This window comes from Gopherus evgoodei, chromosome 14, assembly GCF_007399415.2.
Source record: "Gopherus evgoodei ecotype Sinaloan lineage chromosome 14, rGopEvg1_v1.p, whole genome shotgun sequence".
NCBI classification, from domain to species: domain Eukaryota; kingdom Metazoa; phylum Chordata; order Testudines; family Testudinidae; genus Gopherus; species Gopherus evgoodei.
In genome coordinates, this window is record NC_044335.1 from 17951746 (window position 1) to 18077983 (window position 126238).

The 126238-nt window shown below is 41.5% G+C and overlaps 1 protein-coding gene and 1 pseudogene across 3 annotated transcripts; both read right to left on the reverse strand.

The window, feature by feature from the left end:
• LOC115635206 overlaps positions 1–8943 on the reverse strand; it is a 9187-nt pseudogene extending 244 nt beyond the window's left edge.
• Positions 8944–14973: 6030 nt separating this feature from the next.
• LOC115634936 (brefeldin A-inhibited guanine nucleotide-exchange protein 2) lies at positions 14974–71409 on the reverse strand. Of its 3 annotated transcripts, XM_030532993.1 has the most exons (40): positions 71138–71225; positions 63456–63796; positions 61601–61631; positions 58279–58402; positions 56940–57086; positions 55900–56079; positions 54722–54941; positions 53692–53763; positions 52282–52433; positions 51129–51259; positions 50290–50524; positions 49894–49993; positions 49460–49599; positions 47234–47342; positions 45893–46094; positions 44422–44533; positions 43534–43739; positions 42428–42512; positions 42157–42328; positions 40271–40422; positions 38898–39026; positions 38252–38410; positions 35864–36008; positions 34529–34628; positions 33644–33684; positions 33387–33556; positions 31802–31953; positions 31482–31654; positions 28275–28435; positions 27299–27429; positions 27066–27195; positions 25764–25899; positions 24670–24808; positions 24529–24583; positions 24165–24279; positions 23674–23804; positions 22365–22533; positions 20857–20995; positions 19615–19732; positions 14974–18740 (listed from the first exon to the last, which is right to left on the reverse strand). In XM_030532993.1, the coding sequence occupies exons 2-40, from the start codon at positions 63502–63504 to the stop codon at positions 18564–18566; spliced, it is 5289 nt and encodes a 1762-aa protein (XP_030388853.1). In that variant the 5' UTR covers positions 63505–63796; positions 71138–71225; the 3' UTR covers positions 14974–18563. The 3 variants fall into 3 exon arrangements, with proteins under 3 accessions (XP_030388853.1, XP_030388852.1, XP_030388854.1); XM_030532992.1 differs by lacking the exon at positions 63456–63796 and having other exon boundaries at positions 71138–71407; XM_030532994.1 differs by lacking the exons at positions 14974–18740; positions 19615–19732; positions 20857–20995; ... (3 more) ...; positions 24529–24583; positions 63456–63796 and having other exon boundaries at positions 24722–24808; positions 25778–25899; positions 71138–71409.
• Between the last annotated feature and the right edge of the window lie 54829 nt (positions 71410–126238).

Here is a 126238-nt window from a genome sequence, read left to right on the forward strand (position 1 = left end):
AACACCCGAACCCCTCATTCCCTGCACCCAATCCCCCACAGGATCTCACCTTCCCTGCAACCAGACCCCCACCCCTGCATCCACACCACACCTGCTGAGCCCACCACCTTCACCTGGATCTCCGTAGAGTCCCCTTCCCCCACACCAGAACACCCCCTTCAAACCACTCACACAGAACCCTCACCCCACACCTGGATTCCCACTGGGCTAAGCCTGCTTGCCTCACACCTGGATCAGGGCCAGAGCTAGGCAGCACTGTGTCACCCTCTCATTTGCTACCCTGGTACATATGGCATGAAGGGGCAGGGCCCTGGGGTGTTTCCGGGGCAAGCCCGGCCCTTGCATTGGGTTAGGGTCTGGTGCAGTGTCACCACTGAGTCTGTGTCCCGAGGTGCAGGGGAGCTGCAGGTGATCTCCCACCTCCATGCAGCCAGTGGCCTATGCTCCCCACTACCATGCTGGAGTCTCCACATTTATTTATTGATGAATGAAATATGCAGAATTTTAAAATATTGTGCACAGAATTTTTATTTTTTTGGTGCAGAATTCCCTTAGGAGCATACAGTGACTGACACATGACAAATACCTAGATACTCACTTTAAGCTAGTTAGATTGAGAGGGATCACAAGTTAAAGAGGAAAACATTTGTTTTATCCACTTGTTCTCATTGAGAGAGAATGAGAATGAATATACACACACACACACACACACACAGATTGTAAACTCTTTGGAAGACCCCAGAGCACGACTCTGATCTCCCATCAGGGCTTCTAGGCACAACATCTGCCCGAAGATCACAGTTAAGCAATCTAAAAACCCCACTTCATTCTGCCATCTTACCTGTTTTTGAATTTGTTCTGGACTGCTAAGCATCAAGTGTATTATTTGCCTTTAATAGCTATCCTGTCTGTTTCACATATTTTGTTTGGTTCATCTTCAATCTAAAAGTAAAACATTAATTAACTGAGACATCTGTTACTCCTCTGTGCAATGGAAAAAAATACTCCAAATATTTTTGAGTGTTCTTTACATAAGTTGAGCATGTTGCACCACAATAAAGAAACCCAGTGAAGAAAACTGAGTGTTTGCCAATATCTTTATTGCAATGATATACATCTGCCTATGCTGGAACCATAAGGGCAATCTCTGCAGATAAAGCAAGAAATTAAATGCTTCTATAAAATCAGGGACTACACTTTCTCCTTCAGAATTACTGGTTTGAAGAGGCTGACCAACCACTTGAAAATAGACACCTATAGGTGAATTTTAATTAAATGAAGGTATTTCTCAGCTGGGTGGGTGAACTTAACTTGGAACCCAGCAAACTTCAAACTACAAATACGTAATTTCAAAGCTTACACAAAATAAACTGAAAACGACTAGAGAAATGCCCCTCCCCTTCTCTAATCTGTAATTTATCGTTATTGGCCTCTTGCTTAGCAGTAGCAGAACTCAGGGCCTTGCAAGATCAGCTTCCTATTTGGAGCAGAAATAAGTGAGAGTGAACCTCTTAATGCAGTTTGTTTATTTACAAGATGCACAAATCCTGTTTCCTTGAACAGGACTTACAATGAGCAGCGCATAGGCATCTCCGTCTTACAGCAGCCCCAGAAAAGGTAGCTCTGCCCTGTCGCCTGAAGCATCTTGTGTCTCTGGCTCTCTTCTCCAAGGCCTATCAAGTTTAAAGCCTGGTCTACACTAAAAAGTTATGTCAACATCACCATTTTGCATCAACCTAGTTGAATGTGTCCAATTTTGTCTCCTACTGACAAACTCTCCATTATGCTGACATAGTAACACCACCTCCCTTAGCAGAACATGGTCGATGTACTGAGGTTGACACAGAGTGAACGCAGACACTGCATTACCTATGTAGACCCTAACAGTCCTACAGCCGCTGTCTCATAATACTCCACTGCCCAGGCATCATAGAGACCCGAAGCACACCACCACCCTTAAAGTCCTCCAATTTTTTTAAATGTCTTTTCCTGATTGTCCATCTTGGTGAGCACAACTACCAGTTTTCCACTGTTGTGGACAACTGCACAGCTCACCACATCAGCTACATGCTCCAGACGTGCTCCAGCCACAAGCAGACAGGACTGGATTTCCTGGGCCTGAGAACATACTGTGCAGTCACAGCTACAGACCATCCACAGAAATGTGGACATCTGTGAGCAGATTGCACAGGGGAGGCAGAAGGGGTATGACAGGGAGCAGCACCGAAGCGAAGAAATGGCGGCAGACATACCAGAACACCAACGAAGCCAATGGTCGATTCAGTGCCAAGCTGCAGACCTGCTACTTTTACAAAGAGGTGCATGCCATATTTGGTGGATACACCATCATCCAACCCTCCCCCATGGATACCACTGAGAAGCCCAAGTCACAGGTCCCCGGTATGAATAGCAAGGATGAGGACGACCACGGGGGACATGCAACTGGGGAGGGTGTCCAGCTATGCCACAATTCAGGACCTATTTGAGACTTCACTGCAGTCCAGGCAGTTGAGTAAAGGCAAGCCCACGCCTGTGTAAAAATGGTGCCAATATTCAGTGCCATTGCACTATACTCATAATTTTATGCAACTGAGCAATTCCCTCCTTCATTTCCCTCATCCCTGGCAGGGCATACCATGGCTGAAGCTGTGAATGATGCTGTGCACAATCACTCTGAAGCAGAAATGTCAACCTCTTGTTTAGCTTTTTAGGGGAGCAAGGGAAGGCAGTTCTGAATCTTAACTTTTGTTTTCCATTGTGACTATACTGACAACGGTATCTGTGTGTTTTATCTGTAGCTGTTGTAGTTGCAGCAATCAGAGGTTTCCCTTCCACACTGGTGAGTGCGTGAGCCAGAGGAGGAAGAGAAAGAGGAGGACTTGAGATAACATTTTCAGTGGGATCCTGCAAGCCAGTGCTGCATCAGACTGTGAATAGAGGACCTGGAGGATGAATATTGCAAGACTGTCGGGAGAAGGAACGATCAGACAGGAGAAGAGCCCAGGAGTCAGAGAGAGATGCACCAGGTCATAAAGGGGCTTCTCTAGCAACAACAAACATAGATGCTGCAGACTCTTCTGGCCCTAATGATTCAACAAGCCCAGGCTTGCCTCCCTCTGAAGGCCATGGAGAACTCCAGTATATTCCACATTCCACGTGGTATCAGGGGCCACATCCCTACCCCTGCACACCGGGGGACATTAAAGACAACCACAACTATACATACACTGACCTGTTAAGAGCCATGACTGCTGTCTGTGAAGCTAAATGTACATGAATGTTCCTTCCCCTTCTTTAAGCTCTGTTCCACAAGTCTATTAAGGTTTTAATGCATTTAGTTTTAACTTTTAAAAAAAAAATTTGATGTTTTCATTTACTCAAGAAAACAGCATTGTGTGGCAAATAATTCATCTTTATTTTTCCAACATATTCCGCAGTATGCCTGGTGGCACTGACAGCACCCACTTTGTTGTTAGAATACATTGTAACACAATTCATAGGCTCAGTGAACAAAGTGTAATCATCATGTGCACCAAGTACCACACAATTTGTAACAAGCCCACAAACTATAGGGCTAGGTAGAGCACTATACACCACAATGCATTACTGTGGCTTGCTGTTAATGTGCTCTTTCAAATCCTCCTTGAGCTATATAGCTCCATAGTGAGCTCTTCCAATAGCCCTTACGTCTGGCTGCTAAAACTCAGCAGGCAGCTACTGCACCTCTGCCCTCTACCCTAGCAGGTACTATTCCCCCTTTGCTTCACAGATATTATACAGGACACAACAGGCAGCTATGACAATTGGGATATGTTTCTTACTGAGATTCAATTGCGTGAACAAACACCAGCACCCTTTCAGTCTACCAAAAGCATATTCATTCAACTGTCAGTCTCCAACTGCTAAGCCAGTATATGGCTTCATGAACCAGGGGAGTAAAGAATAGGCTGGGTCCCTCAGGATCAGTATTGGCCTTTCAAGATCCCTAATGATAATCTGCCGATCAGGAAAGAGTCCTTGGTTGTAGCTTTCTGAACAGTCTTGTGTTCTTAAAGATACACGTGTCATGCACCTTCCCTAACCAGCCAACACTGATGTCAGTGAAGTCCCTGGTGATCCACCAGCGCTTACATAACCATTGAAAAACAGCCCCTTCTCATGATGTACTCTATGGCAAAGTGGTCTGGTGCCAAAATAGGCACATGCATGACATCTATTGCTCCACTGCAGTTGAGGAAACCACTGCTGCAAATCCACACATTATGTCCTGCACACTGCCAAGAGTTACAATCCTGCACAGCAGGAGATGATTAATGGCCCTGCACACTTGCATGACAACAGTCCCCGAAGTTGATTTTCCAACTTCAAAGTGACTTTGCAAAGACAGCAGCAATCTGGCATTGCAAGTTTCCACAGTGTAATCACCACTCACTTCTCCACTGTCAGTGCAGCTCTACTTCTTGTGTCACTGCTCAGCACACAGACCCAGGAACGCGGCCTTACACATCCGAACATTCTGCAGCCAGTGCTCATCACCCCGAGCCTACATAACAATGCCATTCCATTAGTCAGCACTTGTTTCCCACAGCCAGAAGCAGAGTTCCACCACTTGCACCTGCTCCATGTACACCAAAAACAATCTTGAACTAGATCTCACTATGTCCCACAGCAATCTGCTCTTCAGAAAATCATCACATTCTCCGTGGCTCTTCAAATGTCAGAAGATTGCCTGTGCCTGCAATATTCATGACAATAGTTCAGAGCTGTGCATGCTCCAGGCATGTGTTAGAGATGGCGGACTGCAACAAGTTCCACGTGGGTTCATGGGATTTCAAAAGGCACGAAAATTATGGGATAGAGATGGCATTATGGGGCAGAGAAAGTCGCACGATGAGAACCTGAACCCCATAGTCCCAGTCACTCCTGCGCGACTCACTCATACCCCACCATGCTGCAATGCCAAAACTTTCCAAAACAGTGCACTGAATGACGGGGAGTTGCACACTTGGATTACCTACCCATGGCACACCGCATTGTTCATCAAAACAAGCATTCCTAGCGCATACGTACAGTACTCACATAAGAAGCCAAGTGTGCATGTGCACAAGTGATAGACTAACTGTGGCAGCTTTATGCAAGCATAACTTGTGCCGATAAATGTTTGTAGTGCAAATGTGACCTATATGCTGATAAACTTGGTGCCTTTTTCCTCCCGGTGTCCTTGAGCTTTATACCTGGGAGATACCTAGCCCAAGGCTGCACACTAAGACCACATGGCCTAGAAAGGTGAATCTGAGCACATACTTTATACAGCTGTTCTGCAACACAAGTGAATCTTAGCATTTCAATTGCCAGACAAAGGGGGTGCTTGAACTCATACAGCATCCTTAATGACTCTTTGGATGCACCTACTACATGGCATCTTTATCCCGAGTGCTTGTACTAATAAGGAAACCATTAGCACCTTTTGCTATAACTGTATGCTGGGTACTAATTATGTCAACAGCAAATACAATATTTAATACAAAGAATTGTGATATGACAGCGTTCATTTAAATTGTAGTAAGACACCCCAAAGGCCTAAAATTTTACATCACTAATACAGTCATCCCATTTGTAATGGGAAATTCACATTCTGATTTAACAGCTAATTTGCATTAATCCTAAAGCATTTTTCCAGCATTATAAAATTTATACATTGAAGATTTTCAGAGATACAAATGGCAGTTAGGCATTTAACTCCCATAACTTTCAGTGGGAATTCAGCATTTAGCTGCTAGGTGTACTACAAAAATCTCCACACATTGTCAGGGTTGATAGGTTCCAAATGTAGTTGTTTTATCCAAAAATTAAATTTCACTACAGCTGAATATTTTGAACAAAGAATGCTCCAGGATCTCCAAAATAAGAACAACTTTAAGCTCCTACATCTCTGTAAGTGAGAAAATAAAACATATAATATCCAAGTGTGGACACTCTTTAAATTGGTTAGCGTTAATCAGTTACAACCTCACCTAAGCTAAACTGATTTAAGGAGTGTTCGCATACAAAGTTGTACTGGTTTTAAAAAAACCAAACCAAACCAAAAACACCTTCTTTAGTTGAAATGAGGCAACTTTGTGTTTAGACCAGGCTTGCCCTACTGAAATGTGAATATCAAACGTTATATTCTTCCTTCACCATTTCATTATCCTGCTCTATTCTTATGATCCAGCAAGGGAGTGAAATTAACAAGAATCTGACTGTCTTCTCTCAGCTTCAAGAACCCAAATACTGTCAATTCCTATCCAGTCAATAAGTCAAGATCTGTACTTGTTTTGATCCATCTATCATCTCTCAAAGCATGGGTATGTTAATGTTCTCCATGATTACTGTTCACATAAGAATAGTTTACTGTATATCAGACAGCTTATATTACATTTTATCACAACTATTCACCAAAATACCTACAATTCTCCAGTTTCTTTTAATATAATTCTTGAAAGTTACAGAGGCACAGACTTTGATGACATTATCTTGCGACTTCTCCAGCAGCGTTAAGAGTAACAATGGGTAATTCTGGCTTCCTTCAACTGATTCGAGAAACTTCTCCGCTGTAAGATAATATGCTAAGTTAACAAAAATGCATTAGCTTTTACAGAGCCCTATCATTCTTCAACACTGAAATAGAAAACAAAGCACCATTTAGTAATTAGACTAATATTCATATGAGTGTGTCTCAAGAAGAGAAGTATGTAAATAGACTGCATTTTTATTTCCACAAAAATTGACAAACATTAAGTGATGGTGGTGCTAGAGTGTTTCCACTACAAAAAAAATTTTGAATGCAGAGCAAGCTGTGGAAATATTGCATCCTCACCATTTCTAAAAACCCCTGAACACCCACAGGCAAATCTCGGATTTTTCATTAGCATTAATTTAATTAGCATTATCTATGTTTGGAAACAGCATTGCTTCTTTTCATTGAAGATATATAAGAGAATATGAAATTAGGAAAAGAAGGGACATGGAAGAGAAGGAAAACAGGGATAAAAGTTATGGATAGCTTTTATTTACACACTTTGTCACAGGGTTCCTTCAAAGACTCAACTGCTTTAGAAACTAACCCAAAACAGTTTAAGGTAGGAAAAGATCACATCTAACAAACATCAGTGGCAGTTCAGGCAGACAGAAGAACTAAGCAGATACTATGCTTTTCACCCAAGCACTATGCATTTTTAACTACTTTACCTGGACGCCGTATAGAAGGATCTGGATCTAGTGTCTTCTTTAGGTATTCTGTTAAAGTCTGTAAATTGGCATCACTGAGCTCCATAACTGAAGAACCTAAAGATGCATGAAATATTTGGTTAAGAATTCAGAGTAAAAAATAGTTTCTATGCAATCTATTTACCAGCTCAACAGGCTGTGCATACAATTATTTAGGATTTACATTTTCATTTGAAATTTCAGAAAGTGCATTCATAACCTGTATTATATCCAAGCAAAGCTAATATGAAATGAAATATATATCTAAAGCAGAAAGCACGACATTTTTCTCAATTATGTATGACTGCTAACAACTATTTTATTAGTTAGGCCGAGCACCTAGAGAATTGCAAACAGAACAGTTTTAAGTTCTTTGGAGAGCTGACTCTTGTTTAAAGGCACATTATGAAAGAAAAAGCTGGTAAAGAACTTGCAATATAAAATTCTTACCCTGCAAACAGAAAGCTATTTCAAGCCAAGCCAACCTACATTACTCTTCCTCTCCTCTCATTGTCTTACACATATTTCCAGGTTCACCTTGGTGAGCTGTTACCTTCACAGCTTAGTTGAGATCATTCAAGTGACTATCATCACTCGACCAGAGTCAAGACACATTTCAATTTTGTTCAAGCTCTTTTCCTCCCTTTCCTTTTCCCACGGTGGTCTGTTTTTCTTTGCTGTTCCAAGCTGCACTCTCTTATCCTATTGTTTAGGCAATAATTAGATTGGGCTAATCTTCAGTGAGAAGATGTTTCCCTTCTCAAAAAGGAGATGGTAGCAATAATTAAAACTAAGTACAGAATTTATAATCTGCTATGAGAACATACACTTTGCCACTGGAGTATCAGCAGATACTTCTGTAATCCAGACTGAAGTCTGGGTGTCCCATTTGAGTATTGATCACCAATTCACAGCAACTTCTAACGTATCTACAAATGCATCCAACCTTAAGCTCGTTGAGCTAATTTTTGCCTAATGGTATAGTATGTACTTATATACCTTTTTAAAGAGACAGTAATACCACAAGAGTTTCATTTACCTTACTGTGGATAAGTATGCAAGTGACCTTTGCATGTTGTAAAAGAATACAATCCTGCCCCAAAACAGTATTTTCCTCCCGTTTTCAGCTGACCTGACTACAATCACATTCATTAGCTCATATCAGCTAACAAAACCCTACTAAAAGGTAATATTTAATGAGAGAGTTTACCAGCTCTCTGACAAAATGCCCTCATCCACCATTACTATGGTAAAACAAATATTTGATGCATCCATAATTAAAAATTACTTACTTCAGGCAAGTGTAATTTTGCAAGGCCAGGGAATCAACCAATACACAAGTCATTCAGTTTATCTTTTGAGTCTGAATGAAGTTCAGTGCTCATGAAACAAATGGATCGCAAGTACTAGCTAGGGAGAGACTGGCCTTAGTAAGCAGCTGTATAATACAGGCATGTAGACATACTTCACCCTAATTAAACTCATGTCACTTGTGAATTATGTAGATTTGATACATGGCTGCAGCGGTATGAAACGAACCCATAACACACACACACACCCTTTCCAACAGTCCCATAGTGGATGGAACTTACATTAGCTACAAGAATGTTGCTGATTTTTCATCTTTACAACTGTTTTCCTCTATTTCTCACTCCACCTCTCATCTACTACTTTCGTCATTTTTCTGTTACAATCAGGAAATAAAAGACACTTTAGCCAAAAAATATGTTAGCTACTGAATTAAGATTCTATTCCCTTCAGTCTGAATCTATTTGATTTCTTATCAGAGATTTTCTTTGGTAAACTGTCTGTTGAAACAACTCTGAACTCAGATGACTATGCTTTCCTTCTCTGAGCTCAGAGCAGGAGTTTAGAATTTCAACGCCCTTTCAGTTGCATCTGGCATGTCAACCAGTACCTGGTCCTGTAGGACCACAGGAAATCCTCTCTCTCAGCCTCTCTTATTTCCGCAAAGATAGAATGGGCTCTTCTCCCTGGAGAGCTTACTATAAAGTTATAGAAAAACCTCAAACAGAAAGAAACTGAAGTCTGTTTTCACAGTCCTGTTTCAGACTCTGGGACTAAATCTTGCATACTTTACATAAATAATCCCACTGAAATTAATGGGCCCATATCTGCTCCAACCAAAGGCCAATGAACTCATTCATATATTGTGAACTGGTGCTCACTTGGTAGCTGTGGTGCTATATTGCCAGCAACTTTTTCCCCCCTTTATATTAACACACACAAGAAAGCCATAATAATGCATCTTCCTTAACAGACTGCAACTTTCTATAAAGAGAGTAAAAATGTTTTTAAGTTTTGACCCAGGCAAGTGTCTATGCTGACAGACACTAACATAATTCACATATTAAGGAGGGAGACAAATTAACTGAGGGCAAGGATTATTGTGTCAGAAATAAGAAAAAAAAGACATTTCTCCCCACTCCACTTTCATGCAACACTATAAAGAACCTTTGAGAACACTGCATTTCTGCTCTAAATTGTCAGATCACTTATCAGGCATGAGTTCCATTCACAGGAATATTATTTCCTTAATTTAGTGAAGAGACAGTAAGTGGAATAGCAACTGACTAAACCACAATACTTTGGAAACAAGTACTAGCTGGGATTTTACCTGAAACAAGACAAAGTGAGGGCAAAGCCAAGAGGTGCCGAGTGCTATGATTTACTGTTCCAAAAACCCATCTTCTCTGCAAACTTCCTCTATCACAAAACCCACTGTGAGGGCAATGGAAGGGGTTTTTCTATCCATGTAGTAAATCCTCCTCCTTGAAAGGTGGTAACTTGGTTGACAGAAGAATTCTTCCATTAATCTAGCCGTACTTACACCAGGGTTTAAATTGGGTTAACTACGTCCCTTGGGAGCATGACATTTTTCACACCACTGAGCAAAGTAGCTAGGTGACCTAAATTTTAGGTGTAACCCCAGGCCCTAGTTGCCGATATCTGTACATAGAAAGGCACAATACCATACACATTGAGGTAATGGCTGTCTCATGATCTGGTATCGCCATTCTCTCAACCCCAACTTCTCTTAAGATTGTAAGTAACCACAGTTACTTTAGCAGCAGAGCTCTTGTACCCACTTATTGGCAGTGAGCAGGAAAGAGATGGAGGAAGAAAGGAGTTAACAGATAGACGTCCACATATGTTTAAAGTAATTAGGCCTAGTATGTTTTCCAAATCACCACTACTCCTTCACCATCCATTCCAAGTTTCTAAATCCCTGCTTTTACTACAGTGCCCAGAGTATTACACAGATGTAAAGACTGCTCCTCCTTCCTCCAAACACCTCAGCTCATTTTCACTCCTTTTTAATGCATCCTAACTCCTCTCTTCCCTTTCAACTGTAGCCTGTAATCAGGCATAGAGTTAAATTAGAACAAGGACTAAGTGCACACAAGTATTTTGCAGCAAAGCTGGTGTCTTCCACAGGTACAGTGCTGGGAAGCGAACCCAGCTTACATCCAGGGAGGAGTGCCTGAGTTTCCTTCCTTTGGTTGTACTAACCAGTGAGTGTATAGCATGCACAATGAAGAGGGGGAGAGAGGGGAAAAGCACGCAACCCAACAGTGAGAGGGAGAAACTCAGTGCCACAGACTTCTGCAGCAAAGACCCCACCTATGTGGTAAGGCTTCCTCCTGTTATCACCCAGCTGCCTCCGAAATACTGCCGTGCAAATCACCTCCTGTGCTCCTCTACCCATCATACCGCAGTAAACCCAGATCACGTGCCCGAGGGACAGAAGAGCGAGAGATGCCCGTAAGTGAGGGCAGAGGCTGCCCCCTTATCCCCTCCCTGCAGCGATCAGAGGACGGCGGCTGCTCCCTTGCACCCACCCAGCCTGTGCAAGAGGGGGCGGGGAGACTACCCCCTTCGCGCTCCCCGAGCGCCTGCCGAAGAGGGGATAAGAGGCGACACTGCCACCCTCAGTCGCTACTGTTAAGTCGAGGAGCCGGGGTACGCTGCCCGCCAGGCCCTACCGCCAAGGGGGCTCGCTCAGGGCCCCGGAGAAGAGACTGAAGCGGCACCCACCCTCCCTCAAACTAACTCGCTACCCGCCACAGATTGACAGCAGCGCAGACCAATCAGCGCGAACCTTTCCCTACTACTATGGTCTAAGAACCAACGCTGGCGGGTGCAAGCGCTGAAGGCGGGCCCAGGTGGGCCCAGCACGTTCAGCTGCGCCTCCCGCTGGGCCACGGGCCCAGAGCCCATCCCCAGTCCGGAATAAACAGGGAACCCCCCCATGTCAGCAGCGAAGGGGACCCGGCCTACGAGCCTCGCCCGCAGGGGCCCTCGCGCTGCGCGCGCGGCTGATGCTCACCTGGAGGGTCTCCCCGGCGGCGGCAGCAGCTCCGAGAGCTCCGGCTCCGCTTCACATTCAAACCACGGTGAGAGGGCGCGACGGCGGCGGCGGCGACGCACTGATCGCATCACGCTACGCGCGCGGCGGTGAGCCAATCAGCAAAGCCTTAGCGCCTCCGGCTTGGGCCAATCGCCGACATCTTCGCTCCTTGGACCGCTAGGCCAATCGCCAGCCTCCTCCCACAATCCCTCCGGCGCGGCGGGGCGTGTGGCTGTGAGGGGTCCAGGTCTGGGTCAGCTCTGCCCCACCCCCCGGCGCGGCTAGGCAGCCGCCGGTCCTCATCCCCACCCTCCAAGCAGGCGAGCGGCGCTACAGGGGCCTTGACGGTTTGCTTCTCTTCAGAGTTCCCGTTCCTCAGCTTTTCTCTGCGACCCCCAAGGGCTGGACATGTACATTAGCCCCTCCCCCCACCTGTGAGAGTCTCACCTACTTACATGACACCCCCGCCAGAGCGTTAAGCCATTGCTACTACTCCTTCCAGGGCAGGGGGGCCAGTGCAACGGCCCCCTCCCGCAACGCATTTAGTCCCCAGCTTCAGGAATCAAGGCTGCCCCCTCACATCTCCGCTGAGCAGCAAGCCAGCCAGAGCTCATCTACAACCTAAATTTCTTCTATCAGGTTCAGGAATAACTGGCACGGCCTGTTCTTTTGTGGCCAAGTGACTAAAGATTGCATGGAATTACATGCTTCTGAAGTGGGTATTCACCCACGAAAGCTTAGACTCCAATACATCTTTTAGTCTTAAAGGTGCCACAGGACTCGTTGCTTTTTATGGAACTTACAAGCACCTGTAAATAAAAAAAGGAAACTGACAGCATAAGCTTCCCACTTCTGTTCAACAAGGCCATTTGGTCAAACCTGACACTGTAAGTAGTAGGGTGGATGAGGGAATCTCTTTTATTGGACCAACTTCTGTTGGTGGCAGAGACAAGTATTTACATTTACACAGAGTTGGGGAGGGAGAGGAGAAGCAGCTTACTCAGGGCTTAGCTACACTCAAAGCCCCAAAGCGCTCCCACGGCAGCGTTTTGAAGTGCAAGTGTAGTCGCAGCGCCAGCGCTGGCAGAGAGGTCTCCCAGCACTGCAGGTACTCCACCTCCCCATGGGAGGTGTTTTTTTTCCACACCCCTGAGCAAGGAAGTTGCAGCGCTGTAAAGCACCAGTGTAGCCAAGGCCTTAGGAATTTTAGCTCTCAAACTCATCTTTTGAAAGTGGGTACAGGTTTCCTTTGCAGAGAACTGAGGTCAGATGGAGTAATTGCATTGTGAAATATGTTCACCCACAGCTGATGCAATGTTTTTGTCTTATTTTCCTGTGTGAGTTTGAGAGCATAGTGATTGATTTTTCACACACAGCTTCTATGGAGGGCATTTAGTGTACTGGAGGAAGAACACCCACATGCTGTGATAGGCATATGTATAAGAGCCCTGCATCCAAAGCAGCACAGAAGATACCCCCTAGTGACACTGAAGTAACAGACTCCTGATCACCTTTCCTCAGTCCCTGTCCCAACTCTTCTCTTGGAACTGCCTAGCAAAAGCAGGGCTCGTATGGGAACCTTTGCGAAAAAGAAATTAGTTCTAAACCCTAATCATAAAACTGGATGCTATAGAAATCAGATTACACAAAGGGTTCACATATAGACCATTCTAGTAGCTTTACAGCAGTATTAAGGAATGCTAGAAGAAACTAATAGCAGACAGTACTATTTTAACCTGTAACATTTTTCGGGAATTTTGTCAAACTAAGATGGTCATTCAGTGCACTTCTCACGTTACTGATTCCACAGACTACTAGGCCAAACACATTAATGTACTATTTTGTGTCCTCAGATTAATTGTGTATATTAATGTTCTCCCACTTGCACTAAAAACTCTGATCCCAGGCAAAATGTTTAAGATGAGATGCAGACCCATGGCACCATGGCAGTTTGTGTTATACCCATTGTGGATATTCTATTTCTCAACTCCCATTTGTATGCAATAATTGTTACCCTGTGGTTGCTATTACACCTTTAGGTCTCATTTTCCTTGAGGGAGAGGTGTTTTTCTTGGCTCTCCAATTGTGGCCCACACAAAAGATCAGTCTGTCAGCTAGTGGCAAAATAAGAAGTCAACAGAAAACTAGACTAGTCCTAGAGACCAGACTGGCCATAATCTAACGCTAATAAGGAAATTCACACTCAGCCAAGTCACATCAAACTAAGCCTCAAGGTTCCACCTCAGCTGACATTGTGCAAGCTAGGCACCATCTGTCCAATTTGGACAGATTATAAAATGTTATGGCCTGAATATGTTGCAAATTAATGTAGTAGGAAGAGTTTAAGACTATTGTAGAGGTTTTACTATAATTGCAGTAGTACTAAAAAGCAGAGAAAGGTCTATACTACACCCCAATTTAAAAACCCATACATCTATCACCAGATAACCCACGACTTCTATTCTCACTTCCTACAGTAGAAGAGATAGTTGTAGTTTATAGTTGTGCCCAAAAAATATTTTAAATCCATAAACATCAGATGAGCATCAATGAGGATTAAGTCAATTTATTGACTTAAACTTAGCTGAACACACAGTGCTCATGCAGGAGCCTGCTAGTCAGAGGGAGCTTTCATAATATATTATTCTGCCTACGCAGGCACTCCTAGTTTCTGAAAAGCTACTATTCAGATGAGTAGTAGTGGCAGTTAAAAATGATTATTGTGGAAATCAAAGTGATAATATTCTGATTCCTGAATTACCTGTTCTCAACCCTTCTCTTCTCCCTCTTCCCCCAAAAAGTAGTAAGAACACTAACACATACTCTAACCTGGAAAAGGACTCTTCTAATCATGGAAGCATACATAAGAACTTGTACTTCATTGCTCATAGAAGAATTATAAGGAATTCACTATAATGGAATGGAATTCTCCTGCCAGTGACCCCCACATCCCCTACATTTAAAAAAACAGATATGAATAATAGTGGACAATTCCCTCTGTTCTTTGTAAGTTGTCACGGATAGAGAACTTCCTCATTGAAACTGCCTCAATTTAAAGTTAGCACAATTTTTCCTACATATATCATTACATTCATGTTTAAGCAAATCACTTAGGTTAACAAGACTGCATAGGCAACTTTATGCGGACAGCCAAGATGTATCTGCCTTCTCTGAAAATTTGTCAAGTGTTTTGCTTTGTTTTTTAAAAAGCGCATTACCACTATTTCTATTTGTTACCATACACCAAAAGCTTTGTTGTTCAGTAGTTTGAAAACAAGAGTGGTTTCATCTCACAAACTGGATATACCACAAAATAGTTTCACATAAGTTTTAATTACTACATTAAAAACCACTTCACCTTTTTAAAACTTTATTGATTTACCACCTGATTAAAGCATGGATTATAACAGTATCATACACAATATTTTTATGTAGAAAACTTTACATAGTTTTTATTATATAATTATTTTCTGCTATTCTCTCAAAAATGTATACATCCATTGGGCAAGGAACTCTTCTCATTAAATTACTGATATTAAATGCACTTAATATGGAGATCTTCAAGAAAAAGTAACTAGTTACTAAACTTAGGCATTTTACATACATAAAACATACATTGTGCACAGAAAGTACATGTTGTTTGAAGTAGCAGAAGTGATTGAACAAAATTTAAAGAGAGTTTAAGTGAGCTGTACCTTAGAAAGCTTGTAAATTTACTGCAGGCCAAGGACAGAATATTCCTTTTAAAACATTCATCAATATAGCACTACAATGTTAGATTTTTTAAGCTAGAAGAGTTGTACTAGAATCTTGTTGTGTCTGCATTTTAGAAGTTACAGAAATAAGTGAAATCATATAGGGAGAAAAAAAAACAAGGTTCAATATAATATTTTACTTGCACCATAACAAGCAATAGAAACACCAAGATGAGGGTAATTTTGAGGGTTTATCCTAAGCAGCACATTAACAACCCTCCCACTGTCCACCACCTTCAAAGGGTTCCAGTAAAAAAAAAAAAAAAAGTAAAATCATAAACATGCAGGTACTCCACATTAATATCATTAAATTATAAGACTACCTGTCATTTGTTGCATAACATTTAAAATACATCTGAATACAACTGTGTACTACACACAGAGGCCTAGATCCTTATCAGCATATGCTAACATGGACCCCTGTGTGGAGTCTCACTGAAGCCAGTGAGACTCCACACAGACAGTGGGAGTTTGTGACAGCAAACCCTGGTTCAGGATCAGAGCCAGAAGGTAATTACTTTTGGAGTTTTGACTGAGCACTCTTAGCTTTGTTATTATGATGTCCATGGGTTACGGCCTTTCCAAAAGGTACAGAGAAGCAAACAGCTGGTGTAAAATTAAGGGCTTCAGACATTTACTAATGCACCATTCTCTATACAATCAACTTTCAGAAACCTCTGAGACAGGAATAAGGCTGTTACAGTCTCTCCTCACCGCATATACTACATGGTAAAGCTAGAATGTTTCACATGTCATGTATGATCAAATATCAATTTTTAGCAGTTTTTAAATGGCATATAGACCAGTCAAATCCTTTCATAAGGAATCAGTCTAAGGAAATAGTCACTCAAACCTCAAGCTGTGTTAAAAGGCTCTCCGACATTGATAAAGGCTCTTAATTGCATTATCTTGAGTATCCATACATGTATAAAGACAATTTATTAAATCCACTTCTATACTATTTTATATTGAAAGAAAACCCAAAATGCCATTGTTGTGAAAGAATTTGGAGAAAAAAAATAAAAAGCCCAAAGCTCATCGTTTAGATTTTATGACAGTTGTATTGCTTACATGCTGCCTAGCAGGGATAGAAAGCATGCAACCTGAAAGGTGATGTTTTAACAGGAGACAGGACTAAAGTCATATACTGTACATTCATTAACAATGAGAGTGATGTTCAAACATGAGAAATAAAATCTAATAGTCCTATTTCTTTTCTTACTGTAGTTGATGAAACAATACAGTAGAAGGGAATAAGTGACTGCTACACTTTACACGGCCACATAAAGGACATATACAGATTTCAAATGTAGCAAGTTAGTTAAATGCAATTACTTATTTTTCAGTCTTTATTCATGGTAAAATATAGCCATATATTCTTTTCTACTGAAAGAATTTATATATTTCTTCTAGTGTATACTTAAAGTAAAAACCCATTTACTTTTCTTTGGTATTAAAATTAAAAAGACAAAATAAGGTAAGTGAAAACCTTAGAGCACTACTGGCCAAAACAAACTACATCATTATAAAGTAAGAGCACCATTCTGACTCTGAAGAAACTCACAAAAAATGAATCCCCATCGAATCCAAAGATTGGATTTTCCAATGCTATATTAAACTTTGATTGCATTAGCAGGAAAAACCTCTATTTACAAAGCAAAAGGATAAGTACTAAAGACACAAATGTTTTATTTCATTCAATTAACACTTATATAGTTCTTGTATGCAAATATGGGTAGCACAAACAGTGCTTGATAACACTTCTCCCACTTGCATCCTTAATACATTAAAGAAGGTGGTGACTTTCCTCCCACCCTTTCACATGGATCCTATACTGTCTTCAGAGTTACGGTTTTAAGTCACTTGCAAATACGGATAATCCTATGGATAGGTTCTGTTCTGTTCAACTTCAGTTAAAACTGAAACTGCATCAGAGGAATCATTGTAACAAGAACACTATGGTCTGGCCTTTCCAAAAAAAAAAGGAAGTCACTAGGGCTAATAAAATTGCAATGTTAAATCACAAGTTTGCTTCTTGGTTGCCTCCAATAAATAGGAATGTATTGGAAGGTGTGTTATAGTGTGTGCTGAAGCTAAAAAAAAAAAATTAACTAAAGCGGTCCTGGCGGGAACTAGATTTTATTTCCCCAAGCCATACTGACAGAATTTGAAAGTTGAGGCATTAAAATAACCAACACTCAGAAATTGGCAGTAAAAACAGATATGTCCTGATATGTACTAAAGAGATTACTTCTGGCTAAACAGACATCTTTGCTATGAAATATATATTCAAAATGGAAGAGGTTGACAAACCAATATTATTTTTACTTAATCTGTTCAGTGCACACTTTAAAGAAAATCAAATAAATAACCCTATTCTTGCATTTTACCATCTCATCTAGATAATCAGGCAAAATATAAAACGCAATGAAGAATTTAAAAAGCTTTCCAATTCCTAATAACTTGAGATTTTTCTGAGTTCATTTGAGAGTATGTGTTACTATGTATTCCTGACACAACTAAACCTTCCATGAAAGCTGATCTTGGAAGGGTAAACACTGCTACTAAAGTGTTTTAAAATGGCTTACTACATAACCTGCAGGAGGAAAGCCTTTCCCCCAACTGGTGTATCTACAGCCACTGTACAACAAACTAAAAATACACACTAACTCTTCTAGTCATGTGCACACAGAAAAAAAATCCAGCATGATATTTTGGTGGCCACTAGCCATTGCAATATATTTTATTATTAACATATGTGCTAACATCACAAGCCTATACAACCATATTCAGTATTTCCAAGGGGAATAATTTCCATTGATGAATCATTTCCAGCAGATTTACGGGAATAAGCTGGAAGGTACAAGACCAAACAATTGAAGTAACTGATCTGCGGAAACAGAATTAATTGTAAGAATGACTAGCACTGAAGCAGACTTTACATCCGTGTTAACTCTGTAGGCAACAACTTAAATACAAATCACTGAACTGCTGACAGCAATATTTTTGTAGGGTGGGCAGAACAAAAATGTTTTTCCAAAAATGGCACCTCGATCCGGATGATCTGCTACTCTCTTGGGTTACAGAGAGGTACCAAATGACTTTTGTCCCTCCTCTTGAATCCATTCCTTGAATGTAGCATGACTAAAACTTTGTGAATAAGCAGCAATGGCCAGTCTTACTTGGGGCTACCATGAAGGCGAACGGGTCCCAGTTGTCCGTAACGGCTCCTGTGGTATCCAGATTTTGAACACTACACCTATACGCAGGAAGAACTTCCGTAACACAGCTCGGAGCTCAGGAATCAGGTCAAACTGCATGATTTCACAGAGGTACGGGTAATAAGTTGAAGCATGTGCTTTAAACTTTTGTGGAAAAAGAATAAAATGACTTAATACAAGACAACAAAAAAAAAGTTACTCCCATTACCTAGAATGTTACAACAGTAAAACTCAGGAGTTGGCATTGTTTTTCCCAATGAAGAGAAGAAACTGTCATCAAATGCTCATGCCACCACTAAAGCCAATTTCTGAACTCTGTAAAGCAGCAATATGATATTTCAGACAATGTGACAGTGCACTAGTTCAATGCCGGGAATTTCCTATTTTGATAACTATGCATAGTTAAGTAAAATATTTTACAGTAAGATAAAAGGTTTAGTAAGTTGACTTTATATTTATTTCTGACTATCAACACACTAATGTGGCAGCCAAAACTGGACCACTTGTAACCTTCCCTGGGTGACCTATGCTGTATTGAGTACCAATAGCCCCATATTACTTCGCCAGTTTACACTAACCTTCCTCTGCATGGTCAACATCCTAGGGGACGCAGGAAATCCAGGAGACTTACATTTATAGCTACAAATTTCCTCCACAATTGGCAAGTTAAATTATATGGAACTAATGCAACATACGAAATTTAAACCAAGTATTCTCATAACCTTACATTATTCATTTGTTTGCAAATCACCATGAATATCTATATTGGTATGTAAATAATATTTCTCCACCATATCTTTATGAATAAGTATATTTCATTGACAGTTCCCTTTGTGCACTATGGAGCACTGGCAAACTAAATTTAAAAAAATCCTACATTCAAAGAAAATTTACAAGTTAGCTACTAAAAATACTGAAAAACAAAAAGAATTCATAACACAGATTCCTTTTAGCAGTAGTGAAGATCAGAGAAAGTATATTTGAATGCAAGTACAAATGATTTCCAGGTCTATCTTACCTTTTCATCACTGATTTTAAGTGTTTTTGTTAAAAGCAACAATAGGAGATTGGTCCAGGCCTCTCTGTGGCTTTCTGAATTTACTGTTATAAAATAGGCCAGTGCTTCACTGCACACACTAAGAAAAAATTACATACATTAGTGCAGATAAAGGTACAGCAAACAAAACAAATTAAGTTTATATATGTGTCTGCCATCTATAACAGCAGTATTGTGTTTAAATGCAAGCTGCACTTTGAGCTTTTTCCCCCCCCCGCATTTGTATATCATGTTTTTAATAGAGTTTGTTAACTTTAAACAAGTACACTGTTATGTCTCTATAGGTTTTCATTTATTGAAACTGTTACTGATAACCAATCGGCATTGAGACTTGCATTAAAACTGATGGTTCTCTACTGGCAGGATGGGAAAAGGATTTTCCCCTCAACATCCCTCCCTCCATACTGACATTTTTTAAAATACATTAAAATAGTGATCATTAAAGAGATATCAGTTTGATAACCCCATGAAGAGAAATCCTTTCCTGAGCCTCAGAAAAGGTAAAGCAGTGCAAGATTCCCCCTCCAAACCTTTTGTGGACAGAAGGGGAGTTTTTGGCCCCTTTGGAAGACTGCCAACAAGAGGCATAATCAGTGCTATTTATTGTGGTGATTTCTGCTATGTTGACTAGAAATTGATAGAGACCGCCTGTTACACACACTGATTGAAGAAAGCAACTATAAGCCAATAGGTAATGGTAACCAGACTGCTGCTAGCCTCAGCTAGATTTGAACTGGCAATCTATAAGTTCTCCCCACACAGACTCAATATGAATCCTCTGAGCCTCCAGTCAGCAGCAAGTCATCTTTGGGGTAAGGATGAAGTTGATATCTTTATTACCTCTTGTTGCCCAAAGTTCAAATTGTGATGCAACAAATGCCTGAAAAAGTTCATCAGGAATTGGGCTATATGGCACTTGGCTCACACCCTTCCATTCCCACAATGGGAAGGGCTATCTGGCCACATAGTATCCATTCTGAATGGACTGACTTCTGGTTGCCAAAGCCCCTTTATTAGAGTACCCCCTTTTCTATCCCTAATCAATTTATGAATAGCAACATGATTAATACTGCACTAGCACCCAGAAGTCCCAATCAGGATCAGGGCCCCACTGTGCTAGGTGCTGGAAAAACAGTACAAGACAGTCCCCCCCAAAGAGTCTTCTTGAAACCCAAGATTCATTAGGTAAAATACCATTCTTACTTTAGGAGTCGCTGTTGTATAGCATCCCAGGAATCTCTGCGACTTTCATCAACATACATTCGAAAGAGGATTCTCAAGCAACAAGCCAAGCTGCTGGTCTCTTGTTTTAAAAGATTGGGTTTTGATTTACCCTTGAACCCTAGAAATGAATTCCAATTTGATACATTCATACATCTTTGCATATAGTTTAGAAACAGTAAAAAGTATAATTAAAACTTCAAGATACCAGCTAGGCAGACCAACTATTGTAGTGCTGCCTAAATCATTTTAAGGGATAACTTAATTACACAGAAATGTTTAAAACTATTAATCCTGCAGGCTTTTGACATGACATCTGAGGGGAGCACTGTCAGGGTTTGTCATGGAGCCTTAGGTGGTGTGCCAAGTCACTCATCGAGAGGTTTAGATTTGTAAACTACATAGGTTTGGATTTGCCTCTAAAATCCCTGTGTATTTTATTATTCAAGCCACATATGGTCCCACAAAACTCAGTTCAGCACACACAACTCTCCTTACATATTTTCTACGGTGTTTTATTCAAAAAAGATCATACACACCCCGAACTCAGAAGCAAGAGCCTTCCAAAACTGCTTGAGCTAACTTTTTTTTTTCTTTTTTTCTTTTTAATAGCTCCCCAAGTTGGTACAGAATTACCACCAAGTAGCAGCATTGGTCAAAGATACTGCCACAAGGCCGCTCAGGTGATTAGAGATAAGCAGGAATCCCAGAAGTGCATTTGCCATGGAAAAAGGCAGAATTTGCGTTTTTACAGAGAATCTTCCATTTTTACATTTTGTGAAAAAATAAAAACATATACAGTAGAACCCCATTTATCTGAGCCTCCACTATCCGGCTCTCTGTATTAACCAAACTGAAGCTGACAGACCAAGCCCGACTGCCACCCAGAGCTGAAGCTCTCCAGATTATCCAAATTTTTGATTATCCGATCTAACCTCAGTCCCAATTAGATCAGATAATTGGGGTTCCACTGAACCTATGTATATTGTGGTTAGGAAAACTGAAGTTCAGAGTTTCATTTTAAACATGGAAAAATGCAGCTTTTTATACCTTTGTATCAGATAAATTATTTTTTTTTTAAATCATGGAAAACTGGGATCTCTGGTGATGGAATCCAGTTTTCTTGCACGGAAGTGGTCCATTTCTCCCAGGCCAACTCCCCTATCATCAATAACAACCCCCTACTCCCCCCGCCCCCAGTTATATTGACAAAACTGAATTACATAAAATCCAATGTTTCCCATCATGTTTCTATTTTATTGTAAATGAAGTAGGTCTTTTGATCAATATTTCAATTCTGTAATTAAAGGAATCAGAAAAGTGACAAGTCTAATATAGAGCAGTTAAGTAGCACTATGTGATTATAAACTTTTGCTGTATAGTACTTGGAAAAAGTCACTTTTGCTGTAGGAATATGTTGTACATTAGGGTAAATATTAAAAAACCCACAAGCAAGAAAGCTCAAAACCATTACTCAGTAACATGCTCACCAGCTCTCCATAGGACAGTTCGCTGCTCATAATTTGAGTTAAAGGCTTTTGAAAATGAATGAGATTCTTGCAAACAATCCAGTAACTTAAAAAGATGTTGTGAAGTTATGTACTTATACATTCCTTGCTCTTCTGTGTCAATGTGGATATCTGCATCCAGTGTGTCTCTCTACACAGAAAATCAAGTTATTAGTGGTGGTTAATGGAGAAGGGGACCAAAAAAGCCTCAGTTGTGTTACACGGTGAAGTACCTAAATTCAGTTGTGTTACACGGTGAAGTACCTAAATCCAGAATAATTCCATTGTCATGGAAATTTACTCAAGAGTACCAGAGCAAAGTTTGGCCCACAATATCTACACATCTGTTTCCATCAGACCCGTGGGTTTGGAGAATGTTAGGGCTGTGTTCCAGTGCTGTCCTGTGATTTAGTGCTTTCCTTCCTACTAGTGTATTTCCAAAAATATGTGATGTAATTTATTTTAGCAATTAGCATATTAGATCAAAAAAGAATACAACCTCTATTTCAAGGCACAGAGAGGTCCTGTTGAGTGATACAAAGCACATGCATATCCACAGAGGCTGATTCACTGCCTCTGCAGAGTTCTGAAGACTGTCAGACAAGTTAACTAGTCAGACATATAGTTCCACATGTTGAAGCAGATGCTGCACAACGTAAGAGTTCATCTTTTTTGCCTTAATTAGAAGTTGCATTAATAAAATTTTATTCTCTATATTTGTAAGATGTGCAACCATTACATAAGCCTCTGGACATAACACATTAATAAGAGACCTGCCAACTGTCAGGAAGCAGACAATCCCAAAATATCAGCTTCACCTCTACCGCCAAGCAATATAATACAGGAGTTAACAAACCCCTGATCCAAACCCCTAACCCAGCCCTTTACTGGAACAAGCAGGTGGGCTTTGCACAGTGCCCTCAAGATAGGGTATTTGGACCTGAAATATGGAGTTTCAGAGTTAAGGATTTGTCACTGAAGACAGCCTGCTATCAGCCTCAGAAGTTAAGCCTTGCTAAACAACAAATAACTTCTCCCCTGAACAGAGCATGCATTCTAAAAGAGATGCCCCTTTCAGAAAGTACAGTGCACACAGTCTGTTCAGAAAGGGGAAGTTGATACAGGAAGTTACATTCTATTGAACCCATTTTTAAATTATTATTACAGTCTTCATGGTTGGAAGGTCTTCCACAAACTGTAAAGCACTACAAAAAGTGCTAATTATTACTATGATAGTAAGATGCAAAGGAAAAAAAAAAGATTATGACCTTCAGAATCTAAGATAAGTTACCTGGGCTGCAGCCATGTGCTCAGCATCCTCCTTCTTGCTAGTTGCTGGGTAGAATACTATGTTGTCAATGGTCTGTATCAATTCCAGCTGCACCACACATTTAATAAGGAGGCCAGCAAACAGTTTCTGGTCTAATAGAATAGAGGAATTCTGGTTTTCAGTCTAGTTTTAGATGCAACTTATGATAAAGTATGTTAAAACTAGAAGACTGAAACTCGTATTTCTACCAGCATCTCCATACCCAGTTATTTTGTGTGTTATCTTTGAAGTATAGTACCATATTGCATAGTCAAACATTTTCTCAAATTATAGTCATGGTAGAAATGGGAGAGTAGATTATGTGCTTTGGCTAGTAAGTTTTCATTAAAACATTAGGGCACCTGAAGCACAGATTTAGGAACCTCAGCAAGTTGTTGTTAATTAAATGATCTGGGTCAGTGACTAGAGGTTCTGTTGAACCTAAAGAACTTTACAGTGAAATGCATCCTTACTTGCATAAGGACCTCCTTTCCAGCTGTCATCTGTGGGATTTGAAAACTGACTCTGTCCCCTTTCCGAAGCATTTTTATCAATACTGCTTAGAGACTGGCGATCTAGGTCCACATCCTAGAAGGGATAGTCGAAGATACAAGTGTGTTTATCCAATGTACTTAAAATTTGTCACAACTCAGTTTTCACATAACATAACTAATGTGGCTTAAGTTTTCTACTGTCAAAGTAATGAGATAGTCTTGCATTTGACTTTATGATCAGTTGGCCCTAGCATACAGTATAGTCTGTATTTAATTCCAGCTTGCATCTTTACAAACAGATTTACCACAAACTCTTCTTCTTTAGAAATACTTAAAGTCTTACCAAATGCTTTTCAGAGGAATCATCCTCCATTCCTGCTGGCCTCCATGTCAGCAAGCTTCACAGAGAAAATAAATAAATAAAATAAATAAAATATTAACATGACAGCTGGCCTCAAAACAAATTTATGTTGCACTAACTTACGCATGAGGAATGGTGGTTTTGAAGATTTCTAGCATACAATTACATGTTTGGTCCCAGACTTCAGGGCTGAATTTCTGTCCATTTAGTATCACCAGATTTTCTAGACAGTTTGTACCTGATCGAGCCAGCTGTTCATTATCTGTAAAATAATTATCCTTATTTATTAATCTCTGAGCTCTTCTAGTCAAACAATGAATTAAATATCTACTGTGCTTGACAGTCATTATGCATGTTTGATATTATGATGCAATTGGTATTTGTACCGAATCTCCAATAGCTCAAAGCCTGCTTAGAGTGTAACCATTATTTGTGTGACTGTAAGCACCAAGATCAGGACCCTAGTGTACAAAGACTAAGAATCCCTATTGTGAGGAACCTGCAAGCTAAATAGACAAATGGTAAGAGGAGAGAGGCACAGAGAAACAAAGCATCTTGCCAAGGTCACACAGCAGGCCAGTGACAGAGTTGGGAATAGAGATTAGATCTCCTGATGCCTAGTCTAGTGCCTGAGAGGCCCCAAGTCATTTTCCCATGAAATAATAAACTAGGCACCATGGAGGATTTATAGACAGTTTGCATTCAATTCACAAGCCCCCCTTTCCCTCCCAGTCTTCCCTAAACACTCTGTGCTGTCTGCATAAAAATTCACAATATAAAATTCCAACAAAAAGATATGGCAGCTGATCCCTTATGTCTCCTGTTCAAGTAAGTATTCTAACTTTTTAGAATGCTGTCTATATAGATATAGAGACAATTTTTGAAGTGTGAACGTAATGCGCGATTAAATGTTATTCATGCAGCAAACAAAAAAAATGCTTTTTGCCAAATAAAGAAGGGATAATGGCAAAACGTAATTCATATTGAACCAAAAGAAGTTAAAGATCTTTCGTAAGTAGCAGCACGTTTGGCAAAAATTGCAGACAGAAAAGTCACTAATGGATTAAACAGCATGAAAAACATTCTTGCGTCAGTTTTACATACAGCAATAGTGGTTTATTTTCCTTGCTTTGATTACCTCGAGGAAAAAAAAAGTTAAAGCATGAATTCCTGACGTAGATTTAAAAACAATGTGTATATGTATGTAAATAAGCTACCTTGTTTTACACACCAGTGTAACTGTGCAAATATGTCAGGAAGAAGGATCTCATTTAAAGCTTCATAAAATTGCGTGAATACATCACAGATTGCATAAAGTGCATGGTTACATGTCGTTGTCATCCATTCAGATTTCTGCAAGACAATGACAGGCCTTTATTTTTGTTATGGTAAGAGCTGAATGGAAAGAATGGGTTCCCATCTTATGGTGCTACATGGTATAGGATTGGATATACAAAAAGAGGAATGTAGTTTGGATAAAATTGAATCATCTTGTAAGTACCTCGAGTCAGGGGTGATTAGAAACTAGCTACCATTTGGGCTGTTGTCAGAGGTGTTGTCAGATGCTACCGGTGTGGTGCTCTGCTCTCTCTCTGTTGGTATCACTTGGCTGCGTGCGTGAGCTCACCCTGTGTGCTGCCCCAGCTCTGCAGATGGCTGATACAGCAGACCCGACGAGAACCCCCAATGACCACAGACTCTAGTAAGGTGCAAAGTCACGTCTGCTAGGTTTATTGCGCTCGGACACAATGGCAGTTCCCTATAGGTTTCTTAGCCTAATTCAGGGCATACTACGAGAAAGTGCCTCTTGGCAATGGACTCAGCTCAGTCAGTGGCGGGACTTTCCACTGCCCCCTCGGCTGGACCAAGACATCGCCCCAGGGATACATTCTTATACACAGGTACAAACAAGTTACACATCACTCCTGACGTATTGAGGTACAACCCCTCTACGTAGTAAAGTGCCGCCTCTCACCTTGTACATGTTGGTTCGATCAAAACAACTCTATCCATCATATTACCCTTTTGCCCCTGTCATTGGGATGGGTCGGCCTGTTCTTTCTTATCTGTGGAATGTTCCAGTATAAGGTGTTCTGGTACCGTGTTTATACTTCGGTATGCTAGGTGAATATATGTTTATGCAATATCTGCCCTTTCCTTGCCAGCATCTGTGAACTGAGCCGGCCTTCAGCTCACAGCTTGACTTCGCTTTCTAGCTAAGTCTTGACATTACTTCAGGCCTCAGGCCTCATACTAGGCCTTTATCAGGGCCTTCACTTACTACATGGGCATGGGGACACACACAATACCACTGTCCAGGCTGAACTAGTTGTTTTTTTTTTTGTTTAAAAAAAAAAAAAAAAAAGGTGCCAGGCATCAATTTACCAGGGCTAAGAATCTCGCTCCTCCCAAGAACAGTAGGATTTCACTAAGTGGAAGTTTGGGGGGTTTATTTCACAATTGTATGGAAACCTCTTATTTTGTCACAACAACAAGATCCTTCAGAAGGCTTTCGTTACCTCCGTTTGTTGTTCAGGAAGCTTCATATTGTCAAATATCCGAAACACAATCCTAAACAGATCTTGCCACCAGTGTTTTTCAAAGGTATGGCCATAGCTCTTCATTATTTCAAACATCACTGTTAGGCCTCTACAATAAGGAAACAGGAATACAAAAAAAAGATGCTAAAACGGTTGCCTCTGATCAGAGTTTCAATAACTGAACGCAGCTAAAAAGCAAAGAACCTCATTACCTTGTCCGAACATCTAATTTGCATCGATTAATAATGCAGGAAAGTTCAAATAAAATAGGGAACCATCCTCTGACCCAGACCCTGTCTCCAGGAGCAACATTCATGTCATCACTTGTATATTCTCGCAACACCTGAAAGCCATTTAGAGAAAGGTTACCACCTATTAAGTCACATCTAAAAGACTTCAGAATTAAACTAAAAATTGCATCTTCTAAATGGAATTTACCTACTCAAAATTTAAGTAAGTAGTGAGAGGTCAAATAAGATATTTGAGTAACCCTTTCCTACTTTATTTGTTTCTCCAAGTATCTCCATTAACACTTCTAAATAAAAAGATTCATCTAGTTCTATTCCTACTCTAGGTTTAAAAAAATATTTGGCTCTTTTTGTACATTGGAGACAAGATTTCAGATCAACCTCTTAACTGCACTCACATTTACACATAATTGCTCATCTAAATAGATGTGTGCACGCAGTTCTGTGTAAGTCAATGCTGTGCTTGTGCATGCAAGAACTGATGAACCTGCAAATCTTGCAAGATTAACTAACAATGTTAATTAGGTAACTTCAGCCTACGTTCTTTTAAACAGAATTACTGTAATATTACATATTTATACAATAGGGATTTGGTGTTAAGCTCTAACAGGATAGGAACTGACATGCAATATGAAAGTTAGATTGCAAGAGTCCTTATTTAGAGTTAAGAGTTTACAATTTTTATTTAACAAAGCTGCAACAGCCATTTTATCCAGCTATTTCCACACCTGATTGAAACAAGGTGCGCTCCATTTTCTAAAGAGGATGGTTGACTAGCGTTAAGTGTGTGTTCTGCTAATGCTAAACAGGTGTCTAATTTGGGGAAAACATTTTAGCATGATATTCACTAAGAACCTAAAGTCTATGTTTAAGAGCAGAGTCTTAGCTACAGGAGTAATCACAGTTTAAAACTAAAAATTATAACAAGAACAGAAAATACCTGTGGTCTTTCTGAAACATATTTAGCACAATAACGGATAAGTCGGATTGCTTCCATACTGGTGTCCGGAAATGCTGCATTACAGGCAAATTCAGATAAACATTTTACAGCATCCTGGAATGAATCTATTGCTGCTGGAAAATGCTGCTGAAAAATATTGGCTGGGGAAAACAAAAGGAAAGAGAAATGTCTTAAACATACTAATATTGTATCAGACTTTTTGAGTCAGAGCCTCCACTGATGTAAACTGGCATACCTTCACTGAAGCCAATGAAGCTATACCAATTTGTATCAGCTGAGGATCTAGTATTTGATTTTATCAATATTAAACACTGAACAGTATTACAGAATCAACACACCACAATTTCTTAGTATATACTAACAGGTAATAGTATTAATATTAAAAAATCCATTCTATGATAATGATCATTACTATTTCATAGCCTCATTAAAATGGTTCAAGTCTTTTTTTTTTTTTAAAGCCACAGATACGCTTGTTAAAGCTCTTTAGATGTATTGTTAAATTTCAAATCATCTTCTATCTGTATGCAAGATGCACAACCTCTCTTGTTTAGGTCAAATAACCCAGAGAGTCCTCAGAGGTTCTGTAGTAAGAGAAACTGACTAGTGTTCAAAAACTGAATGGCCAGTCAGCATGAAAATCAGATCTGTCTGGAAATTTTGTACCTAGTAGTTGTAACCAAGGTAAGATCACTATAACTGATGTTGTAGGGGGAAAAGAAGAAAAAAAAAAAAGGAGAGAAAGTTATTCTGTTAGTTTATAAGCATAATGCTATTAAATACGAAGAGCAGTTAGGCCCTGGTCTACCCTACACATAAGGCAGCTTATGTCTATCTAACTATGTCAGCTTTGCTCCCAGCGATTTAAGTCCTCTACTACACCGACATAACTACTCCACCTCCACGAGGGGTACAGGGCTTATGTCAGTGTAGTTAGGACCATGCAGTGTCAATGTAAACATTGCGTGACTTACATCAGCTGTTGGCTGTCTTATCAATTTCACAGCTCTGCTGGAGCCCTGAAATTGATAAGAAAACCCAGCTCCCCAGCAGGGCTGCTGTCCGGTCTCTGCTCCAAGCCAGGCTGTCACCCAGGCTCCTGGTGGTGCTGCCTGGGCTCCTCACTCCCTGCTGGGAGCCTGGCTGTCTCCCCCTGGGATCCCAGCAGCACAAAGGCTCCTGGCTGGAAGTCTGGCTGCCCAACCCCACCCCAAAAAGCCTGGGTGGCTTCCCCCCACCGCTCCCTAGGAGCAGGAAGGCAAGAAGCCCCATGGGGTAGCTGGGCTCCCAGGGGGAGAACTTCATGAAGCTAAGAGCCCAGACTCTCAGCCACACCACACTGCTACTCTTCAGTCAGTGGAAGCACTCCTGATGAGGACGCGCACCACCAACAGAAGGAGGGTAGTGTGGATATCAGCCACCACAGTAATTACATGTAGTGTAGACATACCCTTAGTTTCACTTTTTAACTCAGAGTCAATTTCTCCCTTGCTGTAAAAAGCATTTAAACAGCAACCGAGCAGAATAACTTCTACAAAAAAGTGTACAGAGAATGCTTAAAAATAAGTTTCAGGGCATATATTGCACGTAATATGCCATCAGAAACTAGAATTACTTCATTTCAAAAACTGGAGTACACAATGTCCCTCCTTTTTAACTAGCTCACCACTATGCCCAAATATCTTTTTAATAGAGTAAATGGCTCTGTAGGGCTAACTCAGCAAGTAAAATATCTAGGACAGTTGATTAATCGCAGTTAACTCATGCGATTAACAAAAAAAATTTGTGATTAATCGCAGTTGTAATCACACTGTTAAACAATAGATTATCACCAGACATTATAAACTTTTTTGAATGTTTTTCTACATTTTCAAATATGTTGATTTCAATTACAGCACAGAATACAAAGTACACAGTGCTCACTTTATTTTTGATCATTTTTACAGAGCAAATATTTGTAAACAAAAAATAGCATTTTTTCAATTCACCTCATACACATATTTAATAATGGAGATATTCTATCTCCTAGAACTGGAAGAGACCCCGAAGGGTCATTGAGTCCATCCCCCTGCCTTCACTAGCAGGACCAAGTACTGATTTTTGCCCCAGATCCCTAAGTGGCCCCCTCAAGGACTGAACTCACAACCCTAGGTTTAGCAGGCCAATGCTCTCCCTTTCTATTGTAGTACGATCTCTTTATTGTGAAAGTGCAACTTACAAATGTAATTTTTGTGTGTGGCATAAATGCACTCAGAAACAAAACAATGTAAAACTTTAGAGTCTACAAGTCCATCAGTCCTACTTCTTGTTCAGCCAATCGCTAAGACAAACAAGTTTGTTTACATTTACAGATGATAATGCTGCCTGCTTCTTCTTTACAATGTCACCCAAAAGTGAAAACAGGTGTTTGCATGACACTTTTGTAGCTAGCATTGCAAGGTATTTACGTGCCCGATGCGCTAAAAAGACAGACTGGAGTAAGCACTGGGCGTTAATACAATGCAACCCACCCATACCCCCACAAACAATCTGACCTGATAAAGAGGGTGGGGGTGGGGTGGGGTGGGGGTGGGGAGAGAAAATACTACTGCAACATCTAATCCAGCCTTCAAATCAAGTCATTTGTAGTCTTTTTTTCTGTCTAAGGAGAAGCATGAGGGTGGAGTGTCTTAAGTTGCAGTTAATTACGATAAAGGGCTATGAATAGATTATGCTTGGACTGGGAAGAGTTTTCCTCTAGCCATCCATGACATTTCTAAGGCACCCATCACTGCCTTTGCTGGAAGCTATATATCAGAGACACAGTACTTAACTAAATGTGTAAAGCTGGAGAATTAATCTAGGTGCCCAGATGTATTATATAGGGTTGGGAAAAAAACACATACATGTTACTATTAAAAGTATTTCATATACCCGATTGGATTCAGATTATATACAATAATACTTACAGATCATGCCATACACTAATCGGGCATTGTACACTAATCAGGCATTGTACAACAGTTTGGTCTTCCAGGATACAGAATTTAGAGCCGGGGAGCAGGCGAAACTTAACCACATATTTTAAACAATTTGGATATTTAAAAACACAGCCCCCTCCCCTACAGTAGAGTTTATTACATAGATAGGCCACTTTAGCATAAGAGTATGTTAGTTAAGGTGTTCCATCTGCCAACCATTACTTACTAACTATATGTCCTGTTGTTTGAAAAGCCAGCTCCACAATATTCCCATCATGGTCTGAAGCTGCTTGGTGAAATACTGCAAAGATATTCTTCCAGCCTGAGCGAATGTTACCAGCCTGCGAGTTCACCATCTGAGCAATACAGCGTATTACCATGTCACGAATGGTAGGAGATCTTAAAAACAAATTAACCACCATGTTATTTGCCATTGCCTGCACACCGGAGAGCATCCCACTCACATTAGCACAGGAAACCTGGTCACATTTTAAGTTGCTGCATAAAAAAACCCAAGCCAAGACAGACGTTTCAGTGCACGCACACCTGTTTTTCTTCATAATGTGCTCAAAGGGCCTCAAAAAGTCTTTCTGGAAACGGAAGTTGGCTAATTCCCCCTTCTCGAGAAACTTCATTGATAGTTGCCTTAATGAATCAACTGCAAAGATGGCCACATCTTCATTAGGGTTACATCCAACCTAGTAACAGAGAAGGAAAAGGGGTGTGTGTGTGTGTCTTAACGTACATTTAAAAGTTCATGTGAACTATACTACACAAGCCCATCATGTGATTTTCATTTCCATGACCCAATCTTTATACACCTAAATGGTTTTTACGAACTTATAATGGCTGTCTAAGAACCCCAGGGATTAGTTTACTAAGGGGCATGAGGGAAGGGATACACCACCAAACTATCAGGCTAGGACATGCAGAACTATTTTATGTTAGAGAGTGTTTGCAAACTCAAATATGCTAAAACACTTAGTTTCCCTGTATACTCACTATTTTTCTAGTTTCAATAAGATAACATTTCATAGCAAGAAAAAAACCTCATAAGCTTGTACATTTTGCTTAAATTCCTAAAGATAGGAACAGAGATGATAATGAGCTGATTTTTTCCAGAGATCTTGACCACTCAGTCATTGACTTCAATAGGAGCTATAGGTGGTCAGTATATCTTGTCGGGAGTGGAAGGAAGTCAGACAGGCAATTAAATTGCAGTTAACTTTAGGTACCTACATCTGAATCCTTTAGCAAGGATTAAGTGTGAATGGGGAAATATTAAATTAAAAGATTCATTTAGAACTATCTAGATATTTATGCTGCACATCATAGATGTTCCTAGGCTAGATGTTGTGGTGAGACCATGTTTTTCTGAAGCTGACATGTGTGCTTTTGTCCATGTTAAAACTAAAGAAACAGACTCCTTAGCTGGTAAAACAAATTGAGAATTTAGATTTATTTATTTTTCAGAGGAGAATCAGATGGTCATTTTTCTTGCTTTGATCGATTGTGTGGAAAAAAGGATTAGCAGTGGAGACTACCAGGAGAGACAAATAAATTAATTATCCCATCATAAGGAACACATATGTTTGCTGTCCCTCAGTCTACACACATTTTATAAGATGAAACCTAACTAGGCATTACTGATTCCAAAAGGAAACTGCCTACATAGTTTAGAAAGAAGAGGCAACATAAATCATGTCCTGACGTTCTCAATAAGGGGGGAAACAAAGGATGAAGAGAGTGGTCATATGATTTCCAAAAACAAACCAAAAAAAAAAAAAAAGGGGGGGGATGAGGGTGGGGAAGGGGAGAGGACAGATATCAATCCCCTCCTCCTCAAGATAATACTAATATTATGGCCCAACACCACGGATTCAATTAAGATCCAAACACATATGAAAGAAAGACTTAGGACTTCTCCAACTCTAATGTAAAGAATGTAGTAGCCTCAACTAAATCCATGTTGATCAATACATGTTAAAACCTATGATGTTCTGAATCAGGAAAGCCCTCCAAGACATTATCTTGGGCATCTTAATAAGGGAAAGCTAATGAGCATGATTCCAACTGGACTCAAAAATAGTACTACAAAAGCACGTTGTGTAACCTTTAAGTTTTGAATTACCTTATTGAAATGATCTCCAATGACGTGCCATATCCTTGACCATTGCAGTCTAATTCGATTCATATTGTAATATGAGATCTCTACTATCTTCTGCAGGCTGAACATGCGAGGATGGTGTGGGGAAGCCAGCTCGTCCATGGAAACGGCGCACAGCCAACGGACAAAATCAACTGAATATTAAACAGATATTACAAACTATGAGTTTTGGGTGTTCTACTGCAACACAGTTAATTTCCTCATATGTTCAGCATACATACCTATTGCATTTCCGTCCAACCGGGTTGATCCTGTAAATATTCTGTAGAACAAATCAAGATGTGTGAAAATATAAATTATATTTAAAAAAAAATAAAGGAAAAGAACATAACAGACTAAAATATTTCCAGGTAAAAAGGTGCAAGTTTATAAAGAAACCGTGATGCTGCAAAATAGACTAGCAAGGTAATGCTTTGGATTTCCACCAGTGACTTACGGGTGGAAACAGTGAACTATGTACAGGGAGGAGGTAGAAAAGGAAAGCTGAATATAGAGGTCAGCATGGTCTAATAGACTGAAGACACTGATGCATTTCAGAAACCTTGACTTCGGTTAGCTACTCAGCAGTGATAAAAAGTCTAACTGTAAAGTAGTGGCTCATGGCCAACATTAACAGGACAAACCCAGCATAGCAGAAAGCCTTCATAAAAATTACCAGGTGTGCATTACAAAGGCACCAATTCAATGAATTCTGGTCGCCATTTCTCCAAATGGAAAAGGTTAAGAATATTCTCTCTCTCTCTCTCTACTTCCCACCCTCAAACTAACTTGAATACATTCTTTTTTCCAATTATCCAGCTATCAAGGGTCACACCAGACTAGTTTACTAGAAGAGTATTTCACTCTCTTTAGTGTTGCAGGACTGAAATTTTAAAAAAACAAACAAACAAAAAAAAACCACACCCACCCACCAGAATATTTTACCATCATCAGATCCAGGAGATTTGGCATCATTCAGGGTGAATGCCAACCTGTTCTTAAAAGGGTTTTAAGTTAGGCTTTGAGAGCCAACCGCCCTGTCAGTCTGCAGGGGGAAATCAGGACAGTTTGGGTAACTCTTGATTTGCAAGTCACTACAAACAGAAAGAGAGAAAGCACTACAGTACCTGTCCACTGCCACCACCACACTTTGTGAACTGGTCTCGCCCACAGACTCCTGAATGCTGGCCATATGCCTTTTATCAACACCACCACCAACTAGGTTACCTGTAATAAAGTATCAGATCCAATCTGAGAAAATAGTCATAGTTAAATACCAGCAATATGCTCAATTTTATACAAAAACAGGAATTCAGATGGATCCTGCTCCCAAGAAGCTTAGAATTTACATAGAACAGATGCTACAGGTCAGAAAATGATGCACCTGGATTATTCTGCATGTGAAGATCCAGTTTCAAAGCAGTGTACCTCTTAAAAACATTCACTGCCTGAAAATTATTTCAAACAAGTTCATAACAAAAGTTATAAGCATGTAAAGATTTTGTTGTGGAGGGTATAGAGCTGTTTTAATGGATACAGTTTTGCATCTTTAATTTTGGTGGCTGGTATCCATTTTAAGAAAGCAGGCCATCAAGATTACAATAGGCTTACAAATCATCTTTAACATTTGAGAAATGCGTTAGTTAACTAACAGTTGTCATGACAATTATGCCTAAAGGCCTATAATAAAAACATTTGAATGTAATATTTGTAATGAACCTACAGTAACACTGGTACTAAAACATTTATAACTGAATATGAGCAATTAGTACTGGGCATGTGTAGTTTAATTCCATTAATATACAGAATGTGATACTGTCTCAGTGGAACTCTAGAGTACTTCTACATTAAATGTTTTTTCATAGAGAAATGCAGGTAAATGCATTTTTCTCAGGTAAATGCAGACTACCATCATCTCCCTAATCCCCCTTTACAAACCAGATTTTAGACTATGCAACGTACATTCGGGTGAAATATCTAACTTGAAAACCATCTATCGCCACATCTCAAGGCAGAAAATTGTTAGTATCAGCAAAATTTTTTAGTATTCAGACAGATTTCAGTAATTTCAACATTTTTATTTCAAAATGGAATGAAAAAAGTAGAGCTTTTAATGTCTGTTAACAAGACTATGGCCATACTAGATCTGATGTAACAGAAAGTTATGATCACACTTAAGTTCCTACAAGGCAGTTAATCTGGGTCTATGAAGTAATTTCTCATAGCTGATTTATAGAAACTGGAATGTGTTCAGATGTTTAATCATTACCAAGGTAGCTGAAGTAATGGCTACTTTCTTTAATTATGTAGTGACAATAGTCTCCACACAGTTAAAATGAAAGCAGGTAAATATACGACCCAACATCATATGAAGAACTGATCATTCGTTCTCATAGTGACAAACGTTTAGTTTAATTAACTTGGTAAGTGCAGGTTTGTGAAGTGAGAGCTATTAATCTTACCTAGTCCCAGGCCCATGAATTCTTCTCCAGATGTGTAGCTTTTAATGCTGCCTTCCCTTTCACGCCCAGAGCCAGATAAGTATCGAGTTTTAACCCCAGTCCCTATAAGCTGTGCTAGTTCCAGCTGGCTGATGCATTTCAAGATCTAATAACAAATGCACATTTCAATAATGTAAGTGACCGCTACATGTTTAACCTTACGAGACTTCACAGGTTCACAAACCATTTTATCAACACTAAGCCTCAACACTTCGGTGATATAGGCAAATATTACTGCTAATTTACAATGGAATTAAGCAACTTGCCACAGATTACAGTGAGTGAGTGGCAACTGTGAAAAACAGAACCAAGAAGTCCAACTCTTAGTTCTCTGGTCACGAGATCAAGTTTCCTTCTTAGGGTGTGGTTTAAGAACTTATACATTATGGAGCTTACTACCCACTAGGTTCTCTTCCCCATACAGATAAATAAGAGAGCCCCCATTACTACAAATGGCAGCTGCAATGAAATTCCTACAATACATCAACTGAAGACGATCACAAGTTTGTAATAGGATCATCATTCCAACTTGGTTCGACAAGTCTTGTCTTCTACTTCAGTTCTAGCCCAGTCTCTCACAGCCCCCCCAATGCACCGAGGAGCCTATCTACTCTCTCCGTACATGCAAAATTTATAGTTTAATCTCATGAACACAAACAAGAGACTAGATTCAATATATAAACGCAAAATTGTTTCTCAGAGTTGAAGCAGTTGTAAAGATCACTGGCCACACATACATAGATACCAGATACTGGCATATGCCATTAAGGCAGAATTCATGGCCTTCTACTCTAAAACAGGCCTTATTCTGAGGAGCTAGAGAAGCTGCACTGCTAGCTCAACCGATTAAAGAGTACTTATAATATCTTCAACTAGTCAGATATCCTTTCCAGTAGAGGACAGTGCTGCACTCATCCATTTACCTAGGTATTTATATAGTCTCTACTGACGTAGCTTCCAAATACTTCCCAACTATGTGAAGATAGAAATGACTTTCCTTCCTTGATTGTAGGAGACAGCTTGATTAATTTATTGTGGGTTAGGAGAGAAACGGGGTCTTTGTGAAGAACTGAATCTCTCACACAGTGTCCATCTCAGATAGCATTTACTGCCACTAACAAAAGTTTGCTTCCTTCCTGCTTTTTCTCTACTGCAAGCTGTCCTAACAATACGGCTATTCATGTGGGCAGTGAGGTATGAGGGGATGCCAATTCATTACAATGGTGACACACACAACAACATTAGGTGAATTTTATGCTTTCAGTGGATCACTTTGAAAGAATGTTGAGAGAAATACAAGAGGAAAAATTAGTAGGACTATGAGGAAATGGAAATGCCTCTTGCCCTCAGTTTCTGGCATCCATTCTGATACTTAATTTTAAGTTTTAGACAAGTCTTTAAGGAAAAAGAAAGGAGCTCTGGACAGAGTAAATGTACAACTAGTCAAGACACTGTGTGCTTTATTATGAACTGAACCTAAATTCTGCAGCAAGGTCCTTCGGATTGTACAGAATCTCCAGATCAATAAACAAAACAATACAAATCCCAATTTTTGACTATTGTCATATTTTCTTAGTCACAGCAGTGTTTGTATGTTTTCAGATTCGATTCAGTTTTACTCTTCTCCTGCTTTTCCATCTTCAATGTACTGACAATAACTGCACTGTCGAGATTTCTTTGAGGAAAGGTTTGAGGGATGGACTAACCCAGGGGTAGGCAACCTATGGCACTCACAGTCCTGGCCGCTGATCCGTGGGGCTCTGTATTTTAATTTAATTTTAAATGAAGATTCTTAAACATTTTTAAAACCTTATTTACTTTACATACAATATTTTAGTTATATATTATAAACTTATAGGGAGAGACCTGCTAAAAACGTTAAAATGTATTACTGGCACACGAAACCTTAAATTAGAGTGAATAAATGAAGACTCGGCACACCACCTCTGAAAGGTTGCCAACCCCTGGACTAACCATATATTTTTCTGCTACAGTGAACAGCACAATAGTTTACATATTGACTTTTGAAACATCATTAGGTTTCAGAGGCAACACTCCACTGAGGTGTAGAGTGTTTCATGCTGTCTACAAAAAGCACAGTACTGGTTTCACTGTTCATGTTTGAGCTGCCTTCACAACTACAAAGGCTAGAAAGAATTTTATTAAACAATGAAAATGAGATGCCAGTGCACAGTTTGCAGAATAAATCCCTTCATCACAGCAGAGTTCTCTGGTGCTGGAGTTTCAAATTCTGTGGGCTGCACAAACAGTAGGCAGAATTCGGTGAACAAAAGTTTGGTAAGCTGTGAGGGCACACTGAAGCCTCACAGTTCCTATTCAAGTTTTTACCTCATGCCAGGAATTCCCAAGATAGTTGCCATCTGTATGGGCCACGGTAATAAGTGTCTTAATGGTGTCTATGTTTTTCTGTTTCATTTCTGTGATGCTAGAGCTGGCAGTCAAGAGTGAGAAGCGAGCAAGGGCCTGCACATAGGCATCTCGTTCAAGCTAGAATGCAGATACAAACATGAGAACAGAAATAAGCCTGAGAAATTGAGATGTCTGCAAATACTAAAGAAAAAGCACCCTCCCCGCCAAAATGCACACAACCCCCTCAGGTCTGGGTAACTTCCCTTCCAAGTATGGCTCTGTGATTGCAATTATGGCAAAGTATTTCCCTGACAATATAGTACAGAAGAGCTGGAGACATACTAGCAAATGATCTTAATGGGAGTATCAGAAGTGGGAGACATTTGAGGATTAAGAATAAACCCGCACTATTATCTTTATTTATGATCCAGAGCTCTGGACAGATTAAAACTAAAACTGTTCTGCAAACAAAAACATTATATGTGTTGATTAGCAGAGCAAGTTATTTTCACTTGCGTAAGATAGCTTACACCAAAGTAACATTTTTATAGTTTTACTATTACAGATGTCAGAGGCCATGATGGACTCCAGTGACCTAGACATAGCATGTCTAACATATACAAACCTGCATTCCAAAAATGCAGGCTATTCGGATTGCACATCGAATTCCTTCCAAACACAGAGATGCAACTTCCGTGTCATCGCAGTTCTGAAGGCCAACGCTGTAAGCTGCCAACAATGGAGTCCAGACAAGCTAGCAAAAAGGAAACCCTTGTAAGTTTAGTTTCGTTACCACCAAATCATGATTCTCCCTAAAGCAGTGGCTAGTGTAGACATTGCCCATGCCAACACTGTATCCTCCCATTCACATAATGAAGTACCAGGATACCATTCACATACTTTTTCTACAGCATCTAGCGCAGGGTGGGCAAACTATGGCATGCGGGTTTGACCTGGTGTATCAGGGCTTTGGATCTGGCCCGCAGGATTGCCACCCCTGTGGCACCGCAGGGCTAAGGCAGGTTCCCTGCCTGCCCTGGCCCCACGCTACTCCCAGAAGTGGCTGGCACCATATCCCTATGGCCCCTTGGGGAGGACGGGGGTGGGGGATGGGTGAAGGGGGACAGAGGATTCCGCTCGCTGCCCTCGCCTGCAGGCACCGCTCCTCACAGCCCCCATTAGCCAGGAATGGGGAACCATGGCCAATGGGGGCTTTGGGGAAGGTACCCGCAGGCGAGGGCAGCACATGGAGCCCTCTGTCCCACCCCTCCTCCAGGGGCTGCAGGGACATGGTGCCAGCTGCTTCCGGGATTGGCGCAGGGCCAGGGCAGGCAAGGAGCCTACCTTAGCCCTGCTGCACATCGCTGCCATCCCAGAACCGCTCAAGGTAAGCAGCACCAGACCGGAACCTGCACCCCAACCCCCTGCCACACCCTAAACCCTTCCTGAACCCTAACCCCCTTCTCTGAGCCCCCTCCTGCACTAGGCACCCCTCCCTGCACCCCAACCCCCTGCCCTGAGCCCCCACCACATGCCGCACCCTTTCCTGAACCCCCTCATACACCCCACACTCCTCCTGAGCCCCTTCCTGCACACCACACCCCTTCCACACCCTGCACTCCCTCCTGCACCCGAACCCCCTGCCCCAGCCCTACATTCATGGCCCCGCATGTAGTTTCCCCACCCAGATGTGGCCCTCAGGCCAAAAAGTTTGCCCACCCCTGATTTAGAGTATATTAATATCCCCTATAAAAAAAATAAGACCCTTTTCTGCCTCCAATAGTCCCAGCTCTTCTCTTCACACTCCTGAGCCAGAGACTCTCATGGCAGAATGCAACACTTTTAGTCACATCAGAATATTGACACTTTCATAAAAAAGAGAGATGCACTGCTGCACTCTATGGCTCGGTTATCACAGCTCTCAATGAGGCACGTTATGGATTGAAGAGGATTACATGCCCTAACAAAGATACGTGACGGAGAAATCCATACACTCACTTTGAACATGGGTCTGACGTGATCCAGGTGAGTGGCACTAGTAAAAGGAGCCTTTGCATGGCTTACTGCTTCCATGAGGGCTTTAGCCGTTTTAGCCATTTGCTCCATCTCCAGGTTGTACAATAACCGCCGCTGCTTCTCATTGGCTACATCTATGAAGAACACCACAAAACCTGCATCACTATATGTATTTTTGCTATCAGGCTCCGTTCCTTAGTTCTGGGTATCAGATGCTGAAAGGAGATTTTTTAAATTTTTATCTAGAGATTGCAATTTAAGGAAGCTTGTTCAGAAGCTTTTGGATTTACTCAAGATGCTGTCATGGGACTTTGCCTTTCATATAAAGTGTAAGCCTTGGGGTAACAAACAAAAACACAACCATGTCTAGTACATCAGTCCACATATATGGTAGTTATACAGCTCTTCCCTTAACAGCCTCACACACTTTATGACCTGCTTCATAGAAAAAGTAAAATCCAGAGGCATATTTTATTAAGTCATTTAGTTCATGTGAACTACATAAGAATGCTTTAAAGTCTCAAGTTTGCAAAACAGATGCTATGGCTATGACTATGTCTACACTAGAGACTTACAATAGTGCCACTGTACTGATGCAGCTGTGCTGTTGTAAGATCTCTAGTGTAGCCACTTTACAGTGACGGGAGAGAGCTCTCGCGTCAACATAATTAATCCACCCCCAAAGAGTGGTGGCATTTACGTTACCAGGAGAAGCTGTCCACACCAGCACTTATGTTGGAGTAACTTATGTTGCTCAAAGGGGTGGTTTTTTCACTCCCTTGAGCAACATAGCCTCTGTCTACACTACCACCTATGTCTACACTGGCAACTGAATGACAAAACTTTTGTCTTTCAGAGGTGTTTAAAATAAATAAATAAACCCTGAAAGACAAGAAATTTTGCCAGCGACATGCACCAGTGTGAACAGCGCTTTCTCGGCAGGAGAGTGCTTCTGGCGACAATGCAAATGCCACTTGCTGGGGATGAATGTTTGTCAGCAGGAGAGCCGACAAGCAGCAGCTACACTGCATGACTTTTAGCGGCACAGTTGTAGCAACACAGCCATGTCGCTAAAAACTGTGTAATGTAGACATAACCATAGCCTATTAAAATAATCAGTGCTGTTTCTTTATTCCTGCAGCCATAACTAGGTCACAGCCTGAGGTGCTAACTCTCAAGATAAAGAGAGTCAATACCTGAATGTAAGACCTCGAAGGAGCATGCAAGCACTGAAGGAGGTAGTGCTGACAATTTGGTACTTGGTTCTCTTCCTTCAGTTAGCACTACATTAATTGCCCAATATGCTATTAAAAGTACCGTGCAGCTGGAGGTGCTGTCATTTGGATGTGACATATCATTTAAGTCCTCATCTATTCTAGGTACAGAAAAGTCACCTAACTTCAAGTGACTTTAATGATGTTGCCAACTGCTAAGCCCTCCCTGTGTTATCACCTCAGACTGCAAACTCCTTAGGAACAGCAAATCAGTCTCTCTGAACTATGAGGTGCCATTGTTAAACATGGCACAACATGAGATAGTCACATAAAACTCTGAAGAAGACTGTCAGCTCTTTTCTCCTGGCTAAGTGCTAACTTAGATTACTATGTTCTGCCTCCCTTAAGTCCCTCTTCTTTTTCAAATAGCTACAGCATTCTTCACTTCTTCTCCTTAACCATGCCTAGTGGTGCTAGGAGCTTTTACATGAAAGTGGCCACGTTTCAGCATTGGGTAAAGTGGTCCCCAGATTGCCAACGCTTGTGTGAAGTACACAAAGGCTAAGCTGAATTAAGGCATTTTATGTTAATCCTTGAATTCGAGATACTATACAAAACACTGAGCAGTATATTGAGTTTCTAATTAAATCTTACTTGGCTTAGTAGATTTAGTTGTAATTGCATATTCTTTTGTCTCTTTCATTGCAATTTTTTTCCCTTCTATTTCTTCATAGATAGTGGACAGATACTCTTCTGGCAGGTCTTTACTGTCATTGATTCCTCGATTCATTTTAATATATTGCTCTTTTGTCATTTTATTCTTTACCTGTCAACAGGTGAGATAGATAAAAATTCAGGCGTCAAATTTTGAGAACAAGTTCTGGAGAAGAGCACTTGTAACAGTTCTATAGTGATTTTTCCCTACCTGGGGACTGTGCAAGTCTGTAGTCAGCATTATAATAGAATATGCTAAAACATAGGCAGTGTCAGCACTAGCAAATAGGGTTTGCCTGAAACAGAGAAACAAGTTTTAGAGTTCTAGATCTTCAATCCATTAGCTCTCTCTGCGCATGCAGGGAAGAGATGCAGTTCAGAAGCATTACACACTCCTGGCACAGTAAAGCCTGGCAAGGAATCTCATACTTTAGCCTTTTATAGTAAAATAAGTTTTAAATTAGCCCAGCTACTGCTTAATATGTACTGAAAGCTACAGCAAGGCCAATGAAGGGGAAAGGGAAGAATTTGTGAAGCCATAAATTTACAAGATTACAGAAAAAGGCATTTAAATAAATGCTATTCATTACTATTTTTCCATCTTTTTCCACTGTTTTCAACAAGCAATTAGAATAAGATTTATCCACTAGTATACTCACATCCAGGTTTCCTTTCTAAATATCACTGTTTTAATAAAAATTAGTATGTGTGACTGATCTGGGAGTGGAAATTGATAAAGTCTGGATTCTTAAGCAGACAATATCAAAGTTTTCAAGCAAGAATTGCATTTTCAAATTTGTTTTAGAGTAAAATGGTCTACATCATCACAAATTGACCCATCCAAGCACATTTGCCTGGCTGAAGGCAGGTGGGAAAATGCCTCATTACACAGAGACACGTTACTTACCAAACTAGATTTTTTATCTTTCACTAAGGCTCACAAAACTTTGAATTTGTTGAACTGGTTAAGTACAACGCGGATAAATAGGATATGCAGTATCTGAAGCATTCTTGCTCAATTAGATCCCATGCACCTGTTAGAAAGTGCTCTCTGAAGTGCCAATACTGCCACACCTACTATTCAAGACTTCATGATGATTTATAGCAGCTGCCTACAGGAACATCCCACGGGTCTTCCATTTAGCTACAGAACAGGTATAGCATGGACAACAGCAACACAATCTGCCCCCACACATCCCTGCAGTGTGCCTTGCCCCTTGCGGGCCAAGCACGAGTCAAGCCTTGCTTTATTGCCTACGGCTGCCAACAAGGTGACCATTCCTAAGACAGTTTATCCAATATTATGTTTCAAGTTACCCTTGGTTGCATTCAATGTATCTAGCCGCAAACTTCTCCATTAATCTATCAATCTTCTGAGCTTCGCCTGGTAACCGAAAACCTTCCAGAAATATACGCAGAGCAGAGACAAAGTCTTTCCCACAGAAATCAAGCTGGTCTACATAGGCATACATCACCTCCTTGTTAAATCTACTGCTCTCCCCTAGAAATTCTCCAACTTGGGTCTAAACACAAGAGAGACTGTTATGAATATTATGTATCAAACTAACTGTACCTTCTCCCTTTTCTATTTCAATGAACTTATTGTATAACAGTTGCACTGCAGTAAAATTTCATAAAAAGGTTGGTATGTTGCTCATGAGAAGCAGAGCCATTGTTGGATATGGAAAGTCAAATCTGGTCAACTGTCACGACATTTCATTAAGAGTCATTAACACCACTTTTAAAGTCAATGCTGTAAAATAACCGGCTCCAATAAGAAGCCAGCTCGCTCTTCTGGCAGATCTAAAAAAAAGCAGCATTAGTAGGCATGAAGGGAATCCCACCCAGTCCTCCATTGCCAAAAGAAAGGATCTGCAAAGAGCCTAAAAGGAGTATGTAAATTGGGAGCAGTGGTGCGGAGGCATAGGCGCAGGCACCCAGGGCTTTGCTCCCGGCATCAGCTGGGGCAGAGGGCTGGCTTTCAGCACCCCTCCTATTAAAAGTGTTCCAGCACCACTGTGTAGTGGTGATTTGAGATTAACCTGGGAGGAGGGAGTTGAGAACCTTCATTAGATTCTCTGCCATAAAAAAGTAATTAAAGTAAGGTGGCATGGAATATGAAAGCAGCAACAGCTGAATTGCTGGGGAGAGGGAAGGAATATCTTCGTAAAACAAATTAATCGCTTAAGTAGCATTCAGTCTTACAAAACACAGACGTTCTTCTTGGTGCAGAAACTGTGCAATGTCTTCTGTTGTCGTGCCAAGCATGCCCTGTTCTTGAAGATACTGTATTCCTCTTTTTGACTTTTTGTTAAATCTATTCATACAGACAGAATATAAAAAAATTAAATGAGAAGCAGAAAAGCTATAGCTTACACCTGGAATACCATTTCCCAAGACACTATGGTGCATAAAGTTTACTTGCATCTGCAGAGCCCTTACAAAAGGAAGGAATTTAAAAATCACATTACTTCCACCTTAAAGGTGAACAGTTAAGAAAAGACGTCTGGGCATTTTATTTAATTTATTTATTTATTTTTGGGGTGAGGGAGGTGGAGGACTAATGCATTAGCTAGGTAACACTAGACATCCCATCCTGCGTATTATGTGGTATATTCAAAGACCACTATTTTAGAATTAAGGATGTCAAGATAATTTAGGTTTAATAAAAAAAAAAAACCTGATTTTTCCAAATGCTATTAATAGAAGTTTTTCCATAAAATAAAGAACAGTTCTAAGGAGGTTTGTGTGCGTTTGGATGTTTTTAAAAGGGAACACCCTTCTACAGCATTTGAAGCATGGCAATATCCAGGATAATTTAATTTTTTAAAGTGATTATAAGACAAATGTACTTGGACCAATCATTTTATTCTCCCAGTTGTGTGTGTGTGTGTGTAACACAGGAGCACAAAAGGCAAAAGCACTTGCAGAATTTCAGTTTTCATTAGTAATACAACCAAAGAAGATTTTTTTTAAATATGGCAATTTGAAAGGGTCATTGCCAACTTGAAGTTTACCCATTTTTTTGAAATAAAGAGCAGTCTGATATTACACCTGCTCCAAACCAATTAGTAATTTACAATCACTTTAAAAGTTTCCTCTCCTTTGTGGCTGAATCGGCCTAAAAGGAGACGACCACACAGTTGTGTCAAGTGCACAGAATGAACAAAATCATCCCCCAATTCCTTTTAGTTACAGCAGACTTTGAGGACATCTACACTGCAATAAAAACCCCTTGGAGTAAAGTCTCAGAACCCAGAGCAACTGACTCAGGTACACAGGGCTCGGGCTGCAAGGCTTAAAACTGCAGTGTAGATGTTTGGCCTCAAGGTAGAGCATTGGCTCTGACACCTGCATGGGGGATTGATCTCAAAGCTTGTCTCCAGCCTGAGCCCAAAACATCTTCACTGCGATTTTTAGCCCCAAAGGCCAAGTCAGCTGACCCAGGTCAGCCGCAGACACACCCCTCAGGAGTTAGCTTGTGACAAGAGTAGACAAAGGTTTTCAGAAGGAAGTGTCATTTTTAGTTGTCAGTGCTACTTTATTATGACAAGTGTCCCTTTAAACTGAACAAACACGGTTCCTATAATACATAGTGACTACATCAGAAACTGTGAAGATGCATCCGACAGACATTCACACTAGTTAGCCTTTATTTCCTTGTCAATCCACTTACAATTCTATTCCATGTTCAATTATCTCCTTTTGTTGCTTGATGACCTCAAATTGCTCAGGATCATCAGGGACAGCAGTCTGGATGCCAATGCTTCCAATTCCTGAGGACACCGTCGAATCCAAGGAACTCACACTACTCCGTCTTCTTCCAGTCTCCAAACATTTACCTTCACCCATTTCCTGATCTGAAGGTCTATCTGAACCTGCAGGTAGGCAAAGAGTACAAGAAGCATAAGAATGATTAGTGAGAAAAGCCAACATGCCCCGAAGGAGCTTGTGAACACACACACACACACACACACACACACACACACACACACACACACACACACACACACACACACACACACACACCTCTTAAGCCATCTGACCCCTCTCTCTCCAGTAAAACAGCCACCAAACATTTAATCATTAGGGGCATCTTATGCCCCATGCCACTTTCCTGAAGCAGTGAGGGAGAAGAGTGGAGCAAAGATCTCTGCGCCTCCACCTAGTAAAGAAGGGTGTACAGGGTGCAGAAGAAGAGCTATTGCTACTTACAATAGCACCAGTTTCACCACCTAAGTGATCGGGGGAGAGCTGGCTAGCACACTACTCAATATGAGGGCTCCACCTTGTGTGTGTGTTTTTTTTAAAAACTCTATTTGAATTCCTGGGGCCTACAAACACTATTAGTGCACATAAGAATTATTCTTTTCAGTCTCCTGCTCAACTCCTAGAACCTCAGCTTTTAAACAGAAAAAGAAATATCTGTAAACCTGTTCTTTCCTCATGTTCACTGTGAACTATCAATCAGTTTGTAGACAAGACACATTGCTTTTTACAGAGCTTTGATATTCCTCAGTCTACCAAGTACACTGTATTTTTAATCTTAAAGCTTCCATAAATTTTGCTAGCTGTTAAAAAAAAAAAAGAAAAGAAAAAGAAAAATCCATGTCTCAAGCAGCTTATAACCCTGTCAGTGGATCTGCCAAAGAAGTGACGATCACACACCAGGAATGGAAAGCAGAGTAAAGACGACATGGTTTACTGAAATAGGACTTTTATGCTTAACCAAATAGCCACAAAGTCCTATTTCTGTAACCAATGCTCTGCTTCCCCATCCTCCTCATTCAGAGAGCGTTTTGTCAAGTCCATTATCTAGATTGTAAGATCTTCAGGGCAAGTACTTCTATTTGTTTCCTATGGAAACACACAGCACACTTGCTAGTGTTATAACAGCAGCAAAAAGGTGTACATAAAAAGTGATATACATTTATTTATTTGCTGGACACACATTTGGACTGACATCCACATTTTAATGCATTTTTCTACTTTTGGAGGGTGGGGTGGAAAATCTCACCAAGACTGGCCTGATGGTTAGGGTTCACATACAGGTCTTTGCTCCATTCGACCATGCACTTTAAAATAGAAACCAAACATTCAAGACCTTTTTTCCGCAGGCTGAGTTCCTGCAGAAAAGAAAGAAGAAAAAAAAATTAATCACACTGGACAGGTCAAGTCCTAGATACTAAAATTTAGATTTTCTGTGCTGAGACAAAATACATCTAAAGCAGGAAGAGAACAAGCCAACAAATTATCTCTCTCTCTCTAGTTAAATCACACCCATAAAATCTTAAGAAACAAATGCACCTCAGAGAGACTTAATAGTAAAGGAAAGCTGTTCTGATGTACAGCACTACTGTTAGCTTTAGACACCAGTAATGACAACTTGTGGGGGGTTTTTAAGCTTGAAACAGTTTTAGTATTTTCAGCTGGAGAGCCATATTATATGCAACTATTGATAAAGCAGTGTTTCCAGGGATAAAGTGGACTGTTTCCCTGCTGTTACCATGATCTCAAAGAATGGGAGAAGAGACTAAGGCAAGAATATCATTGGGGCAGGAATACAGAGCTATTTCAGTTCTTTGATCTAGCAATGTTTTATTGACATTGGCCCAGGTCTGTCTATAGTAAGTCCTGGATCAGGGATCACCAATTTTAATCCTTGTAACTGCAAGAAATATTGTTGTAAATAACACTCATATTTTCTAAATGGTACTACTAAGAGCTGCAAAAGGATTTACAATTCAGACCCTCTCCAAATAAAAGCAAATAGGTGCATCCCAGTAAGTGAGCTGCACTGCATTACCTTGACAGGCAGGTAATCAAACTATAAATCCTCAGTCGGTTTCATTCCCTGGCCAACAAGGGGATTGCAGGGGGATGGTGTTAATGGATCTGTGACTGTGAGGGAAGAGGTGTGTTCAGCTCCAGGAATGAGTGGTCCCTACAATTTGCTTTCAGAACTACTGTTCACAAGCAATAGGTTATCATAGCTCCAGCTCAATATTGGAAGGATAGTTTTGCACGCACTGAAGAATGATTGTTATGCCCCATCATTCTCTACCGCTAGGAAAGTGCCATTTTAAAGAGGGGGGAAAAAAAGAAACACAGCTTGTGATGAAGAGGTGATGTCAAAGCCAGGGACTCCACACAATGCAAGTACTGTAACCTAGAACGTTATTGCTCTCGGGGTAAACCACAGAAGGAAGTCAGATGACTCAGTCACATGAGTGATGAAGTAGGGAGAAGCCTCACATCATGGAAGCGTTAACTCTCCCTTAGCACCCCCAACGAGTGGCCTGAACATGTATAATATAGTATTATTACTGGGCATTCAATCAACTAAATTCACTAGCAGATGAAACAATAGGATGACCTCCCCGGTGACAGTCACAAGTGACTCTCAATGAAACCAACTGTAGCCATGTTGCACACTATACAAGTAAAAACTAAATCAGGGGCGGGCAAACTTTTTGGCCTGAGGGCCACATCTGGGAATAGAAATTGTATGGCGGGCCATGAATGCTCACAAAATTGGGGATGGGGTGCAGGAGGGGATGAGAGCTCTGGCTGGGGGTGTGGGCTCCAGAGTGGGGCCAAAAATGAGGAGTTCAGGGTGTGGGCGGAGACTCCAGGCTGGGATGTGAGGGCTCTGGCTAGAGGTGCAGGCTCTGGGGTGGAGCTGGGGATGTGGGGTTTGGAGGGTGCTCCAGGCTGGGATTGAGGGGTTTGGATGGGGATCAGGGATGGGACAGGGGGTTGGGGCATAGAGAGAGGCTCAGGGATGCAGGCTCTGTGCGGCACTTACCCCAAGCAGCTCCCAGAAGTAGCAGCATGTCCCGGAGGCTCTGCATGCTGCCCTGTCTGCAGGTGTTGCCTCCGCAGTTCCCATTGGGTGCAGCTTCTGGCCAATGGGAGCTGCAGGGGGGCACTTGGGGTGGGGGCAGCATGCAGACCAGAGCCCCCTGGCTGCCCTTACGCATAGAAGCTGGAGGGGGCCATGCCGCTGCTTCCGGAAGCTGCGTGGAGCAGCCCTCAACCCTGCTCCCTGTCTGGAGTGCTGGAGCAGGGCAAGCCCAGACTCCAGCGGGAGCTCAAGGGCTGGATTAAAACAGCTGGCAGGCCAGATCCAGCCTGCAGGCCGTATTTTGCCCACCTCTGAACTAACTGGTACTCATTATTTAAAGGAGGCGGCATTGAAGGAAAATCAGAGCTATATTATTTCCAGTGTTGTTGCTCTCACCTGCAGAGGTGTCATTCCCAACTCATGTCCACTCCGTCCCTGAGCAATTTTAGACAAGTCATTTACAAGGCGTTCAAAAATATTAGCAGCATTTAAATCACAGTCGTAGTTAACATAAATATCCACCACACACTGAGCATCTTAAAAATGAGAAAAATCAGAGTATTAGAATTCAAAGATATAGAACTTAAAAATTAAAAAATAGGTGGAAAGTATGTTTAAAACATGTTCATCACCATGATATCAGAGCACAGTTATTTTATGCATCATTTCTTGATTCAAATATTTTGAATTAAAAGACAAATGCTTCTCTAAGAACACACACTTAAAGCTACCACTACTCTGATATCAGCTGCCTTCAGTATTTCCAGATCATTGTCAAACCAAAGTTATTTCTACATTGTGAAGAACAGGTAACTTTTATAACTATATACCTGCACAAATTCTAGTCAAGGTCTGAATCACCATCCATTTGTGCTCAAAAGAACTTGAGGAGGTCTCCAAAATATTCAGGAAGATCTCTTTGAAAAACACCTGTGCACAGCAAATGAGACAAAGATACAATGTCTGCAGTTTTCTACTGAAGAATTAAAAAAGAAAAAAAAACATGCTAAATGAGCATATTCATTTGTACACGGTAATTTCACTTGGAAGAGAGTCTTCATCTCATGCATATCCAATTTGTAAAGGAAGTAGTACTTCAAGGTGCAAAGAAAGCAAAAATTTTGAAGCAGCAATTTTTAAACTATTGTGCTTTGCTTTGCATTATTAGTAAAATGTATTGAGTTAACAGAACATTTGTAGGCAAAATGAAGATAAAGCACTCTTACCTCAATCTGCATTTTTAAATGGGTCTTAAAGTTTGAAAGCAGTGTGAGAAAGATGGCAAGAGATAGCTCAAAGACATCAGGAACAGAAGAAACCCCGTTTTTAGATAATGCTACACAAAGATATTGCTTGATTGCATTGATGAACATTTCATGTGTCCTGAATACTCCACCAGCATTCTGCAATACGGAGAGAAGCAGCTGGAGGGACACTATCTTAGAACGCAACTCATGGGATCTGGGGAAGAAAGCAGAAGACTATCGTTAAGAAAATAGGTTACTTTCATCTCTCTCTCACACACACACGTGTGTGTAAGTCACAGTGATTCTACAGGCCAAGTGAAATGAGCACTACCTCAGTTCATTCCAGAGATAACAGCTTGCTTGACTTCTCTGTTGAGAATGCTAGGGAATAACAACCTTCTTACCTTGGAGATTCTTCTCCTTCTAGAGAATGTTAGATGCTTGCAACCCATGGGATTGGGTCAGTTACTCCTACTGGTTGCATTAAAGCATAGGATTCAAACCACAGAATGAGTTCTTTCCACAGATCTGTAGAGATACTATATCTAAGGGAACTTTTGTTGAGACCACATGAACTACAGCATAATGGTTTCCTGCAGTACTGCATCCCTCTGCTATTTGGTTTCTCCAAGTAAGAAGGTGTGCATACAGGGAATTTTCAATGCAAAGAGATCTCTCAATGTATTCAAAACAGGGGTGTAACTGGGAGTTCTGGATGACCAAGACTGTACTATGAAGTACTTAAACAATCTGATTCCCTTTGTTCCTAAAAATAGCTATCTGAAGAGCATACAACTCAGTAAATATAAGCTCATTACTTGGGATCTGGTGGTCCATCACCAAGCGGTTTCATCGAAAGCTTGCACAGTGACCGGAACACAAGGAAGGCATCTTTCTGCAGGATATGGGAGAATTTGGCAGCTGACTGAGATCCAGGTACATCTGTTTCCTAATAAGCAAAGAACCACTACATCAAATCTTCATTACAACAACTGATAAGATGAAAAAATTAAAGAGAGTCACCATAAAGCGAAGTTTAGCCACAAATTTTAGTTCATCTTTACACAAGCCAGCAGGAATGCAATAATTTATTTTTAAGTTCCAGTGGAATCTGTGTTTAAAAGAACAAAGTCATCTCTCTGCAGTGTTCATAACCAAAGCAGCATCATGATGCAAGAACACCCCAAAGTGAAACTAATTCGTTTACACTGTTCAGTGTGAGAAATGTAAAAGACCACGCAAACAGAGCAAATTAGACTTTTTTAAACTCTCGGTTTCAATAATCTAAGGGTCTGGCTATTTAAACACTTCGTTTGTGGCAAGTTGGGGCGTAAATCTACTCTGCACAGCCAGCTAGTCACTAACTGTCTGTGTGGACACTGCTGCTGCACACTGAAAGTTCCCTGGAGTAGATCAAAGCACACTAGTGAACTTTTAGTGTGGGCCACCAGGGTCTACGTGGACATCATGCATGGCAAACTAGCGTGTGGTATATTTACAGCCCAGACTGACACGAACTACATCTTCATTTAGACAACCCCTAAGATGCTAGTAATATAAGTAAGTGCACTTAATTTTTATTCTTACAGCCCCTTCTAACTCACTATATATTTGAAAGGGTTGTTTTTCCAAGTTACCTATCAAAAAGAATTCCAAATTTTCAGATGAAAGAGTGAAAGTCACTAGGATCCAGGTATTGAGACAGACTAATTATGTGGACACATTAATATCTACAGGCATTCAGAAATGAGATTATTTTATCACTATTCAGACCACAGCACTCATATGAAAACAATGCAACCTGATCTTACTTTCATGCTCTTATAATGCAAACTTTCAGGTAGCAAAGCAAAAATTAAGAACATACTGTTCCACACCCAATTTTACAATACCAAATGCTGTCCTTTTGCATACTTTGATTGATCTTTTTCCCCCAAAAGAAAATCAAGAGTCTAGGTTTTTTGTTTTTACCAGATTATCCGTGGAGGAGACAGAGTGTCTATCATCTGGAATTCCATTCGTTTGTACATTTTCATTAATACCAGCAGCAGGGGCAAGATCCACTGCTTCTAATTCAGATGGGAGAGTAGCTGTTTCAGTTGCAACATGCTTTTCTTCAGCCACTTAAAATTAAAATAAATAAATAAAAAAAAATAAAATAAAATAAAAAAAAATGAAAAGCCCAAATAAATACTTGCAATAAAAATTCACTAAAATATCAATGTCATACAAATTCTTAGGGTGCACAGGTGACACTCTTGTGGTTGATGGACAAGAGCAGCACTAATCGGCTAGAGGGAGTTTGTCTCAGCTTTAGCCAGAGGAAGGGTTACTGTGATACAGTAACTCCTCACTTAACGTTGTAGTTATGTCCCTGAAAAATGTGACTTTAAGCGAAACGATGGCAAGCGAATCCAATTTCCCCATAAGAATTAACGTGAATGAAGTTAGGTTAGGTTCCAGGGAAATTTTTTCACACACACACACACACAAAGTTTTAAACAAACAATTTAATACTGGTACACAGTGATGACTGTGAAGCTTGGTTGAGGTGGAGGAGTCAGAGGGTGGGATATTTCCCTTACTGCTAAATGATGAACTAGCAATTGGCTGAGCTCTCAAAAGGTTAACCCTCTCTCTGCACAGGGCAGCAGAAATGGAGATATGCACATTTCCTTTAATTACACTGCCATGTTAATTAGATCAGCCTGCTGAGAAGGCAGCTGCTGCAAACTCCCTCCGTCCTGAGACCTGGTATGTCCCCCTGCTCTATGGAAGATGGGGTAAGCGGGGTGCAGAAGCGGGGGGACGGAGGGAGGAAGACACCATGACATTAGCCCCCCTCTTCCTTCCGTCCCCCCTCCACAGCAAGCAGAAGTCTCGGGATCAGCTCCAAGGCAGAGGGCAGGAGCAGCACGTGGCGGGGAGGAGGGACAGCTGCAACTGCTAGCCTGCTGGGCAGCTGCTGCACAGGGAATTTATGGGAACAGGGAGCTGATGGGGGGCTGCTGGTCCACCCTGGTTCCAAGCCCCAACCAGCTAGCTGCAACGGGCTGCTCTTCCTGCAAGCAGCAGACAAAGCAGGCAGCTGCCAAAAGACGTCAGAAGGGAGCATTACACAACTTTAACTGAGCATGTTCCCTAATTGATCAGCAACGTAACAATGAAACAATGTTAACCGGGACGACTAAGTGAGGCGTTACTGTACACGGGAGGGTATTGACAATGTTCCTATTACAGGCGTCACTAGGCTCGACAACATCTGTGGATCTCAAAATAAATTCTTAAGGAAAAAGGCATTCCATACTTCTAAAAGCACAAGGCAAAAGCTGGATAAATATATATGTTTACTTGGGAAAGGTTCTTCCGATAAAGTTTTACCTTTAACAGCTGATACGACCACATCCTTCAGAATGGCTGTAACCATTTCCTTGCCTCCATCAGTGCTTTCCTCTGATTAAATATGCCAAGAAATAGGATTTTTTGTGAGGGAGGTAAGAAGAATACTGCAATTTAGTGTTTTCTTTTAAAAACGCATTTTATACACACACTCCCCACCACACTATGTGGGTAACACTACATTGTGTTTACTACGGTCAAATATTATTGAATAAGCACAGATTTGCTAATAGTACTATTTTACCGAATATAATAAAATACCTACAGTAACGAACATTAAGTATGAAAGTCAAGCAAAGATTAAGAAATGCCCAAATGGAGGTTGCAGATGCAGTCTTAATTCTGACCCTTGTGTGTGGCATTATGAAAATCTTTGAAGTAGATGCTCATATCCTATTTTTTTCCCCGTAAGACTTTCAACTAGCTTTGGCTGTTTCTAGACACCTTACCTCACCTTCTCCATTCCTCCTCCCCTACCCCCATTTACCCCCCAACTGAAAACAAGAAGTCAAAACCCAGCACAACTCTGCACATACAGATTTTATATTACCAAGTAGTCCAAGACTAATATTTCACTCATTTTAAAGTGGTTATACTTTGGTAAAGAAAATGTTTGAGTCCCAAGGATATCTATCCGCTTTCACTGACAAGTCTGCAAGACAAATGCTGTAAATGCGTTATCCCAGAATATTGGTCTTGGCAGTTACAGAGCTAGATAAGACTTGCACTTATGGGAAGTAAACCCCCCATTTCAACAACTTCCCTAACATGATCATGCTTTTCCACACCAAGAAATTAGAGCCATGGTGGGTTGTGCTCCAAAGTAAAGAACAGGAGGGAGGAGAGGGGAGACAGACCTGACTGCCAAAAGAAAGGCAGTGTTATTTTCATGATTTAATGAGCCATTAAAAAAAGATGGGAGTTTAAAGAACATATAGGGATATACTTAGAGTTACCCCTGTGGGCAACTTATTTTACTGCAAGTCAGCACAAGCAACATGATCTTATGTACCGGAGACAGAAGGAGTCAGATCTCTTTCTGGCTTTTGGTCTGCATTTTCGGTTCTCTCAGGCTCGCCATTTGTTAAGTCTGTGTTTTCAGGGGTTGAGGGTTTCCCTTCCTGTTGGCTGCGTCGTAGCAGATTAATCTTCGGAGATCTTGCAACATCCTGAATCATGGGAGACTGGGATTTTTGTTGATTTGTTTTTTCTAATTCTCTGGCCTCTTGTATCTAAAAAACAAAGTAATACTACTTCTCCAAAACCACCCCTTAATAGAGCAAAGAGATGTTTAACACATAACTTAAGCATCAGACAGTGAAATACACCAAGTTCACACTAAGGCAGAGGTAGTCTATTTTTTGGCCAGGTCCAAATTTCTTAGTCAAGGTACCGACTCCAGAGAAGAAGAAGAAAAATAATAAAAAACCCAATAATTATAAGTAAATAAAAAGATTTCAGGGTCTGTTCAAACATGTCTGGTGGTCCGGATTCGGCCCTCGGTCTGCCTATTCACTACCTCTGCTTTAATTAGAAACCAATCTTTCTGCTCTAGCTACAAGCTCTGTGGATTTTTCATCTTAAATTTTATTCAAGCTGCTTTATTACACTTGACAGATTAGCTTTGCATAACATAACCCCCTTCAGATTTGAGCCCTGTTTTTCCCTTTCAAATTTTGATTATTACGGAGTTGATTCACTAATCATGTTTAATAAAAAGTTACATCTGCATTTGTCTAAAGTCTCCTCTATACTTTGCTTGTGTAATGAACTGCTTTATTTTGAAGATCAAACCAAATATTTTTGTAAGTATGCCTGCATGTATGGTATTTGATTAGCAAAGATCAATAGAGCTATGTTTTTTTGTTTTTTTGTTTTTTTAAATGTCAAGAAGAGTACAATTTCTCTGAGGGCAAATCCAGAATAAAATGTCCTTTTGTAGTGGTCGGGGGAGGAAGCTTTATTCTAGAGTGTGCCCCTATTTCTTTATGCAGCTCTGTTAAGCATAAGTTACAGGGTCAAATTCTGTTATCAGTAACACATTTCAAATCAGAATTTGGCCCAGATTTTCTTTACTACCGAGCAAGAGATATTGTATCAAAACAGCACACAAAAAAAGTAGAGTAGCGCGTTCATTTTTCAAGGCTAAACATTAAAGAAGATGGATTGGTGAAGGCAATAATGACATACAGCTTGATTCTCCATCCGGGTGAAAATAACATTCAGCATCTGAGTGAGGGTAGCCTTGGCAGTAGTCTGATTAATGAGATTTTTACTGGCTAGATAGATGTTGTAACAGGTTCTAACAGTCTGAAGGACAGTTCCTTCATGAATTTCTATATATGGAGACGTCACAGCAGTAAGAAGAGCCTAAAAAACAAACAAAAACCATTACACACAGAGTAAGACAAATCTAAATAAGTAGGAACAACCATATTTTAGAACATTTACACAGGTAAGTGTAAAGCCTATAAGTAGGCTGTGGCTTTGTTATGGAATATAAGTCTACTCCAATCTACCTTTATAAAAGACTATTTCTTTGAAATCAAAATTTGATTGGAGGAAGTTTACACAACAAACCCTACAATCTTTTCTAACCCTATGATTTTATAGCTGAAATTTGTAAAGAGATTGGAGATATCAAATGATCTATTCCATGGAGTTATTTTAAAAGTATGTCAATGTTTGCATCAAAGACGACATATTGTAACGAAAATAAGGACTCTCTCCACCTTCACAATCAGTCACAGATTCCTTTCTTTGACCAATGGAAGCTTTAACATTTGGCATCAAATTATTAGATCTCCACCAAGCAAACTTCTGCTCTCACCTGCAATACCCTAATATTCCTGGACCAGAACCAGACTAGTGATGCTACTATAGCATGCCAGATATTCTGAGCAGAGTGCATGGTGGACTAATATCTACTGAGCCACTGACATATATGCCTCTAATTTTATAGTGTCAAGCAATTGCTGATCAATTTGTTTTACTTTTTATCAAAAGAAATAGATTTATAGTCCCCATTCCTTACCAGTTTATACCCTTCGAAAACCCCATTGAAATCAACGAGACTGCATAAAGTGTAAGCAGGTGAAGAATCTGGCCCTTACACAGGCTTTCAGATTTAGGAATTCTATTGCTGCAGTGTAACATGCAAGATGGAACGAACTTTCCATTAAGCAAACAAATTCCTAAAACAAACTTTAGAAAATAGTGAACGGAAATACCTTAATTATTTGTAACTGCACTCCCTCATCTGTTTGAGGACCCTGAAAGCAATTGCAAACGGTCTCAACTATCCGGTCAATCAGGCGCTTTCCAGGAGCTCCACTATCTGGAGCATTGCCAGTGATATGTCCATATGCAATGAGTTTCTAAGTGGAGAGAATAGAGAATACACATTGTCAGTTACAAGACACCTGCAATACAGCGCAGGAAGATATTTTTGTATATGGTTCTCCTAACCAATTACAGCCTCCTACAAGACAATGTTCAACTTTGCTGACAGCACAAATATGAGCCAGACCAGGCTGAGTCACATGTAGGCTTGGACTGTCCATATGTCAGCCAACCAAAGCTTTAAAAGTTAAACAGCTTAATGTCTCATTTGCAAGCTGTGTACCAGCAATGAGCAGGTAGATACAAAATGCCCTCATAAAAGGACTTCATGCCAATCCATATTATAGTCAATAGAATACAAATGTGCATTAGCAAAATTTTCTGCTATAACAAACAAGTTTTGGTTTTTGGAGTTATTTTTAACACTCCAGAAAGAGCAAGTCTGCTTAAAAAGTGAAATTCCTGAAAAAGCCCTTTTAAATTATTAGAAACAGCTGATAAAAAAAGGACAATAATCAGAGGCCCTGATCCTGCACCCAAAACTCCAACTGACTTCTAGTTGGTGCGACAAGGCAATTTAAGGATTTAATACAATGGCCCCATTAGGAATGCTAGTTTCCACCTACAAATCTTTATAGAGAATGCTTTACCACTTTATGTAAAAGGGTGAAGTGCCTGAAAAGCTAAAGCAGACACATGCTTCTTTAGTTCAAAAACTGCTTCAAGAAAGGCAGCTGAAAAGGATCTTTTGGGGACAAGCTTTCAGATCACAGCAAGATTCCTCAGCCAAGTTTCGTAAAGCCCTATTTTGTGTTATTTACGTATATAAATTACTCCTGGGGAAATTCTGCACCAAAAAAATAAAAATTCTGTGCACAGTATTTTAAAATTCTGAAAAATGATGTGTTGCTTTGACAAAACAACACAATATAATCATACTCCTGGCACCCCAGCTGCGGGGCTGATGGCCGGCAGGAGTTCTGGGAGGTAGGGGTGTGTGGGACAGAGAGAGGATAAAATGTTGCAGAAAACATTAATTCTCCATTGTGCAGTGGCACAGAATTTCAGCAGGAGTAAATACAGAATGATTTTTGTCAGAGCAATTGCACATGTTCTGGCTAAATTCACTCCTTCACTGTCACGATTACTAATAAAAAGGACAAGATTTTAGACCTGCTATTTTGCCCATAATACCTCACGCTATTCCCGTTTAAACAGAATACTTACCTGCAAGCAGTCTAGTGAGGTACTGACAATGCGTGGGGACTTTGATTGGCAGGCCAGCTCAAACGGAAGGAAATACTTATCTGCTTCTATGAAGTTTGCTTTTGGTGGAGAGACAGCGCCTTGCCTAGTTTAAGAGGAAAAAAAAATACTACATTTTCACCCTCTTCAAAATTAAAGCAGATATAAGTGGCGCAGAGCAGCATGTAAATGGGATGCAAGTTTCTCCCCACAAACTGAATATATTTTTAAACCCTGAAGACTCAACCTACTTTACAATCCAACTTCAGTTTTCTTATATTACAGCTATTCATTTTGATACATCCCTCATCACAAATAGCATACAGTCAAATTCTCCTTTCGCCTATATTATTTTAAGCCATTGTGGTTTCAGTGGAATTACTCTCCATTTATACTAGTACACGTAAGAGAAAAACCAGGCCCACTAATTCAACAATTGATTTCACGGGGGGGAGAAGAGGGGCGGACAATAACAGAAAATGTGGAAATGGCAGAAGTGCTAAATAACTTTTTTCCCTCCAGTTTTCACCAAAAAGTTTAGTAGCAGTTGGAAATCTCTTAATGAAAGCCAGTGAAAATGAGGTAGGCTCAGAGGCTAAAATAGGAAAGTTAAGAATTACTGTTTTCAAATCATCGGGGCCTGATGAGATACATCCTAGAAGAAAGGAGCTGACTGAGGAGATATTTGAGCCATTAGCGATTATCTTCTAAAAGTCATGGAAGATCCGTGAGATTCCACAGGACAAATACAGTGTCAAATCTATAAAAAAGGGGAATAAGGACAATCCAGGGAATTACAGACCAGTCAGCTTAACTTCAGTACCCAGAAAGATAGTGGAGAAATAATTAAGCAATCAACTTGCAGACACCTAGAAGATATTAAGGTGATAAGTAACTGTCAGCTTGGATTTGTCAAGAACAAATGATGTCAAACCAATCTAATAGCCTTCTTTGACAGAGTAACAAGCTGCTGGGAGGAGGAGGGGGGAATGGAAATGACTGCCTAGGGAAGAGTACTGTGGAAAGGGATCTGAGGTCATAATGGAGTACAAGCTACATGAGCGTCAACAGTGTAACCGTATTGCAAAAAAAATCAAACATCATTCTGGGCTGTATTAGCAGGAGTGTTGTAAGCAAGACATGAGAAGTAATTATTCTGCTCTACTCCATGCTGATTAGGTCTCAACTGGAGTAGTGTCCAGTTCTGGGTGCCACATTTCAGGAAAGTTGTGGACAAATTGGAGAAAGTCCAAGGAGAGCAACAAAAATGATTAAAGGTCTAGAAAACGTGACTTATGAGAGAATATTGAAATAATTGGGTTTAGTATGGAGAAGAGAAGACTGGGTGGTGAGGAGGGGAGAGAATGGGACATAACAATGGTTTTCAAGTACATAAAAGGTTGTTACAAGGAGGAGGGAGAAAAATTGTTCTCCTTAACCTCTAAGGATAGGACAAGAAGCAAATGACTTAATTGCAACAATAGCAGTTTATGTTGGACATTAGGAAAAACTTCCTAACTGTCAGAGTGGTTAAGCACTAGAATAAATTGCTCCGGAGAATTGTAGAATGTCCATGATCGGAGATTTTTAAGAGAGGATAGACAAATACCTGTCAGGGATGGCTAGAGATAATACTTATTCCTGCCTTGAGTGCAGGGGACTGGACTAGAAGACCTCTCAAGGTCCATTCCAGTCTTACAATTCTACAATCTTGGTGATAACGGAGAGTAGCTCTATAGAGACCATGTGAAGCTTTCTGGGGAACTGGTGACTTTACTTGAAATATTTTAAACAACAAGCAACATTATGAGAAGTGAAAATGCTAATAAATGGAAAAGTGTTCAGTCATTGGCCAGCAGACCATGTGTTTGCTAATTTTTTTTTAAAGAGACCTTTATGAATTCCTTGTATTTCCGAACTGGCAATCTGAAAACAAATATTGAGACTGAGATGGACATTTTTATTCTTGGCAGGTAGCAGAGCAAGAGAAAAAGCCAGCGACGATTTTGGAAACTGATTTACAGACACCATGGATGTAAATCTGTGAAACCATGACATATAAACTAGCTGAAGATTAGGACTCAAGTGTGCAAATAAATTTTAACTGCCATTTATCCATTTAGGAATTAGTAGTGCTTTTCATCTTGCTCTTTACTCCTGTCAGAGTGTTTCACTAAGTACAGCTTCTCTTAGGATTAACAGGAAAATAGGCCTTGACAATTAATCTCTCCAATTTTCCACTCAGTTTGTGATTCACAGATTCAGATGACTACTGAATTTTTATATGGCCATAAATCTGCTCTTAATTCAAAGAGAAAAACTACAGCTCTCAGATTATATTTTGATGTTCATATTGAAACTTCATTTCTAAAGGAAATACAATTAAATTTGATACAATTCGGGAAAGATCAGTCTTAGAGACTCAAACATCTTCTGTTGGTCCTGAATTCCCCCTCCCTATACCACCAAGAAATGTAAGAATCTTTTGGGAAGTACTTTTAATTTTGCACTTAGATCCTAAGCAGGTGCACGCACTCTTATTTTTTTCCACGAAAGCCATCTCTAGCTGTTACTAACAATTTAGGTACAGTATTGCTTAAATATTTTATTAGATTCCGCTTTATTAAGTTTTAGAACATTACCATTTGTCAGCTTATCCCCATCCAACTCCAAAACCCCATCCTAACATACTGTGGAATGTATAGAACGTAAAGATTTTCCCATTAAGATACTATTAATCTGGGTATACCATCTCAGAGAGAGAGAGAGACACAGACAGACAGACAGCTAGATATGATGTAACAACACTGATTCACACAGTTGCTAATGTTGGAAAGAAATCGAGTGACTTGGCTGACCTGTAGCTAATTAAATGTTATCGCAGACCAGCATTTGTGATCAAAACAACTAAAACCATGCATTACTGAACACAAAACCAAAAAAAGAAGAGAGACTAGGATTTTCTATGAACAAATATGGTTAAGTCATGACTATTAAGAGTCAAACCTAGCTAACGAAAGGAAGTGAAGAATTGGCATCCTTCAGAAATGTGGCAGTTATCTGTAATGAAATGTGCTGGCAGTTACGATTTGATTACCCACAACCACGAGCATTACATAATTAGTACTCTCCACATACAGGTTTCCTTACACAGATAGTACCAAAGCTATTCAAACTCTCCCCAATAAGCTAGCTTGTTTGTACTTTGCAAAAATTGCTGCTCAGATACTTGCACACTCACTACTGTGCAATCTTTGACAAATAGCAGCAAGAGAAGTTGCTATCAGTTGTATTAAGAACTTACCTTTGTTTTTCTAGATCTGCTTTTATTTCATCTAGGAAAAAAAGAAAAGGCAGAACAATGAAGATACCGCAACATTCAACGGAAATGGTGCTTACACCTTCTGAATGTACATGCCAGTTGTCACGAAGTAAACTAGTCTCAAAACTAGAAGTTATATATCATTAGTGTCTGCTATTCTTTCTATTGTATATTAAACAAAGTTTCCAAACATAAATAAATCTGCTTGGATGTACACTAACAGCAGAATTTTTTAAATACAGTAAATTTTCAGGAGTGTCAATACAGCAAACCTCATCACCAATCCGAAGTATACACGGCAAATGTTACCTTAGCCTTTACACCACACTCACAGTGAAATCAGAGCATATAATAATCTAAGATCCCAGTACTTTAACAGTGACCTAATTTTCACTAGCTGCAGATGGCAGCCTTATACTCATAACTCCCAGACAGGATACTATTGGCATCTTAACTTGTTTCAAGTGATAATCCTGGACAATGGGCAATTCACTCTGTACTTGCTCTTCGAAACCACCTTTGGAGGAATGTCATTAGCCTTGGACTAGATCTGCACAAATCCAGATGACTTTGGTGTCACCTGAGTATCCTAATAACTCTGCTCATTCTCAGGAGTGATATTATGCAAGGAATAGTAAGTGAACGGAGGAACGCAAGGAGCTCCTAGGAGCATTCCAGGACTCAAATGCTATCGTCATACCTCCTTCACTTGGAGCCTGTAGTTGTCTGTAAAACACCATGTTTAAATAGCGATACATTTCTGTGGTGTCAGATATATTTCTTCCATGGACCCCTCCAGTGTCATGGTAATATTATTAATCTTGGGTGCCATCGCTCCAATCTTTCTCAAGTAGCCCAGAATACATATTTCCATGATTCATGTACTTACGTTACCGTGTCACCGTGTATTGGTGACACTGTGGCACCAATGATGGGTTACAAATGATAGATCATTATTATTCCAGAACTATATTTTGAACTTTTACAGTGCTCTCCACCCAAAGATCTCAAAATGCTTTAACAACCTAGTTAGGCCTCCCAACTTTCCAGGTGATATTAGACTCATTTTATAGAAAAAAGGACATTGACGTTTTCTAAATCTTGGATCCTTCCTCCTCCCACTGTTTCTGTAGCTTCTGTCCATGTCTCAGTGCCACAGTTCTGAACAATATTACATACTCAACAGCTCTCTCTCATTCCAATGCCCTTCTAATCAACCCCTCAAGCTCATTTAGCCTCCCTACAATTTGACCCACAATTGGGCCTTGTCCACCCAAACTTTAGACATTTCTCACACTTCTGAGAAGTGCTAGGGTAAACAAAAAGCAGTCCCTGAGACTGGGGTGGGAGTGGTGGGGAGGGGAAGGAGAAGCTTCTACCTGGTTTTCTCTAACGTCTGTACTAGATCAAGATGGGGGACTTGCTACAGAATCTCATTGTAAAACACGCCACAGCTAAACAAGAGATGCTTTTGACTGGCACTATAACTTTCAGTGTTTCAGACAACTATACATCCCTTACATATATTTAGCATTTATACACAGCATATTACAAGAATAAATCCTCAGGGTGCCTGTAAAGTAGTTAAGTGAATTAGTGCTATTATCCCCATTTTACACATGGGGAGATGGAAGAGAGAGGAAGTGACCTGCATAAGATCAGTTAGCGAAAGAGCCAGGATTGGAACTTGGGACATTCGACTCCTAATACCACATTTATCCTTCCATATCACACTACCACAGGTCAATGTGTTCAGCGGTTAAAGGAAGGGAAGGGACAGACTCCAGCAATGAGCAATGGCACAAGAACAGACTGAACTCTTTGGACAATATCTTACCTGTTCTGCACAGAATAGCATCAGAGGCAGCAGCAAGACTGAGTAACATCCTTCAAGTTAATGAAGTGCAAGATCTTGAAAAGCACGTAAAGAGATCTATAGTATGTCATAGCTAACTATCCTGTTTCCATGTGGTCTGTTGAGATACAGGTGGGCAGTGCAGCTTAATGTATAAAATGCATTGAGCTCCCTGGATGGCAGGAACTATAGAAGTTCAGTTTTATTATGAGATGACTGCTGAGTGGTCCTGTCAAACAGGCTTCAGTGTAGACCTGGCACAGCTGTAAGCAGTATTTTTGCAATGTTTTCAATGATAAGAAATGATTGCTTGCTGATCAGATCTTAAATTTCAGAAAGAAAAACAAATAGTTTAACAGGTGGTGGCTTCTCCTTCTAGTGCTATCAAAAGCCAGATAAACAATACTCTGTGTTGATTAAACTAACTTTACTCACATGAATAGTCCTATTGGCTTCAGTGAGATCACTCGTATTAGTAAAGTTAAGCATGTATGAGAGAGATGGGATAGACATTGGGCTGGGTTATATAGTCTACCAGATGAAACTATCGCAGCAGCCCTGTCATAACATTTTTTCCCAGATCTGGACCTTAGCATCCAAAATATGGGTGTTAGCATGAAAACCTCCAAGCTTAGTTACCAGCTTGGACCTGGTACGGCTGCCACCAGCTAGGAATTATACAGTGCCTAGCTCACTGTGGTCTCTCCAAAGCCTTCCCTGGGGGACCCCAAGACTCAGATGCCTTGAGTCTTACAATAAAGGGAAATAACCCCCTCCCCTTGTTACTTCCTCCCAGGCTCCCCTCCCTGGACGACCCTAGGAGATTCCCTGCTTCCAGTCCTGGAAACACAAGTACCGAGAGATCTAATCTCTCCCCCTCACCCAGAGGGTATGCAAAGTCAGGCTTAGTAAATCTAACACAAAGATTTTCCCCTTGACTTCCTCCTCCCACCAATTCCCTGGTGAGCTGCAGACTCAATTCCCTGGAGTCCCCACTAAAGAAAAACTCCAACAGGTCTTAAAAAGAAAGCTTTATATAAAAAGAGTGAAAAAGGACATAATATATAGTCTCTGTATCAAGGTGGCAATATACAGGGTCAATTGCTTAAAGGGAAAAAATGAATAAACAGCCTTATCCAAAAAGAATACAATTCAAAACACTCCAGCAACTACACACATGTAAATACAAAAGAAAACAATATAAACCTATTGTCTTACTATCCTTGTACTTGCAACTTGGAAACAGAAGATTAGAAAGCCTGGAGATAGAAAAATCACTCTCAGAGCCGAGAGGGCACAGACACAAGACAAAGAACAAAGAACTCACCCAAAACTTCCCTCCACCCAGATTTGGAAAAGTCTTGTTTCCTGATTGGTCCTCTGGTCAGGTGTTTGGTTCCCTGTGTTAACCCTTTACAGGTAAAAGAACATTAACCCTTAGCTATCTGTTTATGAGAGGCCCAAGGTGGTGGGGCAGGGGAGACAGAGCTCATATGGTCAGTGAGTTTGGTAGAGGTCATTAATGCTCATTTGGTCATAAAAGAACTTAGCAGCTAAGTCTTACTTTCAACTAACCTTTTTATTTTGTTAGAATTACACAGAGTTAATTATTCTATGAAACAGTCATGCTTGTATGTAAACTACTCACTATCACTGTTACACAAGAAGGCTTATCTCCTACTGTTTAGGCTAGCCATTTCTTGGCTCAAACAGCAGGTAAAGCAAGGGCTTCGTTATGTGAGGAATTTAACCAGCATAGCCATTCCAGAATAACTCCACATGTAACTCTTATTCTCAGAAGAAGATTCCCTCTTTCCAGTTTAGTTTACATCTACAAAGGCAGCTCCTAGGGCATCCCCGAGCACCTGCAGCCCCCCGGCCCAAGTTTTAGTTAGGGGTATATAGCAAAAGTCATGGATAGGTTACGGGCCGGGAATTTTTGTTTACTGCCTGTGACCTGCCCATGACTTTTACTAAAAATACCTGTGACTAAAATGTAGCCTTAGCTATAGTACTTTAAATTCACACCCTACCTTATTCTGAAAATAACTTCCCCATGTAAATAAGCCCTCAATCTCCCACATAGAAACAAATGATTTGTTTCCGAGTTTCCTTCTCCCACTAAATTGATTTATCTTGCATGTAATCAAATCAGAGCTGTCTGTTTTCCCCTCTAATGCTGCAGCAGATACCAGACTGAAGTTTGCAGACCGATGAAAAATGACGTTTCCAACTGAATAGAACTTGCCTTAGCTACTTCCTGTATTCCATCAGATAGCAAGGGAAGCTCCCTTGCTTCTCAGTATTCAAGGCTCAAAATACACTCCTTATTATGAATCATACACTAGCTGTTTCCCCATCACAATTCTGAAGTAAAGTTAATATCCACACAGTTTTAGTATTAAAATCCTGTACACCAATACTCACTGAATATACAAGTCTATATATTTTTCCAGAACTTTTGAGCTGATGATTTGAGATCTATTATCATCAGTCATTGCATAAGGCATTCTGTTTCAAGGATAATGCAGAAGAGTAAGCAAAAGCTGTAAACACGACATAATATTAGGCAGCTGAATCTACTGTAAGACAGTCTCTTCAGCTCAAGATTTAAAGCATGGCAGGACCCATTCAGGAAGTGTCCAGAGACATTCTAGGATCAAGAGGAAGATTAGCTAAATTCCAGTTCTGGCTCTGAGACTGACTCACCATGGAAACTTGGGCCATTCATTTAATTGCTCTACTGCAGTTACACCATCTGTAAAATAGTGATAGTACTAGCACACCACAAACATTCCATGTCGTTTTCTGTACAGCACTATTGGGTAAGAAGAGTTAAATGTTGGCCCCTCTGTGGCATGACAGCATCCCCTTATGTAAAATTCCATTGAATACAGGATACAGTAGTTTCACAACACAAGCTTAAGAGTTTAAAAATCAATCATTCTGGGACATACCCCACATCAAGAGATTTGCCTAATGTCAAGGTGAGAACATAATGTATAACATTAATTTCTTTTGCTGGCAAACTCACACGATGCTACTGGCAACAGCCCAAGACAAACCTACTTCTTTCAAAAGATGGACTATGCCACAGTATACTCTTGGGGGAGTGGAGCAGAAAACAGGCAGTCCAGAATCATGGCCTCTAAAAAAAGAGAAAGGCTTGTATTATTTTAGCTCTTTAAATGGGTTGAAAGAATAAGATTACAACCAAACTTCCTGAGCATTATTTAATCAGGGATAAAGAATGCAGGGAGCCGCTCTTTTGACATAACTGAGCTGTTTACAAAGAAAACGGATTTTTAACTACTAGCCCTGCAAATCCAGGCTGGAATCCAAGAGCCAAATCGTTTGCTTTATGGCACATGCATCACCACTAGCAATAGCTACATTTTAATTCCAGAATCTAGCAGTTCTGCTACAGACACACAAGCTAGAATAGAATCCTTCCCACTCTCCCTAAGCTCTGCTGATTCTGTACTGTTAACAGAAATAAAATTATTTTTGGTCACAAAAGCAAGACAATATGAAACCAAAGACATAGAGGGTGAAGGTCCACTGAAGAAGAGGCTATTTTTTAACAAAATCCTACCCCTCATGCTTTAAAAATCTTGAAATGTCAGAAAAAAGGTATCTGAAATCCACCTTTATGGAACAAAAGTCAGAAGAGAAACGCTGAACCAGGTGGATTCCTTTCTATTTTGGCAAATAATGTCAGGTAACAAAGGCTAACTCAAGAAGAAACAGGGAGTAGTCAAAGTTAATCCATAAAAGACAAGATTATTGCTTTTGCTGTCTAGATGCCATAGTGATAGGAATGCTGAATATAGTGACTGAACAAGCAAAGCTACTTTAAGAGGACTCTACAAGTTGTGCTGGAAGCTGAAATAAATGGGAAATAACTTGATAAAATTGTTACTGCATAGTTAATAAAGGACATGTTAATAAATCATCTGCTTGCCCTTACTGCATGGTGGCCTGAACATATAGCACTACAGTAGAATGTTCTTCACATACACTACACTTTTAGGATAGGAATAATTTGCTTAACATACTGGCATTTTGCTAGACATATTTTATTTGTTCAAAACACTGAGGTGCAAAAGTCAGAGTAGGCAAGGGAAGTGGAATTTAAGATCTGCCCACAATCCTAAAACAATTGAATCTTTCTATGATGTAATCAGCAGTGACACTTAATGAAGAGATTTCAGTTATGTTAGGCTTCAGAGTTTACACCATTTTAAATGAACAGTGCATTTTCATATTCCTCTGAGCTGCTTTTATTTGCAGACTCAGGCAGTCGGTTTTAAGTGATTTTCTTTGCAACTATTAGGACCACAAACTTTATTTCAAACTATTAAAGCTTCAATTCTGCACAGTTTGTTCAAGCCGTACTAGAGAGATACTGGTGCCGTATGCCAGCTAAATCTAATCCCTGCCTGATGATTTTCGTTTTTTTAATATAAATGCAGAGCATTTTGCTAACATAATTAAGATTGTGCCTTGGACAGTCCTGTGGCAATGAAATTCAAAACTATGTTCAATACTCAGAATAGGTTACGGAGGGAGGGATAGCTCAGTGGTTTGAGCATTAGTGTACTAAACCCAGGGTTGTGAGTTCAATCCTTGAGGGGGCCACTTAGGGATCTGGGGCAAAATCAGTACTTGGTCCTGCTAGTGAAGGCAGGACTCAATGACCCTTCAGGGTCCCCTCCAGTTCTGTGAGATAGGTATATCTCCATATATTACTGGAAATGTTTTCCTCAGCCTTTCTAGACAAAGTTGCTGATGGTGATGCAAGACCCTCCGCTTGGAGGCACACCCTGCCTGTTCTCAGCCAGTACTGGTCAAGACAACTTAGCACTTGTCTTAACTAGAAAAAGGGAAAGATTGGAGGAAAGAGTCTGTTTTTTGGTTTTTAAATGACCCATATTGACTATGTTGGGGTTATAACAGCTGTTACATACACACACAACCCCATATGGGAAGTCTGGTGAAGACAGTGTAAAACTGAGAGGTTTTGTTTCACCACGTTAACTATGTTAACTAGCCAGATTGTAAATTGTATCCTACACCACACAGATGTTTGTTCAAGGTCACTGCAGCTTAAGGTTAAACAGGACAAGGAACAACTGTACAGTCCTACCTAACTTTGATTTTAGAGTCAATTTAGTTAATGTGTTCATACACAACTAAAAAGGTGAAGTGTAGGTACATGTGAGATTTCCTATGCATTCATCTGCTACTGGGTTGGCTGCATAGTTTTGTCATTTAAAAATAATCATGTTAAAGAGTTTAAGATTCATTAATTGTGAATTACACCAATGAACTCCAATGTAACTTATTTTCCTTCACCTGGAATAGAAAGGAGGACATCTGATATGAAGTAAGATTTAGTAAGTGAAGTATTAATACCTGGATGCATAGAGGGGAATGTATTCATGTTGCTGCTGAAAAAGTTATTTGGCAACACTCACCAAACGTAACTTGGAGAGATTCCTTCAGTGTAGCAACCAAGGCTCTACATGAGCAGGGATAGTTGGGCAATAGATTATCATCTGCCCAGGCCCAACTTTGTCCCTGACACAGGTTTGGAAACAAAGTCAGCTTCACGTTAACCATTACCACCAGTTTCCCCCAAAGACAGTCTTTGTGCAATGACACAAGAAATTAGTTCCAAATTCATTTATATCATTCTTTTCTTGGCCTGAGCCACAGGGAATTTTATTAAGAGCCCTATTGTCTTTGACCCCTCGTTTTAAGTACTTTTTGATATTTTGCAGTTTAACAAAAGGAAACTAGACAATCATTTTATCAATTATTCACTAGTAGAAAGAATTCCATGAAAGACGAGTACAATGAAATTGGGTTCCCCCCCATAATTAACATCACAAGATTTCAGTTTTTTGTTTTACTTCAAGTATCATAAATAGTCAAACCAAGATCAATACATCTACTGGTAGCTAGTACTGTATTACCCATATTATTAATATCTTGTTTATTAAACACATTTTTAAGAACCAGAAACATGCTACTTATCACAGCTGTTGCATCTTACTACTTTAGACAACAGACCTACAACTGGATCAGTGCACACTCCTGTGCCTATATACAAATCCAATTCTAGGATTGGCACTTTAGATTGTGAACTCTTCGGGGCATAGATTATTTTTTCATGTGCATCTGTACAGCACCCAGCACAATGGAGCCCAAATCCTCATTGGTGTTTCTGAGTCTGGGATCGCTAAGGTAATACGTATAATACTATCACCTCAAAACAGAAATAGTCAGCTTTAAAAAAAATCAAAAACACATTTGTACCTGATTCCTGATCCCACCTCCCAATCTACTGTTACTACAATTAGCTCCAGAATATTTCTGTAAGGTAGAGCTAGGGTGGTGTGTGTCTTTTTTTTTGGGGGGGGGAAGGGGGTGTTATTTACAAAGTGCACCTGACAGCATATCATGGCTAGTCAGTTTCATTGTTTTCCCTGCCTTCTCAGTAATTCTTTCCACCTATTATGTATTTCACACAGCTCCAGGGGAAATACACCTAAAAAAGTAACAAAACGAAAATAGCAACACTTGGTTTTACAGTTTTTGTGGCTTTACAAGTAACTTCAGGGTAAATGTAGGACCTGAAACTTAATTGATTAAAAAAATTCAAGTTGGTGTTATCCCTTTAAAGAACACAAACAAAAAAAGGTCACTTTGAACATAAAAACTGGACTGGTTGACCCAATGCCATTTCCTCTCCTGCCCAAACTCTAATTTCCATTATCCTATACACTGTAACTTTCCCCAAATCCAATAAATTGGCTGATATAGAAGAATTATAGTTGCAAGAGACTTCTGCACTAACACAGTCAATTCAAGAACTTTTGGAATTCAATAAAACATTACAGACACAACCTAGAAGCCTGAAAAGTTAACAGTTTTCAACCAACATATTATTTGAAGAATAAGAGAGATGTCAAAGAATTATCAGCTTGATTGCTAGAACTGCTCTTAAAGTTGATAGTTTTTTGACAGTCCCTCCTGGTTTCCAGCTGTATGGCCCCTGAACTAGTTTAAGAAGAATCCACAGACAGCATTTACATTTTACATTAACATCAGAAGTAAATCAATTGGATCTTGTTCTTTTCTCGAGTTTAAGGGGGAAAAAAAAAGGCCTCATTTCCCTTCCCCTAAGCAAATTTGTCCAGAGACTAACAGAGTCTCTGAGCGTCAGGAAGATCCAGAATCAGGCTGTTTGCTCAGATACCGAAGAAGATCCAACGTGGCAGATTAACCTGCAGAATGGTAACTAATGACAGTCGCAGTCACTGATAACGCCACTGCCCATTGGCAGAGACGGGCTGCACGCTGGCTCTACGCAGCGGGGGGAAGTAGGGAACTGCCAACCCGGCAGGGCTCGCCCAGCCAGACCTGGCTGGCTCTCCCCTGCAGCGGCGGGGGCACACTAACGAAATGGCCACCCCCCAAAGGAAGGCGAAGTGTGACCCTGATCCAGACTCACCCGGCGCCACCTGTCAGGGTCCCCGCAGCTGCCAAGGAGAGTGAATGTCCCCCCCAGGGAATACAGGGGACCTGGGGCGATCCGGACTCACCCTCCCGCACCAGTCAGGCTCCCCGGGGAACGGGGCCAGGCGCGGACTCACCCAGCGCCACCTGGCAGGCTCTCCGCAGCTGGCCGTACGGGGACCGCTTCGCCTCCTTCTCCGCTAAGATCTTCTCCAGGGCCCGGGAGACGAACATGCTCTTGGTCCGGGTGTCCTGTTCCCGGGCCGGGGGCTGCATGGCCGAAGGCCCCCGCCGGGGGAGGAAAACGGGGCTCAAAGGCTCCGGCCGCTTTGGGGCCCCATGATCTGGAAGAGGCGCGACTCCCTCAGCAGCAGGGACACGGCGCCGCCATATTGGATCCGTCACGTGACGCCTCCAACTCTACCTTCCCCAGTCTTCCGGCGTGACCTCTGACCCCTCACAAAGTTGCCAATGGTGACGGAGGGGGCGGGGTAGGAAAAGGGGAGGGGGGGTGGGTGTGGTGTGATGGAGAGGCGTGGCCGTCGTGTCTGGGTTGATGATGAGGTCAGAACTGGGGGCCTGCAGAGGAGGAAAGGGGAAAGTACCCCCTCGTCCATGTCACACTGCTTCAGCCATCACTGCAGGATTGGGCTGGAGTCTCCGGGAATTAAAGATTCATCTTTAATTTAAAACTGTGTTGTGATTAAATCTCCAGGAATACGTCCAACCAGAATTGGCAACCCTGATAGTTACCCATGCTAGCTAGGAGGGGTATGCATAGCCTGTGCTACGATGGCAGTGTAGCCATAGCCACAGTCAGGAGGCACCAGTGTGGCACCGTCACCACAAAGGGAGAACTGTCTCTGTGATAGGAAGTGACTCCACATGGCACACCTCAACACCATTGCTTCTCAGTCAATGACATCATGTCATAAGCCAACATCACTACTTCTTAGGACCTTGAACTCCTTCTGCCATAGGACTGAACCCCCCAAATCAGAACAGAACACAGTTAGGTGGTAGAAAGTTATATTTAACCGATGAATGTTCGGGGACATTTTGTTGCAATTGTCATCCACGTGTGGGATTGAACCAGGGAACCTCTAGAGTTTAGTGCATGAGCCTGTACCGCATGAGCTAAAAGCCAACTGCCTGTTAAAGGAGCTGTCATCACATTTTTCCCAGATCTGGACCTTAGCATCCAAAATATGGGTGTTAGCATAAGAACAGGGATTTATACAGTACCTCGCTCACTGTGGTCTCCCCAAAACCTTCCCTTGGGGACCCCAAGACTCAGATTCCTTGAGTTTGACAACAAAGAGGAATAAACCATCTCCCTTCCCCCTCCTCCCCTCCAGGTGTTCCCTCCTTGGGTTCCTGGAGAGATATACAGAAGCAAGCTCCGTGAATCTAAACAGAGGGACTCCACCCTCCCTGTTTCCAGTCCTGGAAAACACAAGTACCGAGAGAGCTAATCTCTCCTCCTCCTCCCCCCTCACCCAGAGGATATGCAAAGTCAGGCTTAGTAAATCTAACACAAAGAGATTTCCCCCCTGACTTCTTCCTCCCACCAATTCCCTGGTGAGCTGCAGACTCAATTCCCTGGAGTCCCCACTAAAGAAAAACTCCAACAGGTCTTAAAAAGAAAGCTTTATATAAAAAGAAAGAAAAGGACATAAAAATGGTCTCTCTGTATTAAGGTGACAAATACAGGGTCATTTGCTTAAAAGAAAAAAATGAATAAACAGCCGTATCCAAAAAGAATACAATTTAACACATTCCAGCAACTACACACATGTAAATACAAAAGAAAACAATATAAACCTTATTGTCTTACTATCTTTGTACTTACAACTCGGAAACAGAAGATTAGAAAGCCAGGAGATAGAAAAATCACTCTCATAGCCGAGAGGGCACAAACACAAGACAAAGAACAAAGAACTCACACCCAAAACTTCTCTCCACCCAGATTTGAAAAAGTCTTGTTTCCTGATTGGTCCTCTGGTCAGGTGTTTCAGGTTACTCCTTTCCAGGTGAAAGAGACATTAACCCTTAGCTATCTGTTTATGACAAGAGCCTACTCTACAGCCTTAGCTAACTCTCTCTAAGTGGTCTCAGTACCATTTGGACATACCACCACATACAGGAGGTGTGTGGGTTACACAGTGTCATCACATCAAATTGGCAGCACATTCATTGCCATACAATATTACAATGTGATTAGGTCTGCTCAAAATGTTAGGTATTTTATGTAAAAATAAAAAATGTTCTAAATTTGTCCCAGATTTGTTTTTATTTTTCAGTGAATCAAAATGAAAATTTCAAATTAAAAAGTTCAGTTCCTATTCAAATTGAAAAATTTCATTTGTTTTGGGTTTGTGTTCCCTTTGAGTAGAACCCTAGAAAAGTAGGGCTGAAAGGGAATTCAAGAGATTATCTAGTCCATCTCCCTGCCCTGAAGCAGGACCAAGTATACCAAGAACATCCATGACAGATGTTTGTCCAACCTGTTCTTAAAAATCTCCAATTATGGGGATTCCACAACCTCCCTTTGAAGACTATTCTGGTGCTTTAACTATTCTTATAATTAGAAAGTCTTTCCTAATATGGAACCTAGATCTCCCTTGCTTCAGATTAAGCAATTACTTCTTGTCCTACCTTCAGTGGACATGGGAACAAAATATCACCTCCTCATAAGAGCTCTTAATTTATTTTAAGACTGTTATCAGATCCTCACTCAATCTTCTTTTCTCAAAACTAAACATGCCCATTTGTTAAATGTTTCCTCATTGGTCAGGTTTTCAAAATCTTTTATCATTTGACTTCCCTTTTGTCACAGTATTACTATTACCTAGTAATAAGAGCCAGAATCAGCAAACACGAGATAGGAGTCAAGAATCAGCTAGATCAGGATACCAGGAGGTCAGAAGCAGAAGAGAAAATGGAGGCCCAGATCAGGTGCCATGAAATTAAGCTGAGGATGGGGAGCCACATAGTCCAGGGTAGGCTAGAGGCAGAATTGCTCAAACAGCTTCCTTTTCCTGCTGCCAGTCAGCCACTCTGGGACTCTGCCAATCAGACCTCAGGGGTGGAGCTTCACATTGGGAGTGGGCTTCATGGGTCCCAGCTAAGCTGCTGCCAGGTGGAGGATAGGAGTGTGGCTGCTCTTGTGGGCTACATTCAAGCCCCATGGCTCATGACACCATTTTCCAGTGGGAAAAGGGAAAGAACTGGGAAAAACCAAAATATTAATTTTCTATTCAAATTGGGAAAAAAATGATTTTTTATTTGAAATGAAACTAAATGAAAGCTTTCTAATCAACACTATTTAAATGTTTCATTTCAATTCATTTTGTTGAAAAATCAAAACATTTAAAGTAAATTAATAAAATTTAAATGCATCATCATGTTGGAGCTACTTAGCTAGTCATTTATATAAATGTCTCAGTAGATAGTACAGGGGTAGGCAACCTATGGCATGTGTGCCGAAAGCGGCATGCGAGCTGATTTTCAGTGGCACTCACACTGCCCAGGTCCTGGCCATCGATCCAGGGGCTCTGCATTCTAATTTAATTTTAAATGAAGCTTCTTAAACATTTTAAAAAACTTACTTACTTTAAATACAACAATAGTTTAGTTATATATTATAGACTTATAGAAAGAGACCTTCTAAAAACATTAAAATGTATTACCGGCACGCAAAACCTTAAATTAGAGTGAATAAATTTAAGACTCAGCACACCAATTCTGAAATGTTGCCGACCCCTGAGATAGTAGAAAGTTTGTATTTGGGACCAGCCCTGCACAACTGATCTTATGGGGGAAAAGAGAGTTCCAAAACCCTAATGCTGGCACATGGTGGACTTTTGAAAACTTGGCCTCATTTCTTGCACCAGGGTTTGTGGGGATAAGCTATTACATGCCTATCTGATATCATTTAAAATGTGTAACTGATCTGTGGGAACCATGGGATCTGAGATATCCACATAACTTCAGTTGCACCCAGAAACAGATGCAGAAAGAATTTAATATTGCTTGTTATTTGTATGCACAAAATTATGAATACTGGAAGAGAGGGAATTTAACTCAATACTGTTCACTTGTTTAATGCCTTTCATCTCATGATCTCTACATACTTTATCAGTATTAACTTTCACAGCATCATCCCTATTTTATAGATGGGGAAACTAAGAAACTGTAAGGTTGAGAGACTTGGGCAAGATCATACAGTGAGGTAGGGCCAGAGCTGATATGAGAATCCAGGATCCCAGACACCCAGTCTCCTTTTGTAACCACTAGGCCCATTCCTCTCTAATCTCTTTATCCTTTGGCCTCAACAGTAGAAGCCCATTGTGACACATTGTACCTCATGTGATACCCTGTATCCCATGTTCATACATGTTATATGGTTATGATATATTACATACAAAGTGTGGCTGGTGAGGTATCATTTGAAAACTCACAAACTGCTGAATATTATTATCCTGCTGAAATGTGTGTAATATCACTGCATGTAAAATTGTAAGATCTTGCTATATGATTGTTACTGAAATATGCTGTAGTTCTGGGTAATGCCCTCAAACCATTTTCAGAAAGGCACACTGGCATGCCAGCTGGGCGCTAAAAGGCCAGTATCTGCTTAAGTGGAGAATCACCACCAGGGAAGTTATAAACAAAGTATTTACAATTCACCTGATGGACAGCTTGAAGAGCACGTACACAATGGGACTGCTGACCCCATGACCCAGCAAAGACTTTTCCAGTACAAGGCGTCAGAATATAAGAATAAGGGAAGGCCTTTGGCCACCTCTACCATCTCCTCTCCTCTCCCATGACATCAACAAATACCTAAAGAACACTGAATTAAGAGGAGTGGTCCCAGGCTAGAAAAAGAAGCAGCCTGTGAAATGTATTATAGCTAATGGTGAGATAACCTATTTTGCTTTTAGAACTATTAGCCTTGGTAAAGTTTAGGAATTAGATTGGTGTTTTATCTTTTTATTTCTTTTGTAACCAATTTTGATTTTTATGCTTTATCACTTGTATCATTTAAAATCTATCTTTGTCTAGTTAATAAACTTGTTTATTGTTTTATCTAAACCAGTGTGTTTGGTTGAAATGTTTGGGAAATCTCTACTTAGGTCAATGGGGTTAGTGCATATGCATTACCCTTTGTTGGAATGACAGACTCATTTATGAGCTTGTGGGCTGCTGAACGGTATAAGATGCACGTTTCTGGGATACAAGGCTGGGACTAGGGGATATGTGGGTGTCGCCTTCTATCTATTCATGAATGGGTGGGAGAGCATTCATGTAAACATCTGGGAGAGATGTTACATGCTAGTGGCTGTGCATGAGCAGGCCAGAAGTGGTTGTTCTGACAGTAAAGCAGCCCAGGCTAGAGAGATAGGGGACACAGTAGTTCAGCAGTCCACGTTGTACCAGGGGGAATGTCACACTTATAACACCCAAAATGATCTCTGGATTTTAATGTATTCCTATGGCTACCCCTACTGGATACTTAAGTTGCTACATGAAACACTTGTCAGCATGGAAATGCAATGACCTCAGTTGTGTCAGAAATATTACATGACATTTTGAAACTACTGGGGCAAATAAGGTTGTCTAGATTGTTATATGAGTGGGAATATTTCCAGGTCAACAGGGCTTTTACTCAACCCTTTCAAATGGCACCAAAGTGTCCTCAAGCAACAGGACTTTGATTTTGTCTTAACCAAAAGACACCATCAGGAGTCCAAGGTTAATATCTTTCTGAGGCACTGTTCAGTACTGACTTGGGAAAGAGTGACAGGTGCTTTGTGGCTGACCCTACTGTCCACAAGCCAAAGAGGACTGTAGACTCAACCAGCACTAAAACAAAGAACTCACAGGGAGTAGAATCAGAAATAATGGAGGATCAGAAGTGCAGATGCAGTATTTAGTGGAGATCATTTTAAGGCCTGCTCCCATAAGAAGTCCTTGGGTTTTCTTTGGAGATCTCCAGTCCAAGAATGGACATGGTATACGAGTGATTAGCCATGAGATCACAGTCTATTGTAGGTGTGAGTGCAAGCAAAACATATTAGTTATTACAGTTCTCTTGCAGCTAATAGTAGATTTGACCTTTTGCTGATAGAATGGATGGAAATACGTAGAGTAACAAAAGGGGAGACTATGTGGAAAGGTTAATATCCTCCTGGAGGGACTGTCTGCTGAAGTTGTAGGGCAGCTGATGGGTACTTCCCTTTGCTTCAAATCAAGAAGGTGAATTTAGAATGAGTTTCTGGGGGGGAAATGAAGTAAAACAAAAGTTGCACATGTACTGGATTTATCTCACAGTCAAGAATCAAGTCCCAGTCCCACATTCCCAAAAAGCATTATCCCAGTCCCTCCATTCACTGCCCCTTATCAGATCCTCCCCCAGAACTTTCCTGAATTACACTGTCTGCTTGGCTGCCCAGCTGTTGCTTATCTTTTCTGAGATAATAATATTTAACTATCTTAAAGGGAGAAGGGTTGTGAAGCTGCATTCATTAATAATGCTCAAAATGCCCTGAGACCTCTGAGGAAGGATATTAAAGGAGTGTGAAGTTTTGTTACCAAAGGTCCTAACATAGACAACAGGTGTGACTCCCCTCTGTTGAGAGATGTTGTACAATTCCACAGAGAAGGCCAGCTGGAGCCAAGGATAACAAACAGATGTCCTGGCACAGGTAAAGGTAATGAAAGAAGAGAAGTGATTTCACACAGGAAGAACATTAAATTCCCATTTTAAAAGGCCTTAGTCCCCTGACTGAGAGCAGGAGAAAGAAAATGGCTTAAACAAAACTGTTTTTTATTAGCAAGGGTCTGACGTTGCAGTTTTAAAGTGACCAAGTTGTAGATCATATACAACAGGAAAACTCACCTGCTCTGGAACATTAGATCAGCATCAAGTTTTCAGGAAGAAGTCCAAGCTTATGGCTATCAGAGTGACTCAGGCTAAGCATGCTGGAATAGAGAAGCAGCCTTCACTACATCGTCTTTGGCTCTAACCTAGCTCAGTACACTGTCAGATAATTATTTTGGTATGTTAAAGGTACCTTCTAGTGAAAACCTGAACCCAGAGCCAAGCACACAAGTAAGTGCTAAAGTCATTTACTAATTAGATTGTGCGGGGTATTGATAAAATAACACAATAAATAGAAAAAACAAATGCATATGATATTTAGTATAGTAAAATAATGATAAATAAGGAAACATTAAAGCAGGGGTCCCCAACATGGTGCCCGCGGGCACCATGGCACCCGCGGGGGCATCTAAATGTGCCTGTGTCCTGGCCAGCGGTGGAGCATCTGCCAAAACGCCACTGAATTTCTGCGGCATTTCGGCGGTGATGCCTCTCGATGACGCCACTTGCCGCCGACAAGTGACGTCACTGAGAGGCAGCAACACCGAAATGCCGCTAAAAATCGGCGGCATTTTGGCAGATGCTCCACCGCCGCCGCGGTCCTTCGTCTGGCACCCCCCAGATGAAAAGGTTGGGGACCACTGCACTAAAGTGTGAAAAAAATGTGATTTACTTAGGGTTCCACAGGCCAGCTCACTGTAACCATGGCATTTTCTGGTACTGTATTTATGACATCCCAGAACGATGTATTCTAAGGCAGGGATTCTCAACCTTTTCTTTCTGAGGCCTCCTCAACATCCTATAAAATCTCCAAAGCCCACCTGTCCACGGTAACTGTATTTCTCCATATAAAAGCCAGGGCTGGCACTAGGGTGTAGCAAGCAGGGCAATTGCCCAGGGCCCCATGCCACAGAGGGAACCATGAAGCTAAGTTGCTCGGGCTTCAGCCCCAGATGCTGGGGCTCAAGGCCCAGGGTTGCAGTCCCGTGTGGTGGGGCTTCAGCTTTCTGCTCTGGGCCCTAGTGAGTCCAATGCTGGCCATACTTGTTGGCCCCCCTGGAATCTGCTCGCAGCCCCTGAGGAGGTCCTGGTCCCCTGGTTGAGAACCAATGTTTTAGGGTGTAAATGCTGTAGCAGACAGGAAGACTTATTCAGACAGGAGGACTTTGGAAGCAACATATCATGGTGATGGGAAAATTAGAAAGACGTGGATAAATAATATCAAGTAAGATTAAATTAAATTGTAGGAACTATAAAAAATGTTTAAAAGATGGAGCTCATTGCAGGATTGAAGCTTTAATTTAGGTTTAATTTTCAGCCAAAAGTCCTCCTGCAGCCTGGTAATTTATGCGCTTAGTTCAGGTTTTCTTTACAGAGCACGTTCATTCTTGTTAGTATTTGAATTTGAAATATAAGCACATATTAATTCCCATTGACTTCAGTGTGTTTACGGAAGGGATAAATTTGGGCCAATCATTTGGCTCAACTCTTTATAGTAACCATATGAGTAATTGATACTCTCTTTGAAAATTCATACTCCCTATAACATTGGACCACCATATAAAGAAAACGTGAACTTCTGTAGTAGCAACCGACTGTATTAAACATCTAGAGAATTGCTTCAAATTACAGAATGCTAAATACTCCAGATTCTTCTCTGGTATTTTCCAGTGAAGTCCCAGTTTTCTACTGTTTCTATATATCCAATACACTACAGAATAAATCATGAGGCTAGATTCCTTAATAATTTTGTATTTCCTGTGTTTAATAAAGCATAGGTCATTGTTTTCTATCTTGCACAAACATTTGCACACCTCCTTTGAATGTTTAATTACCAATATTGCATGTACAATCAGATTAAATGAAGATGCAAATAACTGCTTAGATAGCTTAGTGATGCAATTGTGCATAAGCATTTCTGAAAATCAGGTGTAACCCTTTTGCCAGGCCGAATTGATAGCAGCAAGGGCCGGGTTCAATACATAGGAGTCCCTTCCCTACAACGTAATGCAAACCAGCTCGAACCGCCACCCAGTGACCTGGGAAAATCTTACACACATCCCTGGGCACCTCAAAGAGGCAATATTTCCCCTCTTGCAAACACAGAGTCTCAGTGTAGCGGAAAATGTTTAATAACATGAGATAAACAACATAGCATTAAATTGGGAAAACACCTCAAATAGACTGTGTCCTTTTCCCTGGGCTCTTGAGTCCCAGCAACCCAAAAATCACCTACAGTCCCAAAAGTCCCACAACCCAAAAGTCTCTGTCCTGGGTCAGTGCAGCTCCGAGTTCAGCTCAGTAACCTGTAACTTAGATTCTTAAGGGAATAAAAAATCAGCTCTGGTATTCAACAGTGGAAAGAGGAAGAGGTGCAATTCATGCTTCTGGCTTACACAAGGAGCCCACTCCCTTGTCTAGCGAGTGCCACTCAATTGATGGCGAGACTCCCTGTCACAAAGCACAGTTCCTCATCCACACAATCAGGGTGACAACACTCCACTCCTCCCGCCCCAACAACAAAGAAACTGGGGATCCCACAGCTGCCAAAGCAACCATCCCAGGCTGCCGTGGGCTATGCCAGGCTGGGTGGGTGTTCTTATGCAAACACGATCAGCCCCTGAAATTCTTTTCCACACTCGCCATAATTCACCAGCAGATGTCATCCTGACTCTGCTTACACAGGGTTATATATTGTTTTTAAATTGTGACGTTGTAGAAAGATAAGGATTGCTGTGCAGAATCCACATGTGATATCTCTCAGATCCAAACCACTGATTTTCCTGTCATTCTCTGAACACGTGCAGTTTCACAGTGATACTTCCTTCTGCATATAGTTTTAATGGAAGCCTGACTGCCTTGCAGAACTGTAAAGTCTCCTGGGGTCACTGAACATTATGAGATGCAGCTCACAGATGTATAGCTCTGCTGCCTCTTTGTATAACTGTCTACTAAATGTTTTAGGAAAAAATGATGCAAAACCATAATGTGTCACATTTATTGGAATAGCAGGAAATCAGCACAGTCTGTAGAACTGTAAACAACTGCAGGACCGTGAGCTGACTTCAGGATCTTGCTAGGGCTCTAAATTCAGTTTCAAGTTCCTCTTCTCCTTTAGAAGTGATTCTCCCTAGTTATCTCTCAGATAAATATGGTCACATCACTGCTCTGTGAGTTACATTTCTATGATTCTTCTTTTCTCAACCTCTGCAGGGAAAATGAGAAAACGTCTCTTCATACTTAAGAAGGATTACGTTTCCATGCATCCGGCTCCATTACTCTCTACAGAATCAAAGCTGTGTGCATGTGGATGTCAAGGGTTAGAATTCAGAGCACTATTCTAGGCAACTGCAGCAGCAGCGTAGGGAATGGGAGCTTATTTTTTTCCTGATTCAGCATAGGCAATATGACACATCATACTAGCACCACCAAACACAGCATTGTAAAATATTAAGGAAAAACTGCTACAAATACCTCATGATACACACACAAGCCGCACACCTGGAGACTGCTACAATAGTAAGGGGGTGCATGTGGAATTTTATGCCAACTTTATGTATGTAATTATTACAGCTATGTGCTCAAATAGCAAAGAAGTTTTATTTGCATGCACAATTAGCTAGTTTTCAAACAATCACAGAAACTACACATGCAGTTTTATTCACAATTACATGTCCAAATTATTTGAAAATCTGGTCTCATCTATTTTTTTATTTCTTTTGTTTTTTTTACAGTGCAAATACTTGTAATCAAAAATAAATATAAAGTGAGCACTGTACACTTTGTATTCTGTATTGTAACTGAGATCAATATATTTTAAAATATAGAAAACAACCACAAATATTTAAATAAATGGTCTTCTATTACTGTTTAACAGTGCGATTAGTCATGATTATTTTTTTTAATTGCGCGATTAATTGCAATTAATTTTTTTAATCACTTGACAGTCCTAATATATATATTTGGAATTGAAATTCGTGGAAACATTTTTATTGGTCTCGGGTTTTGCAATGATTTAAAAACTAGAAAACTAAGTTTTGAGCCAATTTTGACCTGACAAAGTTTCTTTCAACAGAAAGGCAATCCCAGAATGCACTTTGCTCTACTGTGATGTTAAAGCAACAGTGTCTAGCAAGGATCTCGAAGCACTTTACAATGCCAATTAAGTTTCACAACCCCTCTATGTGGTAGGTCAGTATTAAAGGGCAAAATTCACGCCTGCTATAAATTTGTTGAAATTAATGAAGTTACAATAGGGATAAATCTGGCCCATAATATCCATTTTGCAAATGAGGAAAGTGAGGCTCCAAGAGATTAAATGGCCTACGTGACCGAGCCAGGCAATGGCAGAAAGGGAAATAGAGCCTAGAAGGGAAACAGAACTGACTCCCAGTCCAGTGTGATAACCACAAAAAGTCTGGAGTAGAGGACTGCAATTTTGGAGCGTATTTTTACAGGTCTAAAGGATTGCATTGAATATACACTATAAGGCTTAGTATTTTTCATGCTGGGCTATTAAATTGCATGAGGCATTTTCAAAATACCCCTCCAGATTTGTAACAATATCCTGCAGGGTTGCAGCCCGGGTCTCTGTCTTGATCCCTTGAAGTGTCCCCACACCACTGCAGAGCGGACAGCTTTCTGTGGGGTCCCACAGCACTGAAGGATAGTTTTGGTGTCATGTGCCCCATTGGTAGAGTGGATTTGCATTAAGGACTAAAATACTGAAAGTATTATGTGGGGTCTGATTACAGTTTTCAAACCAGAAATCTGGGTCAGAAACAGGGCCGGTGCAAGGATATTTTGCACCCTAGGTTAAACTTCCACCTTGCGCCCTCTGCCCCCACCCCTCCCCCCAGAGCATTGCTTATTATAAACTTTCAAAAATGAATACTGCATAATGTGGCATTGTTCATTAGAATTAATACATATTCGGCTTGAAAATTTATTAATTTCATTATTTAGCCTACATATTTAATGAAAATAATTGAATAACCTGACGGGGTGTGGGTCTGGCTGGCTCTGGGCAGGACAGGGGATGCGAAGCTGTTTGGAGATGGGGTGTGGGGTTGGCTGGAGACAGGAGGTGAGGGACTGGCTGCGTGCAGGGCAGGGGATGTGGGGCTGGCTGCAGGCAGGGCAGGGGCTGCAGCAGGGGCTGGATGGAGACAGGTAGTGTGGGGCTGGCTATGGACAGGGCAAGGAGTGCAGCAGGGGTTGGCTGCATGCAGGGCAGGGAGTGAGGGGTTGGCTGCAGTCAGGACAGGGGATTCAGCTGCCATGGATGGAGCTGGAGCACAAAGAGCAGCTGCAGAAGGAAGAGCTATTGGACAGAAGCTTCTGTGAGGAACCGGCTCTGTCCCATGGAGAGGTACCGCTGCGGGATCTGCATTTTAAATAGCAGAGGGGACACCTCTGCAGCCCCTTGCCCCCTCAGCCTCCTGGGCACTGGCTCTCTGCGGCTCACTCCCTAGGGGCTCAGCCCTGCTCCTCTTTCCCCCAGTCCCTCATTAGGCCTGGGTGCCTGTAAAGCAGGCAGCATGTCTTTGTACTATGTTAATGACTCCTGAACTGGTGAGGGCTATGTCTAATTGCTGCCACTATCTCTTTCTTTGCTGAGCAATTAGATGACAATTAACTTGGAATAGCCCAGAGGGGTCAGAGTAGAAAAGGAGGGAGGAGAGACCTTTAGGTTTCAGTTCTGTGCAAAGCGGGTTAACTTTTCTTTTCAGCTGCCTATAAACAAACCTAGTAGAGAAAATAGTTTCTTCCCCACATCCCCTCCCCCAAAAAATCGGTTATAATTTTAATGGATCCAGAAGCACAATAATTCTGTAATCAAAAAGACAAGTTTCCTGCTTTCCCTGCCACAAAGATCTATTTCCAACCCAGGTAACTTATTATTTATTATCTGTAGTAACTATGTTCTCACATTTGAATGATACACTGTAGTGGTGTCTGAGTTCTTTGGAAATCCCTCAGCTCTTTTGCGGTGTTGGGAGTGAATGCTAGACCCTCGGTTAATTACTTTTATCTTAGTTCACATGCCCATCTTTTGGTCATTAATTTTTGAAGTTAAATTAGATTTTTAAAACCCAGCTTTAAAATGATGTTCATGCCGACAATTGCAATTTAATTGTCTAAACAGGGAAATCGATGCCTTGAAATTATGGGATCTAATTTTAAAATTGTATTAAAAATGTGGCATTATAAAGGGGAAATATTTTAAAAGGTTTATTCAGCATCCCCGTTACTGTTACCCAGGATTCTGCTTCAAGCAGTAACACAGGAGGGAGAGGGCAATGGACAGATTAGTGTTCAGTGGTACTTCAAACAAAAAGACATTTACTCTTAAATTATCTCGTTGATGCCTAATTGATGATCTAATAGCATGTATCAAGTACATCAAAACTTCGCTGAATAAGCTTGTTAGCATTTCTAAGGGGGACATTGAACATTCCAAACAGTGATAAGTGGTGCCTGCGGGTGGTCGTGCAGGCATGATTGCGGCAGCTCAGACTCCCTCTCTGTCCCAGCAGCAACGACTGCTCAACCATTTAAAAAAAAATTTGAGGGCGCTTTTGGCGTCCTCAAATCTCGGCGCCCTAGGCAACCGCCTAGTCTGCCTAAATGGTTGCACCGGCCCTGGTCAGAAAGGCAAAGGCTGGGTTAGTGTTGATTCAATGTGATCCTCACAGTGAATTAGTTAGGAAGGTTGCCGTGTTTTGTATGACTCGGCTGCTTCCTTGAATTCTTCCTCACAGCTCCACTGCAGCTCCACTATAGCAAAAGCTTTCAAATCCTTTCCACGGGTTGTCTCAGTGACTGAGCCTCATCTAATTTAATTTGTTCTGATCCGTGGGGCAAGAAATTCAGCACAAACCTAAAAGTCTCATCACTGATAGAATAAAACCTAAGTGACAATTTTCAATTTTTTTTCTGATCGGTTTCATTTGGAAAAGAAAGGGATTAATACATCTCCTCAACAGTTGGAATTCAAGATGTGTCACCTCTGGGTAAATCGTCCCTCACTGGGGGAGGGAGAAAGAAAGGAATCAAGATGGGCTAAAATGCAGAGTAAGGAAGAGATGAAAGAGGAGAATAAAGAAGAGAGAGCTAGGTCAGCTGCGGTAGTGCAAAGGGAAATCTGTGCGATTTGATTAGTTTCACAAGACACATCAGTGCTGAAGTCTGTATCCTAGAAGTAGATAAGCATATGCCAGGGGGTACGTGATAGCCCTGCCTGTACTCCTGGCCAAAGGCAGTATTTGGCCTTTTAGTATGAGGGCTGGTTCACACTAGGGGGGGGAAATCGATCTTAGATACGCAACTTCAGCTACGTGAATAACGTAGCTGAAGTCGAATATCTAAGATCGGATGACTCACCCGTCCACACCACGCGGGATCGATGTTCGCGGCTCTCCGTGTTGATTCCGGAACTCCGTTGGGGTTGATGGAGTTCCAGAATCGATATAAGTGCGCTCAGGGATCGATATATCGCGTCTAGATTAGACGCGATATATCGATCCCCGAGCAATCTATTTTAACCCGCCGATACGGCGGGTAGTCTGGACGTGGCCTAAGTTAAGTAGGCAGCATCAGATGAAAAACCTCTGGTGGGGACTCTGATAGATAACCTTTGGTCTGTCAGTAATTCATCTTTGATAGAGTGCAGAGATAAAATTAAGAGGGAGCTACATAACAAGTGAATCCTGTATCTTTAAAGGCAAACAGTCCAGCCAGGGCAAATTAACAGGATAGAAAGTATGGCTGCTGGATTAGAAAAAGAAGCCAATTGTCCCTAAAGTGGAGAATGCTTATTAGGAACTAAGGGCCCAATTCTTATTTACATCAAGGCCCTTTTACACAATTACTCTCACTTTAATGCCCCTTTATGCTCCCAGAGTAGTGTAAAAGGGGCCTCAGTGTACATGTGAATCAGGCCCAAGATGTGGCAGGTGTACAGGAACCTATACTGTTTATCCAAAGCAGTGATGGGGAACTGGACACTGGAACATCCCCCTCTGGAGAAACGGGGCACATCTCTGTGTGTTTGGAGGGACTGGTGAGGAGCCTGTCTGGAATTAATAAAGCACATGTCACAGTAACATGAAAAATATATCAGTGGTGTGTCAGGTAGGAAGGAAGAGATGAGCGTTGCCTTCTCACCGGGTCTCACATGCAGTCCAGCCAAGAGGACTGGGAGGAAAAGGACAAGCTGGACCGGAGAGAGCACATTCCCTGGAAATGTCAGATGTTACTTATTTTCCTGTGACAGCATGAAGAGGACTGCTCTAGATTAGCTATTGCAGACCACAAGACTAGCTATTTTATACGCACTATTTCTCTTGCTTTAATCTGATTCTCTTACTTGCTCTGTTTTTAATAAATCTTGTATTACTACAACCCATGTGGTTTTAGAGTGTGGTTTGAGAATTTCACACAGGCCATCCCGAAGCGGGGAAACCTTTCAAATCTGGGTTTGTCAAGATTAGGAAAAGAGGCTGAGGTTAGGTGGGGTTAGCTAACATGTGTTAACCTCAATTTAACCCTGATCTTTCCCCTAGTGTGGAGAGAGACTAACATCTTGTACCTGGATTTAGTTAATGGAGATTGATCCTAGGGGGAATCTAGGACTCACCAATGGAGCCTTCTCCTCAGAGACCTAGGCAGCCTTTCCTTCTGCCCACTATTCATGGAATTCAAACTGTCTTTCCTCCCTTGACACAAGCTCGTCTTTCTGGGCCTTGCCTTTCCTAAGGCCTTCTTTGGCATCTTCCATGCTGTTTCTCAGCAAGGAATCACTGGTCCAGTCCCCAGCCCTGGGCGAGCTGCTGCTTTCACCAGAGTCTCCCTCATGCTGAGCTCAGAGAGATCTTATATCCTGCTTCCCCTAATAAGCCTTTCTTGCTCCAAGTCATATGCTCCTTCTCAGTCAGTTACTCCATCAAGGGATTACAACCAGATTGGGAGCATGGCCAGAGCTTCGTAATAGATGTGGTGGGCCATGCCTTCCCTTAAAGGACCAGAATGCTCTGTTACAGTCTGTCAGATTGCAAACAGTTTCTGCTATCTAGTCTAGCTCCTGAGAATAATTCTTGTGCTTCTGACGCTAATTATCCTCCTGTTCATAGCCGCGTCTCACTGCTGGTCACAACAAAAACTTTTTTCGGCAAACACAGTGACATTCCGTGGCTTAGTTTCTAGGGATGCTTTTATAGATACCTTCCTCTGGATTTTGAGGCCTTGCACATATTGCTACTCAGACGAGACTCAAACAGCTCTTGCACATTCATTCAAAATTGTTAGCTATGAATTGGGAGCCAAAGAGGTTTGGAAAATTGCTGGTTGAAGGTAATTCTCTTCCTTTTCTATTAGGAGTGGGTACAGTAAGCTGATACATGTTTGTTAGGATCTAAGAGGGTAATATTGCAGAATAGCCTCTGCTCAAGTATTAGTTAATGTTGGGTTTAAGGCAGAAGGAGTCAGATTGCCTGTTACACGATTTGACTAGGTAGGTGTCCAGGATCCAGGGCCGTAGCAACAAAGAACGTGGCCCCCTCCGAACATATGTCCGGGGCCCCTTACAATGCAGAAACTGGAATGCGGTATTTATTTTATACAATATACAGGGTTCATATTATGTATACATAGGCCTACAGTGTACATGTATTCCGTATTTACACAAAGCACTTCTTTCAAGCCTTGTTCTCCACAAATTGGTTAATCAATGCATCATAGTCCAGAGATCTGGCAATCTTGTTTTCGATTGAGATAACTGCAAGCGCAGAAAGCCTGTCATCTGTCATGGTTGAGTGCAGGATATTCTTGATCAGTTTCATTCTGCTGAAGCTCCTTTCAGCACCACCAACAGTAACTGGTGTGGTCAGAAGAATTCTGATGCAAATGCAAAGATTCGGATATATCTTCTGAAGGCTGTTCTTGTATATATACATTAAAAAATTGTTTGCCATGACAAGTCCTCTCTCTTTCTCGATGACATAAATAAAACGATTCAATTCCATTATGAGTTCGTTGGCATCAATGTCTCCCATTTTTCTTTCAAAATTTTTGCTGTGATTCTCCAGTTCATTTTCTCTGTGACACTGCTTCAGGCTGTTAGCATTGTACAGAAATCCAAACAACTTATACCACTCCACAAGTTGGTCAAATCGCAACGAAACAGAAGATATGGCCTGATCAGTGAGAACAAGAAAGAACTGCGATTTGAATTTTTCTTCGGCAGAAAGACGACTCGAATCATCAGCACATTTGTAATCAAACATTCTCTTCTTACGTTGCACCCTGGTTTCTGGAAACACCTGCTCAATACCCATATGCTCTGCTATTTCACGTGCATTTGTGACCACAGAGTTATATCCTGTATTTCGATAGTCTTCCAAAAACTTCATTGTAGCACCAACTTCTGCCTGCAGTACGTCAATTGACACATCTGGTAACTGATTTAATTTGCTGGTTTTATTGATGTGAAATAGTATATCGTACCACGTGTACACAGTCAGAACAAAAGGCCACATAGTAACATGGTCTAAAAGCACACTGGCTTCTGTTGCTGTATTGCCATCTTTCTTTTCGAGCGCATATTCTCGCAAAGATGACAAAGCATTGCACAATTCTTCAAGGTGATAACGCAATGGCTTCACAGCATCAATTCCCGACTCCCAACGAGTGTCCGATAACCCTTTAACAGATATTGGCATATGTTCTTGAAGTATATCCCAATGTGAAGGTGAAGAAGAAAAGATAACGTATATTCTGTTAATCAGACCGAAAAAGTCAACGGCATATTTCGATGACTTTGCCGCGTCTGAGATCACAAGATTCCAAGTGTGAGCTCCACATGGTACTTACAAGGCACGGTCATTTATTTCTAGCATGCGGGCTTGAACTCCTTTATTCTTTCCTCTCATATTTGCGCCATTATCATAAGCTTGGCCTCTCATGTCAGCAATGTCTATTCCTAAGTTGTTTGCCTTTTCAAGAAACGCTTCCAATAAGCCCTCACCAGTTGTATCATGAACATTAAGAAAACCAACAAACGCTTCACAAATATTGACACCATCTTTACCGTTGCATTCAACAAAGCGTAACACCACAGACATCTGTTCTTCATGTGACAAGTCGGGAGTACAGTCCAAAATAACTGAATAATATTTTGCTTTTTTAAGCTGCGCTATGTTGGCCTCTTGAATGTTACTGGCAACAAGTTGAATCTGTTCGTTTTGGATCTGTGGACTGAGGTACTGAACATGTGTCTCTGCCTTCTTAATCCTCTGTAAAAGTTTGCTGAGGACAGTATCATACTTTGCAAGCAATTTAAACAGTCCCAAAAAGTTGGCATTCGAAGGATCGCCGAGCTTTTCATTACTTCCTCGAAATGCCAAGTTTCTTTCAGACAAGAAAATAACGACACCAACCATGCATTTGACAACATTTCTCCAGAAATCTCTTTCTTTCAGAAAAGCCTGCAATTCGAGTTGGTCAATAGATGTACGGTTTACTATGCCTGACCGAAGGTCAAACCATTTCACCATACAGTCTTGATGACCTTTGCCTGTTTCATGCTGCTGAAGTCTTTTTGACAGTGCTTTCCAAGCAGATGTTCCACGATGTAGCGGTATGTCGCCAGTGCCAAATAATTTACAACAAAAACAAAAAATGGCATCTTTCTGAACTGAGTACATTAACCATGAACGTCTTATTTTCTCGCCATTTACCATGGTTCGATAGAAATGAGTACTTGTGAACCTCCATCTTTCCTCGTTAAATGGAAATTCGTAACTTTCATTCTGCTGCGGTGGGCCAATGCAACAATATCACACACTTGCCTGTCCGATATTATAGACAGCCAATCTCCTGGATCATCAGTCAGTGGTTCAGATTCAGATACTTCTTTCCCGGCAGCAGCTGGAATATCTGTCACAGTTTGTTTGGTAGAACAACTGGCTTCACCTTTGACCTCACTTGAAGCACTTCTGGATATTTCTGGATATGATTTGCCGCTGCTAGCGCTGTCCGTATCATGTGCCTGTACCTGTACGTTGGATTGCAGCGCAAAGTATGTTGACAACTTTGGAATTTTCTCAAGTTCCTTCTTGGCATCTTTTGTTGCCTTTCGTTTACTAGCTCCGCTCTTATACATTCTCTTAGACATCACAAAGCACACTTCTGCGTTGGAAATGATAAAAAACTAAACAACTAAATTAATAACATTTATCCGCCGACTGCCATTATGAATGCAAATACACATTCTTTGAATGGGTCCAACTAAAATTCGAAACTGACCGACATGGATTGTGCAATAGCGTCAATAAATGTCACTTACCTAGTTATACCTTACATTTTTTTGGCCACTTTTAGGGGCCCCCTTCCTTGCGGGGCCCCCTCCGGTCGTAGGGTACGGAGGGCGCTCGCTACACCTCTGCCAGGATCACCATAAAAGACTCCAGAGTTTCAAACCATAACAAAAATCCAAGTTTATCCAAGCCATAGCATGAGAAATGCATGTATGCTAGAAACCCTGTTCCATGTGTTCCTGTGTCACAGTGCAGCTGTGTATGCATGAATCCATTATAATTGCACGTGCCTGCTTATACTGTTGTTATGAGATTAAACATTGCTTTGATGGCACTGTGGACACATGAGCTTTTCTGTCTGGCTGCCAATGAGGTTAGACTCATGTGAGTAATATGAAGTAATTGCACAAACTATCTATTCTTATTTATTGTGACAGTCCAGGTAGACCACTTCTTAGGGACTGCATTTATGAGGTAGTCAAAGTCACTAGGTCTTTGTGACTCCTAAGAGCCATTAAGGCATTCATCAAAACACTCTGCCTGTTACAATTTGATTTCATAGTCTGGGGTTTGCACAGATCTGATCTCCACACCTGAATGGTCAGTTTCTCAGAACATCACCTGGCCAGGGAAGTTGATTTTTTGAATGCATTATACATTATAGAGCTCTGCTCATAGTGGTTAAGAGTCACATTGAAGGCAAGATCTTTTCCCCAGAAAGCTTGCAATATACTTCAAGTAACTACAATACACTGGATAGCAGTTCAAATGCAAGAGGTTGAAGGATAGTATTGGTGTGGAGAAGACTGTAGGAGGCTTCATGATAAAAGTTCTTATAGATATATGAAGAGGGTAAAGGGGTGCATGACTCAAAAGCAGTGGCAAGCATAGAAGGATGCAAGAAAAAAAATAATGAAACCAAGAATGGGAGAAGGAGCTAAGGGAAGAAGTTAGAAAAGAAAATTCAGAGGAATGTAGGGAATGAGAGCTGGAGCATGTAGTGTGTAGGAGATCTTTATGCATCCATCCATGATATTTCTAATGTATACATCACAATAGAACCTAGGCACTGGTATTGAGATGAAGGCAGGGTGAAGTTGTGCACAACCTTTCAGGTGTGATCACCAAAGCTTGAACTCAATGTAGAAAAAGAAAGGAACCCTGTGAAGGGCTTTAGAGGAGGAACATGGCAGGCATGAAGTCTCACTTCCAGCCTGTAGAGAACAGCAGGACACTATGGGGCTATGTCAACTACTCTTGGTTCCTCTAAATCAACCATCTGAAGATGTTGGCCATGCAGAAGGAATTCCACCCACTCCTTCACCACTAGTCAACACTAAACTATCTCTGAAGAGCAGTTGCAGAAGGTAAGTTAGGTCAGTGTCCTGATAGATTCTGAACACTTTTTCAGAAATGGACTGGCAGTCTTGGTTAGGTTTAATATTCTCCATTGAGTTCAGTCTGATTCTGTATAATCCATATGGTAGGGTGATAGGGAATAGCCAGCATGGATTTGTAAAGAACAAATCATGTCAAACCAATCTGATAGCTTTCTTTGATAACAAGTCTTGTGGATAAGGGAGAAGTGGTGGATGTAGTATACCTAAACTTTAGTAAGGCATTTGATATGGTCTCGTATGATATTCTTATCAATAAACTAAACAAATACAACTTAGATGGGCTACTATGAGGTGGGTGCATAACTGGCTGGATAACCATACCCAGAGAGTAGTTATTAATGGTTCCCAATCCTGCTGGAAAGATATAACAAGTGGGGTTCCGCAGGGGTCTGTTTTGGGACCATCTCTGTTCAATATTTTCATCAACGACTTAGATATCGGCATAGAAAGTATGCTTATTAAGTTTGCAGATGATACCAAACTGGGAGGGATTGCAACTGCTTTGGAGGATAGGGTCATAATTCAAAATGATCTGGACAAATTGGAGAAATGGTCTGAGGTAAACAGAATGAAGTTTAATAAAGACAAATGCAAAGTGCTCCACTTAAGAAGGAACAATCAGTTTCACACATACAGAATGGGAAGAGACTGTCTAGGAAGGAGTATGGCAGAAAGGGATCTAGGGGTTATAGTGAACCACAAGCTAAATATGAGTCAACAGTGTGATGCTGTTGCAAAAAAAGCAAATGTGATTTTGGGATGCACTAACAGGTGTGTTGTGAGCAAGACACGAGAAGTCATTCTTCCACTCTACGGTGCGCTGATTAGGCCTCAACTGGAGTATTGTGTCCGGTTCTGGGCACCGCATTTCAGGAAAGATGTGGAGAAATTGGAGAGGGTCCAGAGAAGAGCAACAAGAATGATTAAAGGTCTAGAGAACATGACCTATGAAGGAAGGCTGAAAGAATTGGTTTGTTCAGTGTGGAAAACAGAAAACTGAGAGGGGACATGATACCAGTTTTCAGGTATATAAAAGGGTGTCATAAGAAGGAGGGAGAAAACTTGTTCATCTTAGCCTCTAAGGATAGAACAAGAAGCAATGGGCTTAAACTGCAGCAAGGGAGGTTTAGGAAAAAGTTCCTAACTGTCAGGGTAGTTAAACACTGGAATAAATTACCTAGGGAGGTTGTGGAATCTCCATCTCTGGAGATATTTAAGAGTAGATTAGATAAATGTCTATCAGGGATGATCTAGACAGTACTTGGTCCTGCCATGAGGGCAGGGGAATGGACTCAATGACCTCTTGAGGTCTCTTCCAGTCCTAGAATCTATGAATCTATGAATATGCTGGACCTCTAAACAGACATGGAGCCCTTCTGCTTGAGCTGGGCTGACATTTGTCAGGAGGTCTGAAAGGCAGAGAGAAAAGTGAATCTCTTTTTCTTCTCTGACTACTATGATTCAGCACCATAAAGATGCATGCTTTTCAAGTATATAATAGGGGAGGTTTCCTTGTGGATTCTCTGTTTTAAATGGTGCACTGTATTTCTTGGATCAGGAAACAGCCTGGTGAAGTGGGAGAAAATTCAGTCTGCCCCATATGAGTCAGAAGGCAGCAGTGATTCCAGTCCATATACAAAACTGCGCAGGGAAAGGGGATGAGAACTCCTTGCCAACAATATATCACCCATGCCACAGGGGTGGGATTTTGGAAAGCAAGTTAATGGGGTGAGAAAAAAGCTCACTTATTGTCCTCAGGCTCTTGGGCACAGCTCAATCAGCAGCAGTCAGCTAAAGGCACTTGCTTGTGTCTGAATACAAACCTTTAATGTGTCCAAAGGCCCAAACAATCTTTTGGGGGAGGAAAGGAATACCCAAGGCAAAAAAGCCAGATTTCTTTTCCAGAACACAAAACCCTGAAATAATATGTAAATGACCCATTTCCAGTACATGAGCCTAAGATGTGGATGGGCCATGGGACTGAATTAGGAAAAGATATCCCTGGTAGCACACAAAATTCAAAGAAAGGCTTGTACTAACTTAGTTTTCAGTTTTCCAGACTGGTCCAGCTAGTTCTGTTTTCACTCTCCCTAGAGGCTCGAGGCATCACCCGTGCTGAGGTATCTGTGTTGAACGCCTGTCATCAGCAGAGTTGCTTTCTCTCACCATAAATTCAAAAGCTGCTTGAATCCCAATAACTGGAGATGTTCCAGCATGTCCAGTTCACAGAGAGGTCCCAACTCAAGGATATCAATTCATGACTGCCACTGGGCAATTAACTGCACTGACAGGCATGACTTCATGCAAGCCAGGAGAGGTTAATATGAGAAGCAGTGAATGTCAGGACAGTTTATTTCCAGGCTGGCAGCATTAAATTGATATTCTTGGGTCTGAAATCTCTGGAACAGGGCTCACCATATCAGATTGCACTGTTTCTTGGCAGGAGGGGTATCTGATCAGCAGGAATTATTGAAAATGAAAAGGTGAGTTCCAGCCTTACAAAGCTGTATCAAAACTGCTTCCAGGCATTCTCAGCCATTTGTCTGAAATCTCATATTGTGGATGTGTCAACAATGGCTCCTTGTGCTTTGTGTTGCAGAACTGTGGTGCAGAGTGTGATGAATCCCTTGATGACGATTGGTCGGTTGTTATACATGCTAAGAAAAGAATTAGGCTTCATGAGTATTCGTAAATCAGAGACCTTCATGAGAAAGTACCAGAGCAAATAACCCACTCCTATCTTGTGACTTGTGTTTGGTCTCCTTTCCAGCTTTTCCTACAATTCTCTGGGAGTCAGCATGATGGATCTTTGCTTTTGATTGTCAGTGCAATTCTATCCTATTGTTGGCCATGCTGATGTCTAACCAGAGAGTAGTCATTACTCAAAAATCTATAGCTTACTGTTTGTGCTTTGTCTTCTGGAAGACCCCACATGCTCACAAGGGATGGATGAACTATGTCAGATGAAACAAGAACTGGCCCAAACAGAATTTTAACCTTTTACAAACAAATAATGTTTTAGGTGGTTTATTTTAAATGTTCACATGCTATTGAATTTCCTGGCTTTGTCTGGATGCAGAAATACCATAAACAAGGCTGCTGTTTGATTGAAAATGGGCCCAGGTTTGCTGGTGTAGCTCAATATGCTGTTGAGGCATTTGTGACCTGGCTGAAAGCAGAACTCCCTGGTAACCTCGCAAGAAAACCTGTTCTTATGAGATTTCCAGACCAAGTCATTTTGAATAAGCATTTGCACTTTCCCCTTCTTCTCTTAACCTCCAAACTTTGGTGATTTACCCTTACTGACCTTACATTTCTTCTTCCTTTCTACCCTTCACTCTAGCTCCGATATAACCATCTTTCAGATCTTTACTATTAAGGAGTGCAGAATCCTGTCTGCATGAGACTGATTCATCTGTGTGAGGCACCCAGAGCCCCAGAGGATGATGATTGTGGAAGAGGCACTGGTGATCATGAGGGTCTGCTGCCCATGCCCCTGCTTATCCAACACATCAGAATTTTCCATTACAGCTAAGATTATTTGAAGGGACAGACAACAATTTTCAAAGATGAGTGCATTACCAGGGCAACCATGTCCTCTGCATTTTCACCCTCAGATCAGCACATAATATTGTTTTATTCACTAAAGTGCAAATCCACTCCCAAGCAACCAGCCTGAGTATCCAAGAAGAAACCTTTTTATAAAGCCATAGAGCAGAAGCAGAGATACTGCATGGAGGCTTCTCCAGCCTAGCACTCTCCCTCCACTGAGAGATAGGCCATAGTCAAGGAGCTCCTTTTCTTAGTTCTCCAACCAAATCCAGACTTCTCCTTGCACCACAAAATTGCATTTGTCTTTCTGCTGGGAGGCTTTCTGTGCTTTCCACAGAAGGGAATAATGTGTCCCTCAGCATTAATCTGAGGTTAGATAGGTCATGTCCTATTTAAGGTTTCATATTGGAAACATGGGTCCATACTACTAAGTGGTTTCAGCCTGAAATCCAGGTTTTTGGGGAGAGGGGTATTCATTGATTTTACCAGATCTGAAAGGAATAGAAATGGTTCCAGGACATAAACTAGTTCAGTGAAGGAGGAGTGGGGAGCAGCTTAAGCCTTCCTTCCAGTGCTAGGAATCCAAACCTCACAGCATTGCATGAGAAGGAAAATTGGAAACTGACTATATACTAGTTTCACTGCTGGAGCTGAATGAGGTGCACACAGTAAACAAACTTCAGTGGTGAGAAAAAGTACATTTGACTTTAAAAATCCTTTCATCTTTAAATATCTGTGACGTTATAAGTAACACAGGTAACAATATTTGTTATCATTTTGTAAAATATTACGTTGGCCTTGCCCGCAGACCTTTAACCTGTGTTGAAGTTCTTTAACTCAAATATGAAAAATAATTAGTAAACAACTCCCCAAACACTGCTGCTTGATTTTAAGTAAACGTAATTCAATGAACTTGTCCAAAGCTATTGGAACTGAAGATGAGCTTCATTGAAAATAGGGCCAGGCTTGCTGGTATAGCTATACCAATATGCTATGCTATCAAAGTGCTCCTAGTGTGTACATAGTTTATACCAGCAAAACAATGCTTTTGCCAGCATAATTTATTCCAGTCCACACCCCAAGTGAAATAAGATGTACTAGCAAAAGCACAATTTTGCCAGTGTTAGGGGCTTTGGTCAGCACAACTATGTCAGTCACAAGTCACACCTCATCACACCCATGACTAGCATAACTGGCAAAAATGTGTAGTGTAGATCTGGCCTAACTATTAACAATAACACAAAGCCTGATTCTTCACTCACCTAGTGACTGTAAATTCCATTAACTTCAACAGAAGTCACTCCTGATTTATAGTGATGTAAGTCACAAGAAAATCAGGCTTCAGCAGTTCATTTGTTCCCATAGTTAGACTCATCTGCTAAAAATAGGGTGACCAGATGTCTTGATTTTATAGGGACAGTCCTGATATCCCCCAACCCACACCCCGATTTTTCACACTTGCTGTCTGGTCACCCTAGCTAAAAGCTGCATGTAGCTGAGTCCAGTCTCAGTTCTTATTTAATTATGTTTTCAAGCATTTATGAATCTTTCTTTGCAAAAGAGATGGAGTTGGTGGACCAGATCATTAGTTGGTGTAAACAGGCATCGAGCTATTGATTTTTATGGTGTTATGCTGATTTACACCAGCTGAGGATCTGGCCTGATGTCTGCTGTATATATATAAGCTTTTCTTTCTTTAAAATCTGCAGCAAAGAGCAAGCATGTTCCCCTGGAATGTATTTACTGACTGTAAGAAAGACAGAGAAGTTAAGGAGTTTAATTCCCTTGCACATTCCACAGGATCTGGTCAATGCTCTGTGGAGATAGTACTACTCACTTTAATGTCTTGATATTTTCTATGTACCTACTGAGGATAAGGTTTTCAAATATGTATGTTTCAAATAACTCATGAGTTCATGATCAGAAATGTGACTCTGCAAAAGTGATCACATTGGGCCTGTCCACATCTGCTCCTGCTGTCTGTGTGCCTGATTCTTCTCTCATTTACATCTGTGTAAATCAGGAATAACTCTGCTGAAGTCAGTGGAATTACAGTAGTGTAAAACTGACATAAGCAAGAGGAGAATAAGGCTCCACATGTCTTTTGAGTGACTTTTGCTTAGTTTATTGACAAAAATGAAAACAAGGTTTTTACTTCTGTCAGCAGCATAGCAGAGCAAATAATGCTGAAGAAGAGAGAGCTAGATTCAAATTTGCTTCATGCATCGTCAACCAAATTACCAGTTATGTTCCGATTTTAGGATCTGTATTGTAGGAGAAGGTTAGCGCTGATGTAAATAACAGAAAGGATACCACTGGGTTTTCCGATACTGGCTTGGGCTGGCAGTTTTATGGCAATATTTTTTAACTTGTAAACAAGTGAATGTTTTCCCCTTCAACTGATATGTTTGTATTTGAATTCCCAGGGAACACGTCTGTTCTTGCCATCATGCCCTCTCGGGAGCTCAGTCTAAGTATGGCATAATAATAAGTTATTTGGAAAGAAAATATTCTGCAGCAAATTGCATATCCTTTGGCAGCTGGGTGTCATTCCCAAGGACAGGCTGACAGCATCTGAAAATGGCCGTATAAATCTCCAGAAGGCTTTGAGGACCCTAGTCCTTAGCAAACCCATTCACTACACTTTAAATTGACCTCACATGAGTAAGGTAGAAAGGAACCTATGCATTCCATGGAATCCATTCTGGTTGGTTAAGTCATCATTAACTCTTTCCATTCTCTAAACAAGTCCCCTCTGAGTTATTGCCAATGCCTTAAAACAAGACCTTATGCTTTTTGACTCATTAAATCAACTGATTTGGTAAAATGCATAAGGTCGTTTTTACAGGCTCAGTAACATTAATAATCCTGAGAAACTGGAAAATGCAACCTGGACCATCACTGGATGATAGATTATAGTGGCCCATTAATATCATATCCCTTGTATATTTCCAAGTGCCAGGGACAATGTAACAGAGGGCTTCCCTCAGCTAAATAAAAATGACTCCGACATTTTTCATTATATCATAAGAGAACTGCACTTCCACAGCAGGTTCCCACATAACCTCCCCTATACTGGCCAAACTGGATGAAGCATGGGCTCCATGGTGGAGAATACTAAAACTGTTATTTATACCGTGTTTTTTTCTGAGTGTGTCACCTCCTTTACTGTGCTGCAAACTTGTCTCCCAGTAGGTAATGTTATTATAGACACCAGCTGTGCCCACATGTGGTCAGGGGGAGGGGGACCTGGGATCTCCAAACAGAGCAACGTGACCACATTTCTCATTTCTGCTTTCTTGAAATAGAATCTTCTTCTTTTTCATTTATCATCATTTTTTAAAATAGAAAATGTATGAGTCTGTCAGCCTGGCATAGAGGTGGCAGGCTGCAGTTGGAAATAGGCTAAGACAAAGGATGCTTGATCTGTTTATACCAAATAATCAACTGTTTTACTCACTTTGTGGTCTTGAAGGCTGCACTGAGATACAGAGAAGTAGTTGAAGAGGGAGAGAACAGACATTTTAAAACTTGTAATGAAAAAAAAAAGTACAGACTGAACTTTAGGGCCAGATTATTATAGTTGTTTATTACTTGTATTATGGCAGTTTCAACAGGACTGGGCTCCTAGGGCTGGTTGAGATGGTTCCTACCCTGAAGACCTTACATTCTGAGTGCTCACAACTGCCACAAAACCTTTTCCACCAAGACTGTAGTATGACAAGTGGAACTGCAGAAAGCGGGTCAGGTTTTAGGGGGACCTAGTTTGGTGTGATACCAGGGGCTCAGGAACACAAGCTAGTGACCAGGGTGCCTGCAATCAGACAAATGCTGGCCTCTCCACATGCCCAGTAAAAATTTATTTCCTACAGTTCTGCCTGGCTGGCACATCTTTCATTGCTAATGGAACAAGCACATGCTTGAATTTTAAAATCCCTTTGCTCTGGATATGCTCATGCTCCATGAATGTGGGAGCCCCTGAGTTTTCACATAAATGCTTGCAGAAAGCAAACACTCATCTTGCACACTCAAGTATTCACACTGGAAGTGAAGGGGTTTTTATTGAAGAGGACACTGCTTGATTCAGTAGCAGGGAGGTTCTGTAAAGCCCCCTCACGAGAGCCTTTGCACAGAGATAATTAAACAAGCCAAAGAGGGATCTAGCTGCATCTTTTGCAGCTAGGATCCTACACATACAGTTAATTTGTGTGTATGTGATGAGAGTAAATTCCATTCAAACTCTGTACTCAGCCAGTAATACACAGGGTAATCTGACTTTTCTAGGAACAATGCCCTGCATAAGCTCTGCATTGCCCAGAAAGGGAAAAGCTTTCAAATTTTCTAAAATGCTTTAATCCTGTTTATCTGCTATATGTGCCTAAGCTACCCTGGTCACATCGCAAGCTATCTTTTGGCTGATTGGAGTCTCATTGATCCAACAAGGGAACCAAAACATTTCTGTGCAATTTACATGACCTATCACAGCCTCAAAGCTCAGCTTGAATTCTAGCCACCGATTGTCAGATACTTGCTGTGAGCTGCGAATGTTCAGATAAAAAATTTGCAAAATTGGGATAAGTAAATGGGCATAATGAATAAGCCTGAAAATTATGGAATAATGGGTCTGTTTGGGAATATTCCATGAGCAGAAAAAGGGGCTATTTCCTTGACCAAATGATTTTCTGTGAATTATTTGCCCAGCTCCGCTCACAGCTCCCACTGACTTCAGGGCTGCCAGGTGCCCAGCACTTTTAAAAATCAAACCACTTATGTAGGTGCCTAGATGTGACGATAGGAGCCCTTCTTTAAGCTTGGTCCTGTTCCAAGCATGGTTAAATGGCTTGAAAATCAGCAGCAGCTGGCAGCCCATCTGCATCAGGGGTCCCGGTGTTGCTAATGCCAGGAGAACTGGATATCTGTGCTCACAAAACTTGTCTCCTTCCTCTTCTGAAAACAATAGTAACCCTTTCCTAGGTAGGTGGGGTTTTCCAGTCTGTCCTTGCTCTGGTTTAAACCAGTTTTCTCCACTTGAGGGCACCAAAGATCTAACCTAACTCCAGAAAGTGACTAGGCACTCCCCAGTAGCATCTGTGGGTCTCTCTGAAGGACTTCATGTGGCAGGGGAAAAAATCATACCTCAGGCGCAGCAATTCACAAATAAATGATCTTCAACCACACACACTAAGATGATGAAATCTTGTGTGTGCGTGGGGGTGAGAGGCCGCTTCCAATAGTTCAGAGTCCAGCTGCCCAGGGCCATATTCTGCTCTCAGCCATGCTGGTGGAACTAAAAGCAGAATCAAGTGCCCCCCCCAGGCATTTAAGGTCATATCTCTGGCGCTCACTTTGAATGAACAGCACTCATTCACACGTGTGAATCAAGGCATCCGCATGTGCCAAACTTAACACACTTGGGCCACATCTTAAAGTCCCTTCTTAGCTTTCTCGGAGTCCTTCCTGAGGCAAAATTGTCACTGGTTTCTGTTGGAGTTTTGCCTGAGTAAGGAACCTCACCGAAAACTGAATAGGGACCCGAAGATTTGACCCTTCATTTTCCTCTATCACACTTGTCCCCAGTTTGCTCAGTCTTTATAGGTCTCAATTACTTGTGAAGCTACTTTTCAATAAGTTCATCTTTGGCAGACTCTGATTCCATAGCACATTTCAAGGGTTCATTTCATTCAGCCCTCCTCTATCTCCCCACTCTTTTTTTAAGATGCTTATTTGCCCTAGATTTCCCCAGTTATCTATATAGCAGCTTTTGTTTAGACAAAAATGATCTATAAGCAGAACCTTTCCTTTCCTCACAACTGCATTTTCATGCAAGCCACATAGCACTTGCTAAACCCAATTTACAGGCCCCATAGGTAATAAAATCAATGTTAAATTAATGTCATATGCAAAGTAATATTTCTACAGATAAATCATACGTGACTAATGTATTGGTCATGCTGAGTATGTTTTAAATAACAGCCTGTGACTATTTATAAAGTATTTGTTTGGATGAATCTAGCAGTTCATTTGATGTGTTTACAATGCACTTGAGCTACTGCACCATTTATTTAACATGCTGACATAATTGGTTCACATATTTTATTCCTCTCTTTCCTCTGTAAACTTTTCAAAATGTAGCCTCTGATTTTGCATACAAAATTATTTACAGTCATAGAGCAGTGAGATATTCATGTACAAATCATTATGCATGCAAAATCGGAGGCTGTCTTGAGGACCCTTGTAAAATACATCCCTCTAGAAGTTATTTTCACTGTTTTAAACCTTGGCTACTAATCCATATTATTAGTTACTTGGACTATGTTCCCCACTTCCTATCCTGGAGCATAGGCATGTGTTACTAATCGCCCCTCCTCCAATTGCCAGTGTGGCATGCAGTACTGTCAACCCCAAGCTAAACTGCAATGGAGCCTAGAGGAAGTAGTTTCCCACCAACTAGTCATGATACATTAATTTTCTGTGTGGTCTTCTGCATATCAGGGTCCCTCACTGAGCTGGAGATTGAAGGCACACAGGGGATCAGGAGCACAAAAACTGTTGAAATTGAGAAGCATGAAGGATCCCTTCCAAATGTGCTTGGATGCCCTTTGACAGGTGAGTGTTTGTCTGCATTCCCAATTAAGCAAGGTATCTACAGTGTGTCTGTGGTCACTGAGGACAGAGAAAAAAGGAAAGGAAAAGGAAAAGCAAGGGGAAGCCGGAACAAAGGGAGCCAGCTGAATCAGATGACGGTCCCGAACACTCTGGAGAGAGAACATCAAGACACATACAATCTCCTACTCCTTTCCTACTGATCTATCTTGTCATTAGTACAGAGCTATATCACCACCATTCATGTCGAGTCCCCTTGATTCCACTGCTGACCAGAGAATCTCAGTCCTGTCATACCCACATAGCTGAAAAAGGGAATATGAACCAACTAGCAAAGAATCACATCGGTACTCATGAGACTCATAGACTCATAGACTCTAGGACTGGAAGGGACCTCGAGAGGTCATCGAGTCCAGTCCCCTGCCCTCATGGCAGGACCAAATACTGTAGACCATCCCTAATAGACATTTATCTAACTTACTCTTAAATATCTCCAGAGATGGAGATTCCACAACTTCCCTAGGCAATCTATTCCAGTGTTTAACTACCCTGACAGTTAGGAACTTTTTCCTAATGTCCAACCTAAATCTCCCTTGCTGCAGTTTAAGCCCATTGCTTCTTGTTCTATCATTGGAGGCTAAGGTGAATAAGTTTTCTCCCTCCTCCTGATGACACCCTTTTAGATACCTGAAAACTGCTATCATGTCCCCTCTCAGTCTTCTCTTTTCCAAACTAAACAAACCCAATTCCTTCAGCCTTCCTTCATAGGTCATGTTCTCAAGACCTTTAATCATTCTTGTTGCTCTTCTCTGGACCCTCTCCAATTTCTCCACATCTTTCTTGAAATGCGGTGCCCAGAACTGGACACAATACTCCAGTTGAGGCCTAACCAACGCAGAGTAAAGCAGAAGAATGACTTCTCGTGTCTTGTTTACAACACACCTGTTAATGCATCCCAGAATCACGTTTGCTTTTTTTGCAACAGTATCACACTGTTGACTCATATTAAGCTTGTGGTCTACTATGACCCCTAGATCTCTTTCTGCCATACTCCTTCCTAGACAGTCTCTTCCCATTCTGTATGGGTGAAACTGATTGTTCCTTCCTAGGTGGAGCACTTTGCATTTATCTTTATTGAACTTCATCCTGTTTACCTCAGACCATTTCTCCAATTTGTCCAGACAAAGATTTTCGGAATTGAATACCTCTGATCTGCATGCACAACTACAGTGATTGCAATGTAAACCATTAGCACCGACTACAACTGGACATTAGTGACACCTTCCCTAAGCAGCTGGGGCTGTCACAACCTTTGGCACAGGTCAGAAAACTCTCGTCAGATGTCTTGGGTCTGGTGAAAAGAAGAGGGCGAGTGTTATTATTATGTATATTGCGGTAGCCCCTAGGAGTCCCAGTCATGGACTATGACTCACTGATCTAGGCACTGTACAAAATGAACAAAAAGATGGTCCCTGCCCAAAAGAACTATGAATAAACATAATGAAAAGTAGTATCACTCTCCGGTATAAATGGCTGTTATCCTACAGTTAAAAACATTAGGGTAGAGTCCCACAGTAAAAAAACACTGTCCTGTACTTAGCACGCTACAGAATTTGTCCTTTTCCCTCCAAGCTTTACCTAGTCTTAAGTAAGATAACACTTGTCCTCCTAATAATAAGTGGTGTTTGAACCTTTGCTAGGGTCCCGGGAGGAATCTATGCCTCTCTCAGGCTAAAGCAGGTGAGAGAAGTTTGACACTTCTTCTGCAGCAGGGATAGTGCTTCTAGCAGTGGTTCAGAATATTGGTCATGTTGAAATGTAGCACTGGGAAGTTGCAAGCGTGTTAGTACTGGCAGCTGATTGAGAAACATTTTCTATAAATGATAAAAAGCAGAAGAAATTGGAGACAGAAAATGGAAGTGCTACTTCCTAGCTGCATCAATTAACTCAGACTTAAAATATCACAAGCACGTCTGAAGGCATACAACTGTATTTCATTAAGCTACAACCACCCTGGAGTCTTGATGGCAAAAACCTGGAGTCTCTTGCCTCCCCCCAGTCTGGCAAGCTGAGCTTTGGTGCATCACTTCAGCACTGTAGAGGATGAATGTCAATTGATGGTGCCACTGATTTAGGAGAATGTGAGGGCAATCCAAAAAAATCCTGCTATTGCAAGAAAACAATGTGCTTAGCAGTTTCACAAGAAGTGAAATCCCCTGCAGTTTCACTGCACATAGAATCATAGAAATGCAGGGCTGGAAGGCATCTCAAGAAGTCATCTTGTCCAGCCCCTTCTGCTGAGGCAGGATCAAGTAAACCTAGGCCATTCCTGACAGGTGTTTTTGTCCCACCTGTTCTTAAAAACGACCAATGAGTAGGATTCCACAACCTCCCTTGGGAGCCTGTTCCAGAGTTTAACTACCCTTGTAGTTAGAAAGTTTTCCCTAATATCTAACCTAAATCACTGTTGCTGCCGACTATGCCCATTGTTTCTTGTCCTACTGTCAGTGGACATGGAGAACAATTGATCAACATCCTCTTTATATCAGCCCTTAATATATTTGAAGATTGTTATCAGGTCCACCCATCTTCTTTTCTCAAGACTAAATATGCTCAGTTTTTTATCCTTTCCTCATAGCTCAAGTTTTCTAAGCCTTTTATCATTTTTGTTGCTCCCTTCTGGACTCTGTCCAATTTATCCACCTCTTTCCTAAAGGGTAGTGCCCAGAATTGGACACAGTACTCCAACTGAGACCTCACCAGTGTAGAGTACAGTAACTCCTTGCTTAACATTGTAGTTATGTTCCTGGAAAATGCATTTAAGCGAAACAATGTTAAGCAAATCCAATTTGCCCATAAGAATTAATGTAAATGCGGCAGGGGCGGAGTTATGTTCCAGGGAAATTTTTTTTATATATATATACATACATCTACATATATATATATATATACATATATACATACACACAGTATAGGTTTTAAACAAACAGTTTAATACTGTACACAGCGATGATGATTGTGAAGCTTGGCTGAGGTGGTGAAATAAGAGGGTGGGATATTTCCCAGGGAATGCCTTGCTGCTGAATGATGAACTAGCGCTCGGCTGAGCTCTCAAGGGTTAACACGTTGTTAATGTAGCCTCACACTCTGCAAGGCCCTGCTCTTCTTTGTCCCCCACCCCCACCGCACAGCCACCAGGAGGCTCCTGGGAGCCGGTCCAAGGCAGAGGGCAGGAGCAGCACATGGCAGTAGGGGGAGGGACAGCTGAACAGCTGGCAATTGCTAGCCTACTGGGCGGCTGCCGCCCAGGGAACTTAAGGGAGCAGATGCTGATAGACAGGCCACTGGTCCACCCTTGTTCCAAGCCCCCACCAGTTAGTTCCAACGGGCTGCTCTTTCTGCAAGCAGTGGACAAAGCTGGTAGCTACCAAACAATGTTATAAGGGAGCATTGTGCAACTTCAAATGAGCATGTTCTCTAATTGATCAGCAATGTAACAATGAAACAACATTAACTGGGACAACTTTAAGTAAGGAGTACAGTAGTAGGACAATTACCTCCTGTGTCTTACATAGTACACCCCTGATAATACACACCAGAATTATATTAGGGTTTTTTTCAACAGCATCACATTATTGATGCATATTTGATTTGTGATCCTCTAAACCCCCAGACCCTTTACAGCAGTACTATTGTCTAGGTAGTTATTCACCATTTTGTAGTTGTGCATTTGATTTTTCCTTCCAAAGTGAAGTATTTTGCACTTGTCTCTACTGAATTTCATCTTCTTGAATTCAGACCAATTCTCCAATTTGTCAAGGTTGTTTTGAATTCTAATCCTGTCTTCCAAAGTGCTTGCAATCCCTCCCAGTTTGGTGTCATCTGCAAATTTTATAAGTGTACTCTTCACTCCATTATCCAAGTCATTCATGAAAATACTGAATAGTACTGGACCTTTCGGGATTCCACAAGATATGCCCTCCAGTCTGCCAGCAAACCATTGTGTATCCACTGTATAGTAATTTCTTCTAGACCACATTTTCCTAGTTTGCTTTTAAGAATGTCAGGTTGGACTGTGTCAAAAGCCTTACTAAAATCAAGATATATCACATCTACAGCTTCCTCTCTGTCCACTAGGCCTGTAACCGTGTCAAAGAAGGAAATTGGGTTGGTTTGGCATGATTTGTTCTTGACAAATCAATGATGGCTGTTTCTTATAACCCTGTTCAGATGATATGAAGACTTCTCTACTGAGAGATCCCTTTAGCACTCCCATAAATGCTACTCATCTCCTGCCACCAACCACAAGGCCCAGCTTTTTGCTGGCCATTCATCTAGCCAAGGTGAGCTGCAGCCAGCGTTATTGCTACTCTTGAGGCTCTGAGAAGAGTCCCTGCAATGTGATGTGATGCTCCCTAAGCCTGAGCGTATCACACCGGCAGGACTCCCAGCTGACATGGGTTCATTTATCTTGCAACATGGTATCATGCTACTGCAACTCAGAGAGACAGTGGAGAGTGGCGACGGTGCAGAACTGGAGTTAGTTTTTGCAAAAGAACTTCTTGGCCAGGGGTCATTTGGATTTAGGTTCCATTCTATCCAAACCCTCAAAGTTGAGCAATGGAGGAAGGGTGGGTTAAGGACCTTTGATTGGGGTTCATCTCTATACTGACTCTCTTGAAGTGGCAAATGTCTAGGATTGTCTGATTCTGCCCTTAATGGTTTGTGTGTGTTTTCCATACACATAAAGCAACAACATGTTGATTGAGTCTGCAGGTCTTTTACTCCAGATCAAGGAAAACTGTACAAACATCCTATATGTTTATTTTTTTAAAAGAGAGAAGAAGAAGTAGAAAGCTAAAGCTAAAAGTATCATGAATCACAGGACTCCAGGAACTGGGGCTATAAGAAAAAACACCAAATATTGTGAGACTAACAATAAAATCATTGGTAACATGGAGTAGCTACAGCGCTGAAGCAAATATGACCACTACACTAGGGAATGGGTAAGCCAGGCTCAGTAGTTATCTGCTTCTGAGCAGGATCTCTTTTGAAAACGCTCTGACTAATGGGGCTGAATCAGTGATTTCACCCACAGGTACATGTAGAAAAGGTGACTGGAAGCTGATTTTCCACTTCTCATTTGACATCTTGTACTTTAATAGGACAACAGGAAACACATTTATTTTGTAAATGAGCAGCAAGTAAGGGCATTGTCATGACTGCATGAGGACATCCCGTCTTGGAGCTTCAAGAGAGAGAGCAGTACCTAGACATGGCAATCAGCCAGATAAGCAAAGACCTAAAGAGCGTACAAAAGCGGGGGAAATGATACATGGCCTTTGCCCCATGTGACTGCCAGGTAGGGACTCAAACCAGCACGCCCAGCTATGTGTGTGTGTGTGTGTGTGTGTAGTCTTTATAGTGTATGTTTTTCCAAAGTAAAAGCAAAAGCATCACAAAGGGGCCATGCTGTTAGCCTGTTAAAGGAAGCGTCGTCAACGCTGCAGAGCTTTCCAAAGAGTTGGGAAGAGTGCAAAGCTCTTCTCTGTACATGGATGTAGGGTTGCTTGTTAAGGTGCTCAACTACAGTCCTGAAGATAGGGAAGAGGTGGGAGCGGGGAGGTTGAATCTCACACTGAAAGGTCATCTCCAGTTCTCCCAGCTGCAAAATAGGTGCCTTATCCATTGGGTTAAGGCAGTCAAAGGTGGTCGGACATGATGCTGGCACTTCCCTCACCAGTGTTACCGTTACAATTTTTGCACTGGGAAGGAAATCTCTCCCTAAACAAGTTCCACAATGGGGGGTGAAGGGGCCTGGGATGACCTCTCTGCTCTGCAGAGAAGCCCAGTTCCTAATCTAGTGTTACTTTTGCAAATAGAAACTTCATTGAGCAATTTCTTATCATAACTGCTGCTCAGCTTTTATCATTTCATAGGAGTTTATTCTCCTGCCTCTGCTTGGTTCTGACAGTAGCTGCCAAGTGGTGTGCTAGCAGCTAGTTCATGACCAGGATCCTCTCCATGCTGCCTTTCCATCTGCTCAGCCACCCACCTCTTATCTCAGCCGCTGGGCACTGCCAGTTCCAAAGCCTCAAACCTCTGTACCTTCTGGGATTTTATACAAAGTTCTTCCTTTCTTTATAGGACAATAAAAAGTAACTGGAGGATCAAAGAACTGTGCCAGCATGTAGGTCTTTAGCTGGTAATCCAGGCAGCAGAGGCAAAACATTCCAGCATGAAATTTACCAATGATGGTCTCTGTGTCGCTCCCTCAGTTCCCCTTTAAATCAAGCACTGGATCTCTGGCCTTTTGCACCTTTATGACCAACTTACTGTCAGTAGTCCTCACATTCAACCCCCCTTGTCATGAGTGGAAGCTCTGCAGTGGACCAAGGCCAGGATATTGATAGCCCTCACATAGGATAATAGGGATGTTGCCATTCATAAAATAATGGCTCTGTGAAATTCTCAGATAGATAAGGTCAAATTCGGCCTTAAGATTAGAGCTGGCCAGATGTTTTTTTCCAGGAGAAAACTTCCACTTTTGCTGAAAAACCAGCAACTAATAACTTTTTGCCCCAAACGCAGACTTTTTGGTTTTGGGGTTATTGCTGAAAATTTAAAATTTTCCATGAAAAGCAGACACTTAAAAAAAAATATTTTGTGAATAACCCCATTTTGCAGCACCAGCAGTGAGAAGGGCTAGCTGCCCTGAGAATGTGCTTGGGGTCTCATATGGGCACACAGAGCAGCTAGCCCCTCTTGCCACTCATGTGCCCCGGCTATAGTCTATTTTTAGTGTGCTAGTTCTCATGGAGCTAGTGCAACTATGCGTCCTTCTGCTGGAATTTACACCTTCCAGCCACAGTGTAAAATACCCTAAATCACCTGCTCTTTGACTGTAAGCTCTTTGGGACAGGGGCTGTATCTTCATGTGTGTTTTACAGTGCCCAGCCCTGTGGGATTTATCTGTGACAAATCTTGATCCTGAATTGGGGCCTCTAGCTCCTGCCAGAATAATAATGATAATAGATAACAACAACACATGCTTTCTTATTGAAATTAAACCCATTTGCATTTAAAGGCATTTAAAAGGGGCAAACTTTTAGGCAAACCACTGACATTTTAGAATCCCAGGCCCAGGTTTTCAAACTTAGGTGCCTAAAGTTAGGGTTCTAAATCCCTATATAGGTATCTAAAAAGAAGTGGCGGAAATACTGACAGAGCCCTGCTCTCCAGTGACAAATGAAAGAGACAGAATAATTCACTCCCAAAACTAATAAAGGTCCTGTCGGCACTGACTAAGGAAATCATGTTAGTATTTTTTTTAATCACAGAAAGGTGCTAAACAGTGTGGAACATAAAATGCCAGGTGACAATGCATGTGGTAGATCCCAGATCCAAAGAACTGCGGCGTTTTCCTTAGCAATTGGTTTTCATTTGTCAAATGCGCACTCCTCCTGCATATTAGTGGGATAATCTCAGAGGCAAATGAAGTGGTAAAAAAACACAGGAAATAAATAAATAAATGCCAGTCTGTTTAACCTTTCAGCTGCTTTTCATATCAAGATCATGTACAAATCTTTTTTCTGGAAGAAATAGGAAATGACATCAAAATATGTCTCTGGCTGGTACCACGTAGTATGGATTCTATTCCTTTGGGTGCAGTGTTTTATGTCAGATCTCTAGTTTTCTTGATGCTGCACAGCTCAAAATAGTTTCTTAGCTTCTTGATTCAGGATTGAGATGATCTGATTCTCTTTTTCTAGGCTGGAAAGCCCTCCTCCCTCTGTTTGTTACTGCGTTCATTTTGTTGCCCATTTTCAACACAAGAGGCTGGTCAAAGTTTGGAACCTTGGTTATGCTACAGTTGGAAGTATAAATTGATGGAGTCTGGTATTTCCTTTGATGCACTCTTGTTTATTTACAAGGAATGTACAAAGCTCTGTGTCGCTAAACGCAGAAGGAACCAAGATCAAAAGGAGCAGTTTCTTAGCTTACAGACCCAATGCCTCTTTAGCCGACACCAGACCTAAAAGCTCTTTCTCTAGCTTTTCCCAGGGCCACAATGCACTAACACAGTGGTCCTCAAACAGGGATCCAGGGCCCCCTGGCGAGCTGTGAGCAGGTTTCAGAGGGGCCACCAAGAAGGGCCAGTGTTAGATTTCCTGGGGCTCAGGGCCGAAAGCCAAAGCTCCACCTCATGGGACTGAAGCCCAGGGCCCAGAGTCCTGCCACCTGAGGCTGAAGCTGAAGCCTGAGTGATGTTGCTTTGTGCGGGCCCCTGTGGCATGGGGCCCCAAGCAATTGCCGAGCTTGCTACCCGCTAACACCGGCCCTAGCTTTTATATGCAGAAAACCAGTTATCATAGCACAGGTGGTCCATGGCATTTTTATAACACATTGGAGGGCCTCAGAAAGAAAAAGGTTGGGAACCCCTGTACTCAGGGGCAGCTCCAGGCACCAGCACGCCAAGCACGTGCCTGGGGTGGCAAGCCACGGGGGGCGCTCTGCCGGTCGCTGTGAGGGTGACAGGCAGGTTGCCTTCACCTCCCGCAGGCGTGCCGCTGAATCCGTGGCACCGGGGACCTCCTGCAGGCAAGCTTGGGGTGGCAAAATACCTAGTGCTGCCCCTGCCTGCACCAACGGGTTTCTGTGTGGCTTTCTTGATTCTCCTTCTCTCTCTGTTCTTGTCTGTACTCAGTTGGTGTGTGATCTCTTCCCACCCAACATGATACCCAGCCAAAAGTTCCTGGGAGGGTTCACCCACACTTTTTCTCTTCCAGTTTTGCCCCTTTCTTTCTCCTCATGTGGTGCAAGGATTAACAAGTGCAACCCAGCAGGAGCTCTGTCCATGTCCCTGGGGATCCTCAATACAACTAAACTTCATTTTTTCAAGCATCTTTCCTGTAAACTGTACCCCACATGCTTTACAGAGGTACACAATATTAGCGGGGTAGATAGAGATTAATGCATATACGCAAAATTGTACAATTATCCCCATGGGGCTCCACACTGATTCTTGATTGATCATTTCAGGTCTAATTGGCTCAGTTTACAAACCAAAAGGTGATTTTTCTAACTGGCAATGCAGCAAACTCCACCTAGGATCTAAAAATTGATTCTTCTGAGGTTCCTGCCATTTGGAACAGCCCTCCTGTATCCTACTCTCTATTCTGCTCCTTGCCCATCTAGCAATGGCCTCCTCTTAGTCACTTAACACAATCTCCACAAGAACCATCTCCTCCTCTTACTTCTCTGCCTCCTTTCTATCCTGGCTCTTCTTAGATTTCATTTTAAACCTTCTCCTTTAGTTTCTCTCTCTCCTTGATATTTGACTCTGTGGTTGTATTATTTAACTCCAGGATACAATCTGTATGCAAGATCCTATACGAAGGGATGTTGCAGTGCACTGTGTCGACTAAGAGAGAAATGAAACCACAAATGTCATAGTGTGGTGTTATTAGGAACTTGAAACTGAAATCGTTCTGCAAAGTGTTCACCTAAAAGAGCAGGGCTGTGTGTGTTATTTTCTCTCTAGATGTTTTATAAATCAATAGTAACCATCTAGATACACTCAGGGCCAAGCACTGCCCACATTATTCATGTGCCCCCTGATTTCTGTGTACGTATCTGGAAGAGTAAATTGAGCAGGATTTGACTCTGAGCTTATTTGCAATTGTGGCCTGATGCATAAGGGACAAAAATAAGGCCTAAGGCAACTTGCTAAACTCCCTGCACTAAAGGCTAATTTGGACCCCACTCCAGTACAGGTGGTCAGGGCAGGTGGGGCTGCGCAAGGCTATGCGCAGCACTGCATCAGGGCATTGGTGCTACCTATCCCAAGAAGGTAGGGAAGAAATAGGCTCCTCCCACTCCCATGCTGGCCAGTCCGAAGAGAGAGTTCTCATCGCGCTCTGCTCAGGGATGGTGCAGTGGCTGCTTTCCCCCTGCATCTCGGAGGACTCTAGGTGGTGTCTTGTCTCACTGCTAACTCCCACTGAGGTGGTGTGGCTCCATATGGGGCAGTGCTTGCAAGATTCAGTCCAGCCCTAAGGCTGCTATTTCAGCTTGGTGTGGAGTTTCAGAAAGGGATAAATCATTTTGTGGGACTTTTGTGAGGAAGTGCCCACTAATGTGAGTAATGGCTGCACAGTCACGCTTCAGGGTATATCTACATTATAAGCACTACCTGAGCACAGCTGTAGATGCTGTAAGTCTGTAAACATGTATAGGTTTTTCTGTCACCTTAGTAAATTCATCTTCTCAAGAGAAAAGAATTCTTCTGTCTACCTAGTGGTGTCTACACCGGGGCTGGGCTGACTTAACTACGTCTCTCAGTGGCGTGTATTTCTTACACCCCTGAGCGATGTAGCTAATCAATCAAAGTGTTAGGTGTAAATCAGGCTTCAGTCAACATTCTAAAGAAAGGAAACAAAACAGTTCTTCTTAGCCTGTCACATGTTTTTATTCACCTTACACCTACCCTAATAGTGGGGAGAGTCTGAGGGCTACAAGAATCAAACCACACGTTAACAGCAAGTGTCTGGAACTTCGGCAGGTCCTTTTTGTTCACCCAAAGCTTTGCCTTTGCAACGTTCACTTGATACTTAGGGCTTGTCTACACCATGCAACTTTTAGTGACAAGGCTGTGTCGTCACAGCCTTGTCGCTAAAAGTCAGCATGTGTAAATGCTCTGTCGGCACTTTGTCGGCACTTTTGCTGACAAAATACTTCCAGCCCCACAAGCAGTGTTAGCTTTGTTGGCAGAAGAGCGCTCCTGCCGACAAAGACGCATTCACACTGCCATTTGCATCTGCAAAACTTTTGTTTTTCGGGGCGGGGAGGAGGAGCTTTTTTAAGTACCCATGAAAGACAAAAGTTTAGTTAACAATTTCACAGTATAGACATACCCTGACATTCAAAAGGGATGTTAATGCAATGTTAAGTCTGCATGGTGATTTTTTTTTAAATCAGGAAATGGAAGGAACATTGTTTTCATCCTTGCCAAACTCAAAAAAATTTTTTCAAATTTTCTGCTTTGGGGCTGAGATGAGGCAGGGAAAGTTTTGTCCTAGAAAGGAAATTCTCCCTATAGCTATGAGCTTCAGAAAATAAGGGGTTATAGCTGAAACATTTGCAGCCTTCACTGTAACTCTGATTTCTCACAAAAGCTGTAGGAAGAACAGATCTGGTCTGTTTCCTTACATCTTCAAGCTAATACCTACATCTCCTTTATGCTCTGCACGAAGGCCCAGATCCTCAAAGGTATCGGGCACCTAACTCTCATTGGGGATCTGGGCCTAAGTCATTATGCATTTACATGCAGTACCATCTTCTTCAGCAGAGCGCTCAGGCCTTGCCTTATGTGTTTAATTTACTGCCAGGGGTTTCGTGTTATGACTTGTCTGACATTTGCAGTGAGATTCAGTTGAAAATACATGAGTGATACTGTCAGTTTATCAGGGGCTTGTACTTAATCAACTTTTAAGGTTTCTGCAGGAAATTTGCAAGCGAAAAGATAAATCATGCTATAGTGATATCAGTCAGGCAGAAAATGTATCATTCGCTGTCTCTGACTTTACCTAGTGTGACTTCTTTAGTTGATTAGTATTTTGTTGAAGCTGGATGACATTTTCCCAGTATGTGTCTCTACTCCTACCCTTTGAGAGCTTAGCTCCGATTCTGTCCTGATACAAGCAGCTTTAACTCCAGTGGGACTCTCTGGGCTGAACTCAGTGGTGTACGTTACGTCTTCGGGGATAAATTCATCTCAGTTACATCAGTGTAACTGATGCCGAAGGAGTTGCACCGTGGTAACTCAGAAGAGAGTTTTGCCCTGAATGTTTGATTGTCAGAGAGTGAATTGCAAGTGGCAAGGTAGTGCAACTTCTGCTGATTTAGTATTTTGTGGGCCCAGTCTACCTCTCAACTTTTAGACAAAGAGTCAGATCCTGATATCAAATACATGTTGCATAACCCTACAGAGCGCCCATGTGCTTTACATTTAAAGGAGAGCACCTCAGACACATAGACATCAGGTTACACAGCTCCCCTCCCATTAAAAAAAATATAAGCAAGGGTTGGGGAAGAAAACTAGCAAAGGGGCTGGAGACAATGAAAAACAGAGGGTTAGAACAACTTGTTCAAATGAGTTTGATGCAATGAATAAATGAACGTCAGGGCAGCAGATGTCTCAAGCCGCGGCAGATGTTCATATGAGGTCTCCTTCCTTCACACAACTCCAGAGGTCTCCCTAGAAGGAGGGAATGAGGCCCCAGTTTAACAAGTCACTTAAGCATGATCTGAAATGAGTGATTTCATTCCTTTCAATAAAGTTCTTAGGCATGTGTTTAAGTTGAAAGCTTCTGGCATACAGGCTGCTGTGCCACTCTGGAAGGCTTCCGCTGTCATCATCATCTGAACTACACAAACAGGAAAGAAAGAGGCAGAAAAGAGGGATGCAGAGAAGAGAAAGAGGGAGGGTGTATGTTTTATTTTCCTAATAAACAATGTTTGTCTGACCTGTAATTCTCTATTCTATCGTCAAGAATTGGTTTTTCTGGTTCTATTTAAAGAAACCGCAGAGTTTAGAAGTAGCTGCTTTATTATATATGCAACATCTTCATTGGTCATGCTGACACCAACGAAAGGGGGTTTCTAGTAAAACGAATCGACCAGTGGAAAAAAACTTGAAACACATGCAGCTACAAGGGAGCTATTTACAAACAAAAATAACCACAATTGCTACTGCTCATTATTGCTTCATTTACTTAAAAGTGAAAACATGCAAGAGTGGCCTTTTTCTTGGATGTTTTACAGGTCTAGACAAAAATATTTCACAACAGTTTTTGCAAAATTACTGCAATTTTGTTATACTTCTCTTTGTTCCTCCAAAAACTTCATGAAATTTCACAGGAAATGTTTAATTTGGCAGTAAAATTTATGAAATGATGAGTTTTAAAAATGATTCTTAAGGAAAAAAACAATTTGACTTGGAAAAGGACCCCTTTTAATGAGAGCATTCATGAGAATGGGACCAATTTCACATCTGCAATGAGTAGGGTGACCAGATGTCCCGTTTTTATAGGGACAGTCCCATTTTTTGGGACTTTTTCTTATATAGGCACCTATTACCCCCCACCCCCGTCCCGTTTTTTTCACAGTTGCTATCTGGTCACCCTAGCAATGAGATACAAAAATTCTCCTGTTTCAAGCATCTTGAATGTTGTTTCCTCAGTTCTCATTATTATGCTTCAGATATTAATGACCTGACCCTGATGTTCAACCCAAAGGGGGATTTGACCATTGCCTTTAACAGGAGAAGGGTCAAGTCCAACACATGGTATCATAAAATGCTACAGAAATTAAGGCAGGGATAACATCTGTGATTTCTTTTATGTGAAAGTGCTTTTTGCACTAATCAGGTTTAAAAAACATAACATGTTGAACTGAGCAAGGCCCTTTGATTAAACCCCAAACCTCTGAGTTCAAGAGCCCAAGGAGAGCTCTTAATCACATAATCAAAACTATTATGCCAGGAAAGAGCATCATAAAAATCCAATCAAATGTGATGAGTTTTACATAAGAAGTTGTTAATTAGGGAAGAGCAAAAGAAGGGGAATGTACAACAAATGGGCTGAATCTGGTGCAAGAAGGACAAGTCATGGCAGAAATGTATATAATGAGAGATTACTAAGTCAAGAAACATTTTTAGGAACTAGATTCTAGAAACTAGACATTTTAAATCACGCCTGCAGCTGCACTTGCCCATGTTCCAGTCTCTGCTTCCAGTCCTTGCTCCTTTTCTGTTCCAGTCCCTGCCCCAGCCTGCTTCTAGTCACTGCTCCTGCTCTGCTCCAGGGTTTGTTCCCTTTTGGCTTTTGACCTCAGGCTTCTGTTCCTTCAGTACTGACTCTCGACTCATTTCTGCACTCTGCCCATCCCTTGTTCCAGTCCCTGCTCTTGTTCTATTCCAGCCATGCTTCTGCTCTGGTCCAGTCCTTGCTCCCGCTCTGCCCAGGGTCCAGTTTCTGAGTTCTGGCTTCGATCCCCGTGTGTCTCAGGCTTATGATGGTGGTTGACTCTCTGGCTTTGGCATTTGGTTTCTGTCCCTCCAGTACTGACTCTCCTGGATTCTGCCCACCCTGGACCTCTTACTGGTAGGATAATCTCTTGTTTCAACCAGTAGGCCTGACCACCTACAGCTCGGTCAGCTACACCCACATGCAGATGTACAGTCTGGGTGCATCAGTCCTTTGCTAAACCAACTTGTAATGTAGCATTTTACGTAATGTCCTATACAGCTGAGAGACACATTGAAATGCTACTTGTCTCAGATCCTGAAGTGCTGACATAAGGTTGTGTTGACACTAGGGGTATGTCTACACTACGGGATTATTCGGATTTTACATAAATCAGTTTTGTAAAACAGGTTGTATAAAGTCGAGTGCACGCGGCCACACTAAGCACATTAATTCGGTGGTGTGTGTCCATGTACTGAGGCAATTGTTGATTTCCTGAGTGTTGCACTGTGGATAGCTATTCCGTAGCTATCCCATAGTTCCCGCAGTCTCCTCCGCCCCTTGGAATTCTGGGTTGAGATCCCAGTGCCTGATGGGGCAAAAAACATTGTCGCAGGTGGTTCTGGGTACAGCCTCACCCCTCCTTCTGTGAAAGCAGCAGACAACCGTTTTGCACCTTTTTTCCTGGGTAAACTGTGCAAACACCACAGCACAGCAATCATGGACCCTGCTCAGATCAAGACAGCAATCGTGGACATTGTAAACACCTCGCACATTCTCGTGCAGTCTATGCTGAACCAGGACCTGCAAAGCCAGGCGAGGAGGAGGCGGCTACGGCAGAGCGGCGACGAGACTGATGAGGACATGGACACAGAATTCTCTCAAACCGCGGCCCCCTGCACTTTGGAGATCCCGCTGGTAATGGGGAAGGTTCTAGCCATTGAACGCCAATTTTGGGCCCAGGAAACAAGCACAGACTGGTGGGACCACATAGTTTTGCAGGTTTGGGACAATTTGCAGTGGCTGCGAAACTTCCACATGTGTAAGAGCACTTTCATGGAACGTTGTGACTTGCTTTCCCCTGCCCTGAAACGCCATAATACCAAGATGAGAGCAGCCCTCACAGTTCAGAAGCGAGTGGCAATAGCCCTCTGGAAGCATGCAACACCAGACAGCTACCGGTCAGTCGGGAATCAATTTGGAGTAGGAAAATCTACTGTGGGGGCTGCTGTGATGCAAGTAGCCAAAGCAATCATTAAGCTGCTGCTACGAAAGGTTGTGACTCTGGGAAACGTGCAAGTCATAGTGGATGGCTTTGCTGCAATGGGATTCCCTAACTGTGGGGGAGGGGGCGATAGATGGAACTCATATCCCTATCTTGGCACTGGAGCACCAGGGCACCCAGTACGCAAACCGCAAGGGGTAATTTTCAGTGGTGCTGCAAGCACTGGTGGATCACAAGGGACATTTCACCAACATCCACGTGGGATGGCCAGGAAGGGTTCATGACGCTTGTGTCTTCAGGAACACTACTCTGTTTAAATGGCTGCAGCAAGGGAATTACTTCCCAGACCAGAAAATAACAGTTGGGTAGTTATCCTGGGTGACCCAGCCTACCCCTTGATGCCATGGCTTATGAAGCCATACACAGGCAGCCTGGACAGTAGTCAGGAGCTGTTCAATTACAGACTGAGCAAGTGCAGAATGGTGGTAGAATGTGCATTTGGCCGTTTAAAGGCACGCTGGCGCACATTACTGACCCGCTCAGACCTCAGCCAAACCAGTGTCCCCATTGTTATTGTTGCTTGCTGTGTGTTCCACAATCTCTGTGAGAGTAAGGGGGAGACCTTTATGGCACGATGGGAGACTGAGACAAATCACCTGGCCGCTGATTACACGCAGCCAGACACCAGGGCGATTAGAAGAGCACACCACGAAGCGGTGCGCAGCAGAGAAGCTTTGAAAATGAGTTTCATCATGGGCCAGAGTACGGTGTGACTGTTGTGTTTGTTTCCCCTTGATGACCTCCCCTCCCGATTGACTCATTCCCTGTAAGCAACCCACTCTCCCCCTTCGATTACAGCTTGCTTAAGGAAATAAAGTCACTATCATTTTAAAATCATGTATTCTTTATTAAAAAGTCATTATAAAAAGAGGGAGAGAACTGACAAGGTATCCCAGGTGTGGTTTGGGAGGAGGATAGGAGGGAAGGAAAAGGCCACTAAAAATATTTCAAAGTAATGACAGCCTTTTGGTTGGGCCGTCCATGGGGGTGGAGTGGGCGGGTGCACAAAACCTTCCCCAATGTGTTCTTACACGTCTGGGTGAGGAAGATATGGAACATGGTGAGTGGTGAGGGTGGTTACACAGGGCTGCAGCAGCACTCTGTGACCCTGCTGCTGTTCCTGAAGCTCCACCAGACGTCGGAGGACGTCAGTTTGATCACGCAGCAGCCCCAGCGTTGCATCCCGCCACCGCTGATCTTCCTGCCGACACCTCTGATCTTCCTGCTGCCACCTCTCATCTCAAGCGTCTCTCCTCTCCTCATGTTGGTCCCTCCTGTCCTCATGTTCACTGGCATCTTTCCTGTAATTTGATACCACGTCCTTCCACTCATTCAGATGAGCTCTTTCATTGCGGGTTACTTCCATGATTTCCAAGAACATTTCGTCTCGCGTCTTTTTTTTCCTCCGCCTTATCTGAGATAGCCTTCGGGATGGAGTAGGGAGGCTTGAAAAATTTGCAGCTGCGTGAGGCAGGTAAAAAAGGGAGAGAAGTATTTAAAAAGATACATTTTACAGAACAATGGTTATACTCTTTCACAGTGAACAACACTATTCACCTTACATAGCACATGTGATTTCACTACAAGGTCGCATTTTGCATCTTAATATTGAGTGCCTGCGGCTCTGGTGTTAGAGATCTCAGAGACGCAGGTCCGGGCAGCAGAATTCAGCTTGCATGCGGCCATGGTAAGCCATTGTCTTTCGGCTTCTGCAGCCTTCATATACACAGTGCCCTCCTTTCCCAAATACCAAGCAAATCCCGTTCAGTGCTACTTCTTTCCTGTTAACATGCAGCAGCAGACCCCCCCCATCCAATTCTCTGTGATGATCGTTTACCCCTCCCCCCACCGCATGGCTGGTATCATGGAAGATTACTGCTAATCACCCCCCTGCCCACCCAACACCGCGTGGCTGGTAGCAGGGAAGATCCCTGCTAGCCAAACGCGAAAAAGCTCAGTACCATTACCCCCCCACCCGTCCCCCCACTTGGCCACCTGCAAGGAAGGATTTCTTTTAAGCAACAGGCAAACAACCCAGTAGGAATGGCCATCTCTGTCCCCTTAATTAAATTCCTGAATTTCAACCAGGTTACCATGAACGATATCACTCTCCTGAGGATAACACAGCGAGATAAAGAACGGATGTTGCTTGAATGCCAGCAATCACCGGGACCATACGCAGCTAGGCTTTGTCATGCAATGATACCAGATTACTTGCTACATGCATGGCGTGGTCAAATGTCCTACTATGGTGGACGGAATAAGGCTGCCTTGCCCAGAAACCTTCTGCAAAGGCTTTTGGAGTACCTCCAGGAGAGCTTCATGGAGATGTCCCTGGAGGATTTCCACTCCATCCCCAGACATGTTAACAAACTTTTCCAATAACTCTACTGGCTGTGAATGCATCCCAAGTACTCAGGGCAAATCAATCATTAAAAAACGGTTGCTTTTAAACCATGTTTTATATTTACTAAGGTACACTCACCAGAGGTCGCTTCCATGGCTTTGTTGTCTGGGCTAGAGGCTTGGGAGGGCTGGGAGGGTAATTCCATCTGGGTGAGAAAAAGCTCCTGGCTGTTGGGGAGAACGGAGTGCTGTGTGCTCTCTGCAAGCTCATCCTCCTCTTCTTCCTCATCTTCCCCGTCCGCAGAATCCTCAGCCATGGCTGAGAATACCACTCCCACCTCGGAATCCACGGACAGGGGTGGGGTAGTGGTGGCGGACCCCCCTAGAATTGTATGCAACTCAGTGAAGAAGCGGCATGTTTTCGGCCCTGCCCCAGACCTTCCGTTTGCTTCTTTGGTTTTCTGGTAGGCTTGTCTGAGCTCCTTCACTTTCACTCTGCACTACACTGAGTCCCTGGTGTGGCCTTTCTCCATCATGGCCTTGGAAACTTTTTCAAATGTTTTTTCATTTCGTCTTTTGGAACGGAGTTCTGTTAGCACAGAATCCTCTCCCCATATAGCGATCCGATCCAATACCTCCCATGCGGTCCATGCTGGAGCTCTTTTTCGATTCTCAGGAGACTGCATTGTTACCTGTGCTGATGAGCTCTCCACGCTGGCCAAACGGGAAATGAAATTCAAAAGTTTGCGAGGCTTTTCCTGTCTACCTGGCCAGTGCATCCGAGTTCAGATTGCTGTCCAGAGAGGTCACAGTGCTGCACTGTGGGATACCGCCCGGAGGCCAATACCGTCGATTTGCGGCCACACTAACCCTAATCTGATATGGTAATACCGATTTCAGCGCTACTCTTCTCATCGGGGAGGAGTACAGAAATCGGTTTAAAGAGCCCTTTATATCGATATAAAGGGCCTCGTAGTGTGGACGGGTGCAGCGTTAAATCGGTTTAACTCTGCTAAAATCGGTATAAACGCGTAGTGTAGACCAGGCCTAGGACTTTTCCCCTAATGCACCGGTGGTAGCACCAGCTGGAGCGCTAGCATAGTTTGGGTGCCAAGCAGCAGTCAGTGTTTTAATCACCGTGTCATTATCATGCTCAGAAAAAGTCTGAACATCAGGATAGTTAAAATACAGTAGCAGCCTGGAACCCTGTCTAATAAGTACTACAACCAACTGAGTTGAACATGAGGTGGCCACAATGCAAAGCTCTTTGGCAACAGATCCTCTTTGAGTGGGATCTGTTGGTTAAAGGAGGGGACTGAGGGTCAATACTCAAGAATTCTACTTCTGACTTATTGTGGGGCCTTGGACAAGTCACTTCATCTCTCTGTGCCTTAGTTCCCCCATCTTTAAAATAGGCATGATAACACTTATCTCCTTCGCAGAAGTGTTGCGAGTTTAAATTAATTAAGTGTTTTATGTCCTCATGTGAAAGGTGGAAGCTATTTTTATTTTTTTTACCCAGTCCTAACCAGCAAGTCTGGTTTTTTGCTCTATGGTTTTGTTCAAATTCATTTTGCAGTCTAGGAACTCGAAAACTTTTTCTTTGTAAAGAATTGTTTATGCTGAAGCTGAAAAAGGAAATGCAAATGCTCTGTTGTCAGCTATGGTTCCTGGAGAGTGAGAACTTGAGACATGATTTCTACAAAGCTCATTGAAAACTAACACAATTTATCTTGGTTGCAGAGAATTCATTTGTAGGACACCAAGTCCTGAGAAGGGCCTGATTATGAGCTGCTTACCAGGGAATAAATCAGGAGTGACTCCACTGAAGTCAATGAATTGGCGTGAATTACGCAGGGGTAAATTTGAGAAGATTCATGTCAACTATATGTGGGCCAGATTCTGATCTCTGTTATACTGGTGAAAATCTGGAGTAACTCCATTATCTTCAGTGGAATTACTCTGAATTTACACCAATGTAACGAAGATCAGAAACTGGGCAGAATTCTTTTCTCACTTACATGGGTATAAATCCACTAACTTCAAAAGTGTTATTCTAGATTTAGACCACATTTGGTTACTGAATTTGGCCATATATATGAGAAATCTATTTTCATTTCCTATTTCTTTTAAGTGATGTGCACTGTATTGGGGTGCCTGTTATACCAAAGTGCATGGAAGATGGTATAATTATGCCTGCTCCATTAGGTCAGTAATATCATTATTAAAGTTGCACAAGGGCTTCTGTTACCAACCCTGGTTTTAACATCTCATCTGTTTCAAGTCTCACTAGGAAGAAACCTTGTACACAAGCTGTCAGTCAGTTGAGGTTTTCGTTAAGGATCAATGTAGCTTGTTCATGCTTCTTAAAATATATAATGCCTTGCCATGCCAGGCCCCAATACAAAAAAAAAAATATTTTAAACGTTACATAATTTAGAAGCTTTTCTGATCAATTCAATCTAAAAACAAGTTTAATTTTAAAAAGTATTTGCTATTCAGGCAACATGTGCCATATGGTCAGATGCCAACAGGAAGACTTTGAAGAAAAGAAAGAAGGTTGAAATTAGCCAGAATATTTAAGTTAAGAAAATAATATCACCAGATGAGACCAACAAGGGGAACCATTACAGTGTGTATTATGGAAATGAACAAATTTCAGCAGAATTCAGTATAAAACAAAATGATGGCAACACAATTTCTCCTGGGGTAAAAAGGAAAACAAATAAATAAACGGAGGAAATGAAAGGCCAAAAAACTAGGTTACAGTTGGTATGGTGATGCCTTAAACCCAAATGAGCAAGTGAATTCAGTTGGAAGATCTCACTCTGCCTAGCTAGTGAAGCACCTAGATGGTGGCTCTCCTGCTGCTTATCTTTGAAATTTTGACATACTACAACTGTTGCTGTACCTAAGCCCAACAGAAATTTTAAAAAAGGTGTGTCATGGTATAATTCCCCACTCTGAACCTTAGCATCCAAAAGATGGGGTACCAGCATGAATTCCTCTAAGCTCAATTACCAGCTTAGTACTTCTAGCGCTGCCACCAACCAGGAATTCCAGTGCCTGGTACACTCCGGTCCCCCCCAAAACCTTGCCCGGGGACCCCCAAGACCCAGACCCTCTGGATCTTAATACAAGAAAGTAAACCCTTTCCCCCCTTTGCCTCTCCCAGGCTTCCCCTCCCTGGGTTATCCTGGAAGATCACTGTGATTCAAACTCCTTGAATCTTGAAACAGAGAGGAAAATCCACCTTCCTCCTCCTTCTCTCTCCCCCTCCCAGACTCTCCCTGAGAGAGAAAGTAATCCTAACACAGAGAGAAAATAACCTTTCTCTCCCCCTTCCCTCCTTTCTCCCCATCAGTTCTCTGGTGGATCCAGACCCAGTCCCCAGGGGTCTCACCAGAATAAGAAAACAATCAGGTTCTTAAACAAGAAAAGCTTTTAATTAAAGAAGGAAAAAACAGTAAAAATTATCTTTGTAAATTTAAGATGGAATATGTTACAGGGTCTTTCAGCTATAGACACTGGGAATACCCTCCCAGCCTAAGTATACAAGTACAAATTAAAATCCTTTTAGCAAAATACAAATTTGAACTCCTTCCAGCCAAATACACATTTGAACTCCTCCCAGCCAAATACACATTTGCAAATAAAGAAAACAAACATAAGCCTAACTAGCTTTATCTACCTAGTACTTACTATTCTGGACATATAAGAGCCTGTATCAGAGAGATTGGAGAGAAAGCTGGTTGCACGTCTAGTCACTCTCAGAACCCAGAGAGAACAACAACCAAAAACTAACAGCACACACAAAAACTTCCCTCCCTCAAGATTTGAAAGTATCTTGTCCCCTGATTGGTCCTCTGGTCAGGTGACAGCCAGGCTCACTGATCTTGTTAACCCTTTACAGGCAAAAGAGATATGAAGTACTTCTGTTCTATAAACTCTTACTTATCTGTTTATGACAGGGTGCCACTGCCCAAATGATAACTTTCTTTGACTGAGATATGCTACTTATCTGTACGGTATGCTATGGTAACATGGCTCATAATTTATAAACATTTGCGACATTCCACCAGACAAAAGCCTCTGGCTGGATTCTCATCTTACTTTTGGTGTAATTCCATTAACTTCAGTGGGTTTACTCTTGATCTATATCAGTGTGCAGGTCAGATTCTAGCCCCCATTTCTCTTATATTACAATCAGAGTGAAGCCTCATCTGGCTAGAACCATCAAATATGTCTTTGTTAAAAGGTATCTAACAGCAGATGATACCAGAGAAGTACTTATAGTCTGTAAGGGTTGATTGGTGCTGCTGAAAACTGCTAAGGAAGTAATCCCTAATCAGGGACCTGGCACTATTAAACATCATCTGTGGAGTTGTTCCCACTGGATTTATGGACCCTTGAAGATCTGTCAAGAATCTGCTGGTCCAATGTGTAAGTACTGTGCACCTCAATTCAAGAATGAGTGGCATTGTCACATAGGCTGGCTTTAGGCAAATGCATGTTAAAGTCAACAGTGTCCAGATGAAGACTTCCTGTGACCTATATTCACAATGAGAATCTACAAAGCCATCTTATATAGTAAAATACAGGTAGACACTATTTAGCTGCTTTTCTGACACAGCCACACACACACACAAAAGCACCAATCATGACACAGGGGAGAAACTCTCTCTCTCCCCCTCCCCCTGATCTCCATTGCAAAGGAATGCACAGTTATATTGCTCCTATACTCATGCTGTCTCCTACACTTTCTTTGCTTGTCTGGATACTTTCAACCGCAAAGAGATTCAATAAACTGCAAAACTGTGGTGCAGTAAATTCCACTGAAAAGCTGTGTAAACATTTTCATAAATCAAGGCATGTGAGGCTGGTGTTTATTTGGCACCACAATAAATAAATAAATACATAAATAAATGTAGGGGATTGCTTCATATAAATCACATATGCAATGCGTGAACAGATTACGAGTCATGACAGATTGGTAATGTGGTGAACATCTACCCTCATCCCCAAACCACCACCAAACTAAACCCAAGTGGTGAATTTTTGCTCAGTCAGGAATAGGGGCCTGATCCAAAGTCCACTGAAGTCAATGGAAAGAATCCCATTGTCTTCTATGGACTTTAGATTGGTCCCTAGAACAGCAGGCAATACTACAGAATAGTGTGCTTTTGGAAAGACCTTCAAGGAATCACTCTGATTCTGCTGAACAGACATTCTCCCAGATAATCCAAGTCTGTTAAACAGAGAGAAAGAAGCAGAGAGAGGCAAGTAGACAGCTTATGGGCTCTGGTTGTCTCTTGAAATACCTACTTCCTTCTTAAGTCTAAAGGATGAGTCCACTCTGGATAAACACAACAAGTTCCCCAGATATCACCTAATGCTTATTCCTCAGCATCTAGATGCCAATCCAAACCTCATTGAAATCTGTGGGAGGCTTTCCATTGACTGCAATATTTGCTGGATCAGACCCTTACTGCATAACATTCTACAACAGTAGAACTTGACCCTGGTCGTGGACTAGGGTCAGTAAGGACATAGACATGCAATGGATTATTACTATTATTTATCATTCATATTATGGTAGCACCTAGGGCCCTTAACTCCATTGTGCCATTATGGTAGGCACTGTAGAAATGTATAACAAAAAGACAGCTCCAAACAGCTTACAATCTAATGTAAATTAATTGCATCTTTATGAAACACAGGGAATTTCATGGCATCTAATACTTTGACCCAGTGATAATCCCTGACATGGTGGATGTTTTGCAAAGTGGCCAGTTGCATTTTCTTTCAGGCTGTCTTGTCAATCTTTGGTTGGAAAAACATGTTGGCAACAAAATTGTCTTTTAAAATTGAACAGCAACTGTGTTAAGCTACAAAATTTTCATGTTTGAAATAAACAAAGGGGAAAACAAAGAAACAGAAAACACTGTGTCCCTTTAAAGATGAAAATTCCTTCCATGCTGGCAAGTTGTAAAATTTCCAGTCTAAAGCAAGCATCATGGGGACTCTAAAGTAAATGCACTGTTTTAAGAGCAAAGGAAGACACTTACAATAAAGGAATATTGATTTGCTAGGAGAAAATAGGAATTAAAAAAACCTTCACCCTACCAAAATTAAAGTTCTGTACAAAGACTAATGAAAATCTTTTCAGAAAGTATAAGAAAAAGAAAAAAAGAAAAATGATCCCCCAATGTTCTGAAGATGTAAAAACTTATTTTGAAAAGAAACTTATCAAAAAGACATCTTACTTTTTCTTCTTAGATCCCAATTCAGCAAAGCACTTAAGCGTGTGTTTTAGTTTTAAGTACCTGTGGAAGACAATAGGACTACTCACTATTTGAAGTTAAGCATATGTTAAGCATATGTTAAGCATATGCTTAAGTGCTTTGCTGAGCAGTAATGGGATTACTGGGCCTCAGTCATTGCCTCCTGCATATTTGGGGTGATTTACTAGAAGTTCTTTTGTCTGTTCTCTTCTGGGTCTATATGGCTACTTGGGGTGCTGTGACTCAGATGAGCAGTTAGGATTAAGAAGACATCCAATAAGCCAGACTTGTGTAAAGAGCCCATGTCCATAGACAAACAGACACTAAAATTACCAGTCAGTAAAAAGCCCTGGATCTTCAGCTCAAAAATCACCAGCCTATCTACGCTTCTTGCATGAAAGGACTAACTCAGGCCTTCTGTACTTTAAATACATTAATTGATTATGTTCCTCTGTTGGTTAAGATGAAAACATATGTCCACTGACTAATAGGGAAGCCAGGATGGAGTTGAAGTACCCGATAACTTGTAGAGATA

What these genes read in the sequence shown, in the direction of transcription:
- LOC115634936 (XM_030532992.1), bottom strand. Translation starts at nt 71,276, where the DNA reads ATGCAGCCCCCGGCCCGGGAACAGGACACCCGGACCAAGAGCATGTTC. An exon ending in TCTCCTCCACGGATAATCTG is followed by an intron (nt 51,260 to 52,281) that starts GTAAAAACAAAA and finishes TTTGCTTATTAG; the next exon opens with GAAACAGATGTACCTGGATC. An exon ending in ATTGAACATGGAATAGAATT is followed by an intron (nt 44,534 to 45,892) that starts GTAAGTGGATTG and finishes CTGTATGAATAG; the next exon opens with ATTTAACAAAAAGTCAAAAA.